This window comes from Bubalus kerabau, chromosome 5, assembly GCF_029407905.1.
Source record: "Bubalus kerabau isolate K-KA32 ecotype Philippines breed swamp buffalo chromosome 5, PCC_UOA_SB_1v2, whole genome shotgun sequence".
NCBI lineage: Eukaryota > Metazoa > Chordata > Mammalia > Artiodactyla > Bovidae > Bubalus > Bubalus kerabau.
Window position 1 is genome coordinate 58740509 of NC_073628.1, and position 143348 is coordinate 58883856.

The 143348-nt window shown below is 42.0% G+C and overlaps 5 protein-coding genes and 1 non-coding gene across 12 annotated transcripts in view; 4 read left to right on the plus strand and 2 right to left on the minus strand.

Moving 5' to 3' along the window:
* Positions 1-318: 318 nt before the first annotated feature.
* Positions 319-13985, minus strand: C5H1orf116 (chromosome 5 C1orf116 homolog). Its single transcript, XM_055583557.1, has 4 exons — positions 13826-13985; positions 8659-8844; positions 6125-6302; positions 319-4924 (listed from the first exon to the last, which is right to left on the minus strand). Exons 2-4 carry the CDS (start codon positions 8761-8763, stop codon positions 3414-3416), a joined length of 1794 nt encoding a protein of 597 aa, XP_055439532.1. The 5' UTR covers positions 8764-8844; positions 13826-13985; the 3' UTR covers positions 319-3413.
* A 21913-nt stretch (positions 13986-35898) lies between these two features.
* Positions 35899-42469, minus strand: YOD1 (YOD1 deubiquitinase). The gene is made up of 2 exons (XM_055581796.1): positions 42019-42469; positions 35899-41008 (listed from the first exon to the last, which is right to left on the minus strand). Exons 1-2 carry the CDS (start codon positions 42359-42361, stop codon positions 40305-40307), a joined length of 1047 nt encoding a protein of 348 aa, XP_055437771.1. The 5' UTR covers positions 42362-42469; the 3' UTR covers positions 35899-40304.
* A 287-nt stretch (positions 42470-42756) lies between these two features.
* Positions 42757-71174, plus strand: PFKFB2 (6-phosphofructo-2-kinase/fructose-2,6-biphosphatase 2). Of its 6 annotated transcripts, none has more exons than XM_055581790.1 (17): positions 42757-42878; positions 43554-43649; positions 43951-44312; positions 45406-45513; positions 51652-51777; positions 52293-52389; positions 52816-52882; positions 53017-53091; positions 53626-53682; positions 54539-54663; positions 57360-57567; positions 58116-58262; positions 58961-59065; positions 60053-60182; positions 60919-60981; positions 61239-61303; positions 69161-71174. In XM_055581790.1, the coding sequence occupies exons 4-17, from the start codon at positions 45426-45428 to the stop codon at positions 69446-69448; spliced, it is 1641 nt and encodes a 546-aa protein (XP_055437765.1). In that variant the 5' UTR covers positions 42757-42878; positions 43554-43649; positions 43951-44312; positions 45406-45425; the 3' UTR covers positions 69449-71174. The 6 variants fall into 6 exon arrangements, with proteins under 6 accessions (XP_055437765.1, XP_055437766.1, XP_055437767.1 ...); XM_055581791.1 differs by adding an exon at positions 61960-62151 and having other exon boundaries at positions 43554-44312; positions 69157-69367; XM_055581792.1 differs by adding an exon at positions 61960-62139 and having other exon boundaries at positions 43554-44312; positions 69157-69367.
* A 13618-nt stretch (positions 71175-84792) lies between these two features.
* On the plus strand, positions 84793-95683 carry C4BPB (complement component 4 binding protein beta). The gene is made up of 5 exons (XM_055583558.1): positions 84793-84850; positions 87942-88118; positions 93198-93291; positions 94446-94569; positions 95540-95683. The coding sequence occupies exons 1-5, from the start codon at positions 84793-84795 to the stop codon at positions 95681-95683; spliced, it is 597 nt and encodes a 198-aa protein (XP_055439533.1).
* TRNAE-CUC (transfer RNA glutamic acid (anticodon CUC)) lies at positions 87709-87781 on the plus strand. Its single transcript has one exon. It is a non-coding gene; the product is annotated as a tRNA-Glu (tRNA).
* An 8313-nt stretch (positions 95684-103996) lies between the features above and the next one.
* C4BPA (complement component 4 binding protein alpha) overlaps positions 103997-143348 on the plus strand; it is a 45778-nt gene continuing 6426 nt past the window's right edge. The window contains exons 1-10 of one of the 2 annotated variants that reach the window (XM_055581797.1): positions 103997-104102; positions 108080-108198; positions 112203-112357; positions 113471-113653; positions 114343-114442; positions 133018-133103; positions 133280-133474; positions 133717-133899; positions 135373-135573; positions 136950-137141. In XM_055581797.1, coding sequence (XP_055437772.1) covers positions 108194-108198; positions 112203-112357; positions 113471-113653; positions 114343-114442; positions 133018-133103; positions 133280-133474; positions 133717-133899; positions 135373-135573; positions 136950-137141 — 1300 coding nt within the window. In that variant the 5' untranslated portion in view covers positions 103997-104102; positions 108080-108193. The remainder of the gene's footprint in view (positions 104103-108079; positions 108199-112202; positions 112358-113470; positions 113654-114342; positions 114443-133017; positions 133104-133279; positions 133475-133716; positions 133900-135372; positions 135574-136949; positions 137142-143348) is intronic. The other variant, XM_055581799.1, reaches the window with a different exon arrangement.

The window sequence follows — 143348 nt, forward strand, 5'->3', positions numbered from 1 at the left end:
GTCTTTCCCTTGCCCATCTTCCATGGGATGAACACCGACTTTTGCATATCTTTTCACCCAGGGTGGCATCTGCCAGACCACACATTCCACTCTGGAGGGGGCCACCTGAGAGCTGTCTGGGCCCATCCCTTGGCCTGTGTGTCGGACAGTGTGTGTGCCTGAAGAATGCCCAGGGTGGGCATTAATGCCCAGAAATTAATGATTCAGAGGGGTAGCTGCCAACACACCTGAGGGCACAGAACCCACTCTGCTAGGCTGAGGAGGGGCCAGCCCACTGTGCTGGGCTGAGGGGCCAGCTCCTCTATCTGGCAGACGGTCTGTTTTTGGTAAGACTGCACCAGGCACGGTATAGCGGAGAAATAAGGCCATGTGGAGACAGAGTTGTCACTGTAGCTTTTAAAATCAAATGAATAGCCTTTACAAACTTCTGCCCAAAATCCTTCAAAAATGGATGAGAATAACCCTGACCCCACTTCCAGCTCTTCCTCAATCAGTTCAAGCTGAATGAAGAGCAATCCTATTTGGAATAAGAAGATGGATACAATTCAGGATGGTGGATGTCCTCTCTGAGTCCCCTTGACCTTCTTCAAAATGAGAACAACTGGCTTTGGATTTATTATCCAATTATTTGTTGGATAATATTTATTTATCATCCAATTATTATGCAATCCTTGAATCCCAAAGACCATCCTTAGAGCAAAACATGCTCTTTGAAGGCCGAGGACATGGGAAAGCATGGTTCTCCACAGGGAGGGGAGTGGGAGTATCTCAAACTGGGAGATTTGGGGAACTGGGCAGGATGAGAATACAGAACAGAAGGGTAGGCTGTGTGTAACTCTGCTGTGTCTGGGAGAGAAGCTGCCCTCCCCAGGAAGTGGAATTTAACAGGAGGTGCCCCTGACTGAGTTGGCAACTGGATGGAGAAGGCAATGGCAACCCACTCCAGTCCTCTTGCCAGGAAGGTCCCATGGATGGAGGAGCCTGGTAGGCTACAGTCCATGGGATCGCTAGGAGTCAGACACAACTGAAAGACTTCACTTTCACTTTTCACTTTCGTGCATTGGAGAAGGAAATGGCAACCCACTCCAGTATTCTTGCCTGGAGAATCCCAGGGACAGGAGAGCTGGGTGGGCTGCCATCTATGGGGTCGCACAGAGTTGGACACGACTGAAGTGACTTAGCAGCAGCAGCCCCTGACCAACCCATATTAGTCAGCCTTGTGTTGGTGCCAGGGCCCCAGGTTCCTACCAAGTCATACTTTAGAGCTAGCCCCAAGCTTCCCTGTTTATCACGGAAATTAATAAAAAATAAAGTGAGCTTTCATCAAGTTGCATCTTAAGAAGCAGTTCAACCCAATGCATTGTGGTGGACCATGCAGGAAAGGCCTTCTCTCTTGGAGGCTGGGGTGGGGGGGTTCTGAGATAATACGTGACTCAGCCCATCATGGGAGACCCTGTTGGCTGTGACAGGCCTGGTTCTCACCCAGGGCCAGGAGCAAGGTGGTAGGCTTTTGGGTGTGTGTGTGTGGAGTGTATACAGAAACTGTCACACCCACACCTCACATGCACCCACACCCCACATGCCAGAGCAGGGTGTAGTCATTTGTTGTCCTTACCTTAACCCTCTCATCATTTTCAGAAACACCGAGCCTTGATGTGCTGGTCCTAAGGACATTGTCCAGAAATGCTCAGCAGACCTACAGGGCACACTTTCAACCTGCTTCCCTTTATCCGCCCCCCATATTTGGGCATCGTGGACTCCAACCAGGTCACGTCTCTGAACAGTATTTATTTCCTAAGGGGAAGCAGGGGCTATGTCCAGCTATGTCCAATCTCCAGGCTTGTATTCGTAAGCCCATACCACCTCCCCACAGTACCCTCTGGTGTGTTTGCAAGTTGCATGACTTGGTCAGGGAATTTGGGATTAATATGAGTCATTAGATGGCTACTTCCCCAAATTAAACAAGAAGCCACAACACTAAATATGATCCTGAACATTTAATCTCTGCTGTTTCAGAAGACACTTTAGAGCTTGAAGAGCTTTCAGGTTAGACTTCTGTTGGTGACTGCCGGTCCTGAGGGTGCTGTGTGGATAGACAAGGGCCCTGCTGGAGGGGAGGGGCCTGCAGTGTGGGCAGGAATGGGAGCCCCAGCTCTGATGTCAGCTCTGTCACTAATGGCACAGTGACCATGATGAGTCACTTCCCTTCCCTAACAGGATTGGATTAGAGTGTCTCTACAGTCCCTCCCAGCTCTGACAGTCTATAAATAAATAATTAGCAGAGAATGTAATGTGCTGATTTTCCATAGGAATTGAGGAAATCAAAAAATAACTTGCAATCACATAGACAAAGGCTTTCAAGAGTTTCTTGGTATTTACAATGTCTCTAGGCTTGAGTTCCTAACTCACTGTTGACCCAGCCCTGGCTTCAGTCCTGTGCAGATGGGAGATTCAGAGCAGGAAAAACAGGGATCTCGGAGTCAGGGCCCGTCATAGTTTATTACTGAATTTAACAAGCCCAAGGACAAGACCTTCCCCAGGGGAAGTGTGGTGTGTAGACATTCATCCCGCCTCCACAGACCAACAAGTGTCAGGATGTGTCTGATCCTCAGGACTAAGGACAGTGAGAGAGGGCCGCAGACAGACTCCTTGGCTGTGGGCCCCTGTCCAGAAGGCCAGAAGTGAGAGGGGACTCCAGCAAGGGCTGAGCCAGTCTCCATCCACTGCCGGGATTCTGAGGGAGCCACGTTTCACGTGACCCTGCATTTGCCTAATGTCACGGGTACATCTATTGTCTCATTTAACTATTTTTCTCAGGCTCAGCCATGCCTCTCCACTCAGTTCTAGGCTGAACTCTACCCGACATAAGAAAATTTTCAACCAGAGCAGAATTCTGAGCAATGACTCCTTGTGTCATATAAATAGCATCAGTGATATATACAGCCTATAATACACACACACACACACACACACACACACACACACACACAGAGCCTCCTGTGGAAATCCTCTTCAGGATCATTTGCGCAGGCACTGAGGGCTTCCCATGTGGCTCAGACGGTAAAGCGTCTTCTGCAATGCAGGAGTCCCGGGTTCAATCCCTGGGTCAGGAAGATCCCCTGGAGAAGGGAATGGCAACCCACTCCAGTACTCTTGCCTGGAGAATCCCATGGACAGAGGAGCCTGGTGGGCTGCAGTCCATGGGGTTGCAAAGAGTCGGGCAAAACTGAGCGACTTCACTTTCATTGGCACAGCTTCTCTGAATATAAATGTGTGCTCCAGTCTCTTCCCCAGAGACAGGAGACCACTGGAGAGGAGCTGACCCCGTACAGCTCCTGAGTCGAGCTCTGGGCCCCAGCCCGGGCAGTGGGGTGCGGGGCGGGGCTGTGTGGCTGGGGCTGGTGGCCAGCGGCCTACTCCTTCAGCAGGCCCAGCTTCTTCAGCGCCTCCCTTCTGTGTTCATCTGACACCCCCTTGGGGGAGATCCTGACACTGACACAGGGGGGCCGGGGCAGCTTGTCTCGGCTCTGCCCCTGGAAAGACAGGCGCTTGGGGCCCCCCTCCTGCTCCAGGTCAGCCAGCTTGCCCACCTGGATACCCTCGAAGTCCTTCCCGGTGCCCAAGGAGGCCGGGCGCGGCCGGGAATTACGCAAAACGCTGGGCGAGATCCTGTCCAGGAAGGAGCCTTTTTCCAGAGAGGTGCTGGTTTGGGGGCTGGGAGCCTTCTCGGCTGAGAGGTAGCTGCTCAGCCCGATGCCTGACCGCTCCAGGGTGTTGGACTTGAAGCTCATCTGTCTGAGGCCAGGGACACCGCTCTCCTGGAGGGTTAGCCCGGAGTCTGGCTTCCGCTGAGTCAGGGGACTGTGTGCCCGCGGGCCCTTCGGGATAGGAATTGGCGTGGATTTGGCAGCTGGAGCTGTCCCCGGAGTGGGTTCCTGGGCGGGAACCAGAACCTTGCTTGGAGAAGGCGGCCGGGCCAGAGCTGGTGCTTTCCCTGGAGAAGGGCCCTGCGTTGGTGCAGCGGCCGGGGCCCTTCCGGGGACCTGAGCTGGGGTCGGGGACACGGCCTGAGCGCCAGTCTCCTTGAGCCTGACGGAGGGCCTACTTAAGCGGGGGCTGGGCTCCTCCTGGTCCTGCGGCAGCCCCAGCTTCTCCAGTGCTTCCCTGCGTGCTTTCCTCTGCTCCTGCAGCGAGGACGAGGCGGGGCTGGGGTCCCCGGGCGCAGCCTCCGAGTGGCGGGACAGCCGGTTCTGGGGGTCGCTGTGGAAACTGCTGCGGCTGCTCTTCAGGACAATGTTTGGCGGCAGTTTCCGGGGCTTAGGGGCCGTGAGGGGGGCCGGTCGGGCACTTGGATGGCCCCCTGACAGGACGGCCGCATCTCCAGAGCCTGCATCCCGAGAGGACACCAGGGGAGGAGGCCGAGGTGGCGCAGGTTCCCCGGTTGAGCCTTTCTCACTGGCTTTTTGGGACATGGCCTCTGGAGCAGGCTCCCTGTTTCTCTGGGAGCTAAGTGATGGGTGGACCTGGGGCCTGGGGCTCAGCTCCCCTGGTCCTCTGGGCAGGCTGCCTTGCCCACGCTGCTGGGGCTGAGTGTCTTGGAAAGCCTCCGGTTGAGGGATGAGTGCCCCGTCCAGCTCAAGGGCAGTGTCTGGGGGTGCGGCCAGTGTCTGCCTGGGCTCACGGCTCTGGCTGACCTGCTCTGTCTCAGGTCCCGAGACAAGTCCCTCGGATCCCCCTGGATTATGGCTGTTAGTCAGGGTGGTGCTTTTTCTGAGGTTCTGGTTTCTGCCGATGTGGATATTTCTGGGGAGGCTGTAGGAGCCAGACCTGAGGCTCAGGCTTTGGGGCCCAGGTGGATGAGCTGAGCTGAATGGAGTCACTCTTTTTGGCTCTGGTCTTCGGCCAGTTATTTCCTCTGGATGTCCTGTAAGAGTCAGGGGAACAGGTGAAGAAGAGTAGGCAGTGAGAACCCTGGTGTCAAGGGGAAAGAAAACACTTCCCACACTCTGATCTCCAAGTTGCAATGGATGGGTTTTTGTCTGCTTGTTGTTGTTGTCTCTTTGTTCTTGAAGGACGCTTTCTTAGACAACAGATCAATCTTAGCAGATTTATTTCAACCAAGGGTTAGGATTTCCTGGTGGCTGGGCAAAGGGCAGCCCAGACAGCTCTGTGTCCCTGACTCAGGCTCTTCCTAATCTCTACAGATACAGGATGGTTGGGATTCAGGACAGTCCATTTCTTGCTGTCCTGGGGCTCCCAGGTAACTGAGTCCAGTGGAAAGCACTGAGCTTGAACAGCATCAACAGGTGATTTGCTCTTGCCTCACCAGGCATCTGCCTTCTTCCACCTCCACTTCCTGTAAACACCTGGATGACTCTGTAATGGCCACAGCTGTGTCTGCGCCACAGGGTGATATGGGCTCTTCCTTTCCAGTGAGTAAGCATAAGCATCAGGCCCACTGGGCCAGGAAATCAGCACCAGGCAGCAGGGGCAGGCCCACGTCCCCACTTCCTGCTGTATCACCACAGACAGAGGGTCTAACATATTGTCAATAAATACTTGCCAAGTGTATGAAGAAGTGATTGCAGTCCTAATACCAATGGGACTGTCTTCCTGGGATGTATGGCCACACTTACATGCCATCTTTGTCTCCATCTACTGAGCCGCAACATCATTCCACACTCTCTCACAAGGCCCTCAAGGTGCCACCCACTGAAATTAAGGGAGCCCCTCCCTTTTCTTATCTTCTGCAGCCTCATCCTCTGGGTCACCCAGATTAGCTCCCCAGACTGACTCAGGTTTTCCAGGGCCAACCACCCACCCCTCGCTGCTTCTCTCCCCTACCTTGGTGGTCATATGGCTTTAGAATGTCTCCATAAGAGCGTGGGAGGTGGTCAAATCCCCTTCCCTCCCAGACTTTTGATACTTCATACAAAGGCACAAGAAGCTATCTTGGACAATCCCGCCTTCCCTCCAGGGACAAGGCTTTATTCTAGCCACAAGTAGAGAGGAGAGTGCTTGTTCCTTCTTCTGCCCATGACTCTTAGAGCAAAGGGCAGACAAGAGGGAAAGTGGCCAGGAGGATGTAGTCTTTTTTTGTTTTTTTTTAGACAGTCTGTCTTACCCTGGGGGGCAGGCTGGGTCGTGGGCAGTGCTCGGGGACCCCGGGGAGTTGTGGCTTGCTCAGACTTTTCGGTGGACAGCCCGCTGTCAGCCTCGGTGTCCAGGGAGCCAATGGTTTCCTCCAGGAAGAGCAGACACTCCTTCTCTTCAGCGGACAGGAAGTCATAGCTGCTGTCACTCTGGAGTGAGGAGAGGGCGGGGGAGCTGTGACAGGCAGCTCTCCAGAAACTGGTGGGGCCCAAGAGCCACCCTGCCTTGGGGAAGGAATGCCGAAGAACCAGACACCTGCCCACCATGCCACTCTGCAGACCTGCTGGAGCTGCTTCCTGAAGCCGCAAGCACCGGGAGGGCAGAGCCTGTCGGGCTGCGGTCCCCCTGGCACCCAGCTCTGACAGCTGGGCAGGCAGACTGCAAAGGGCTTTTCATTTGCTAAGTCCTGGGTGGAACGCTTACGGGCACAGATTAGAAGGTCCTGGGTTCTACTTCCTCTGTGTGACCTATGTCAAGTACTTCAACTTTGTGTATAACTTAATGATTTGATCTTAAACCTGAAGCAATACCTAAAATGGTATTGCTTTGAACTTTTCAAAGTACTTCTGCATCCTTGATCTGGCATGTCAAGGACAGTATGAGAACAAACAGGAAAGAGAGTCAACTACTCGCTGCCAGGCCAATAGGAACAGTGGCATGACTGGTCACAGATAAATTCACTAAATAATTTATACTTGACTTTGAAATGCATTCCATGCAGAATTTTTCTTCCCCTTGTGTATTTACTTTCCTGATGGCATTTGGCTCTGGCTAACGTTAAAAAAAGTGTGCATTTCTTAAGCAAATAATTAACTTAAGGCAGGAAGGTGGACAGACTGGTATGGGGAGAGGGGAGAGCAACTTAGTGTTAACTATTATGCAGAAATTGAGATACATGTTTTTATAATGAAAAAGCACACAGGCATGTTTGGAAGAACAGGTTATGGCCATTTCAGATTCTTACTGCCGTGTTCTGCAAGGCCAGGAAGATCCATTGAATAGTTGTTCTCCAAAGTTGAAGGTTGAAGGGAGGACAAAAAGGGCAGATGGGAATACAGGAGATTTGGCCTGAGTCCCTTCCTAGCGTCTCTACCCCTCTTCCTAATGTTTGAGTCACTGCAGAGTTATATATTCTTCAGACTCATTCAGATGGCCAGGAAAGATTTTGAGAAAACCCTAAAAGTATCTCAGGCAGAGGGGAAATGGTTGTTGGAATGACTTTTCCAGTCCCTCAGGCTCCATAAGGAGTCATCTGTCAGTTGATTGAGGGAGACCTACATGTCAAGGGAAGTCCCAAATATAGCCCTTAGAAGCCTTGATGCTGGCTCCAGAGGTTCTGTGAACAAAATCTTCTTTATTGCCCTCTTCTTCCTAAAATAGTCTTGCCGAGACTCCAGCTCTGAATTTCTCCTTTGTGGGTGATTCATTTTGACAACCTTTAACTCCTGCCACATTCTGTGTCCAGTGCTATGTAACTATTCATGTTGGTCTCTGCCTAACAGACAGGAAGCTATCTCTGTCGCCCCATCATCTAGGGTCAAAAAGAAATTATATACAGATTGTCTGCACTTTCAGCTTTTGTGCATTATGTGCTGCTTTTTCTACTCCATTTTTACATATCAAAACTCACCAACTAAACATCTTCAACATTCAGTAGAGATCATTATGATCTTTAAACTTTGAAATATCTCTACATATAGGATATAGAGCAATAAAGTATACATTATCAAGGGTTATCATGTATATGATAAGCACCCATAACAAAAGAATGCTTATATTTGGACATAGGGCAGACTTATTTTTTGACACCAATCTTATAGTAATTGAGATTTAAATCCATGCCTAGAAAAACTACAACTTATTACATGTCACAAATAAACACAATGATTTTGGAAGATTCTCAATCTGTACTTACAGATAGGCTATTTCTTTTCTAGATAGAGGCAGGTACTAAATGCTTTACATGTGTTTCATTTATTCCTCTCAAGAACCCTATGAATTCAGGATTAACATTATCCTCATCTTAAAACTGAAACTTGGAGAAATAAAGTAATTTGCCCAAGATCATGGAGCTTCTACGTAGAGAACCCAGATCTGCTTGGCTCCAGAACCCAGGCTCTTAACTGCTCTGTGCTCTTTGATCTTTGTGAAAGACTGAAGTGAGGCTGCTCATTGCAGAGGACTTGAGGAATCCACAGGGATCTACACTCTGTTTTCACTGTGGCCTGAGATCACTGACCCATTCTCTCATCTGAATTAAACCTCCCAACCTAATAAGAACTGGGAAAAAGTCTCATTTGTCTTAATACTGTCTGGGGTTGTCCCACCCTATTCTCTATAGAAGCAGGGGTGACTCAGAGGCAAAATACTGCCTGGCGTGCTTCACTCCCTGACGAGGAAGATGAAAGACAAGGAGCAGTGAGCAAGGACGGTGGTGGGTAGGGCAGGACAGGGCAGGGCAGGGTGCAGAGAGCGGGCCAGGCTGCAGACAGAGAGAGTACGTACAGATCCAGAGCGGGTGGAGGTGGTGCTCATCATACTGTCGCAGCTGCCGACGCGGGTTGCGGGTTCCAAGCCAGGCCCTGCTGGCCACAGCTCTCTCTCGGGCATCGCCTGAAGCAAGGTGCAGGGGTGGTGAAAGGGGCTCCCAGAGGGGAAGTGAAGGGAAGTGAAGAATGTCCCAGGCTGGGCCTGAAAAGAGAAGAATCAAAGCCATGTGTGAGCTGAGCCAGGCTCCAGCGAGGCTCTGCCCAGGCCCTGGAGCAGCATGGCGCCCGGGACACCAAGCAAGCAGAGAGCTGGAAGGGGCCATGCTCAGCCATGCCCAGACCCTGACCCCCAGCCTGCACCAGGGACACACAAGCTGGACACACACATGCAGGAGGACGGACTCAGGTGGTGGAGAAGCAGTTCAGCAGAAGGGAGACTCCATCATTTCTCTCAGTCACTTTTTTCCTCTGAACCAGGGAACTTAACCTAGATTTTCATTACTAGCATTGGTATTACAGGGGTTAAACCTTCGGTTCTGGAGAGTAGCTGGATCTGGGTTCCAATTCCAGTTCCAACATTTACAGTGATGTGATTTGAGGCAAATTACTCTGAGTCTGTTTTTCCTCATTAAATAGGGTTAATAATAATTAGATTAAATGAGAACAGTTAGCACAGTGTAGTTGGTAGTAAATTAGCAAATGCTTAGGAATAATTGAGTCACTACCATTGTTTTTGTAATAAGAAAAAGACAAGATCCAACTTGGATCAAAGTAGACTGAAGCAAGGGAAACAAAATTGTTGTTGTTGTTGTTTTTAAAGGAACAGGGGCAAAACAGTACCTACCTCAAAGGGTTGTCATGAATTTATAATGAGATACTCCTTTTAAAACACTTTGTGCAGTGTGCAGCCCTGTAATTGTCAGCTGCTACCATAGCCACATCATCAACATCATCGCGATGGGTCCCACCACAGCCACCATCATCACCCAAGTCTGGGAGGTGTGTGCACGGCACCCCAGTGGTTGACACAGACCTAGTTCCTCTCTCATGCATCACCCCCTCTGAGGCTGCACTTATTCCCAATGAGGTTCCCTAGCCTGTCTTGAATGAACAAGAGCAAAGTCCTAGGTAGCTTCCTTCCAACTCCAACTCACAGGGAAAGAACGGCTTCAATTTCATTGTGCCAACAGAAATAGCAAAGGAAGGTTAGTGCCATCTGTCTTCAGGAAGTCCTGGGGGTTTTCATATGCCTGTTCGTGGGGAAAACTCCACCACAGTTGGAAAGGCCAAAGGTGACTCTCCCATGTTAAAATGAAATTCTAGAAGAAGTAAGATTAAAAGACAGTTCCAAGATCAAGAAAGGACATGGGGGAAGAGTTTAGAATTAGAATATAGTTTGTTGGATTCTGAATCCATGTTTTCCTCACAATGCCATGTCTTATTTTCTACCATCTTTTCCTATGCTCCCAGTATGAGGAAAAATGTCCTGGAAAACTGAATTTGATTTGACATCTTGAGATTTGGGGTTCAGATTCTAGGGCAGGTTGTCTTTTCAGCCTGTACCAACAGTTGCTTCCAATGCCAAAGTCAGGTTTGGGCTGTGCTGGGGGAGTCAGCCTGCCAACCACCTCAAGCTGACAAGCACAAGGCCTCCTAGAGCTCCTCTCCTGCTGGGGTGGAGGCCCTCAAGTGCCACAGGCAGGGAGGGGCAGAACAATGGAGAAGGAAGAGGGTCAATCCCTTGTGAGCAAGATATGTGTAGTTCACGAGGGCCCAGAGCCTCTTAGGAGAGAGAGAGGGGACCAGAGGGGACAGAGATGAAGTGCAGTGATGAATCAACATGGGTGAAGATAACTCCTGGGTTTCCTTCACGAGTTCCTTCACTAGTTCCCCATTATCCAAAACCCCAATGAAACAAATGAAACGTGAGAAGTCATGCGAGGTGAAGTTCAGTCACCTCAGCTAGCCTCTCCATTAATGACTGACTAGGTCACTGACTTCCAAAGGTACTAACTCATTTCTAACATTCTGTAGGGTTGAGACCAACAAAGAGGATCCATCCCTCATCTCTCATCCATTAGCCTAGGCACACAGAAGGCACTCAAAAAATGCTAGATGAAGACACTTGTCGTTCATTCTAGAGTCTACTGAGTTGCACTGTTAGAAGGTCTCTCTTTTGGCTTATACAGTATTACTGCAAGCTCTTTTTCAAATATTTTATTTCCCAGAAAATATGTGCCTTAATGGAGTTTTGGGAAACACCTTCAGTTACAGTAACATTTATTAGCCCCAGTAGGCCCAGGGCATGCAAAACTTTATTAAGACAAAGGTATTGTTTCCAAGAAGTCAGTGTAGATCCAAGGGTCTGTTTTATTGGCTCTAGCTTTCCTATCTGTAACATGGGGGCAGTAACTGTTAAAAGTGACTCACTGTAATTAATGGAATGTTCTCTGTGAACAGATGAGCAGATGCTGCCTTTTCCTTTCAGAGAAAAATGACTGCCTTGTTCTTCTAAGCATGCATCGGACTTTACAGGGGTTTGCTAGCCTCTCCTTCCTCCCAGGGCAGCCTATTACACTCTCACTTTGGAACCAGGGATGGCTTGAAGCAGCTGGAAGAGATAGAAACAATATGAACAGCACTGCTTCAAAAAACACAGCAGGGTATAGTCTATAAAGTGCGTTCAGATATGCTAATTGAGTTTTTTTTTTTTTTTTAAACTGCTAGCTTAGGCAGGATGTGACATTTTCTCCATTTGACAGCTAAGAAATCTGGGGTTCTTTCTAACCCCTTCCTATGGGAAGTATGAAACAATCTATGTAACTGCATGTATGGGACAGCCTGTGGCTCCCAGCCCTTCTAGAGGGTATCACAAAGGCTTTCCACATGCAAGAGGGCCATGTACCTAAAGAAGGACCATTGGCCACCCTTGATTAAACACTGAAAACCCCAGGAACATCCTCTTTTGAAAATTCAGCTTTTTGTCCCAACAACAGATATTTCCAGAGTAAAGAAATGACATTAAATGCCACTGATGCTCAAGTAAGCACAACAGAATCACCACAGAGATTAACCTGAAGCTGAAACCAAAGCCGAATGAGCCTCAATGTGCTTCCACCTCCTCTCCACACCCAGTGTTCTGATCCCTAAAGTCTGAACTGTGAAGACGCCTTCTCTTCTTCCTACTCCCTCTCCTTCCTTCACCAGGCTGACCTGACCTGGATGCTGCATTTCCTTCCACCAACTTTACAGCCTTGAAACTTGGGGGCTGTTTCAGGGCGGCCATTGAAATCTGTGGTATTTCTACTTGATAAGCGGAGCAACAGGCAAAACACTCAAGGTGAGAGTTTGGTATCTTTGAATACTTGACCTCTTTGGGCAGCTTGAGGGGAGAAAGGAATGAATTAAGACATGTGCACAGCCTGTATCAGGGTCACCCGTGCAAAGGCATATTAAATATTAACTACTCCCTGAAGCCAGCCAAGCTTTGGAGGAGAGTAAAAAAATGGCATGTGGCATTCTGGCGTCTGGACAGGGTGGGGTGGGAAGAGGGCTTCAGCCTCTCTCCTATTTGGCTTCTCTGTACCTCCTGAATAATCTGAAGGCCCTCTTGCCACTCTCCTCCCATGAAACCACCCAAAATCCTCTAAGAACTCATCTCTCTCCCCAGTGGTCAAAGAGATTTCCTATCTCCAGGTCTCCAGTTCTCCTGCTGACCAGTCAAATGTGCCTTGGGCTGGAGAACATCCTAAAAAGCCAAGAAGACTAAAAGTTGCTCTGTATGTGTATCCCTCTCCACAAGCACATGGGCAGGTTTCCATGTAAGTTTAGGCAATTATATAGTTGCCTCTTTCACCAGTGGAGTTGAGAGAGAGTGGGGTGGAAATATCCCCTGTGCAGAAGAGCTTTGCTTGATATCGCAGCTCATCTTTATTGTTGACAAGGTCACCATCTGTGGCAGCCTTCAGTCAGTGAGCTTGGCGGGCTGGTTCTGGGGTGTGGGCTGAACTAGAGCCTAAAGGTTCAGGTGCCAGGAAGAAACCCAATATATTCATTCAGGGCTTGCGTGCCACGCTCTGGGATCCTGACACTAGATCTTCCCACTTCCTTTTTTCTGGAAGCAGGAGGAAAAGGCGTGAAGTTAAGGAAGAGAGTGTTAACCCCCACAAGCTAGATGACGGAGAGCTGACTTATTACTCTGACTTGACTTCTACACCCAGTGTCCATGTGCAGGGAGACCTGCCACACATACTGCCAATTGGGACACCTGAAGGAACGCAAAGCAAACCACAGCACTGGTCTGGTTCTCCTCTCTGGACCTTGCCACAGTACATTCTAATAGGAATTCCTACTAGATTTGACATGCTCTGGTGAAATATTAATGTGGGTGGGGCCCTGGCACAGTTGAGTAGCTTCCAGTTTGCCAGTCCTTGTGTCTATTAACAGGCAAAGTAAGAAATTTAATGAGGTTGAACTCAAATAGGCTTGACTTTGCAACCAGATTATCCGCGGGTTTCCAAAGATGAGCTGGTAACCTGACTTGGAGTTTTTCCAATGTAACCAAACCTCACATCGCCTTACAAACAACCTAGCATGGCTCACACCTTCCACACCCTTCCACAAGGAGCTCCATTATTGCACGCGCGCGCGCGCGCACACACACACACACACACACAGAACACACACACACTGCACCTTTTATTTAAATAAAGATAGACATTGAGTTGATAAAGCTATGGGAAGATTTCCTGTTAGAAATGCAATGGAAAAACAAAGCACTTTTCCTCCCCTGGGCGATTTTCCATTTCTACTCCGTCTACTCCAAATATTCTCTTCCAAAATCACAACTCAATTTCAATTGCGCAGAGATGGAAATTTCTAAAGCAAACCTGTATTCTTTTCTTGTTGCCTGCACAATATGCTTTATCCAACCTAAACAGGCAAATGAAAAAAAGAAAAAAAAAAAAAATAAACAAATGCGTCTCAGCCCTGGTCTCCAGAAAAGCACTCCTGTCTCCAGCTATCAACCTACTCTGGTGCACTACTGGACTCAGAGAGTTGAGGAAGAGAGAGGAAAGTCCCCGAGCTGCGTTATAAAGGGCTCAACTCTGTAGTTCTGACTTCCCACGAAGACCCCGACTCTTGCTGCAGAGTAAGCAATATTTGGTTAGTAATTAACTCACCTTCAATGGGCGGGTGACTGAAGAGGGGAAAAGAAGAGAATACCCTCGTATTACAAAGGGCGGAGACGGAGACAGAGACAGCGTGCCCAGTCTCCTACTGCTTTCTTCTTTTGACCTCTTCCTGACTCACCTGGACAGGTAAGGGCTTCATCCGCGCGGCCTCACCCCACCCAGCCCGACTCCCAGCCAATCCCAGGCCTCCCTCCCCTCGTCTGCTTCCAGCTGTTTCCCCGGGGAGGGCGCGGGCGGGGTCGGCGCACTTGGCCAATCGCCTCTGGCCCTCCTTCCCTCGCTGAGAGCCAATAGAGAGCCTTTAACCACAGCCAAGGGCCGGGAGGAGGAGCCGCTGGTTTGGGCTGAGGCTTGGACAAGAGTTGGCCTGTTATCCCTTTAAAAATTTTTGATACAGAGACACGCAGTCCACTGGGCAGTGTGCTTTTCCGTGCGCCTGTATGAAGCTTGAGTTTCTATCTGTAACTACCTTCTTCCTCTCGAAGTATCCCCCTGAATTATTCAAGGTCAAAATCCTTTGTGACCAGTTTTGCTAGTCGCTTTTCCAGTCTTTCAGAGACACTGTCGTCCTTAAGTGTTTTCCCAGCAGCTCATAATCCTAGCAGCTCCACTCAGGACCACGGATGAAGGCGTCTAAGGACAGGGACGCTGGCCCTGAGACACCGTGACAAAGCTCTTCGGGGGGGAAATAAAACTGTTTTCTCTCTCAAGAGATCCCTATTCTGATGAAAAAAACGGACCGGACAGCCTTGAAGGAGAGAACATGTACGCCGTCGTTTGGGTCTCTGGTCTTTTAGCTGTGTGTGGAAGGTAGCAATGAATATGAAGAAATAAAAACGAAAGAAGCTACCAATCAGTTCTGCAACTCTTATCTCCTTCCAATGGCAGATTTCTGGTACCTGTAGTTAAAAGAGCTGGAAGAAAGTAGGGCGAAGATAGTAGGTGAGAGAATCCAAAGCTTTCAGGAAGGAGTCTTCCTCTAGGAATGGCAATCACTTTCACCAGATATACCTTTTGCTTGGAAACTGGATTTTCCTGGATATATGGTATCCTCGATACCAAAGGGCAGGAAGAAAAATTAAAATCAATGCACATAGTAATTGCCAACATTTTGTTAAAGCTCTTGCTATGCCCTGGGAATTGTGCTGTGCTAAGCATTTTCATACATCATTTCATTTATTCTTTATTTGAAAAGTAGGCACTATAATTATACAAATTTTTACAAAGAGGAGAAATGACTTGCTCAAGATCATGTAGCTAGGATGTGTCAGAGCACGGATTTCAACTCAGGCAGTATGATGCCAAGTTTGCCTTGTATTAATATGATGCCAATCATTCTCTATTTTGGAGAAAAATCCTAAGTAGGAAACGTGAAGTACACAGATAATGTACAGGTCTAATTCTAATAACTAGACTCACCCTTCTTGCCTCATTTCTGTCTTGTAGCTGTTTCTGTCCTTTAGAACAAGAATGACGCACAACTTTCATCTTTTCCCTGTGTAATCTCTGCAGTTGTGATCATTGCAGAAGGGCACTGATCATGGGGCTAAAGTACAGAAAAGGCAGGGCAGGACTAGTGAGGAGAAAGGAGGTTTGAGGAAGCCTGGAATAACTCAGCACCTATCAGTGCATGTGGATAACAGAGCTGCCTGAGCATTTAGTCAGCTGACTGGTGATCTCTCTTCCTGATGTTTCATTCAAATATGTATGATGTCATGATACTAACAAAACAGGAAGGGCATCTCCAAATCAGTTCAATGCAACTAGAATTACACCCAAGGATTCAGTCACTGAAGCTGATCCAGCTTCATAGGTGTGCAATTTGAATATTTGCTTAAAAAAAATGAATTGACCTATGAGCATTAACCTCAAAGATGAGAGGAGGCATAGTCTTGTTTGTGAACAGTTTTTCAGTTTATAGTAAAATTACAATAATTAGGAAGGGCCCCTATCTTTTCCCAGGTAGAAGTAGGGACATAGACAAAATGATCTTACTATTGCTCTCTTTCCTTTTTTCAAAAAAATTCTTTTTTTGAAAATGATGATATATTTCAGATACTTTGGCATAGCAAACAGCACTATACCTAATAGAACATTAACATTACAGTAGAAGTTGTTTACAAACTTTGCACCTCCATTCCTTCCTGCGTCCTCAAAACAGACATACAGTCCAGCTGAAACAAATCGCTATTCTGAATGTGGTGTTTTTCACTCTCCATATCTTTAAATATTTTCCTTGGGATCTTGCTTGGTTTTTCTTTGCTTTCTTTACTTTGGTGCAGGAGAAATATCAGGTCTCTGAGTTTCCAAGAGAATTGGGAAGGAGGCCTGGACTATGGGAAAGAGGATTTCCAAAGTTAGAAGCACCTGAGAGACTAAAGCTCCGTGGTTGATGTATGTCATCACTTGATAGGAGTGTATGTTGTTTCTTTGTATGTGAATTCCTATTTGATGACCTGACTGTGGAGTCTAATTACAGTCCAGCTCCCCTGACTCATCCGTCTCCTCACTTCTCCGTCCTTGCGTTCTGCTGCGGTACAGTCATCTTCTCCACTGTCAGAAACTAGTTTATTTCCTTTTTCAGTACAGCCTTCTCATTGAGGAAACTCACTCTTTCCTCTTTGGGCTCATTATAAAGTTGGACTCTGTAAAACACAGTGGACCTCCATCTAACCATTCATGATACTTACTCATTCACATTACAGTCACATCCTAGCAGTGCCTTTTTTCTCCTTTTCCTCTCCAAAGGGGGAAAAAAAAATGAAGTCACTCTGAACATGTATTATCATCAGCCCTAGGGAACACTGGGTGCCCACTATGTTCATAGTATAGGGCAGGGTACTCCATGTTAGGTCTCTGAAAGTACTTCTATCAGGGAGAGGGAAGGTTTTATTCCTGAAGTAGTAGCTAGAACTTGCTTTCAAGAGAAAATAGTTGGGAAAGGATTCAGATGAGGATGATTATAATTTGGCTATAAGCCAAGGAATTGATAGGGAATTCCATGTGGAATTCAGGGATCAAGTAGATCACCAAGTTCTCACCAAACTGATATTAGTGTTAAGCCTGAAATAATTAGATAGGAGCTAAAAGGCATAATTAAGTGGATTTGGATGAAGTTTTGAAATGACTTTGTTGTTAAGTAATTGCTCATAGTAACTTTTTCCCCGCTTGGCCCACCTACCATGAGAACTTAGAGGATTCAGTAGTCCTTTTCTTCCCAGGATTAATAAAAGTTTGGGGGCTGAGATCATCTAGTAGCATCAGTGAGTTTTGTAAGGAATGCCAAATCTTAACATGTTTGAAATGGAACCTGTCTTAGCCCTGGCCTCTCTGCTCTATCCCCACGCCAGCTAATTACCTCACCCGGACTCAGTACTTCAAACCATCCCCCCCGCTATCTCCTGTGAGATCACTCTCATAACTGTTCTCCACTCTGATCAGGACTTCGCTATTTGTAGGATCACAGACCACTAAAGATGGAAGTAACTACAGAAGTTCCTTGTTTCCTGTCTCTCATTTTATAAAGCCACATTTGAATTGTCATTCCTCTGATTAAAATACTTTGGGGCTATTTTCATAGGGTTCAGAATGAAATTCAAGGTCCCTGTGTGGCATAAAAAGACCTTCATAAGCTGGGCCTACATGCTTTTCCCAACACATATTCGTCCATTTTCTTCATTACAGTCACATCTAATTTTTCTGAAACTGTCATCTTTTCATGCTACTGGCCTGCACCCTTTGCTTGGACCCATTCCCACCCTGTTCTCCTGGTTTACTCTCAGCCTTCCTTCAAGGTTCAGCCCAAGCACCACCTTTTGGAATAGAATGTTGGAATGTTGGGTGCTGCTTCATTGTAATCTGTTAGCAAAATGAACATTATCTCTTGATTTAACCCACTAGCATGTAATTGTCCTCTTTCTCTCCATGAAAAATTTGAATTGATGATATTTTACACTGCAGTAATTTAAAACATCTGGCAATGGGCTGATTGATTTCCATTATCTTTCTTAAAATGCTTCTATATTCTTTATGTTCTTTATTTATTATTATAGATATCTATACTTAAAAATTGTTTAATAAATAAGAAATATCAGGTTTAGCAGTATTTACAAAGAACTGTGGTTATAGCCATATTTAACCCCGGAAAATGCTGGGGAGCATAAATGGATAATATTTGGATCTCCCAGCAAGCTCTTAATAGCTCTACACAAAATCATTTGTTGAAACTGTCAATTTCAGAATTTATTTTCTTTCTCAAACTTATTATTTCTTGGAATACTTTTCACAGAATTTGCATTAAGTATATTATAACTATAATATAGTGATTTTTTTTCAGTGTTAGCAGTACACAGGGCCATGGAATACATACTTATATTATGGTGACAGTTATAAGCCAGACATATGGATTAGACTGTAACCATTTCCCTCTGATGTGCTAGTGTCTAGGTACTCAGAAACGTAAACTTTAACTTTCTACTCCACGTGTTAGAATTTTCTGCTCTTGCTTTTTTTTTTTTTTTTAAATCATTGGATTCTTTCAAGTCACTAATATCTCTTCATAAGAAGATTGGCATCACGGATCAATCAACATGGCAGAGTAGGAGGACGGGGAACTCCCCACCCCTTGTGAACACAACAAAAATAAATGTACACGTGGAGCACTTCTTTCTGAAAACTAACTGGAAGTTGGCAGAAAGATTTCTGTAAACCAACGCTGTAAGAAAGACACACACATAATCAGATAGGAAGGAAAGAAAAGTGATCATGTCGGAACCCGTGCCCCTGGAAGGGGACTCAGGGGGAAAGGGAGATTATGCAGGCAGAGACCCACCCTGGGGAGTAAGCAGTTTGGGCCACAGATTGGGCACCCCAGTCCTGGGGTCCTACCCAGGGGAGATGAGACCCCTTAGCTGGTCATAGGAATAATGGGACTAACAGGAGGGCTGAGGAAAGCCTGAACTCTGCTCTTGAGGAGCGCATGCATGCTGGCTTGTCCTCAAGGCAGAGTTAATAGGATGGAATGAAGACTGCCCTAGTGACTGCTGGGTTTCCCCTGACCACTTTAGCATGTGCCCCAGCTTGCGCCAAGTGAATGGTTCAGTCCTGTTTACTCCAAGTTGCAGCTTGGCACAATCACAGAAAGAAAGTAAGAAAGCACAAACACATGGATACTAAATAACTTGCTACTTAAAAACTAGTGGATCAATGAATATATCAAAGAGGAATCAGAATCATTTAAGATAAATGAAAATGGAAGCAAAGCTTTCCAAAATCCATGAAATGCAGCAAAAGCATTCTAAAAGGGAGGTTTATGGTCATACAGGACTTTCTCAAGAAACAAGAGAAAATCTCAAAGAAACCTACCATCTAAAGGAATTAGAGAAAGAAGAAAAAGCCCAGAGTCAACAGAAGAAAAGAAATAATACAGATTAGAGAAGAAATAAAATAGACATCCCCAAACAATAGAAAAGATCAGTGAAATTGAGCTATATTTTTTTTAAAGATACAATTGATAAACCTCTAGCCAGACTCATCAAGAAAAAAGAGAGAAGACTCAAAATCAGAAATGTTGGAAGAGAATGATATGAATTGTTATATACCAATGAACTGGACAACCTAGAAGAAATGGACAAATGTTTAGAAACATATAACCTACCAAGACTGAGTCAAGAAGAAAGACAACTTGAACAGACCGATTACTAGTAGTAAAATTGATTTTGTAACCAAAAAACTCCCAGCAAACAAAAGTCCAGGACTGAATGGCTTCACAGGGGGAATTCTACCAAACATATAAAGAAGAGTTAATACCTATCCTTCTCAAACTATTCCAAAAAAAATTGAGGAGAATGGATCACTCCCAAATTCATTCCATGAGACCACCAGAATCTGGTTTCTGATACCAAAACCAGGCAAAGACAGTACAAAAAAGAAAATTACAGGCCAATATGTCTGATGAATATAGATGCTGAAATCATCATCAAAATATTAGAAAACCAAATCCAACGATATATGAAAAGGTCATACATCCTGATCAACTGGGATTTATTCCAGGGTCACAAGAATGGACAATATTCACAAATCAATGAATGTAATTCATGCTACTAACAAAAGGAAGAATAAAAATCACATGATCATCTCAATAAATGCAGATAAAGCATTTGACAAAAGTCAACACCCATTCATGATAAAAATGCTTATCAAAGTTGGTATAGAGGGAATATAGCTCAACATTTAACACCATATTCAATGGTGAAAATTTGATAGATTTTCTTCTACATTCAGGAACGAAAAAAAGATCCCCATTCTCACCACTTTTATTAGAAGTCCTAGCCACAGAAATTAGATAAGAAAAAGAAATAAAAGGAATCCAAACTGGGAGGGAAGAAACAACACTGTCACTATTTGCTGGTGGCATGATACTATATGTTTGAACAGTTCTGTGAAGACCTACAAGACCTCCTAGAACTAACACCCCAAAAAGATGTCTTTTCATCATAGGGGATTGGAATGTAAAAGTAGGATGTCGAGAGATACCCGGAGTAACAGGCAAGTTTGGCCTTGGAATACAAAATGAAGCAGGGCAAAGGCTAACAGAGTTTTGCCAAGAGAATGCACTGGTCACAGCAAACATCCTTGTTCAACGACACAAGAGATGACTCTACACATGGACATCACCAGATGATCAATACCGAAATCAGATTGAATGTATTCTTTGCAGCCAAAGATTGAGAAGCACTATACAGTCAATGAAAACAAGACTGGGAGCTGACTGTGGCTCAGATCATGAACTCCTTATTGCCAAATTCAGACTTAAGTTGAAGAAAGTAGGGAAAATCACTAGATCACAGGTATGACCTAAATCAAATCCCTTATGATTATACAGTGGAAGTGAGAAATAGATTCAAGAAATTAGATCTGACAGACAGAATGCCTGAAGAACTATGGATGGAGGTTCATAACATTGTACAGGTCATAGTGATCAAAACCATCCCCAAGAAGAAGAAATGCAAAAAGGCAAAATGGCTGTCTGAGGAGGTCTTACAAATAGCTGAGAAAATAAGAGAAGCAAAAGGCAAAGGAGAAAAGGAAAGATATGCCCATCTGAATGCAGAGTTCCAAAGAATAGCAAGGAGAGATAAGAAAGCCTTTCTCAGTGGTTAGTGCAAAGAAATAGAGGAAAACAATAGAATGGGAAAGACTGGAGCTCTCTTCAAGAAAATTCGAGATACTAAGGGAACAATTTCATGCAAAGATGGGCACAATAAAGGACAGAAATGGTATGGACCTAACAGAGGCAGAAGATACTAAGAAGAGGTGGCAAGAATACACAGCAGAACTGTACAAAAAAGATCTTCATGACCCAGATAACCATGATGGTGTGATCACTCACCTAGAGCCAGACATTCTGGAGTGCAAAGTCAAGTGGGCCTTAGAAAGAATCACAATGAACAAAGCTAGTGGAGGTGATGGAATTCCAGTTGAGCTATTTCAAATCCTAGAAGATAATGCTGTGAAAGTGCTGCACTCATTACACCAGCAAATTTGGAAAACTCAGCAGTGGCCACAGGTATGGAAAAGGTCAGCTTTCATTCAAATTCCAGAGAAAAGCAATGCCAAAGAATGCTCAAACTACTGCGCAATTGTACTCATCTCACACACTAGCAAAGTAATGCTCAAAATTCTCCCAGTGAGGCTTCAACAGTATGTGAACCAAGAACTTCCAGATATTCAAACTGGATTTAGAAAAGGCAGAGGGACCAGAGATCAAATTGCCAACATCCATTGGATCATAGAAGAAGAAAGAGAATTCCAAAAGACCACAGACTTTTGCTTCATTGATTATGCTAAAGCCTTTGAATGTGTGGATCACAACATACTGTGGAAAATTCTTAAACAGATGGAAATACCAGACCACCTTACCTGCCTCCTGAGAAATCTGTAGGCAGGTTAAGAAGCAACAGTTAGAACCAGACGTGGAACAACAGACTGGTTCCAAATTGGGAAAGGAGTATGTAAAGGCTGTATATTGCCACCTTGCTTGTTTAACTTATGTGCACAGTACATCATGCAAAATGCTGAACTGGATGAAGCACAAGCTGGAATCAAGATTGCAGGGAGAAATATCAATAACCTCAGATCTGTAGATGATGCCACCCTACAGCAGAAAGCAAAAAGGAACTAAAGAGCCTCTTGATGAAAGTGAAAGAGGAGAGTGAAAAAGCTGGCTTAAAACTCAACATTCAGAAAACTAAGATCATGGCATCTGGTCCCATCACTTCATGGCAAATAGATGGGGCAACAATAGAAACAGTGACAGACTTTATTTTCTTGGACTCCAAAATCACTGCAGATGGTGACTGCAGCCATGAAATTAAAAGACGCTTGTTCCTTGGAAGAAAAGCTATGACAAACCTAGACAGCATATTAAAAAGCAGAGACATTACTTAGCCAACAAAATTCCATCTAGTTAAAGCTATGGTTTTTCCAATAGTCATGTATGGATGTGAGAGTTGGACCGTAATGACTGAGAGCTGAAGAACTGATGCTTTTGAACTGTGGTGTTGGAGAAGACTCTTGAGAGTCCCTTGGACAGCAAGAAGATCAAATCAGTCCATCCTAAAGGAAATCAGTCCTGGAAATTCATTGGAAGGAGTGATGCTAGAGTTGAAGCTCCAATACTTTGGCCATCTGATACGAAGAAGTGACTCCTTGGAAAAGACCCTGCTGCTGGCAAAGATTGAAAGTGGAAGGAGAAGGGGATGGCAGAGGATAAAATGGTTGGATGGCCTCACTGAGTCAGTGAACATGAGTTTGAGCAATCTCCAGGAGTTGGTGATGGACAATCGGGATGTCTAGTGTGCTGCAGTCTATGGGGTCACAAAGAGTTGGACATGACTGAATGATTGAACTGAACTGATACTATACGTAGAAAACTTTAAAGAATTCACACACACACAAACTATTAGAATTAACAAATGAATTCAGGATAATTTGTTTCAGGATACAAAATTAATATACAGAAATCTGTTGCACTTCTATACCCTAACAGCGGACTATCAGAAAGAGATAGGAAGCTATCTAGGAAGCTTGATTTCCCATTTTTCCAAGGCCACTCTTTCTTCTTTCCTCACACTTTCTATTCTTTGTTTCTTTTATTTTCAGATAACTTTGCCAGAAAATTAGAAAAATTTGGTAAGAAAACAGCAGCCAATGGGCAGGAACTCCATATTTCTATCACCAAATTTGTGAACTTACCTTCCTTTGCAACTGTTTTCTTCTTTTTTGTTACAACCAAAGAAGTATTATTCCTATAGCATCCCATCATGTAGTCTGGATCTCATCTTATAAACTCCCTCCCTATGATTCTATCTTATACATCATCATTTTGACCTTCCTACTAATATAATTCCTGTGAGCATTCAAGTATACAATACTGTAGTATAGTATCTCTGAAGCTCAACTGCCTAATTTTCTTCCCTTCATTTGCATTAAATAAATGCCATGGAGAGTTAATGCCTTGAAATATACTATGTTTACTCTTCCTTTTCTATACATCTTTTTTGTCTGTCCACCCCACCCATTATGTAAATCTCCTCTCAAAACATTCAGATATAGTAGTATTCTATGCATTTCATCTTTAAGAAATGTTTCCCAGGGCATTCTGATCTACTTGCATTTGGATAGCCTGCTGCATACCTGTCACTTTAATATCTGCCTTTATCATCCTGCTGGGAAAAATCTGTTTACTTCTTTCTTTTGTTATATTACCTAGATCTCACATATTCCTCTTTTTTGAGTTAACTCTCTACTTTTGGCAAAATACATTCTCCAGTAGCTTCCTGAGAAAGAGTGCATTGGCTCTTTTATGTCTGAAAAAAATCTCTGTTCTATCTACACATTTGGTTGCTAATTTGGCTGGGTATAAATTTTAGGTTAATGTCTGCCAGCTTTCAGTGTTGCTGTTGAAAAGCCTGAAGGATTTATGTTTCTAAATTTAGGGCTTTCTCTTTGTTTCCAGAATTCTCAAGTTTTTATGATGATGTGGTTTGGAATGGATCTACATTGTATGTTGGGTACTCAGTCAATCCTTCCAATCTCAAATCTCTTGACCTGTAGTCCTGGGATATTTTGTTGAATTATTTTTCTGATGAATTCCTTCCATCCATTTTCTCTGTTCTTTCTTTTATGAACTTTTACTGTTTGGATGTCGAATCTCCTAGACTTCTATGTTTCTCTTTGCTACTGTGAGCTTTCTTAAAATTTACCTATGGCTTTCTGTTGCATTTTCTTTCCACTATTGTATTTTCTAAGAACTACTGTTTTATTTTTTTTTGGGGGGGTCATATTTTTCTGTATTTTCATTGATGCAAAATCTTCTCTTACTACTTTAATAATTGATATGTAAATATAATGCTAGTATTTTTCTGTCTCCACAGAGTCTGCTTTCTCCAAGGTACTTTTTTTCTCACTTGTTTTCACTTTTGTGTTTCTTTTTAAAGAATATCTTCAGATGTCTGATGATTCTTGACTATCCAAGAAATAGATTCTTATCAAATTTAAGAATCTGGCAAAAACGGACTAAATTTTATGGTGCAGATGGGGCTGGTGTACTGTGAAGGTTACTATAGACTGACCATGTAGGGCAATTGGAAAATCTTTGATGTCAATATCACTAGTCTTTTTTGTTAATGTGGCTCCTCAGAGAAGAGTTTTCCAAAATCATGCCTAAAGGGCATAATTCTAGCAGCTAGCATTCTTAGAGCCTAGTGACAGAAGAAGGTTGTTGGTCTCAACATTTAGATATAATAACACTGCATCATCTTCTTCATTTTAGTACAGAGACCCTGAGGGCTTCCCTGGTGGCTCAGACTGTAAAGAGTCTGCCTGCAGTGCAGGAGACCCAGCTTCCATCCCTAGGTTGGGAAGATCCCCTGGAGGAGGGCATGGCAACCCACTCCAGTATTCTTGCCTGGAGAATCCCATGGAAAGAGGAGCCTGGCAGGCTACAGTCCATGGGGTTGCAAGGAGTCAGACACGACTGAGCAACTTCACATCACCCCAGCATCGGAGGGGATATAGCAAGCTCTTAGTTGCTCAGAGTGCAGGAGACCTGAAAGGTCTATTTTTAAACCAGATTCTCCATTTTCACGATTTTCCCCCTCACTCCTATGTCTAGCAGTATTAGTACCACCAGTTCTTGAACTGGTGGTGGTGGTGGTGGGGCTGTATGGGAAAAATAGAATTGCTGGCTTAACATGCAAGTTTTTTCAAATCTGCTATGTCAGTTTTGTTCAAAGAATGTTCAAACTATTGGACAATTTGCACTCATTTCCCATGCTAGCAAGGGTATGTCAAAATCCTTCAAGCTAGGCTTCAGCAGTACTTGAGCAGAGAACTTCCACATGTACAAGCTGAGTTTAGGAAAGGCAGAGGAACCAGAGATCAAATTGCCAACATTAGTTGGATCATAGAGAAAGCAAAGGAATTCCAGAAAAACATCTGCTTCATTGACTATGCAAAAGCCTTTGACTATGTGGATCACAATAAACTGTGAAAAATTCTTAAAGAGATGGGAATGCCAGACCATCTTACCTGTCTCCCGAGAAACCTGTACATGGACGGGTCAAGAAGCTACAGTTAGAACCAGACATGGAACAACTGACTAGTTCAAAGTTGGGAAAAGAGTACAACAAGGCTGTATATTGTCACCCTGTTTATTTAACTTATGTGCAAAGTACATCATGAGAAACACCAGGCTGTATCAGTCACATACTGGAATCAAGATTTCTGGGAGAAACATCAACAACCTCAGGTGTGCAGATGATACCACTCTAATGGCAGACAGCAAAGAGGAACTAAAGAGCCTCTTGATGACAGTGAAAGAGGAGAGTGTAAAAGCTGGTTTAAAACTCAACATTCAAAAGCTAAGATCATGGCATCTGGTCCTATCACTTTATGACAAATAGAAGGGGAAAAAGTAGAAGCAGTGACAGGTTTTTCCTCTTTTTAGGCACCAAAATCACTGCAGACGGTGATTGCAGCAGTGAAATTAGAAGACATTTGCTTCTTGGATGGAAAGCTATGACAAACCTTGACAGCATATGAAAAAGCAAGGACATAACCTTGCTGACAAAGGTCCATCTAGCCAAAGCTATGGTCTTTCCAGTAGTCAGATACAGAGGTAAAGTTGGACCATAAAGAAGGCTGAGTGCTGAAGAAATTGATGCTTTTGAACTGTGGTGCTGGAGAAGATTCTTGAGAGTCCCTTGGTGAGCAAGGAGATCAAGCCAGTTCATCCTAAAGGAAATCAACCCTGAACACTCATTGGAAGGACTGATGATGAAGCTGAAGCTCCAATACTTTGGCCACTTGATGCAAACAGCTGACTCACTGGGTAAGACCCAGATGCTGGGAAAGACTGAAGGCAAAAGGAGAAGGGGGCAGCAGCGGATGAGATGGTTAGATAGCATCACTGACTCAATGGATGTGAACTTGGGCAAACTTCGGGAGAGTGAGGGACAGGGAGGCCTGGTGTGCTGCAGTCCATGGGGTCATGGACATTTGGACACAACTTCATGACTGAACAGCAACAGGTCAGTTATCACTTATCCAACCCCTGGCTAGCTTCCATAATTTTGTTGCTATATATTTACCATCTCTTTGTCCTTGAGAGTTTATGTCTTTTGAAACCCCATAATTATCATTTAATGCTGTTTTGAGAGAATAGACAATCAATAAATACGTTCAACCTGCTCTCTTTAAGCAGACATCCTGTTTACTCTAAGCCACATCCATCTGCCTTCTTTCTCTATTTCTCTGAAATAGCTCTTGTGAAGTTCATCAATGAGTCATAGATTGCCAAATTTTACAGACGCTTTATTTGATCTCTTCCATTCTTATATCTTCTAACTATAGGTCAAGAAATCCAAAATTTATATTTTGATTTTTGGACAAATTTTTTGAACTTCAGTCCTATAGTTGCCTATATGACATCTCCTTTCAGGGGATGCACAAACATCTTAAACCTAACATGTCCAAAGTCTTATTTTTTCTATTCCTCCAAATATTCTTCCCTTCCATCTTCCATGGGTCAATAAATGTCACTTTCATCTACCAGATGCTTGAGTAAAGCCTTGAGAAACATTCTAGATGCTTCCCTACCATTCCACATGTCGCCAAGTCCTGTAGAGATCCTATCTCTAAAATAAATCTTAAAACAATCCTCTTCTATTGACATTTACCTGATCCAAGCTATCATCCATTTATTAGCTTTTGATTCTTGAAGAAGTTTTCAAGCCTCTCTGATCCTCAGGAATCATACCTACAAAACACAGAATAATAATATCTATCTCATAGAGTTATTGTACATGAGATAATACATGAAAATGCTCTGTACATTGTAAGCACTCAACATACGCTATTATAATTATTACCACTATCATCATCACTTATATAGGTTATGGCAGTAGCTTCCTCCTAACTGGTCTTCCACTTCCAATCTTGCCCCCTTAATTCATTCCCTACAGAACAATTAAAATAACTTGGATAAACATAAATCTGATCCCTTTCCTAAAGTGCTATAATGTGCTCCCAATGCTCTTAGCATATTCCTAAATAACACATTAACATAATTCATTGATATGTTCATTCATTCAAATAAATATTGAATGTCTAATATAAATCCAGAACCTTATTAGGTGGTGAGAATACAATGGTAATATGAAAGAACTGATCTCTGCCCTCGTGGACAAGCTATTTGGGGACACAAATATAAAATAAGCAAATAAAATGTAAATATGAATTAGAGTAATGCTTAATGTAGCTTATAGATACTGCAAATCACAATGCTTGCTTCTAAAACTTGATTTCATGTTCCTCTTTCCCTGTTTACAACACTATGGCCAGACTGGTCTGGAAAATTTTTCATTTTCTCCAGTGTTTGCAAATGTTATAACCCCTACTTGGAACAATGTTCTTACCCATCAACTGTCTTAAGCTCCTGTTCATGCTTTTGGTTTTAGCTTAAATGTCACTTCCTCAGAAAGACTTTCCCAGATTAATCACTTCTGAATTAGATTCTCCTACTTCATTACTCTTATTTCATTTTTTTTTAACAGCAAAAACACTTTGTGTTGGAGTATAGCCAATTAACAATGTTGTGATAGTTTCAGTGAACAGTGAAGGGACATAGCCATACATATACATGTTTACATTCTCCCCCAAACCCCACCGCCGTCCAGGATGGCACATAACACTGAGCAGAGTTCCATGTGCTATACAATAGGTTTTTGTTGGTTATCCATTTTAAATATAGCAGTGTGTACATGACCTTCCCAAAGTCTTCAACTATCCCTTCCCCCTGGCAACCATGAGTTTGTTTTCTAAGTCTGTGAGTCTCCTTCTGTTTTGTAAGTAAGTTCATTTGTATAATTTCTTTTTAGATTCAACATATAAGGAATGTCATATGATATTTCTCTTTCTCTGTCTGGCTTACTTCACTCAGTATGATGCTCTCTAAGACTGCAAGGAGATCCAACCAGTCCATTCTGAAGGAGATCAGCCCTGGGATTTCTTTGGAAGGAATGATGCTAAAGCTGAAACTCCAGTACTTTGGCCACCTCATGCGAAGAGTTGACTCATTGGAAAAGACTCTGATGTTGGGAGGGATTGGGGGCAGGAGGAGAAGGGGACGACAGAGAATGAGATGTCTGGACGGCATCACTGACTCGATGGACGTGAGTCTGAGTGAACTCTGGGAGTTGGTGATGGACAGGGAGGCCTGGCGTGCTGCGATTCATGGGGTCACAAAGAGTCGGACACCACTGAGTGACTGAACTGAACTGAGGTCCATTCATGTTGTTGGAAAATGGCCTCATTTCATTCTTTTTAATGGCTGAGTAATGTTCCAGTGTGTGTGTGTGTGTGTGTGTGTGTGTGTGTGTGTGTGTGTGTGTGTGTGTGTAAATATATATACTACATCTTCTCTATTCATTCCTCTGTCAATGGAGATTTAGGTTGTTTCCATGTCTTGGCCATTGTAAACAGTGCTGCAATGAACATTGGGAAGCATGTATCTTTTGGGGCCATATTTTTCTCTGAATATACACTCAGCAGTGGGATTGCAGGGTCATGTGGTAGCTCTATTTTTAGTTTTTTAGGGAACATCAATACTGTTCTCCATAGTGGCTGTACCAATTTACATTCACACCAACAGTGCAGAAAGGTTCCCGTTTCTCCACACCCTCTTGAGCATTTGTTGTTAGTGGATTTTTTGATAGCCATTCTGATTGGTGTGAGGTGATATCTCATTATGGTTTTGATTTGCGTTTCTCTAATAACTAGTGATTTTGAACATCTTTCCACGTGCCTATTGGCCATCTGTATGTCCTTTTGATGAAATGTCTTTTCTGGTCTTCTGCCCATTTCTTGAGTAGATTGTTTGTTTTGATGCTGCTGCTGCTGCTGCTAAGTCGCTTCAGTCATGTCGACTCTGTGTGACCCCAGAGACGGCAGCCCACCAGGCTCCCCCGTCCCTGGGATTCTCCAGGCAAGAACACTGGAGTGGGTTGCCATTTCCTTCTTCAATGCATGAAAGTGAAAAGTGAAAGTCAAGTCGCTCAGTTGTGTTCGACTCTTCACGACCTCATGGACTGCAGCCTACCAGGCTCTTCCGTCTGTGGAATTTTCCAGGCAAGAGTAATGGAGTGGGGTGCCATTGCTATTAAGTGTCATAAAATGTAAATTTTGGAGAGTAATCCGTTATCAGTCACATCATTTGCAAACATTTTCTCCCATTCTATGGAGTTTTTGTTGTTGTTGTTTTGTTTACTGTTTCCTTTGCTGTGCAAAAACTTTTGGGTTTAAGTAGGTCCCATTTGTTTATTTTTGCTTTTATTTTCATTATTCTGGCAGATGGATTAAAAAGATTTTGCTGTGATTTATGTTAGAGATTGTTCTGCCTATTTTCCTCTCAGAGAAAATTTTATAATGTCTGGTCTAATATTTAGGTCTTTAAACCATTTTGAGCTTATTTTGTGTATGGAGTTAAGGAATGATCTAATTTCATTCTTTTACATGTGGCTGTCCAGTTTTCCCAGCACAATTTTTTGAAGAGACTGCCTTTCCAACAAGGTGTAGTCTTGCCTCCCTTGTCATAGATTAAGTGACTAAAGGTGCATGGACTTATTTCTGGGTTTTCTATCCTGTTCCGTTGATCTATATTTCTATTTTTGTGCCAGTACCATACTGTTTTGATGATTGTAGCTTTGTAGTATAGTCTGAAGACAGGGTGCCTGATTTCTCCACTATCGGTTTTCTTTCCCAAGATTGCTTTGGATATTCAGGGTCTTTTGTGTTTCCATACAAATTTTGAGATTTTTTTGTTCTGGTTCTATGAAAAATGCCATTGGTAATTTGACAGGGATTGTGTTAAATATGTAGGTTGCCTTGGGTACTATAGTCATTTTGACAATATTGATTCTTCCAATCCATGAACATGGTATATCTTTCCATCTGTTTATGTCTTGTTTGATTTCTTTCAAAAGCATCTTATAGTTTTCAGAGTACAGGTCTATTGTCTCCTTCAGTCCAGTCACTCAGTCATTTCCGACTCTTTGCGACCCCATGAACCGCAGCACGCCAGGCCTCCCTGTCCATCACCAACTTCCAGAGTTCACTCACGTCCATCAAGTCAGTGATGGCATCCGCCATCTCATCCTCTGTCGTCCTCTTCTCCTCCTGCCCCCAATCCCTCCCAGCATCAGGGTCTTTTCCAATGAGTTGACTCGTTGCATGAGGTGGCCAAAGTATTGGAATTTCAGCTTTAGCATCAGTCCTTCCAAAGAACACCCAGGACTGATCTCCTTTAGAATGGACTGGTTGGATCTCTTTGCAGTCCAAGGGACTCTCAAGAGTCTTCTCCAACACCACAGTTCAAAAGCATCAATTCTTCTGTGCTCAGCTTTCTTCACAGTTCAAGTCTCACATCCATACATGACCACTGGAAAAACCATAGCCTTAACTAGCAGACCTTTGTTGGTAAAGAAATCTCTGCTTTTCAATATGCTATCTAGGTTGGTCATAACTTTGCTTCCAAGGAGTAAGCGCTTTTTAATTTCATGGCTGCAGTCACCATCTGAAGTGATTTTGGAGCCCCAAAAATAAAGTCTGACACTGTTTCCACTGTTTTCCCACCTATTTCCCATGAAGTGATGGGACTGGATGCCATGATCTTAGTTTCCTGAATGTTGAGCTTTAAGCCAACTTTTTCACTCTCCTCTTTCACTTTCATCAAGAGGCTCTTTAGTTCCTCTTCACTTTCTGCCATAAGGGTGGTGTCATCTGCATATCTGAGGTTATTGATATTTCTCCTGGCAATCTTGATTTCAGCTTGTGCTTCCTCCAGCCCAGCGTTTCCCATGATGTACTCTGCATATAAGTTAAATAAGCAGGGTGACAATATACAGCCTTGACGTACTCCTTTTCCTATTTGGAACCAGTCTATTGTTTCATGTCCAGTTCTAACTGTTGCTTCCTGACCTGCATACAGATTTCTCAAGAGGCTGGTCAGGTGGTCTGGTATTCCCATCTCTTTCAGAATTTTCCACAGTTTATTGTGATCCACACAGTCAAAGGTTTTGGCATAGTCAATAAAGCAGAAATAGATGTTTTTCTGGAACTCTCCTGCTTTTTCCATTATCCAGCGGATGTTGGCAATTTGATCTCTGGTTCCTCTGCCTTTTCTAAAACCAGCTTGAACATCTGCAAGTTCATGATTCATGTATTGCTGAAGCCTGGCTTGGAGAATTTTGAGCATTACTTTACTAGCATACGAGATGAGTGCAACTGTGTGGTAGTTTGAGCATTCTTTGGCATTGCCTTTCTTTGGGATTGGAATGAAAACTGACCTTTTCCAGTCCTGTGGCCACTGCTGAGTTTTCCAAATTTGCTGGCATATTGAGTGCAGCACTTTCACAGCATCATCTTTCAGAATTTGAAATCGTTCAACTGGAATTCCATCACCTCCACTAGCTTTGTTCGTAGTGATGCTTTCTAAGGCCCACTTGACTTCACATTCTAGGATGTCTGGCTCTAGGTGAGTGATCACACCATCGTGATTATCTTGGTCATGAAGATCTTTTTTTGTACAGTTCTTCTGTGTATTCTTGCCATCTCTTCTTAATATCTTCTGCTTCTGTTAGGTCCATACCATTTCTGTCCTTTATTGAGCCAATCTTTGCATGAACTGTTCCCTTGGTATCTCTAATTTTCTTGAAGAGATCTCTAGTCTTTCCCATTCTGTTGTTTTCCTCTATTTCTTTGCATTGCTCGCTGAGGAAGGCTTTCTTATCTCTCCTTGCTATTCTTTGGAACTCTGCATTCAGATGCTTATATCTTTCCTTTCCCCTTTGCTTTTCACTTCTCTTCTTTTCACAGCTATTTTTAAGGCCTCCCCAGGCAGCCATTTTGCTTTTTTGCATTTCTTTTCCATGGGGATGGTCTTGATCCCTGTCTCCTGTACAATGTCATGAACCTCCATCCATAGTTCATCAGGTACTCTATCTATCAAATCTAGTCCCTTAAATCTATTTCTCACTTCCACTGTATAATCATAAGGGATTTGATGTAGGTCATATCTGAATGCTCTAGTGGTTTCCCCTGCTTTCTTCAATTTAAGTCTGAATTTGGCAATAAGGTGTTCGTGATCTCAGCCACAGTCAGCTCCCAGTCTTGTTTTTGCTGACTGTATAAAGCTTCTCTATCTTTGGCTGCAAAGAACTTAATCAATCTGATTTCAGTGTTGACCATCTCTTCATGTCCATGTGTAGAGTCTTCTCTTGTGTTGTTGGAAGACGGTGTTTGCTATGACCAGTGCATTCTCTTGGCTAAACTCTATTAGCCTTTGCCCTGGTTCATTCCATATTCCAAGGCCAAATTTGCCTGTTACCCCAGGTGTTTCTTGACTTCCTACTTTTGCATTCCAGTCCCCTATAATGAAAAGGACATCTTTTTTGGGTGTTAGTTCTATAAGGTGTTGTAGGTCTTCTTAGAACCGTTCAACTTCAGCTTCTTCAGCATTACTGGTTGGGGCATAGGCTTGGATTACTGTGATATTGAATGGTTTGCCTTGGAAATGAACAGAGATCATTCTGTCGTTTTTGATTGCATCCAAGTACTGCATTTTGGACTCTTTTGTTGACCATGATGGCTACTCCATTTCTTCTACGTGATTCCTGCCCGCAGTAGTAGATATAATGGTCATCTGAGTTAAATTCACCCATTCCAGTCCATTTTAGTTTGCTGATTCCTAGAATGTCAACGTTCACTCTTGCCATCTCCCTGTTTGACCACTTCCAAATTGCCGATTCATGGACTTAACATTCCAGGTTCCTATGCAATATTGCTCTTTACAGTATTGGACCTTGCTTCTATCACCAGTCACGTCCACAACTGGGTATTAATTTTGCTTTGGCTCCATCCCTTCATTCTTTCTGGAGTTATTTCTCTACTGATCTCCAGTAGCATATTGGGCACCTACCAACATGGGGAGTTCCTCTTTAAGTATCCTATCATTTTGCCTTTTCAGAATGCTGACATTGATCGCCGAGGAAGGCTTTCTTATCTCTCCTTGCTATTCTTTGGAACTCTGCATTCAGATGCTTATATCTTTCCTCTTCTCCTTTGCTTTTTGCTTCTCTTCTTTTCACAGCTATTTGTAAGGCCTCCCCAGACAGCCATTTTGCTTTTTTGCATTTCTTTTCCATGGGGATGGTCTTGATCCCTGTCTCCTGTACACAATGTCACGAATCTCCGTCCATAGTTCATCAGGCACTCTATCTATCAGATCTAGTCCCTTAAATCTATTTCTCACTTCCACTGTATAATCATAAGGGATTTAATTTAGGTCATACCTGAATGGTCCAGTGGTTTCCCTACTTTCTTCAATTTAAGTCTGAATTTGGCAATAAGGTGCTCTTGATCTGAGCCACAGTCAGCTCCCGGTCTTGTTTTTGCTCACTGTATAGAGCTTCTCCATCTTTTTCTGCAACGAATTTAATCAATCTGATTTGGTGTTGACCATCTGGTGATGTCCATGTGTAGAGTCTTCTCTTGTGTTGTTGAGAAATGCTGGGCTGGAAGAAGCACAAGTTGGAATCAATATTGCCGGGAGAAATATCAATAACCTCAGATATGCATATGACACCCTTATGGCAGAAAGTGAAGAGGAACTCAAAAGCCTCTTGATGAGAGTGAAAGAGAATGAAAAAGTTGGCTTAAAGCTCAACATTCAGGAAACTAAGATCATGGCGTCCGGTCCCATCATTCATGGGAAATAGATGGGGAAACAGTGGAAACAGTGTCATTTTTTGGGGGGCTCCAAAATCACTTCAGATGGTGACTGCAGCCATGAAATTAAAAGACGCTTACTCCTTGGAAGGAAAGTTATGACCAACCTAGATAGCATATTCAAAAGCAGAGACATTACTTTGCCAACAAAGGTCCGTCTAGTTAAGGCTATGGTTTTTCCAGTGGTCATGTATGGATGTGAGAGTTGGACTGTGAAGAAAGCTGAGCACAGAAGAATTGATGCTTTTGAACTGTGGTGTTGGAGAAGACTCTTGAGAGAGTCCCTTGGACTGCAAGGAGATCCAACTGGTCCATTCTAAAGATCAGTCCTGGGTGTTCATTGGAAGGACTGATGCTAAAGCTGAAACTCCAGTACTTGGCCACGTCATGTGAAGAGTTGACTCATTGGAAGACTCTGATGCTGGGAGGGATTGGGGGCAGGAGAAGGGGATGACAGAGGATGAGATGGCTGGATGGCATCACCAACTCGATGGACATGAGTTTGAGTGAACTCCGGAGTTTGTGATGGACAGGGAGGTGTGGCATGCTGCGATTCATGGGGTTGCAGAGTCGGACACGACTGAGTGACTGAACTGAATGCTGACATTATCAAAGATTAAATAAGTTCTCCCCAAGAGATGCTGCAGTTTCCATATGGATCTAAGTTCACATAGAGCTCAGTCTGTTATAAATGAAAAGGATCATTCAGCCTTTTCCCAGATATTAAAGTTGGAGCTGATTTATTAAGACTCCACCTACAGACTGAGATTTGGCAGATATTGGTACAGAAGTCAAAGCAGTGATGATAAATATGTAACTTGAGTGCAGCAGCTGTTCACTAGCCCTCTTTCCTCCCAAAACATGCTCAGACAACAATATTTTCACTTCATTTATTTCTTCAAAATAAGTCATTTCATACAGCATTTAGGTATTTAAAATCATACACCTCACAAATAAAATTAATGCATCTTAATGACAATGGTAAAATCACATAAGTTATATAAAACAAAATTAGGCATCTTTCAGGTAGTAGCACTAGTGCATTAACTTGAAAAAATGCTGGCAAATCAACAAAATGTTTTTAAACCAAGGAAGCACTGTCCATCTTTATTAACAAAAAATATTTTATGTCAAGAGAAACAGAACTTTGTTCTATTTGTCCTTCTCTATTACTTTTCAAGTCATATTTTAAAGGTCTAAATTTGAGTTTTGTAGGTTTCTCATTGCTTCAGGAATTTCAACCTCTATTGCATTAATACAGGAAATATAGGACTACTGCTATTCTCTATTCCTTTTGACAAATTATATTTATTCTTTAAACTTAATACTTTTAAAGGAAAAACGTTACATTTTGCTAAGGAAATTCTATTTCCTGTAAACAGTTTATGTGATAAATGGCACCAATGTGAACTGGAAAACAAACAAGAGTCAGGTGCCCTGGTCCTTTAAGTAACTTATGGGAGACAACTAACTACATATCCTATACCAGTCAGGCTCATGTAATCTGAGAGGAAATTGTAAACCTTTCCTAGGTTAACCTGTTTGCCTACAGTGTAACTAAATCATATTTTCACTATCCCCAAACTCTTTAGATGTAGGTATGCATTTAAAAAAAACAAGTATAAAAAGGCATCATAGCAAAATGTTTATAGTCATGGTTTAATACTTTACTGACAAGCCTTTCTGTTATGGCCTTGCTAGAGTCAATGCCAAGAAATGTGAACGGGTTAAGATGACACAAAGGCATTGCCTGAAACATTTTCTGAAAAGCATAATTCAAGAATAGGAATGCATTCATTTGAGCTCTTCTGTTTATGTGGCACTTTATCTTCCTGCCCCTTTCTTCCTTTATTCTAAAGCAGCATGTGAGGGTTATTAATCTCCTCTAAATTCTACCAACCAAGACTTAAATCATCACTCCACAATTCAGTATCAATGTGATTTTTTCAAAGTCAAATATTCAAACCACTGTAAACAAAACGCAAGCTAAGTTTTGGAGATGGAAAATTAAAGAAACTTTTTTCCACAATCAGCGAAGTTTTATAATCTTTTTAAGTTGGATGAAATGTGCTAAATGCTAAATATCATAACTCCTAGTAAGAAAACATCCTTAGTTAATAAACTAGCTTATTCAAATCAAGTGTTTCACTTTAGACTTAGTGATTTTGCTTATGTATGACTTTTAAGGCCTCTGACTCAAAAATCAGCTCAAAATCATAAGCCTGCTTAGAAACAAATGAAAGGTTTTAAGAATCTAACATTTTCAAAGTTGCAGTAGTCATCTTTGAGCTACAAGGACAAATTTGAATACTGCATTGTACAATGAATAAAGAACAATCACATTATAGAAATAAGTAACATTTTGAATGCTAGGGCACACAGCATGCTCCTAATAGTTACTGAAATGGAGTTTTACTGTTAGAGAATTACCAGAATGTTGTACCACTGGATACACTATTCACTGATGGTAACTTTTAATTAAGAAGAGCTGATTGTTGGCAGCTCAAGAGCTATATTTTAATGTCTGACAAGATCGCCAGAGAGGGCTAACATGTAAACTTTTATTTCATGTTTTTAAAGTGCTGCAAATAATAGATTTGTGTTCTCAATACATGAAAAAACATGAAAATCCTAATATTTGAAAGTTTAGGAAGGCCGCCTGACACATAAAGAGCAAAAAAAAAATCACTCTGCTGCTAATCTTATATATTCCCCATTCAATTTTTTTCACAAAAGACGTAGAAAACTATGTTCAGCTAGAGGGGAACTTACAACATTCCTGTTTTAATGCCTATACAAGATAGAAAGAGTAAGCTGAACATGCAAATTAGGCATGGGCATTTACAGGAATGTATAAATATGTTCATTCATTCCTGATAAAGATTTCACTGGGACTTGAACTTCATGGAATAATCAAGTAGTATGTCACTATTAGTTTTTGCCAACAGGGTCAAGATGACCAGCCCCCAAACTTGCAAGGGTCTCACTTGACTGTGTCCATGATCCATTCATGAGAAACAAGAAATCAACCACGAACTACTACTAACAGTAGTACACTGTTATCTTCAGTACCACACTGATATCTTCATATGGCTACCACATCACAAAATTCCCAAGACATTAATTTTAATTTCTGAAATCAATCTATCCAGAGGTGCATTCATAGCCCTACATCTAATCTTTAAATCCAAAGAAGAGTAAGGGAAAGAAGAGTTAAGGAAAGGAGGAGTAGGGGATAGGAAAGTACAATCTTGATTCATTTTGCTACTAATATAAATTAACCTCATTTTAACAAAAAAAAAAATTCTTGCAAGGCAGTCAAAACCTGAATGAATAGGAAGAAAGGTTTCGCTCTGCTCAAGTGCAAATGTAAGAAAAAGTTTCTTTTCATCTTGGTGCAATGTTTTAAATTTCTGCGTAACATAAGAATTTACTTATGTTAACTAACTTCAAGTATATAGTGTTAGGCGCTCAGTCGTGTCTGACTGTGACCCCATGGGAGCCTGCCAGGCTCCTCTGTCCATGGGATTCTTCAGGCAAGAATACTGAAATGGGTTGCCATTCCCTTCTCCATTCAAGAGTATAAGTGCAATTTAAAAAAATCTTTTAACTTCTGTGAGGCTTACAAGCTTGAGTTCTGAGTAAGCACAAGTTTTAGTTTTTAATCCTCCACAATTAAAATGGTCTGCAAACAGTGCTTCATCTTGAATATCCCATGATCAGAACATTACTTAAAAAAGTCCTAATGCTGAATTTCAGCAGCTGATTAATTTTAAAAAGTCGTTACTGAGAGTGACCTATCAGTGTCCAACTGAGGAATGCACAACCTAGTTAACAGGTATAACAGAATAAGATCCCCTAAATAAATAGTTGACACTTGTTATAAAAGCTTAAATATGCAAACAAAAACACTTAAAATAAACTTAATTTTATAAAATATCCAGTTCTATATCCCTCCACTTGTTAAAACTAAAATCAAATGTAGATAAAGTATACTTAATTTTAAAACAACAAAATTTATGTTCAGAAACATCAATATATGCCTGGTATATAATAAATTACTCAATAAATATTTGTTGGATGAATAAACTTCTCTAAAATTCCAGTAAGCAAGTATCAAGTTTGGCCCTTAAAATACTTAGGAAAGGAAGACAAGGTTTATGAATAATAATGCATAAAGCTCAACTGGATTGGTGTTACCCAGTGGTATACTCTTAATTCACAGCTTTAAATTTTTCTGGGGGAATGAAGAGATACAAAATCCTTTTAGACCAGATGACATACAGGTACAAAGAGATTTTCAGTCATATTCATTTGTACACATGACTGCCAAACATCGAATTTCACAAGCTCCAAGTGCTATTTTAAGGCTCGGTAAAATAGAAAATGAAACACTTTTCAGTTAAACTGACGATAATAACTTATAACGCCTAAAAGTCCTATTCACACAAAAGGTACTCAAGAAAAGTCATCTAACGATTTAAAGCATATTTTTTGAATTGCTCCTTAAAGATACTTTTCTCCTAAATTGTTTACATACTCCTTAATTTTATACGATCACTTCTACCAAGTGAAAGTGCTGAGTAAATCTCAATTCTGAAACATTTGCCAAGAAGACATGCTAAAAGAAATATAAGTGCTTTAAGGTATACCATTGGTTTTTTTTTTTTTTTTTTGGTCACTCCATGACGCTTGTGGGACTTAGTTCCCCAACAAGGGATTGAACCTGCACCCTTGGCAATGAAAGGGTAGAGTTCTAACCACTGGACTGCCAGGGAATTCCCATACCATTGGTTTTCTAAGTAAGATAATAAAAAACAAGACCAAGATAACAAAACTTCACAGCATTAAGCCTCTTTACATTATGTAAAATAATGCATAACAAATTAAAATTTAGCATCCCTGATCTTCAGAAGAATTAAGAGGTAGAACACTTTTATCTGGAAGATCTCATAGTGAAGCTAAGTTTTAGAGGGTATGCCTCGTGGATTAGCCCACCAAGCAAATGGCTACACATCTAATTCTAGTAAGAAGCAGAATTCTGAGAAGGTTGAATAAGGCAAAGATTTAAAAACTATCATATTTTGTAAGTCAAACAAATTCATTCAATGTTATTATCCCAATTACTTTAAAACTCTTCAAAAGTCAAGGTAATAGATGGTGGATAAACAAAGTATTAATTTTCAGAAACATGAAATCATTTAAGAGTGGTTTGACAAGGCTAGCATGAAAACAAATACTGTTTAGGTAAGCAAAAGATCTCTCAAAACCAAATGAAAGCATGGTGTTATAATTTTAGATGAAAAGTTATTTTAGGAGTTGGAGGAAATGCTTTTAACAAAAAGCTGAGGAAATCAAATCCCTCCAAACAATATCCAACGCGACAGATGAATAAATGAGTTGCATTAAAACATGAGGCCCATGGTCTTTTAAAGCTTCAGTAAGCTGCTCAGGCACCTTTTCCCTCGTACATTCTCTTTTATAGACTAGAAATTCTTCACTGGGCACTATAAGTTCTTGTTTTTAGGTAATATTCTCAAGGAGTAGACTCATCTCTGTAAAAATTGCATGTTATCTACTTATAACAACTGGTGAAGTACACATTTATAAAGTCTACCAAATTGCAATATGAAATCAGTTTCGACAATTCTGAGTATCTTCATTTGAGGAATCAATTCATAACATAGAAACTATTAACCCACTCAGAGTTTTTAAAAAGACCCAATTACTGGAGACACTGTGGATTACGTCCAGTGGCCTCAGCTGAAGCCTTTCGCATTACCCCAAATAGGAAGTTGTTTTCTTCTACAAGTTAATGCTGCTGGGTGCTAGTTTATAATACTAACACTATATCTTCAGGTCAGTGTCAGTAGGTGGCAAGGACCACCTATTCTGTCACCCAAGCAGAAAGAGGGCTGTATCACCGCTGTAGACACACATCTGTAAACTTGCACACTAATTTTAATCTTAACAATGAATTCAGTGTCTTAGTGGTTTAAGGTTAAAAGGATGGTTCAAGCATTGTGTTCTTTTGTTGTTAAGGGTAACAAATAGCTTATTGGAAAACCCAGAGCCTTCTGGATCTGTGAGGTAGTAGGCTTCAATCCTCATCATGCATGGATCACACTTCTCCAAAGTTGGTATGGCCTGTCTCCTTGGCATGGTCCCTTGCTTCTGCTTGTCCAGTTAATCCCTTCTGACATACCATGCATCTCAGGGTGAAGCGGTTTACATCTGTAAACTGTCTCTTCTTTCTAGCTTCATCTGCTAATTCCAGTGCTTGCACAAGAATAATATCATCATAAGAGGAGAAAATAGTCAGAGGAGGGGTGTCTGGGTCAGGGAAGACAAGCTGAAGTGGATCATAGTGGATGCCATCATAAATGAGAAGGACCCTTTTGGTATATCCTGCATCTTCCCCAAAACGATCAATTCGTACGGTCTGTGTATCCACTACACATATTTCACATTGGTAAAATTTAGACAAAATGGATATCTCAATAGCTCCGCCCCAAGTATCATCCCTTTTGATCCAGTCACAGTACTCTTCATTTGTTTTTCCCAGTATTGCCTCACTATAGAAGTCTGGATCACTTGCTACAATTTGTGCTATGAAGCGTCTCATCTCAGGGGCACAAGCTGGATTCAAGACTCCTCCTTCAACAACATAGTACACACTGGTAAAGAGACAGGAGTTGTCTGCTGGGACTGCCATCCTGGTAAGCACAGGCAAAGTTTCCCTGACGTAACTAGGAGCACCATATTTTGTAAATGCAGGTGACGTTTTGGGCCTATTTTGGTCTTCTTCAACGATCAGCATGTCACCTGTCAAAAACAAAACAAATTCAGAACTGCAGAGAAAGTATAGATGAAATTGGGTGTTCACTAAGCAAGTCTGTAAATTACAAACAGGAGGAGTTAAAGTATAAACTGGGGTTACTAGGGAGAATACAGCTTTGCAAACATGTGACTAGTAAGAATTCTTGCTCCCTGAATCTTCATAGAGATGAAAACGGAACAAAGAGAAAGGCATTGTATTTCATTTAGTAAAGGACCCGAGTTACACACTTTTATACCTACCTAAAAAGATACATTTCAAGAACAAAATTTTCTTATCCTTGCTCTCTGCAGTTTAAAAGCACTTCCAAAAGGTGTTTACGAAGGACTCGGCCACTAGGGGGTGCTCTCGATCTGAAATACCATATCTACCCTGTTCAAGTGTTTACAGGATCCTAGAGACTACAGAGGAAAGCTTTTAAATACCAATATTGCTGTTCAAGTTTTAATACTGGACAGAAATAACTGCTTTTGTCTAGAACTTGAAAGCGCCTTCAGTGGATGTGTCAAAGCAAACTCTAAAATGAATACAACTGTCAGAGAAAGTATAAATGAAGGCGATTGTAAAAATGAACCAGGACAGCAAAAAAAAGTATCCTACATCCTTCAGACATACTGTCTTCTTTCAGTGATACAGGGAAAAAGAGCAATCAGGACAGAGAAAACATCGCATTTTAAAAATACTTCTGTGGACACAGAGGGAAACAAAATGAATGAGATGTTTTCCAGACAAACCAGAAAGCAGCCAGGAAAGAGGACTCCACGGCTTTTGAGCTTCTCACAGAGATCAGGCCCTCCCTGTCTCTTTCAAACTACATGTGAAGTCAAGGAGTTGTTGGACACTCGCCCTGGCCTCCGTCAGAATTCTCTGTTCTTTAATTTCTCCTATTCTCGTCCTCCAAACCGACACATAGACCTGGCCCTGACACCGTCTGTTCTCTTTTCTGCCCCTCTTCGTCCTCCCAAGACCTTGCCTGGCCCAGCCTCGATTCCCGTACCTGACTGGATGGGCAAATCCTCCAGAATGGTATCCCCGTTGCTGAGATCCAGGCACTCGGGCGGGTATCCGACGAGGATTCGCTGACAGCCGGGGGAGATCCCAGTGATGGCGGCAATCTGGCCCTGGAGTTCCCGCACCCGGGTCCGGCTGGACAACCCCTGCAAAACATGGGTGCCCTCCTTGGCCTTGCAGCGGAGCCGCCACATAGCGTTGGTGCGGCCGCCCACAGGGCAGACACCGGTGGGGCCAGCTTTGGTCCCGGCAGCAGGCTGGCTGACGCCGCCGGGGCAACCAGCCGCCGGGTGGACTCCAAAATGGCCACCCTTTGCCGGTCCAAACATCGCGAGAAGTGGCTGCTTTTACGGTTCTCGCGATACTCTTCGGCTTCTGTTGTAGCACGCTCTTAAAGAGACAACTAACTCCTGCCACTTCCGCGTCAGGAGGCAAAGGATGAAGGTTTATCCGTATTCCCAAAGTACGACTGCTCTTGCTATCTGTAGAGCTAGTGAGGTACCCTCCGCGTCGGAAGCATATATGCTCAAGGGAAGAGGGTGGGGGAAGGAGTTCCTGAATCAAAGCCATTGGAATGTAGCCTTGTACTTAGTTCGGAAATTATTAAATTGGGGCTTCCAAACTACGCCGGGAGAAACAAGAATCATAGTTCGGAATGCAGACGAATGCCAAGAATGGTCTGTGAGTCAAATAACCAGTTAAAGACAAATAAGTACTCGTGACTATAGACTCGGCTGCTGCAAACATTGACTCATTGAGGTTAAGGGGCCGAACGACTGGCCTTTCCATCTCCAAGAGACTGTAACTTGAAAAGTCCATTGGCCACATCAGAAAGCGCAGTATGAGGTCAGCATCTGGGCAGAGGGCAATTGCTACCTTCAGGAGGTGGTGGCGGTATAAGGAGGAGGAATGAAGACCAACGTGTGTCATTCAGATTCCAGTTCAGGCCCTAGACATGCACATACCAAAAGGACTCCATTCCTGCCTTCAAAATAGCAAAGTACTCACGTAATCAGGAGAGAAGGTGGGGTGTAAAGGACACATAACCACGGAATTTCATAGCAACGTGATAATGCTAGATTATGTGACTTTTTCCAAACCTATATCCCGAGAACAAAGCACGGTGCCTCGCAAATAAGTGCTCAGTAAATACTTGCTGAATGTATAAAACGGAGCTGTATAGGCACAGAGAGGGCAGCTGGGAGCTGTAAAAAGTTTCAAAGAGGAGATACTATTTGAGCTGTTTTGAAGGATGAATTTAATCCCCAAGGTGAAAGAGGAATAAAAAACATCTCTGAATTTACCTCTCTTCCAAGAAATACGTACGCATTGTTCATTGTCCATCCTGGACGCAGAGCAGCAAAGCCTACACTGCATAGAGGGGATTTATTACCACAGTCAAGCATCGAATGGGCCCCGGGGGCAACTGTGCACTTGAAATGTGCAAACTCACTAACACTGTGAAAGTTTCTGCCTCTGATTAAGTTATATGGAAACAACACATCTTTTCAAACCTTTCAGGACCCAATTTTCTCCTGGAGCAGTTTTCCTCTTTGGTTCTTCAAGATGGTCATAACAACCGGTACAGCGTGGGTGGTAAACGAGAGAATAAATAAGGTGGGTAAGTCCGCTGGAGTACGAGCACGGGTTCCGGGAAGTCCCTGGTTCGGCGAGGAGAGTAGTTGATTTTCTTAGTTTACAGTGTTTGACCGAAAGTACTATGCCAACATCCTAAGATGGGATCCTCTTAAGTCCTTTGGTGGTTTACTTTAGCACGTGTTAGTCACTCAGTTGTGTCCGACTCTCTGTGACCTGAAGCAAAGTACCTTCTAAAGTGTGTGCTCCAGTGCTTGGATTTAACGAGATCCCGCCGGGATTCAGGGAGGAGAGCGTTAATCTTCACATTTTTTTTTTCCAGTCACCAAAAAGCCACACCCCCTCAAGACGTCCACTAGTTCACTCTCGCGATAAAAAAGGTCCGGCTTTTTATTAACCCCGCCCCCAGCCGTACTAGTTGCCAGGCAACGGTGTAGCCAACCGCCAAGGCGCCGGGAGACTCGCGAGCTCGCGCTAGTTCACCTTCACAGGTCCCTCCTCCTGCCCGAGCGAGCGTCCTCGAGCCCCGCCCCCCGGAGCCCGCGGGCGCTCGATTGGCCGAGGAACCTCTCCAGGTGAGGGCTGAGGCCGGGGTGGGCGGGGCCTTGCGGGCACGTGACCCGCCGGGAGCTGGTGCTCCAGACCCCGGCCCCAGAGTCAGCTCCCGCCTGTTAGCCTCAACGGGTAAGTACCGGGGCCGCAGGCGGGAGGGGTCTTAGGGTGGACGGCGGCTGTGCGGCACCTTGAAGGGGTTTGACAGGCGATAGGAGGGGGGCTGCCTGGACCTTGATGAGGTGAGGGAAGATGAAGCCTCGCTGTTCGGGGCAAGTCCGGGTTCCCCCCGCCCCCACCCCAGGCATTACCTGGAGTGCGTAAGTTTAGGGACCCAGAGCCGCAGCTGATGGGTGAGTTCAGAGGATGTGCGTGGTCAGTGGAAGAACTGCAGGGTCCCTGAAGCTCTGGAGGTCTTTCTCACGAGTCCCTTGTCTGGGATTGCGGAGTGAACTCGGGGCTCTCCCACTCCAGTTAAGACTCAGGACTTACCCCTTATGCTGCAAGTGACCTTGGGAAAGTTATTTACCGCATCTAGTTGCAGGGTGATAACACCATCGACTGCTTCCCAGGAGATGTATGGGGAGGGAGTGCGGACCAGGGGTTGAGGGTAACACCACAAGGGAAAGTGGTGACGTCCGGGGGCTGTACCCGGGTCCAGCTGTGGTTTTTCTTTTAGGGGACATGTTTGTGATGTTCCCGCTTCTCATTTTTTTTTTTTTTTTTTTTACCCCCCAGAAGTGAATCCTACCATTGGACTGCAGTTGCTTTATGAAAATAAACTTGATCTAGGCACAACCCACCCCATCCCCACCTGATGCCACTACTCTCCTCAGAGTCTTAACCTGGAATCTGAGGTTAGGAAGGAACTTGGATAAAGCATTTAATTTATTAACCTCAGTTTTTCGATCTAAAATGGGGAGAAGCAGCAATGGTAGCAAAATCTGTTTTATTACAGGATTATTGGAAGGATTGAAGGAGATAATTTATGTGAATGTAAACTGCTAAGTCAGCATTATAAATGCAACTGTTCATAGATAAGGAAACAGAGGGCTGGAGATATTCATGACTTGTCCTAGGGCATGCAACTATTAACTGGGAGAAGGAGGGCTGGATTTGACACTTGGCCCAGGGTTCTTTCACTTGTACCTCAGTGGTCCTCTTTTGGGTGTTCTAAGGGTTCTTTCCTTCTTTCCCTTCTTTACATTCCTTTTGTCCCTTCCAGACATCTCCTGAAGAGTTGCCATGTCCGGGAATCCTGCCTCTTCCTCAGAACAGAACAACAATAGCTATGAAACCAAAGCAAGTCTCCGAATGTCAGAGAAGAAATGTTGTGAGTGTTGGGAAAGAGGAGGGGCTGCTCTGTTCCAGGATTTTATTTTGGGAATATTGTTGTAATTCTAGACTTTGCTGCTGAGTGGGAGTGAGAAATAATTCTTTGACACGGGAATTTAAAACAAAGTCTACCAGGGGAATTTCCTTTCTGAAACAAGTAGACTCTGAAATGTCTGTCCTTGGGGCTAGACTGCTGGTGTAGCCCAGCATTTTCTTCCTGTTTTCTTTAACTGAATCTTTATCTTCTCCATCCTGGGAGTATTTGCCCAGTCAATTGATGCAGAAAGTTAGAGTAAGTATTATACTCGCAATAAGTAAGGCAGAGTGGCAGGGTGCAGGAATTCCTCGGGGCTGATACTGTTAAGAGTTTCTCTTAATCTCTTGGGCTAAGTTTTGTGAGAGTGCGCTCGCAGCAGAAATTGCAGGTAGGAACCAGTTGCTCATTTCTACAGGCCTAAGGGAAATTGACCATGACATTTCACTTCTTGCCATGTCTGGGGCACTTTACTGTCTTACAAGTTTAGTCTTTATATTTTGCAAACTATTTTCCTCTGGGGATGGGTTTCACAGGAGCATTTCCATGCCCATCTTTTAGACAGAGACAACAGATGGGTTTGCAGAGAGATGAAGTGGTATTTCCTGTCCCCGTGATCTACGTGCCTAAGCACCCTTAAGACTGCAAGACTGTATCGCCCAGGTCAAAAGGTCCTGGGCATTTGGTCCCTAGATGTTTTGGGGAAACTCAAGGAAAGCTCACTCTGTCCCTGCTTCCAAGTTCCCTTGGAAACCTACCAGGCAGTCCTTCTCATTTCAGTGGTTATATTTATCAGCAGGTGGAAATAGTCGACCAGCATAAGACTTGGGATCATCTCATGTTCCAAACTTTCACCAGAGTCTCAACCTTGATGTCACGCCCTTGTCAGTCTCATGATTAATGATGATCATCTTTTTTTCACCTATCACTGATGAAGCTTGTTGGGGTTTGGCTGCAGCAGAGGCGGCTTGTTTGGGTGTGATCCTGGGGTTGGTGCACCTGTGTGATCAGTGTCTTCTTTCTCTGCCAGGGCAGGAAGCCAGGTACCGAGGGCAAGCACCCTGTGGAAGATAGCTACTATAGAATGATATTTGGGTGTAGCCTCTGGAGTCAGCCTGCCTGGGTCCAAATCTTCTTGTTACTACTTCCTAGCTAGGTGCTTGGTTAAAAACCAAGTTGCTTGTCTGCCCCATGCCTCGGTTTACTTTTTGGTATAATGGGGATACTAATAGTATCTCTCTGAATGATACGAGAATTGAATGCGTATACATAGGAGAGCTCTTAGAAGAATGTTGGGCCTGTGGCTAAACTGTGTTATTTTTCACTTGTGACAATTTGCATGTTGTGTGTGTTCCTGAAGCATTATATATAGAGTTATGTGGTAAATGCTGTGCTGGAATCTTACTATTTAAAAGAGCCTTGTCTTAAAGAATCATATTTTCAGTAAAAAGTGTTTTCTCCTCTTGTTTGACAATATGGTAGCCCAGATTTGGGGGTATGGAATGCATATCTTAAAGAGAGGTGCCTTCATGTTACTAGGACACTTGAGTCCAAAAAGAGCAGAGAACAGGTGGTGGTAGTTGGGGGTGGGGAATTGATAACTGTGGAAGTCATGGACCCTGCCCAGTGCCCAGCGTCAGCCCTTCTGGCTCTGCTTTTTTCTCCAAAGGACTCTCCTACCTGCTTTCTAACTTTTTTGCAGCCTTTTTGTCTTGAGGTCTTTTGATTAGTCAAGGAAGCAATAATCCCAGGTCTCTTTCCGTCCTCTAGACTCTAATTCTTGATCTCCCCTTTCCAAATTCTACCCTCGTCTTCCCCATTGGAGGCATCTGGGTTCTCCTGAAGCTCTGTCATTCATTTACCCCACTTTGTTCTCCTTTCACATTTGGACTGTGAGATTTTGAAAGCCACAGTCCAAGGAGAAATACAGTTATGAGAGTATGTGTTTATTTCCCTTTTCTCTGTTACTTGCCTGTTTCTTGCAACAGGTTTCCCAGTCTGCTTAGTGTTCATACCCAGCAGCTGCTTTATTAATAGCTCGCCCATTACTGCTAATTACACCTGTTTGTTGGCTGACTTTGCCTCTGGGAAGTACCTGAACTGCATGCAGGACTGTAGAATGTCTTTAGAGAGCCAAAGCCTCCAAAAGAGCATTACTGAAATTTCAGCTGCTCCCGGGATGGGGGAGAAGGGGGTGGTGCTGGCTGAGGTGCCCTTAAGGTGCTGAGACAGCTGGTTTCAGGGCTCAGTGAAAGCAGGAATTAGGGGTAGCCGGGGAGATCCACTTGGTTTTCTTTCTTTGTTGCTTTTATTCTTTGATATTTTGAATAGGTCTGGAACAGACAGGTTCTCATGAATCTTCATGAGACAGATTCATATGAATCTTCCCCTAATTACAACACAGAAAGAAAGTGAAAAGCAAGAAATTTCTCATGATTTTGCCTGTGCCTGTTAAGTTTGATCCTTTCTAAAATCTTATTCTGGTGTATCCTGTTACTGAAAATGGATTCACACGGTACATTTTTTGTTCTGCTGCCATCTCTCCCCTGCTCCTTTTTAAAACTATATTCTGGACATTTTTTGTGGGTTGATAAGTTCAAATTTACTTCATTCTTCAATCAGCCTTGTATGGATATTGCCTTTCCCTGATGGACATTTACATTGTTTCCAGTTTTTCACCGACACCAACAACAACGTAATAAGCATCCTTGCATGTATACCTTTCCGTGTTTGTGCCAGCAGCTTTCCTGTAGAAATACTTGGAGGAAAGATAGACACTTTGAAACACTCATCAGCATTCCTCAAAAGATCTGTCTTGTTAGCAGTTTTTAATATTCCAAGGTACTTGATAGAAATTGGGCATTAAACTATAGCTACAATGGTTAACTAAAACATTAACTTTCTTAGTGTTTGGCTGCAGAACTTGGATATGTTAGGCTTATATCAGTAAAACGGCAGGACATAATTGGCAGTTTATGACTTCTGATGAATACAGAGAAGGTATTACTAATGAATCACATAGGGCAGTATATTTCAAAATATTGGGGCTGTTGAGAACAAAAAGTGGAAGATGACCTTGGTCATGAGAAAGCCAGGAACTGTGGGCCTTCTAGACTACCCTTCAGGTTTAGGTTAGAGATCAGAGTTGTGCTGGCCACTTGGTTCCCTTTGTCAGGTGCTGACAAGAGCTAGTGACTGGGACTAATTGGACAGTCATGAAACTGGGAGTCTGGTCAGGGCCCTGACCTTGACTTTCTATTGCAGGACTGTGGGCCAAGCTCTTCCCTTTTTTGGGCCTCAGGTTTTCTGTCTACAGGAGGGAAGTTTTCACATGCTCATTTCCTCTAAGTGTGTTTGTGAAGGAAAATAAGATTGAGAAAGTGAGTTCAACCTTGCATAAAGAAGGCAGAAGAGAATTTCAGCTTTGAAACAGCTTTCCAAACTTTGTCAACGGATATGTTATAATATGGGCTTCCCTGGTAGCTCAGCTGGTAAAGAATCTACCTGTAATGCAGGCGACCCCAGTTTGATTCCTGGGTCGGAAGTTCCCCTGGAGAAGTGATAGGCTACCCACTCCAGTATTTGTGGGCTTTCCTGGTGGCTCAGTTGGTAAGGAATCCGCCTGCAATGCAGGAGACCTGGGTTTGATCCCTGGGTTGGGAAGATCCCCTGGGGGAGGGTATGGCAACCGACTGCAGTATTCTTGCCTGGAGAGTTCCCATGGACAGAGGGGCCTGGTGAGCTACAGTCCATGGGGTCGGAAAGAGTCAGACATGACTCAGTGACTAAGTACAGCACAACACATGTTATAATTATATTGTGTCTGAAATTAATCAGTGTGAAGTGTCTACTATTCAAATTAAGGTGGTGATAGTTTTGTGTTTTAACAGGCAAGACAGAGTGTCCTAGTATTGCTGATGCAGTACTTTGAGATAGAAAGTATGGTTTCGTTTTGTCCTCCAGTAAATGAGCAGCCCTGTTGCAGCAGGTATGTGTGGGTGTGTCGTTGGCAGAGGGGGAGCTGCACTGGGGACCGCCAAGCGGAGTCCTTAATGCCCCGTGCTTCCTTTTGTTCTTAGCACTCTGTGTCCTGTTTGGTAAACATGGAGCAGCTGGTTCCCTGGCTGGCTTCAGAGCATCTCCCAGGGATCATCAGTTCATTTTCAGCTTCAGGGAGGGTAAGAGGACGTTTAGGGGAAGTGCGTAATGGGCTGGAAGGTGTGGGCCGAGCAGCACTGGAGGTGCAGGTAATGAGCCAAGCCATGGGGATTGGAAAGGGAGTGGCGCTGAGCTGGAGAAAGTGAAGACTCGGGAGGATTTCACTCCTGAAACCTGAGGCAGCCATCTGCCTGTTGGGGGTCAAGAGATCAGGGATTAACATCAGTGAGGCTGCAGCAGGGCATTTGCTTGCCCTTGTGCTCCCTGTTGGGATAAGAGACGAAAATCACTTCTGTTGCTCATCCCGTACCCTGGAGGGGCTCCTGCTCAGGCACAGGAGTTTTCCATGTCCCCAGTGGGTGAAGGGCTAAAAGCCAACCCCTCTGATGCCAAGTTTGGGCACCCAACCCACGCTCACTGCCAGGGCCCTGTTTGGGTACTGGGTACTTCTTGCCAAACACTCCTAGGAAACTCTCTTCCTTCCAAGGTCTGCTCTGTACCCACGCCCCTCTGCCCACTTCTCCACTGAGACCTTTTTACCTTCCCTTTTCTAAAAATGAAAGATGACATTCCCATCCAGGTACCACCAGTTTGCTGAATTGTTTCTTAGCCTTCCAGGGTCGCCTTGTCCCAGGGAAGAGAAGCAGTAGCCACCTGCTGGACGCCTTCTGGAAGATGAAGGTGCACGTGACTCTATCCCGTGCGGTCTGTGCACGGGGCCTCCCGTGTGGGAGACGCAGAGCCCGAGTCCCTCCCGATGACCTGCGTTTGGGTCTTGGCCCGGGGCTGTGACTGGCAGCATGCAGGGCCCTCTTCCACCACTCCTTCCTGGCAGGGTGGGTAGGGAGGAGCTGTGAGTAAGTCGATCCTCATTAGAGGCTCTTTTTATGGAGAAAAGCGGATCCCGGTGACTCAGTGTATGTTCTCAGGCGCGTCACCTGGCCTCTGAGCATCTGGTTTGCCCCCGCTTGCCCAGGGAGAGCTGTCTGTGTAAGTGAGCATTCTTGAAATCTGTTTTCTAAGGAAGGGCAGACCAGTGGCTGTTCTGCTTCTAAACTGTCTTGCTTCTATCTGGGCCTTTGAGGCAGGCTGGCCGTAATGCCCTTGTGGGCTAGCTTTACCACGATGTTCCTGAGGTCTAGTCAGATCCCATGTCATGTAGGCTGTGTGCTGTGTGTGCTGAGTTGCTTCAGTCATGTCTCCTTGTGACCCTGTGGACCATAGCCTGCCAGGATCCTCTGTCCATGGGATTCTCCAGGCAAGAATACTGGAGTGGGTTGCCACTGCCTTCTCCAAAGGATCTTCCTGACCCAGGGGTCGAATCTGGGTCTCCTGTGTCTCAGGCAGGTTCTTTACCATCTGAGCCACCCAGGTAGGCTTTGACACCATCTAAATCATTTAGAAGTTCTGGCTTAAACTCGTGTGGCCTGAGCACAAAGGCCCAAACAGGTTGAGGGCAGGATTTTTTTTTTTGATCCTCAAGATAACTCTTGCCCGTGGCTCTGAAGGGGTGGATGGGATCCTTAGGAGAGACAGTTTGTTGGATGTGTTACTGGAACCAGCTCAGTGCTGCACTGGTAGAGTCTCCAGGCCCAAGGCCTTCCTTCATGGCGCCGTCACTGCGTGTTACTAAATATTCTCAACGCCGAGGAAGATGCTGTGGCTACTGTCTTTCTATTCCTGGCCATTTTTTTTTTTTTTTTTTTCTCTTTCACCTTGTGTACCTCTGTGAAGACCTTGGGCAAGTGGGAAAGACACATTTTAGTTTGGGTACTTTGTCTTTTAGGAGGTTTACCTCGGTTTGCCTTTCCAGTCCTCTTGGACCCTGGCCTCACTGAAGTGTATGAGAATCAAACCAGGTTCTGATCATGAAGGCTTAGGCCCCTGCACACTCTTTACTTGGCCTCTCATTATTTATTTCTGTTCCATTCCATTTCCCTTTAGCATGGGCATCTTACATGACAAACTCTCCAACCCTCATCGTTATGATTGGCTTGCCAGCCCGTGGCAAAACCTACGTGTCCAAGAAACTTACACGCTACCTCAACTGGATTGGGGTGCCCACCAAAGGTAGGTGCAGCTGTACATTCTTTGGAAGAGGAAATGATCAGTTCTGGGCCTCCCAGGTCTCTGGGAGACTTTCTGTCCCTGGCATCAAGGTTACAGGCTGCTCCTGGCAGCAGTTGTGGTTTTTCCTGGTTTACCGGCTTTATTCTCTGGCTATCCACTTGTTCCTCCTGTCCTTGGCTGGATTGGCTTAATTTTGGGGAAATGCCTTTGTAGGAGCATTAAGAATTAAATGAGTATAGGGCTTTACATTTCTAGAGCCCTTACATCTGTGTTATTTAGCAGTATCCCTGTGGAATACCCAAAGTGGTTGAGAAAATTGAAAGTCAGATAATTTAAGACTTGTCCAGAGTCTGTAAAGTCAAAGCTTGAACTTAACCTGATTCTTAATCTTGTATTGTTGCCAGCATACCATGGTGCTTTTTTCAATCCCCTTGGCCACTCTGACATTAGACCGAGAAGGCCGCTTTGGGACATTGTATTGTTTCGCTGCTAAAGGGTGTGGGTGTCTTCTGCAGTGTTTAATCTTGGGGTGTATCGGCGGCAAGCAGTCAAGTCCTATAAGTCCTATGACTTCTTCCGGCATGACAACGAGGAGGCCATGAAGATTCGCAAGTGAGTCTTCTAGGCCTGACCGCCAGGCCATCCCTTACTTGGCCATCGTGAGACTGGATGTCACGGGGCTTGGTTTCCTTTTTAGTAAACACTTGGTGGGAATTTTAAGTGTAAGTTACCCACTGGGCGGATCACTGTGGACTTGGGTGGGTAGAAGAACAGGACTCAGAAAGTTGTGAGTGTTGCTGTAGGCTAAGTCTCCAGAGGGGGAGATATGTACGTGAGGCAGGGGAACATGAAAGATCCAGGAAGGAAGAAGAATAACGGGGAAGTTGAAAGGTCCAGTTGGGGAAATTTTTTGATCCGTGGGGAAGCTGAACAGAAGGGACTTGACCCCTGTGGCACCCCAGCGGTTCGCATCTCTGACTGTGCCTGAGCTTGGCCTTGGCTTGGTCCCCTGGCTGATTTCCTCTGCTTTCTTGGCAGACAGTGTGCCCTGGTGGCGCTGAAAGACGTGAAGGCGTATCTCACAGAGGAGAGCGGGCAGATTGCGGTAAGCCTTACTTACTGCCTCTTCCCCGTCTCCACCCCTGCAGCAGCCTAGCTGCACCGCTCTGCCTGGGGTCCACCTCTGTGGGATTGTGTTTCTTAGTCCCCATTCCTTTGCCTCGTGGGCTCTCTTCCCAGGTGTTTGATGCTACCAATACCACTCGAGAAAGGAGGGACTTGATTTTGAACTTTGCCGAGGAGAATTCCTTCAAGGTAGATTTCATTTTCACTTTTTGCTTTCATGCGTTGGAGAAGGAAATGGTAACCCAGTCCAGTGTTCTTGTCTGGAGACTCCCAGGGGAGAGGGAGCCTGGTGGGCTGCCATCTGTGGGGTCGCACAGAGTCGGACACGACTGAAGCGACTTAGCAGCAGCAGCAGCAGAGTCTGCCTCTAAGCTGGAGGAAGAGGAGGGTCGGTGGAGGTGGGGAGTTAGGAGGCATGTGTGGACCTGCTTGACTCTGGTGGGTAAGGACAGGACCGGACGCCCGATTATCTCGTCTTGGTGTCTTACCCCAAAACTTGAGTGTTTTCTTTCAGGTCCTTTCTCAGATCCTTAGCATGTATGTATGAGGCCCTGGGGATATGGTAAGAGCTATTTTTAAATGAAGAGCCCTTGAAGGCCACTTTCATGAAAGAAAATCTCCGGGGGATGTGGTGGCTGGGGTGGGGCAAGTGTGAACGTGTGCTCTTAATTGGTAGCCTGGCCATTTTTGACTCACCGATCGCTGCCTTCTCCCCCTGGGCAGGTGTTCTTTGTGGAGTCCGTGTGCGATGATCCTGATGTCATTGCTGCCAACATCCTGGTAGGTGAGCCCCCTGCACACACGTCTCTATGCCTTGCGTGTGTGTGTGTTGGTGGGGGTGGGTGGAGAGTCAGCTTGGTAATGAAAGCGAGAGGTAGACGTGTTTAGCAGCACAGGGTGAGCTCTTAGATCTGCCAGGACCTTGGGAGAAGAAGCAGGCTTTGAGGAATAAAGTAAGAATTAGCTGTTGAATATAGAGGCTCAGCTTAAACTGTAGGAGTCCTGGTTCTATATTCTGGGTATTAGCTAAGTGCTGAAACCTAGGTACGTTCTTAGAATGGATCAGACTCTTCATTATCTGTCTGGGCCACCTTTCAGGAAGGCCGTCTGCTCACCAGTGGTCTAACGTTCGGGTCAGCATTCTGGGCACCTTGCTGTGTGTGGTCACAGCTCATACCTGTGCCCATCTGATGGCTGTACCGTGCTGTGCTAATGGACGTCCATGCGTTGTGTCACGGTGGTATTCTCCCAGCAGTGTGGGACCTCGCTGTGGAGGTGTCTGGTCCGAGTCAGCCAGGTGTCAGTGCACTTTATTCTAAGTGCCCCTGGGGAGAAATTGAATCCCATTCTGTTTTCCCAGGAAGGTCCATGAAAGGATCGGGGCCTGCGAGCTGCTTCAGCTGTGTGACTGCCTCTGTCCTGCAGCCAAGGGCAGGCGCGTGACTCCCCAGTTGTCTCTCCTTGGTTGCCAGGGTCACAGGACGGGGGGCGGGTGCTGCTCAGTGAATGGGGTCGCCAGCGTTCCCGTGAAAGGCCTCTTCTCTGGCCTTGCTGTGCTTTATTCAGCAGTGGCTGTTTGCGGGAGTGCTGTTGAGAGCAGACCTGTGACCGGGCCCTGCTCTCCCTGTGATTCCAGGAGGTAAAGGTGTCGAGCCCCGACTACCCTGAAAGGAACAGGGAGAATGTGATGGATGACTTCCTAAAGAGGATTGAGTGCTACAAAGTCACCTATCAACCCCTTGACCCAGACAGCCATGACAAGTAAGGTTTGAGGCCGAGGTCTCAGGGCCGAGGCAGGGGTTGCATGTGAGAAAGGAGCCTTTCTCACCCCGTTTGTAGTCTTCCTCTGACCATCCAGACCTGTGTTTACATCATTCCAGGGAGAAAAGATACGGCTCTGTGGCCTCTGAATGGATGGAATCTTACCCTTGAACACCGGAGTGTTTTTTTTATCATAAGTTCTTCAGTCGTGTGTTCTAGACTATGATTTCTCAATCTCAGCATGATGGACATTTTGAACTGGATAATCTGTACCGTGGGGAGCTGTTTCGGGCACTGTAGGAGCTTTCGCAGCACCCCTGCCCTCTGCCACTAGATACCCATAGCTGTCCCAAGCTGTGGCAATCAAAAAGGTTTCCAGACTTAACCAAATGTCCCCTGGGGAGCTAACTCACCCCTGGTTGACAGCCACTGCTCTAGATCAGTAGTTTTGAGTTGGGGTGTTGTAGGGCACCCCTTTAAGGTGTGTAATCAGTTTTTGATCAGTTTTTAACGTTTATTGTGTATGTGTGTGTGTGTATATATATATATATGTATATGTGCACATATATTACGTATGTAAATAACATAATATGTCAATTTATTTTGCATAAAGCATAATCTATTATACATGTGTAGGAGGCTTCCCTGGTGTCTCAGTGGTAAAGAAGCTTCCTGCCAATGCAGGAGACCTGGGTTCGTTCCCTGGGTTGGGAAGATCCCCTGGAGGAGGGCATGGCAACCCACTTCAATTTTCTTGCCTGGAGAATCCCATGGACAGAGGAGCCTGGCAGGCTACAATCCATGGGGTCACAGGTCACAAAGAGTCGGACACGGCTGAGCGACTAAGCACCGCCCCCCCTCCACCGACACACACACACACACACACACGCATATTGTTGTTTAGCTGCTCAGTTGTTTCCGACCTTTTGTGACCCCATGGACTGTAGCCCATCAGGCTCCTCTGTCCATGGGGATTCTCCAGGCAAGAATACTGAAGTGGGTTTCCATGCCCTCCTCCAGGGGATTGTCCCAGCACAGGGATGAATGCCTGCATTGCAGGCAGATACTTTACCATCTGAGCCACCAGGGAAATCCAAGAATACTGGAGTGGGTAGCCTATCCCTTCTCCAGGGGATCTTCCCAACCCAGAAATCAAACCGGGGTCGCCTGCATCATAGGTAGATTCTTTACCAGCTGAGCCACCAGGGAAGGCCATACATATATATACATATACACACACACATATGTATATACATATATATATGTATATGGCTTTTATACATTACTTAGTATGGCAGTACCTATCGGCAGTGTGGCCTGGAATGCAGGTTAAGTTGATGTGTGAGAGCAACAAGAGTTGTAGCAAAGTGCCAAGTCCATGTTGAGGAATGATATGTGCACAGGGAGACCCATGAAAAGGTGGTCTTCATAAAAGCATGTAGTCAGAGCAGCTCTGTTGAGATAAGAATACAGCTCTGCAGCCAAGCAAATGGTGAGAGTGCATAGCCCATTGTTAAATTGCTTCAGCGGTCTGCTTCATGCTTTTAGTCTTTCAGTTCCTTCGAGTGTGTTGTCCACAATGTTAGTGTTTGGAGATGTTACTTAATACAGAAATTGAAAACTGCTGTTCTAGATATGGCGTAATACTATATTCTTTAGTTAGCCCAAAGCCCTACATTGAAAAATATTCAAGAAGAATATGTGTGTGTGTGTGTGTGTGTGTTTATAGATGTTACTTCTGGTGGTAGGGTTATGGGTGATTTTTATTTGCATCTTTAAAAAAATTTCTTGTGGAATAAGCAGTTACTATTTCTTAAGTAGTTTTACTTATTTTCTGCTGTGCTGGGTCTTCGTTGCTGTGCAGGCTCTTTTCTGGTTGTGGCAAGTGGGAGCTACTCTCTAGTTTCGGTGTGTGGGCTTCTCACTGTGGTAGCTTCTCTTGTTGCTGAGCAGGGGCTCTGGGGTACGCAGGCTTCAGTGGTTGTGGTGTGAGGGCTCAGCAGTTGTGGGCTTTAAACCATAGGCTCAGTGGTTGTGGCACATGGGTTTCATTGCTCTGTAGCTTGTGAGATCTTCCCAGACCAGGGATCAAACCCATGTCTCCTGTACTGGCAGGTGGGTTCTTTACCACTGAGCCACAAGGGAAGCCCAACACTTGTTATTTTTATAGTGAGAAGAATTCCATGATGGCCCCAGAGCAGGCTTTGTGAGTGCCTTTGAGAAAAGCTTGACTGATACATAGACAGGGAATGCGCAGAGACGTCTGTCTATGGTTCTGCTCCCTCCTCCCTGCCCCTCCCCTCAGGGGGTTCTATACTCTGACTCGACCACCTGAGTTGGACGCTGTGCTTCTCAGCAAACTTCAGGGTTACCAAAATCACCGGGTCATCTAGTCTAGCCCCTGAGGGGAAGCCTGAGTTCTGCTCACCGCACTTAGCCACAGTACCTGGCACAGGGCGGGCACTGAGGATGTGGTGCTGCCTGACGAGACGTTCAGGGCATTTTGCTGCACCTTGGTTCTGAGGAGTGAGTGACCCATCTCTTTCCACTTGGCTCCTTCCACGTGGGTGGGGGTATCACAGGAGAGACGGAAGAGCCTCTAGGAGCCTCAAGTCACTCTGCAGATCCTTTCCCCTCCTGTTTTATGCTCAGATTTTCATACCCAAGGGATTTTTTTTTTCCCTGCTTTGTCCCAGGGATCTTTCTTTCATCAAGGTGATAAACGTGGGCCAGCGATTTCTCGTGAACAAAGTCCAGGACTACATCCAGAGCAAGATCGTCTACTACCTCATGAATATCCACGTCCACCCTCGCACCATCTACCTTTGCCGGCATGGAGAGAGCGAGTTCAACCTCTTGGGGAAGATTGGGGGTGACTCAGGCCTCTCAGTGCGAGGAAAACAGGTGAGTAGTTAGCCAGCAGGCTGGATTTCCCCGGCTTAGGGTGAGAAGGATGTGGTGGAGAAGGTCATCTCTTCGATCCCCTTAACTTCTTACTGAATCCTATTAGGCTTAAGTTGTGATTTCAGTGAAGAGACGTTTTCTTGTTCATGGATTCTAGCTCTGCAGTGGACGGTGCATAACTTGGAACCATTTCTACTGTGATCATTCGGCTGTCAGACATTTATTGGGCTCAACTTGTGTGCCCAGCACAGTACAGGCTGCTCTGGTTGAAGTTCATTTCCTCCTGGGTTTTTTATAACTATGTAGCACCTTTCAGAGTTTGATTGGGGTCACGCACATTGTCCCTTTTAGGCTGAATTGGCAGTCCTGTGTGTGTGTGTGTGTGTGTGCTTTTCGACTTCACCATGCCTGGCGGCATGCAGGATCTTAGTTCCTCAGCCAGGGATCAAACCGGTGTCCCCTGCAGTGGAAGCATGCAGTCCTTACCACTGACCACCAGGGAAGTCTGCTTTTGTGTTTTCTCTTACATGTTTTGTTTCATGGCCCAGTTTGCCCAGGCTCTAAGGAAGTTTCTGGAGGAACAGGAGATAGCAGACCTCAAAGTGTGGACGAGCCAGTTGAAAAGGACTATCCAGACCGCAGAATCTCTGGGGGTGACCTACGAGCAATGGAAGATTCTGAACGAGATTGATGCTGTGAGTAGGAAGGATCTGATAGCTAAAGTGCCAGTTAAGGTCTCCTGTTCAGGCTGGAATGCTCAGAAGTCACCACGTGGGCTGTGCTATCTAGAAAACTAGGATTGCCAAGTAGAGACATTGAGGAAGCTGAATCTTTGGCCGGTCCGAGGAGGAAGTGAGAACAGCTGTGTCCCCAGTTGGGGCTTCCTGCCTGCCTGATGTGCCTGTGCCAACACCCGGCCCCTGGCACCTGGGGAGAGTGAAGCTCCAGTTGGTTCCTTCATATATTTTCCTCTGAGGAAAAGGAAATACCTGACAACTCACGTCTTGTCTAATTTCTGCTTAGGTCACTTGGTCAGCTCTTCTAGAAACGTCCTTTCTAAATTTGTTTTTGTGTTTCTCTGTCCTTGAGGTCAGAAGTAGACACTTCCTTTTCTTTCCTTCCTCTGTATACATTTATGCCTCCTATAAGAATTCCCCAGAGCCTCCTTCCCTGTTTCCCCTCCTTTTTCCTGCTGACTTTTCTTGACCTCTTAGCTCCCTAGCCACAGGAGAAAGCGGCAGCTTGAGCTTGAGCCCTCGTTCTGTGAATTGGTCAGTTACAGTGTGCGAAGGGAGCCGGCCCAGTGCCTGGCACTGATATTCCTCAGGGTCACCTCTTCATGTGGGGGGCTGTGTGTGTCCGTTCGCCTCCCCGAGTTGTGTGGTTCCTGCAGGGCGTGTGCGAGGAGATGACTTACGCGGAGATTCAGGAGCAGTACCCGGACGAGTTTGCGCTTCGAGATGAAGAGAAATATCTGTACCGATATCCTGGAGGGGAGGTGAGATTCCTTTCCTGTGGGGCGACTGTCCCATCCTTTGCTTGGGGTTTAGCTTTAATTTGGGGGAAGGACTGAATGTGAGTTTGGGGACCTTCCGGGGGTACTTAAGGTATCTCTTGGTTTTTCTTCCTACCTTTGGGTTCTGCTGTGTTTAATTCAGCTCAGGCAGTCAATTTGTTAAGATCCCCAGGTAAGGGATGACAAGATAGCCTCTGTTGTTGAGTATATTTTAGAATCAGCAGAGTCTTTTTTAACTTTTTTTTTTAATACTTCTTTATTATTTATTTGACTGCGTTTGATCTCAGTTGCAGCACGTGGGATCTCACATTGCGGCAAGCGTTGGCGGCAGAGGCTTCTCTATAATTGTGGCCATGAGCTTAAGCTTCCCGTGGCATATGTGATCTTATTTCATTTCAATGACCAGTGATCAAACCTGCATTCTCTACATTGGAAGGCTAATTCTTAACCACTGGACCACCAGCGAAATCCCCATAACTTGTTCTTTTTTTAATTCCATCCCCACCCAAGCAGGTATAGGCACCAAATAAATATATGGGGTATGAGGATTTTCCTGTCATCTGCAGTGTTTACGATGGCTTGCTGGTCTAAGTGGCTTTATAGTCTAGGGATTTGTGAGGCAAAGGGAAACAAAATAAACCTACAGGGTCTAGGAGATCCCTAGGAGCCTCTGTTGCCTTACACTCTGCCTACTCTGTAGGGAGAAAAAAAATACAAAACACAGGCTGCGTTCAGATTTTCTTTTCTTGACGTGAAGTTTTCTTGGTCTGCTTATAGCTCTTGAAGGGTCTGAAGATTCTCAGGAGATACCGGGGATGGGGGTGGTTAGCGGGTGACACGAAGCTGCTGAACCTCCAGGAGGAAAGCCATCTGGGGAAAAGAAATGGCCTCTGAACTCTGGACACGGCCACTGACTTGGCTGCCAGCTCTCGCCTGGCCTCCGACCAGCCCGCCCCATTTTCCCTGCAGTCATACCAGGACCTGGTGCAGCGGTTGGAGCCAGTCATCATGGAGCTGGAGCGCCAGGGCAATGTCCTCGTCATCTCCCACCAGGCTGTCATGCGCTGCCTCCTGGCCTACTTCTTGGACAAGGGTGCAGGTGCCATGGGGGGGTGGGGAGGGGGCTGGGCTTGGGGTGGTACCGAGTTGCCTGGCAACCAGACCTCCCCTTCTTCCACTCAGACTGGAGTGCATTCTTCAGTCAGCAGTGCGGGGCTCCCAGCAGCCTCGGGGCCACCTCCTCTGCTGGTGCAAAAGCCCCCAGTGGAGAGCGGCTGCTGCTGGGGCTCTTGGTCCTGCTTAGCTGGAGGGGCAGCGTTGAGCTCACATGCCTGGCAGCAGTAGAAAAGTGGTTGAACATTCCCGGCATGTTACTTGAGCTCCAGGGAGGGTGGTGTCTTGGAAGCATCTTCATCCTTGGGATTCGGGGTAGACAGGTTTCTGGGGTAGCAGTAAGGAAGTGCTCCTGTATCTTTGATACGTCCCTTCCTTCCCTTCCTTATTTTCCTGCACTGCTGAGAAGCCTGCACACTGACCTCTGGTGTCCCCACCTGAAGCCCAGTCTTCCCTTTGTGGGTCCCCTGGCCACAGCACTTAAGTCCTGTTTTGCCTGCAAGGAAGGATCTGAAGTGGGCTTATTTCCTTTCTGAGCCACTCAGTAGTCTGGGTGGCTTTCTTGGAGGCCGTGTTGATAATTGTCTGGGGTTTAGAGGAGGAGTTGTCTAACTCCAGATCAGGATAAAGAAAACTCATGAGCCCCTTGGGTGCTCTCTTCCACTAACTTGACCTTGTTTCATAATACTGAGATTTCCTCCACCTGGACTTTCTGCTTTCAGATGAGCTACCATACCTGAGGTGCCCTCTCCATACCATCTTCAAACTTACTCCTGTTGCCTACGGTAACGATGAGCCTGGGAACTGGGCAGGAGGTGGGGATTGGGGAAGGTCAGGATTTTTAAATTTTCTCTGAAGTTTGCCTAGCAGTTCAATGTCATCACTCCTGTATGCCGGAGGCTCCCTCAGTGCCTCCCATGTTTGAAAGGATGTCTGTATGTATTTGGGAATATCTATGTTCTTTTATTACCAAACTGAAATTAAGGGCTTTTTCTTGAAGCTTTTTTTTTTTTTTTTCCTGAAGTCTTCTCTGTTTTCTCAGGGTGCAAAGTGGAAACAATTAAACTCAATGTGGAGGCTGTGAACACTCACCGTGACAAGCCAACTGTAAGTATTTTTCCATGGATGACATGCAGGTTCCCCGCCACCTTGAGTCTTGAACCTTTGACATCGAGAGACTGGGGTTTCTTTTATGTCCAGAAGGAAAAACAGATCCAGAACTCATGTCCTACATAGTCTGCTTACTTCCAAGAGGAAGAGATGTTGGAATTACTATTTTTGAAAATCAGTATCTCTTTCATGAGTCTTAACCTTGACAATTGGCTCTTGGAAATCCAATGAAAAACGGAAAGTGTTTGGCAGAAGTGGAATGCAAATCCGTCCCCCCTCCCCCCACACACCACTCCCCCCGAAAGCGCTCCTTTTGGAAAGTAGGTTCCTGGAAGGCGGGGTCAGGAAGTTTAGGTTAGTTCCTAGGTCTGCCCTGGTAATCTGAGTGATCTTAAGTAAGCCCCTTCCTTTCTTTGAGCCTCTCTCTAGCTTCGAAGTATGACGCTCAAGGAACTTCTCTCCCCTACAACCCTTTAGCTGGGGTTTACAACCCGGGGCTGGGGGACTAGGCCATGGCCCAGGTCTTACGAGAGAGCCTGTCTGCAGAGGAGCAGGAGAGGAGGAGGCTGTTGTGGTTACAAGCGTTGTTTAACCTTGATGAGTGAGCTTTTGGCTTGGCTTTCATTTGTGTGGTGTCCCTCGTTTCCAATCAGAACAACTTTCCCAAGAGCCAAACCCCTGTAAGGATGAGAAGGAACAGCTTTACGCCTCTGTCCAGTTCGAATACAATCAGGCGTCCAAGAAATTACAGTGTTGGGAGCCGGCCCCTCCAGCCCCTCAGCCCGCTCCGTGCCCTGGACACGCAAGAAGGGGCCGACCAGCCGAAGACCCAAGTCAGCATTCCGGTGGCGTAACCGTGTGTCTCCCTCCCATCCTGGCCCCCTGCCCTTGTCACTAATCACCGAGGAGTCGTGTCATCTCCAGCCCCCACACCCCCTCCCGGCCCCACACCGTGAATCTCAGCAAAGAATGTGAGGTCACGTGTTTACAGACCAACCTTAGCTAGTCTGCGGTGTGAGCCGTCTCCCTGCCTGGGGGCAAGCTGGCGAGCTGGGTGTTTCTGGACAGGTTGGGGCAGTTTGGAGGAGGAGGAGAAGGGCTCCCCTCTCCTGGGGTGACTGGCGCAGCGGGGGCTGAGGCTGAGCATGCCATGTTCCTGTCCATCCACCGTGTCTATAAACTCAGTCTTGTCCTTGTGTTGGTAATGTGGGGGCAGAGTGGAGGGGGACCCGGAAGCCCCTTTCCCCTCCACCTTTGTCTCCCCGAGGTGTGCTCCCCTCACCGTCCATGCCTGCCTGCCCTCTTCCCTCCTCTCACGTCCCCTTTGGGTTGTCCGGTGTGACGCGTGGCCTCGTTGTGTGTCTGTTGAGCACGGGAGGGGCGGTGGGTGGGAGGGGAGTCTGGCCTCTGTTGCTGTTCTCTGCAGTGGGCCTTGGTGGATCTGGCCTGGGGGAGCCTTTCTTTCCCTTCTCCCTTCCTTTGAAGTCAGGTCCTGCAGGGGTCAGCCCAGGCTACAGAACATCCACAGATGCTCTGAAGCCTGAAGGGAGTCATAGGATGAGAATTCTTGTCCCCTTTCATGAGAAACAATCCCGAAGACTCCAGTGCCCTGAGGGAAGCTGGCTCTCGGTCTGTGGGAAATACCTTGGTTTGTCCTTTTCAGACGTAGGTCTCTAGGCTGCAGCGGGGTGAGGTTTAGGAGAGTAGACTGGTTTCTAGCTCTTGTAGGGCCCTTGGACTGCAGGTATCCCTTTTCTCCAGTGGCTCCCAGCTTCTTTGCCAACCACAGGAACTTTCCTGCCAAAGCCAGTGACCTCTGTCTGGGACTGTTCAGAAGGACAGAGTTAGATTCAGGAGTTGTTGCTGAGGTTTGAATTGCTCAAGGGAAAGGCAGAGAAGGATTCACTAGAGCTGCTTGCTGTTTTTTAGTAATATTCAACACTATTCCTTTATTTAACTTAAAAAGGAATATTCAATATTGAATATCGGTTTTTAAGTTAAAAAAATTTTTTATATGAACAAATTTTCCCCTAAATGTTGGGAAAACCTAGTGTTAAATTTAATCTCCTTCACTAAAGGTACTGTTTTATTTCATCTTGATGTCCAGAGGAATCTTGGAATCCAGTGGGATCTAGCTGTTACTATTGACCTGTATCATTTTATTTTCTCTGCAGGGTTAAACTGGAAATGCTTAGAGTAGTGATTCTTAGCTCCTTGGTGGCCTGCAATGGCATACCCCCCACCAATTTTGAATACAAAATATGTGAATACATGTATGTGTATTTATCTGAAAGGCAAGTCTAGGTTTCTCATGAGATTTTTAAAAGAGAGAGAAGACTCCCCACCTCAAAGTTATCAGTCTGTCTCTTAGAGGTGACCAATGACAGATAGTTAGTTATTTTCCAGGGATGTTCTTATTTGGTAATAGGAGACCTTTGATAGCATCACCGACTCAATGGACGTGAATTTGAGCAAACTCCAAGACACGGGAGGACAGGGAAGCCTGGTGAGCTGCAGTCCCTGGGGTTGTAGTCGGACATGACTGAGTGTCTGACCAGCAGGAGACCTTTTGTTGTGCTTCTTATCTAGGAGTATTCATGAGAACCCCCTATAGAACCTGTGAAACATACTCATGCCTGGATCCACTCTAGGCTTAATTCTGACTCTGTCTCAAGGACTAGGGTCCTTAAATAGCTTCTCTGATGATTCTGAATCACACTCCATTTTATGATGTCGGTTGGAGAAACACTAGGGCAATGGTTCCTTGGACAAAGCGTCAGCCGAGGAATTCTGAATTTCTCATAGTTTTGAAAGCACAGTTCCCTGGAGTTAGCTATGTGAGCTGACCACAGTATTAAATGAAGTCATCCCTTTGCTGTTACTTCAGGCAGTAGCCTGTTCAGCTTTTACCCTTTACATCGCAGGGCAATGTGGAACAGATCCCTACATCATATAGATGACCTGTGATAGCAGCTGAGAGTTCTAAGCACACTGGAGAGAAGTACTCAGGTGAAACCTGTGGGATGATAAGGGTTATCATCACAGGCAGCTGGCTTGTGACCTCAAGTCCTTTATTCCTACATCCTAAGTTGGTCGGACATCACAGCCAGTTTTCAAAGGCCACTTGCCTAGATTCTGCTTGAAATTGCCTTCTGGACATAAGGTAACCTGCTCTTCCTGTTGAGGCATTATATAATGTGTACTTGGTGTCCATTTTTGTGGAGTTTGGGGGCTGGGTGGCTGGTGGTAGAGGAAGGAGACACAGAAACAGGAGAAAAAGTCCTTGCCCTGAAGAAGGTTATTTTAGAGAACGGGCATGTAACTTATAATAAATGAACAGTTGTGGAAGAGCAACACACTGAGTCTATGAATGTGGGTGTCGCAGTGGAGTAGAGAGTTCCTTCTGCCTTTTCTCTTGTCCTCTGCTTATGAGACAAAGGGTCGGGAGGTGGGACTGTCCCCCAGGATGATGTGGTCTGGGAGATGCGTGTGGCACTTTTGCAAGGCTGCCTTGTCTAGCTTTGCTTGGCTGGTGGCATCTTTAGCCCAAATGGGCATTCGGTCTTTTCTGATGCTGTGAGGTGAGAGTGATTCAGAGCTACTGCATGAGAAAGAGCATTTTGATCCCCAGCTGGCTTTGGGCTGTTTGTACTCTTAGTGAGAAGAGAATTCTCTAACAAACCAGCATCATTATTTCCCTGTTATAAACCCCTGCATTGGACGCAGGGCACTGGGGTGTTCACTGGGGCCCTCGGCCTGCTGATATTTCGCCACTCCCCCCATGTCAGTTTGCTTCCCCAAGAAGAGAAGCCAGAGGTGGGCTCAATCTCATAATGGACACCAGAAATTAGAACTTGACAATGGCAAGGATGTCAGCATCCTTTGGTTTTTAGAGCAAGATCCCTCCAGAGAAGCTTCAGCAGGAAGAAGTCAGGAGAGCGTAGAATGGAATAGAGCTTTTACTCCACATATTAAGGGAAATTCTCTTCCCTATCTTTTCTTTCCTGTCCTTCCCTCTCCTTCTTACCTGAGTGTGTGCTGTGCTATTCTGTGCTTAGTCGCTCAGTCATGTCCAACTCTTTGCGACCCCATGGACTGTAGCTCGCCAGGCTCCTCTGTCCATGGGGATTCTCCAGGCAAGAATACTGGAGTGGGTTGCCATGCCTTCCTCCAGGGGATTGTTCCATCCCAGGGATCGAACCCAGATTGCCCACATTGCCAGTGGATTCTTTACCACCTGAGCCACCAGGGAAGCCCACGTGCCCATGTATTGGTAATATATACACTTTACTATGATTATGTCTCTATCACAAATCCTAATAAGAAAGGACAAACTCCAGAGCACCTTTTGTTGAGGCTTTCAGTTATGCTGGGCTTCCCTGGTGGCTCAGATGATAAAGAATCCGCCTGCAATGTGGGAGACCTGGGTTCAGTCCCTGGGTTGGGAAGATCCCCTGGAGAAGGGAAAGGCTCCCCATTCCAGTATTCTGGCCTGGAGAATTCCGTGGACTGTGTAGTCAGTCCATGGGGTCGCAAAGAGTTGGACACGACTGAGTGACTTTCACTTCAGTTATGTTATGGGAGAAATAGGTGAAGGCTTTAACATTCAATCTATTGTTAGAAAATGGAGAAAGGAAAAATCACTGTCTATTCAATTATCTTTTTTCTGCTTTAAAACTGAATGAGGAGTTCTGTGACAGATTTGAAGAAGAATCTAAAGCAGATTAGAGAGCTAGCTTTTTTCCCCTGTATCTTAATCCTTAAATGGAATTTAGCTCTTATTTATTATTTGTATTGTCTTTGCTTTAGTAAGGACGTTGTTTCGCATTCAGTCACAAAGTACAATAAGAAAACCCTTTAAAAGATGCACTGTGCTAGGTGTCTGCTCTGTGTCTCTGGTGTTTGGTATTGTGTGTTTTTTTGTCTTCCCTCCCTGGTTGGGAAGACCCCCCCCCCCCACCACCCCCGGAGAAGGCAATGGCAACCCACTCCGGCACTTTTGCCTGGGAAATCCCAAAAACGGAGGAGCCTGGTGGGCTGTAGTCAGTCCATGGGGTCGCAAAGAGTCGGACACGAGTGAGTGACTTCACTTTCCGCCAACGCTCAAGAAGTTAGGGTTAGGAGAACAAGATATTTGTATCCTATCTAAACGGTTGAGTGTTTCCTGTGAGGTTCTGCGTGTTCCTCTTTACAACCCACATTTGCTCTTCAAAGGCACTGGCAGTTTGAAGAAACAGGATATAGCTGTTTGGAAATAAATCCACCTTACGGTGTCTCTCTGAGTAGGAGTTCTGCATAGCAGAGAAACTCACTGATGCTTGGTGTAGCCCAGGGACAGGGGAACACGTGTCTAATAACTGAGGGAACTCTGTCTGGGTTGTGTAGTCTTGTGCACATTCATTCCATTGTCTTTGCTAAGCCCAGAGGCCATGTCATGTTCGTTTTCCAGTAATTTCATAACTTTACACAGGTTTTCAGTATGCATTTTAAAATATTTTAATTTGAATTAGATATCTTAATTTTCTTGGAATTAAGTATTTTAATTTTAATTTGATTTACAATTGAATCAGATTACAGCATTGGCAGGGTTGAGCTCTGACTTGCGATCGAGGTGACACAAATATCAGAAGTATGTCCAGGGGTTTAATTTAGACTCATGTTCAGAACACTGTATCTGGAAGTATTTATATGCTGACTGCCTGGCAGACTGTGGTCGGGTCCCTGTGCTGACTAACCGACAGGCTCTGCTAAGATCTGTGAACTGAGTCTGACTATTTTCTAATTGTACAGGTTCACACTGTATGCATGTTACCGTAATTCTCTGTCTATTGCACATGTCCTACAAAGAAAGGAAGTTTCTTCAGGGGGAAGTTCTGTACACTATGATTTTCAGTAGGCATTTTTTTTTAGAGTGGCAGCCAAACTCTAGTCATTTTGTAGAAAGTGAATGTTGAACATCACTTGTAAGGTATTTTATAAACTCAGCTAAGGAGATGCAAGCCCAGAGCCTGATATCACTGCCTTTGCTTGAAGTCATCCTATCCATTCCCCCATTTCTAAGCAGGATCTCACTTTCTGAACTTTCTGTGTCCTCAGCCTCCTTGCCATGGGCTGTAGCATTCCATTGGATAATGCTTCTGTTTTTAGTCTGCTATCCACTTGGCTCTAAATCATAGTCTAATTAATAACAATTTAAAGGAAGTTTTGGCAAAAGTATTTTTTTCAGTAAGCCTTTCACTGGGGATCCATGACTCATTGATCTTTGTACCTGAATTGTTTGTGTATATATATATTTTTCTTGTGTAACAAGAAGTAACAAGATCAATTCATTCTGATATGGTGGTAGTTTTCCTGTGGCAAAATCAAAGGATAGGTCACCAGCTGCGCCCTTGGAGGGGCTGGGAATGGGCTGAGCACCCCTGGGTTACGGTGCTTACTGGGTTATGGGCCGGGAAGGGACTGAATTGGGAACCGCACTCAGTAGAGCTGCCCTCCAGGTTTCCCAGGCACAACTCTGTTGAAAGAAGGAATGTAAATCCTTAGCAGCATTCTAATTTAATCTGGTGACATTGATGTCAAAATATGGCACTCAGATCCTTATAAGGTGTATAAATGTATTTGAAATGTGTTTTTTTGTGTGTGTGTGTGTAGAATGGGTAAATAAAATTGTTGAGTAACTTGAATATCTCAGAAGCCTTCTGGGTTTTTTGTTTTGTAGTTTGGGTTGTGTTCGCCACCCACTCCCCCACCCCCAAAACTGCCTCAAACTGCTTGATGATTGAGCCTCAGCCAAGCAAAAGCCAGTCCACAGAGTGACTGGAGTGGTGGACTGGAATGGTGGAGGCATGGCTCTCTTGCACCACCTTCTGGGGAATATAAGAAGGATGTTATAGAAGGCCCCACAACTTTGTGTTTTGGCACCTCTACAAGAATTAAGGAAAAATTACCTTTGATTTTTTTTAAATCATAAAAGGACTCTGTGCTGTGAGTCACACTAGCAACATGGAACTCATTGTTGGGGGAAAAACAAACAAACTTTGGAGATCACTTAGAATTTAGTGGACTGTTCCTTCTAAAATACGAGCTTCCTGTTTAAAAGAGATTAAAAGTTCTTTAAAAGAGATTACAGCCAGTGGAATAAAATGACATTTAACTGCTTCTGGGATAGGAAAAACAGATGGGAGTGTGCCACTGTTCTCATGCTTTATTCCTTGTTATGTTAACAAGGAAAGAGCTCGTTAGACATGTAGGCTCTTGGATCCCATCCCAGGCCTGTTGAATCAGAATCTTCCTGGATGGCCAGGCAATTCAGATGCACCGTGTAACACTTGGCAAACACTGTTCTAGGAGGAGGAGTTTCTCACAAGGTCGAATATTGGATCTCAGTTTATGGGAGAAACTTGGTTTCTGCTCTGCTGACCGATTTCAGGATGGAGTGGGAGACCTACAGCAGTAGGGACCCTCCTCAGAAGCCAAGCTGCCGCTTCCGGTCGCAGAATCGCTTCTTAGGCCTGGGCTTTTGGCCGATGTAGCTCTGTGTACTTTAACCACGGGGCCCTGACCGCCTTCACCTCCTGCCCTGGGTCTGGAAGGAGTGCTGGTCTGACGTGGTCCCAAAGGTCAGCTTCCTCAGGGAAAGCAGCCCTGGACGAGTCCGTTGCGAGTCTGATTCCCAAGAGGAGAGAGATGTGTGCAGGCGCGTCAGCGTGTCCAGCGTGTATGTGGGCGTGGGGGTGTGTGTGAGTGCTGGGAGGCACTGGCAGGGCAAGGGAGGGGTTCTGCTCGACTTCCTACCTTAGTGCCTGGGCGGTGGTGTAACAGCGGTGTCTCTCTTCCTCTCTGGCTCCTAGGCAGAGACCTCGCGGGCTGCACACAGGCTCCCGTCTCCGGCGCCCCCCACGTCGCCCTCCTGATGGCGTGGAGGCTGAGGCCAGAACGCTCCCCCGGAGACTGGGGTCTGCTGAAGACCTGGGCGTGTCAGCTCCACTGGGGCTGGAGCAGGAAGTCCCGTGGGGCTCGGACATTCGGGGCCACCCGAGTGAGCCTGGAAAAGCTGCCCTCCATTTCTTCCCCTCATGCCTAATGAAAACCGTGGAAAGCTCGGCTTCCCTGTGCCTGCAAACGTTTCACAGCCTGAGCTGATGCGTTTTGATCACCTCTCTGCTGGGTTTGGCCCACATCGGCCAATCCTGTTCTGTTTCAGCAGTTTAACATCTGACCAGTGACTGTCCTCCGGGCTGGATATTCTTTTCCTAATACACAGATGCAGCCCTTCAGATTTAGTTGTTGCCGCATGAGAGGGCAGAACTCTCCCGCAAACCTTTTCTGTGCTATAAGCGCTGGGCTCTGCATCCACTCCAGGTGCACAGGCTAGAGTGTAATAGGTCGCTTATTCCGTCACATCAGAAGCAAGAGGCAAATTCACCAGGTGGATGAAGGGTGTCTGAGATTAGTCCCCGGAAGGTCTCTTCTGCTGCGATGGAAGAGCAGCATCAGTAGCCACCTTTTCATTTAGAGAAGTTGTTCTCGTTCCAGGCCCCTTGAGGGCAGGATCTGACTGCAAGACTCCCCGAAATGGGTGCCCTTCTGAGTTCTGTTCCGAGCAGCTGTGCTCTCTGCTGAGAGATATCTCACACAGATACTGACTCTGGGTGCGTCTCAGAGTGTAAGAGGGCTGAAGTCATCTCTGGTGGTTGGGAATGAGGGATGGAGAGAAAAGTAGGGTGCCATTTGGATCACCTGAAGAAGTAAATGAAGTTTCTTGGGAATCAGCTCTCCCAGGGAGTTCTTTTGGTGTCAAGACGGGCTGGGAGACCTGCCCTTTTGTGAGGTCTGCTGCCGTGATACAGTACCTAAGAAAGCTGTGGCTGTGACTTCAAGAGCACCTGGTCTTCTGATCCCTTCCTCTTGGCTAGTTGTCACCATTGTAGTCTACTGGTCTCATGTAGAACCTTGGTTGCCTGCTCCCCCACCTCAGTGCATTAATCATGTGGTTTCCCTTGAAGATAAACCAAGTAATTATTGCCTAGATCAGTGATTATCAGATGTACAAATATGTCTCTGTAGATGAGATTTTAATATGCCACTGCTCCTGAAAGAGGATATGGAAGCTCCCAAGGATGCTATATTATACAAACAAACAAAATTTTTTTTTTTTTTTGGTAAGAATAGTAGGTTTCTAGCTTTTAAAACTTATTCCCCCTTTTCATTCAGATGGCCCACTTGCTGGGCAAGAGGGTGAGTAGCAAGAAAAGTAATGCAATGCAGCTTTTCCCAAATGGTTCTTTAATATTGTGGACGATACAGGGCTCTGTTATTTAATCTGTGATGCGCTGGGCTGCTGGCAGTTCAGCAACCAGCAACTAGGACCTTATTTTAATGCACAAGGCTGCCTTCAGAAAGGTCTCCTGACTCTGCTCTGTAGCAGGTAATTTTTATCTGTCTGCTCATAGCATGTTGTACTGTAATGATTTTGTTCTATGATGCAGGTTTCTTTCTGCATCTAAATATATTGTCTTTTGATGATCTGATAATGTTGTTTAGTTATTTATTCATCCACATAAGGTATTTTAAATCCCTATATTAATGTCTGCTTGTATATACAGTTATTTGTGTTTTTTTTTTTTTTTGGTAGAAATTTACGTAGTTTGAGTATTTAAGTTTAATGTCCATAGTATTACTTTAATTAAAATTTCAGAATGTAGTATCTGTCTTCTGGAAAAGGATAATAAATATGTTAAGGCACAGTGGGTTTCTTTTGAATACTTTTTTTTCATTGATTTTTATTATAAGTATATCAAGAGATGCATTTCTCTGGAGAAAAGTTTATCTCCTGGATAAATAAAATTATGCTAAAATTTTTGAGTAATATGTATTGCTTTTATAATAAGAAATACAATAAAAGTTATTTTTTATTAAAAAATACAGCTAAGTTTTAAAATCACACATAAAGCAGGATAATATATGGCACATAATACATACTCAAAATAGTAACATCATGCAAAATGTATTCGAAGCTAGCTTCTTTAAAACTATTCTCAAATTATTAGACTGTGTATATATTTCCAATTGGTTTTAACTGGCAACTTATTTTATCAAGTTCAATTAGCATTTCAAAATGATAGATCATTACTGCCATGCATTATCAACATTCTAGAGCTTTATTTATTAACTTTATTTAATGACCACCTTTGAATTGCCATGCTATGTCTAAAAGAAAGTCTCTGTTCTCTTTCTAGAGTTTATTATTGGAAAGGAAACAGTAAATAGCAGGTCTGTAACCCATACCTTCTTGCTGGGAATGCCTTCCCCCTTGTGAATGACCTTGACCAAGGCCACTTTTACATAATAGTTGTATTTATAATAGCAAATATTAATGATAAAGGAACTTGGAACACTCTCTAGGGCCGTTAGCAATGATATAAATGGAAACGTTCATAATAACAGTAAAGCAATTATAAACCCTATAAACCCAAGAGCTCTGATAGCATTAAAATTACTTACGAATTCTCCTAGTTTGATATTGAGAGGAAGTGCTAACTATATAGAGTTTAGCAGTATATCTGGAGGAGAAACAGTGACAAGAGTGTCAAGGGTGTAATTTCCTTGGAAAACTCTCCAAGCCCTTCTGTGCTAGTGTTAGTCACTCAGTCGTGTCCGCTGTGCGACCCCGTGGACTGTAGCCCGCCAGGCTCCTCTGTTCATGGGATTGCCCAAGCAAGGATACTGGAGTGGATTGCCATTTCCTCCTCAAGCAGATCTTCCAGACCCAGGGGTTGAACCCGCATCTCCTGCATTGCAGGTGGATTTTTTGTCTGAGCCAGGGAAGCTCTGTTGTAAGTCTCTTATTCAGCAGTCAAGCCATTGTAGAGGGCTGGCAGTGTCCGTGATCCTTCTTGTTTTACAAACAGGTGAATGAACACCTTTACTGAGTGCCTCACCTCAATACTGGTGGAGTTTTTGTCAAATTACAAGATTTGTGATGGTGAGGGCCCAATAAAAACAGAACATACTACTTTTAAAAATAGGTAGAAGCTTCAGAGATTATCAGGATAAGAAAATGACTGATTGTAGAGTACTCCAAGTGTTGGGTAATGGTCATCGTTCGCTTTATTTCTGTAGCTGTAACTACTACATGTTTTGAATCTCTCCAGGTCTTCACTGGGGACTTGCCATGAGGAGGGGCAGCGTTTGGTTCACTAGCTTGTCCTTGTTGGTGATGACCCTACTGGCACTTCTGGCAGTCTGGCAATAGACTGTTACCATGCCATATGGTCTCAAAGTATTCTGCACCAACAACCTACAGTCATTGTCTAGGTCATTTGACAACTTGATATAAGCTAAGGAGTCTCTCCACAGAAAAATGTTCACACACATAAGTTGTGCATACAGTTTAGGGGTGGTCGTGACCTCCCGAAACCTATTCTTGGACCTCAGAGTAGGAAACTAGGAGGTAGATGATAATCTCCACACTTACTTGTAACCCCATTTTCCTTTCTTTGACATAAAAAAAGAGACATCTATTTGGTATTAACTCATTTAAGCAGAGAATGGGAATATATGAAATTCTGACATGCTTACTTTTTTTTTTCTTTAACTGGCCTTTGTGGAATTTGCTGCTGCTGCTAAGTCACTTCAGTTGTGTCCGACTCTGTGTGACCCCATAGACGGCAGCCCACCAGGCTCCCCCGTCCCTGGGATTTTCCAGGCAAGAACACTGGAGTGGGCTGCCATTTCCTTCTCCAATGCGTGAAAGTGAAAAGTGAAAGTGAAGTCGCTCAGTCGTGTCCGACTCCTAGCGACCCCATGGACTTCAGCCCACCAGCCTCCTCCATCCATGGGATTCTCCAGGCAAGAGTACTGGAGTGGGGTGCCAGTGCCTTCTCCTGTGGAATTTGAGTAGACTGTAATAAGATAACCGGAGAAGGCAATGGCAACCCACTCCAGTACTCTTGCCTGGAAAATCCCATGGATGGAGGAGCCTGGTGGGTTGCAGTCCATGGGGTCGCTAGGAGTCGGACACGACTGAGCGACTTCACTTTCACTTTTCACTTTCACGCATTGGAGAAGGAAATGGCAACCAACTCCAGTGTTCTTGCCTGGAGAATCCCAGGGATGGGGGAGCCTGGTGGGCTGCCGTCTATGGGGTCACACGGAGTTGGACACGACTGAAGTGACTTAGCAGTAGCAGTAATAAGATAACATTGCTCTTCATGGAAAATAGTATTTTCTTTTTCCTAAAAACTTCAAGAAACAAAGTCTTCTTTTATTTTCATCAAGCCAATTGCATTTTGGGCAGAATAACTCCCTTCAGAATTCCCTTCTGAATTACTAAAGACACTTAAGTACCATTTTTGGTTATATATGTGATACCTCACATTTGAAAACTAGGTTATATTCTATAGGTGAGTTTCTTCTTGCAATTAAGTAAAATAATTTCAGAGGCATAGGTACTCTTGGGAAGAGCATTCCAGATCTAATGGGGCCTTGCCTCAAAAAGTGTAATGCCCTTCACCAAGTACCTAACCCGCTTTCAGGGAATAGCTTGTTTATCCATTTGGGTTTTCTTCATTAGTAATCCACTTACCTTATTGTTTTTCTTTTCTTTTTCCTTAATATATATATATTTATCGAAGTATAGTTGACTTACAATTTTCAGGTGCACAGCAAGGTGATTTAGTTGTACATGTATGTACACATATATTATTTTTCAGATTTTTTTTATGATAGGTTATTACAAAATATTGACTGTAGTTCCCTGTGCTATATATAGAGTAAATCTTTGTTGCTTTTTGTGTATCTATTTTTTTAAAATGAGAAATTTGGCATTCTATTCATCCTAAATGAAACAAGTAGAATCAAAATGTTATAAATTTTTTAGCTAGGCAACAATTTAGAAGTTTTCTAAAGTATATATATATATATATATATATATATATATATATATAACACATATTATTTATATATCAGTTCAGTTCAGTTGCTCAGTCATTTCCAACTCTTTGTGACCCCATGAATTGCAGCACGCCAGGCCTCCCTGTCCATCACCAACTCCTGGGGTTCACTCAAACTCATGTCCATCGAGTTGGTGATGCCATCCAGCCATCTCATCCTCTGTTGTCCCCTTTTTCTCTTGCCCACAATCCCTCCCAGCATCAGAGTCTTTTCCAATGAGTCAACTCTTCACATGAGGTGGCCAAAGTACTGGAGTTTCAGCTTTAGCATCATTCCTTCCAAAGAACACCGAGGGCTGATCTCCCTCAGAATGGACTGGTTGGATCTCCTTGCAGTCAAAGGGACTCTCAGGAGTCTTCTCCAACACCACAGTTCAAAAGCATCAATTCTTTGGCACTCAGCTTTCTTCACAGTCAAACTCTCACATCCATACGTGACCACTGGAAAAACCATAACCTTGACTAGACGGACCTTTGTTGGCAAAGTAATGTCTCTGCTTTTCAATATGCTATCTAGGTTGGTCATAACTTTCCTTCCAAGGAGTAAGCGTCTTTTAATTTCATGGTTGCAGTCAGCATCTGCAGTGATTTTGGAGCCCCCCCAAAATAAAGTCTGACACTGTTTCCACTGTTTCCCCATCTATTTCCCATGAAGTGATGGGACCAGACGCCATGATCTTCGTTTTCTGAATGTTGAGCTTTAAGCCAACTTTTTCACTCTCCACTTTCACTTTCATCAAGAGGCTTTTTAGTTCCTGTTCACTTTCTGCCATAAGGGTGGTGTCATCTGCATATCTGAGGTTATTGATATTTCTCCCGGTAATCTTGATTCCAGCTTGTTCTTCTTCCAGCCCAGCATTTCTCATGATGTACTCTGCATATAAGTTAAATAAGCAGGGTGACAATATACAGCTTGACGTACTCCTTTTCCTATTTGGAACCAGTCTGTTGTTCCATGTCCAGTTCTAACTGTTGCTTCCTGATCTGCATATAGGTTTCTCAAGAGGCAGATCAGGTGGTCTGGTATTCCCATCTCTTTCAGAATTTTCCACAGTTGATTGTGATCCACACAGTCAAAGGCTTTGGCATAGTCAATAAAGCAGAAATAGATGTTTTTCTGGAACTCTCTTGCTTTTTCCATGATCCAGCAGATGCTGGCAATTTGATCTCTGGTTCCTCTGCCTTTTCTAAAACCAGTTTGAACATCTGGAAGTTCATAGTTCACGTATTGCTGAAGCCTGGCTTGGAGAATTTTGAGCATTACTTTACTAGCATGTGAGATGAGTGCAATTGTGTGGTAGTTTGAGCATTCTTTGGCATTGCCTTTCTTTGGGATAGGAATGAAAACTGACTTTTCCAGTCCTGTGGCCACTGCTGAGTTTTCCAAATTTTCTGGCATATTGAGTGCAGCACTTTCACAGCATCATCTTTCAGGATTTGAAATAGCTCCACTGGAATTCCAACACCTCCACTAGCTTTGTTCATAGTGATGCTTTCTAAGGCCCACTTGACTTCACATTCTAGGATGTCTGGCTCTAGGTCAGTTATCACACCATCGTGATTATCTGGGTTGTGAAGATCTTTTTTGTACAGTTCTTCTGTGTATTCTTGCCATCTCTTCTTAATATCTTCTGCTTCTGTTAGGTCCATACCATTTCTGTCCTTTATCGAGCCCATCTTTGCATGAAATGTTCCTTTGGTATCTCTAATTTTCTTGAAGAGATCTCTAGTTTTTCCCATTCTGTTGTTTTCCTCTATTTCTTTGCATTGATCGCTGAGGAAGGCTTTCTTATCTCTCCTTGCTATTCTTTGGAACTCTGCATTCAGATGCTTATATCTTTCCTTTTCTCCTTTGCTTTTCGCTTCTCCTCTTTTCACAGCTATTTGTAAGGTGTCCCCAGACAGCCATTCTGCTTTTTTGCATTTCTTTTCCATGGAGATGGTCTTGATATCTGTCTCCTGTACAATGTCACGAACCTCATTCCATAGTTCATCAGGCACTCTGTCTATCAGATCTAGTCCCTTAAATCTATTTCTCACTTCCACTGTATAATCATAAGGGATTTGATTTAGGTCATACCTGAATGGGCTAGTGGTTTTCCGTACTTTCTTCAATTTAAGTCTGAATTTGGCAATAAGGAATTCATGATCTGAGCTACAGTCAGCTCCCGGTCTTGTTTTTGCTGACTTTATAGAGCTTCTCCATCTTTGGCTGCAAAGAATATAATCAATCTGATTTCGGTGTTGACCATCTGGTGATGTTCATGTGCAGAGTCTTCTCTTGTGTTGTTGGAAGAGGGTGTTTGCTATGACCAGTGCGTTCTCTTGCCCTTTGCCCTGCTTCATTCCGTATTCCAAGGCCAAATTTGCCTGTTACTCCAGGTGTTTCTTGACTTCCTACTTTTGCATTCCAGTCCCCTATAATGAAAAGGACATCTTTTTTGGATGTTAGTTCTAAAAGGTCTTGTAGGTCTTCATAGAACCGTTCAACTTCAGCTTCTTCAGCGTTACTAGTTGGGGCATAGACTTGGATTACAGTGATATTGAATGGTTTGCCTTGGAAAGGAACAGAGATCATTCTGTCGTTTTTGAGATTGCATCCAAGTACTGCATTTCAGACTCTTTTGTTGACCATGATGGCCACTCCATTTCTTCTGAGGGATTCCTGCCCTCAGTAGTAGATATAATGGTCATCTGAGTTAAAATCACCCATTCCAGTCCATTTCAGTTCACTGATTCCTAGAATGTCAGCATTCACTCTTGCCATCTCCTGTTTGACCACTTCCAATTTGCCTTGATTCATGGACCTGACATAACAGGTTCCTATGCAATATTGCTCTTTACAGCATCGGACTTTGCTTCTATCACCAGTCACACACACAACTGGGTATTCTTTTTGCTTTGGCTCCATCCCTTCATTCTTTCTGGAGTTATTTCTCCACTGATCTCCAGTAGCATATTGGGGACCTACTGACCTGGGGAGTTCCTCTTCCAGTATCCTATCATTTTGCCTTTTCATACTGTTCATGGTGTTCTCAAGGCAAGAATACTGAAGTGGTTTGCCATTCCCTTCTCCAGTGGACCACATTCTGTCAGACCTCTCCACCATGACCCGCCCATCTTTCACTTCCTAGATTTTTTCTTTCACACATTGCCTTTTTAGAATTTAGGCATGGGATGGAAAACAGTCTCTGGGCACAATTTGGTGGTGGTGACTTAGTCACTAAGTTGTGTCCAACTCTGGCAAGCCCTTGGAGCCTGCCAGGCTTCTCTGTCCATGAGGTTTCAGAGGTAAGAATACTAGGGTGGGTTGCCATTCCCTTCTGCAGAGGATCTTCCCAACCCAGTGATAGAACCCACATCTCCTGCATTGCAGGCAGATTATTTACCAACTCAGCTACCAGGGAAGCCCTGGGCACAATTTAGTAAAGTTTATTATAATGATTCCCCCCCCCCCCAAATTTAAATTCTAGGTCATTTCATTCAAACACCAGTTGATCCTTATTTTCTTGTATTCATCAGTATTTCATATTAGAGTTGTTTGTAACTGAAGTCGTCACCAAATCCAAAATAATAGCACCTTACATATGTAGAAGGTTACTCTCACCTCCAGTGTCCTGAATTCTATCTCATAGTACAGTATAGCTACTCAAACTGCCAGAATCATGTCTACATTCAGATCAGCAAAAAGGGAGCATAACTCCCTCTCATAGCTCATGGCTATATGTGATTGCAAGTAGAGTGAATTGTATTTTTTTTTTTTTTTAATTTCATGTGACCTTATGCCAGCTATAACTGGGGTCTAATTACTAAAGAAGAAAGATGGAATAGATTTTAGGAATGAATAACAATCTGCTTTGGGCTTCCCTGGTGGCTCAGTCAGTAAAGAATCTGCCTGCAATGAGGGAGACCTGGGTTCGATCTCTGGGTTGTGAAGATCCCCTGGAGGAGGGCATGACAACACACTCCAGTATTCTTGCCTGGAGACTCCCCAGGGACAGAGGAGCCTGCGGCCCATGGCAGTGCAAAGAGTTGGACACAGCTGAGTGACTAAGCACAGCAATCTGCTTCAGTAGGTAACAGGGACTTTGTGGCACGTCTGAAGGGACAAAACAAGGTGAACAGTAGTCTTTGAAGAGTTATACTGCCATCACTAAAAACACATTATTTGTCATTCATGAAGTTTGATCTTGCCATAGTGCATATTTGTCATGACTCACAAGCAAAGCTTATTCAACAGTGTTTCATGAACTGTTTGACTTTTTAAAATTTATGTATTTTATTCTCATGTGCATAAAGGATGCTTTACTGACCCAGGTTTTTCTTGGAGAGGCATTCAAGAAGTATCAGCTCAATAAACAAAAAATAATTTGAAGCAATTCAGATATTTTCTGAATTGTCTCGACAAAGACCAAAAGGAATCCATTCATAACACAGTGTAGAAAAAAATCTTTTCCCAGTTCTCTTAAAATCTGTCTCTCACTCACACCCACCCATAGGGTGTGTTCCTCTTGTTTAGCTTCCCATAACTCTTCCCACAGCCTAGGCATTGAGGGCTTTTGTTTTTCTACACCTCGACCCATACCTCCTAATCTCTTCCATTAATTATTGGCCACCATCCCTTTGTAAATTAATCAAACCAGTGGGAGTACAATTTATGCACCTGGTTTATTACTCCAGTTTCCAGAAAACAATCTGGATTAAATCAAATTGTTCAACAGTCTAGAAGAGTCTGTTAATGCTCATTTATTAGTTTATTCAAACTTGGACTTTCATCATAAAACATGTAATCCTTTATATGGAATTACAATATTTAATATGCTTTGATGACAGTTTTTTTTTTTAACTTATTGACCATAAAACCTGACCTGAACTTTGTGAGGATATTTATAGTCTCTACATATCCTACTCAGTGTAAATATTTTTACATTTCATGGGGAAATATTAGGAAGACAATATTATAAGTAATATAGTACCTTTCTAAAGTCTTAATCATTCTGAATCTGAAATAAGCCATTGAGATGAAGATTTATTTGCAATTATTTCCTTAATAATACTCTATTTTATACCCATGTTTTGTAGCAAAACTTCTACACTTCTAAAACTCTTTCAAAAAATTGCAGAGGAAGGAACACTTCCAAATTCATTCTACAAGGCCATCATCACCCTGATACCAAAACCAGACAAAGACAACACATGAAAAGAAAACTACAGGTCAATATCACTAATGAACATAGATGCAAAAATCCTCAACAAAATTTTAGCAAATGGAATTCAGCAACACATCAAAAAGCTCATACACCATGATCAAGTTGGGTTTATTCCAGGGATGCAAGGATTCTTCAATATATGAAAATCAATCAATGTGATACACCATATTAACAAATTGAAAGATAAAAACCATATGATCATCTCAATAGATGCAGAAAAAGCTTTTGACAAAATTCAGCACCCATTTATGATTAAAACTCCTCAAAAAATGGGCATAGAGGGAATCTACCTCAACATAGTAAAGGCAATATACGATAAGCCTACAGCAAACATTATTCTCAATGGTGAAAAACTGAAAGCATTCCCACTAAGATCAGGAACAAGACAAGGGTGTCCACTTTCACCAGTATTTTTCAAAATAATTCTGGAAGTCCTAGCTGCAGCAATCAGAGAAGAAAAAGAAAAGGAATCCAGATAAAAAAATAAGTAAAGCTCTCACTGTAGATGACATGATACTGTACATAGAAAACCCTAAAGATAGTATCAGAAAATTACTAGAGATAATCAGTGAATTTAGCAAAGTTACAGGATACAAAATCAATACACAGAAATTACTTACATTTCTATATACTAACTGAAAAATCAGAAAGAGCAATTAAGGAATCAATCCTATTCACCATTGCAACAAAAAGAATTAAATATCTAGGGATAAACTTACCTAAGGAGATGAAAGAACTGTACACAGAAAATTATAAGACACTATTAAAGGAGATCAAATATGACATAAACAGATGGAGGGATAATCCATGTTCCTGGGTAGAAAGAATCAATATGGTGAAAACGACTATACTACCAAATGCAATTTAGAGATTCAGTGTAATCCCTATCAAATTACCAATGGCATTTTTCACAGAACTAGAACAAAAAATTTCACGATTCATATGGAAACACAAAAGACCCCGAATAGCTAAAGCGGTTTTGAGAAAGAAGAATGGAGCTGGAGGAATCAAGCTTCCTGACTTCAGGTTATACTACAAAGCTACAGTCATCAAGACAGTTTGGTACTGGCACAAAAACAGAAGCAAAAGACCAATGGAACAAGACAGAAAGCCCAGAAATAAACCCATGCACCTATGGGTACCTTATTTTTGACAAAGGAGGCAAGAATATACAATGGGGCCAAGAAAGCCTCTTCAATAAATGGTGCTGGGAAAACTGGGCAGCTACATGTGAAAGAATGAAATTAGAACACTTCCTAACACCATACAAAAGATAAACTCAAAATGGATTCAAGACCTAAATGTAAGATCAGAAACCATAAAACTCTTAGAGGAAAACATAGGCAGAACACTTGATGACATAAATCAAAGCAAGATCCTCTATGATGCACCTCCTAGAGTAATGGAAATAAAAACAAAAATAAACAAGTGGGACCTGATTAAACTTAAAAGCTTTTGCACAACAAAGAAAACTATAAGCAAGGTGAAATGCTTATGAATGTCAGAATGGGAGAAAATAATAGCAAATAAAACAACTGATAAAGGATTAATTTCCAAAATATACAAGCAGCTCATACAACTCAATACCAGAAAAATGAACAACCCAATCAAAAAGTGGGAAAAAGACCTAAACAGACATTTCTCCAAAGAAGACATACAGGTGGCTAACAAACACATGAAAAGATGCTCAACATTGCTCATTATTAGAGAAATGCAAATCAAAACTACAATGAGATATCACCTCACACAGGTCAGAATGGCTGTTATCAAAAAGTCTACAAACCATAAATGCTGGAGAGGGTGTGGAGAAAAGGGAACACTCTTGCACTGTTGGTGGGAATGTAAATTGATACAGTCACTATGGAAGATGGTATGGAGATTCCTTCAGATCAGATCAGTCACTCAGTCGTGTCCGACTGTTTGCAACCCCATGAACCGCAGCATGCCAGGCCTCCCTGTCCATCACCAACTCCCGGAGTTCGCTCGAACTCACGTCCATCGAGTCAGTGATGTCATCCAGCCATCTCATCCTCTGTCGTCCCCTTCTCCTCTTGCCCCCAATCCCTCCCAGCATCAGAGTCTTTTCCAATGAGTCAACTCTTCGCATGAGGTGGAGATTCCTTAAGAAACTAGAAATAAAAGCACAATATGACCCAGCAATGCTACTCCTAGGCATATACCCCGAGGAAACCAAAATTGAAAGAGACACATGCATCCCATTGTTCATTTCAGCACTATTTGCAATATCCAGAACATGGAAGCAACCTAGATGAATCGACAGATGCATGTATAAAGAAGTTATAGTACATATACACAATGAGGTGGATGAACCTAGAACCTATTATACAGAGTGAAGTTTGTAAGAAAGAGAAAGATAAATTCCATATTCCAACACATACATACGGAATCTAGAAAAATGGCACTGAAGAATTTATTTACAGGGTAGCAATGGAGAAACAGACATAGAAAGTAGACTTATGGACATGGGGAGAGGGGAGGAGAGGGTGAGATTTATGGAAAGAGTAACATGGAAACTTACATTACCATATGTAAATAGATAGCCAATGGGAATTTGCTGTATGGCTCAGGAAACACAAACAGGGGCTCTGTATCAATCTAGAGGGGTGGGATGGGAAGGGAGATGGGAGGGAGTTTCAAAAGGGAGGAGATGTATGTGTATCTATGGGTGATTCATGTTGAGGCTTGACAGAAAACAACAAAATTCTATAAAGCAATTATCCTTCAATAAAAAATAAATTAATTTTAAAAATTACTGAAAACTTGGAGACATTTTCTAATGGCTTACTGAGTATTCTGTAGCAGACACTCTCTAGGAATTATTGATTCCATAGAGTGTGTAATTTTGATTGTCTTTTTTTTTTTTTTTTAGATTAGGCTTTTTTACAACTCTATAAGAGTAGAGTTAATTTGTAGAAAATGGATGGGTGTGAAAATGATTCCTTTCAGAGAACTATACAAGTGATTCCTGATCACAGAAAGCAAATGAATTTTGTCCAGTAGAGATTCAGCTAATTTCCATCAGTTAGAAAAGCTGATTTCAAATATGACAAATTGCTGCTCAGCATATTAACCAGTTTTGCCTCTAGTAGAAAAGTCATTTTAGAATGCCTTTGACTGACTGACTATATATTTCATATCTCTGTTCCTCAAATTCTTTAAATTAGTTGTAGCATCTTAATAATGCCCTCGTTAAATAATGAATAAAGTAATATCTTTGACACATGTTCATTTTTATAATTACATGCTGCTGCTGCTAAGTTGCTTCAGTCATGTCTGACTCTGTGCGACCCCATAGACAGCAGCCCACCAGGCTTCCCCGTCCCTGGGATTGTCCAGGCAAGAACACTGGAGTGGGTTGCCATTTCCTTCTCCAATGCATGAAAGTGAAAAGTGAAAGTGAAGTCTCTCAGTCGTGTAGTCATGTCCGACTCTAGCAACCCCATGGACTGCAGCCTACCAGGCTCCTCCATCCATGGAATTTTCCACACAAAAGTGCTAGAGTGGGGTGCCATTGCCTTCTCCTATAATTACATGAATGCCATGTATTAATTTTTTGAAAATTATACTTTAAAAGATGCTTGCACTATAAGATCTCACATATTAGTTGACCAAAGATATGGAAACACTACAAAAGCAATATATAATCAATGATGAACTATCAGTATGGATTTGAGGAGCTGTGGTAGAGTTTCTGGGTGACTGTTCTTTTTATTTACCCTGCGTTGCTTTTACTTCGTTTAGCAGCTGATTCTACTTTGTATTAAGCAATGCAGAGGAAGGGATTGCAAACACAGATGAGGCCACACTCCTGTTCTAGAGTTGTTGACAGTTGTTAAAGAGAGAAACACAGGTCCCAAAGGGCATCATCTCTGCTAATGTCCTGGTGCCAAACCTAGATTTAATACTTGACCTAATTGCAATTTTGACCTTCCCCAGGAATATAATTGTAATCGGACCACTTTGGAATTTTCTGGTCAGCCTAACTGATATAAACTGCATGATTAGATTCTCATCATTTCCCCCAAAGAAGGTGACCAACCCTGAAACAATTATTCCTTTTCTTTCGTTAATAACTTCCTTGCCCCACTCTTCTTTAATAAAACCCTGCATTTTGTACAACTCCTCAGAGGGCCCTTCTGTTTGCTAGATGGTGTGTTGCCTGATTCATGAATTGCTGGGTAAAACCAACTAGGTTTTGAAATTTACTCAGGTGAATTTTGTTTTTTAACAGTCTAGTGTGGGAGAAAAACATTAATAAATCATTAACAGAGTATGATAAAGGGTGGGGATGAGAATCACATTTGAGACTTTACTGTATCTTTATGCTTTATATTTATTATGATGTTTTATATTATTTTATTTAAACCTAAAGTTTTGAGTAATTTTATCCCAGTTTTATAATTGGTGCACAGACAATGAGTTAATGGCTGTAATCATCATGAACAAGAAACTATGGGAAACCAAAAGCAAATTTACATGCTTTCATTCCTAAGACCAAGCGTTCCCCTCCTTTCTCAGTTCATTTGGTTGACTCTGGACTCGGGTCAAATCCTGCTCTAAAGAGCATGGAACGGAAATCTGGTGCGGAGCTGGCCAACAAGGACTGTGTTGTCGCTGCAGGACTCTGGAGTCCTCCTCAAGTTTGGAATCCACCAGGACCCGCTCCTTTCTGGGAGGCAACACGGTCTGGAGGCTGTCAGAGACGGGCAAGGTTAGTTGACTTCCTCGATCTTTCAGGCTTCAGTGTTGCTTGCAGCCTTTGGATACCTGGTATTTGAAGAGGGAGGGTGGGCGGTAGCACCCAGAGTCAGGTTGTGCTCTGGAGATCACCAGGAACGCACTTCTCCCCTCACTTCCCACCTCCACCCACGGTGCTGGAGAGAGCTGCACAAGGTGGACTGCAAACACTGGCAAATATTGACAGAAGTGAAGGTCACAGTAGGACCATTTAGCTTGAATCTGTTGAGGAATGATTGGCTTGCAGGTCAAAGGGATAGTCAACCAGATTTGCATAAACAACACAGGCCATTTCTGAAACTGAGTTTTAAAACTAGCAATTCTTTTTATCACCCCCTTGTGTCTTTGCAAAATCTCTCCTTGTACCAACTTCCTTACAGCTATTCTTATTTCCTATCATAGAACTTTTTTCTTTTCCCCTTCAGGGAAGAAAAAATCAATACAACCCCGTCTCTAGAAAGGAGTGATTGGTCTGATCTTAAGTGGTGAGAGAAGACCTATTTTGATCCAAACCAGGGTCTTAGGCTGGGTTATTTCCAACCCGGTTCAAACAATTGATTGTAAGATGTTTTTTTGGCTTATGTGCTATCTTGTGGATGTGTGGCTGATTTCTGCCTCAGATGGTATGTATGCTTTTCTTAAGTTCAGACTGTAAGGCATTTTATATCAGCATGTGAATTATGAGGCATTCTGTCTAAGATTTTAATGAAATTTAAATTTATAAAAACATATTTCCTTTATTGAATAATCTCAGGTTACTTGGTGTTATGCTCTGTACTCAACAGTAAATATTTAATGACCTGGCTCTAAGAAGTGAGTCATTTTTTGCTACTTTCCCTTTTTGTTCTGGAAACAAAAAATGTATCAATTTCAAAATCTTGAGAGGTCTTATTTATGATAAACTCTGGTACCACTATTTGGAAAGGGGATTGTAATTTTAGGAGTGGATAACTAATGGCTGAATTTGAGTCAAACTCTTGTTTTTCTTTTGAAAACAAAACGTTGGGAATCCTTGGGGAGGAAAGGATGTGGATGTTCATGGACATGGGAGAATACCAGGAGTCAGAATACAAGGAGTCAAGCAAAAAGACACTATGATGGGGACTCCAGTAAGTGCTTCCTCAAGGCGTGTGACATGTCAAGAGAATCTGTTTTTTTTTTTTTTTTTTTTTCTTCCAACAAAGAGCTATCCAAAACTTCCCCCAGTGAAGGATAACATATTCATTGCAGATGAGGGAAAAGGACAAATTCTGGGGACTTAACTTATGTAACGATTTTTTGATGCCTCTAAGGGATGGAATGCCCTCACTCCTGAGTGCTGCTGTAAGTTTGATCTTTCTGCTTCTTTGTTCATCTTGTCGTCCCACTGTATTCTTTCACATCATACCTCCAGTAGGCCATGGTAAGACTTTATAAGAAAAAAATTCTCAACTTTTAGGAATCCATTTTTAAAGTACTCTAGTGGCAGTCTTTCCTTTGAAGGTATGTAGTCAGCTCTTGCGGAGAAGGCAATGGCACCCCACTCCAGTACTCTTGTCTGGAAAATCCCATGGACGGAGGAGCCTGGTAGGCTGCAGTCCATGGGATCGCAAAGAGTCGGACATGACTGAGCGACTTCACTTTCACGTCTCACTTTCATGCATTGGAGAAGGAAATGGCAGCCCACTCCAGTGTTCTTGCCTGGAGAATCCCAGGGACGGGGGAGCCTGTTGGGCTGCAGAGAGTCAGACACGACTGAAGCGACTCGGCGGCGGCAGCAGTCAGCTCTTGTGTGTGTGTGTGCTCAGTCATGTCCAACTCTTTGCAACCCCATGGACTGAACCCCGCCAGACTCCTCTGTTCATGGGATTTCCGAGGCAAGAATACTGGAGTGGGTTGCCATTTCCTTCTACAGGAGACCTTCCAGAACCAGGGATTGAACCCAAGTTTCCCTCATTGGCAGGTGGATTCTTTAATACTGTGACACCTGGGAAGCCCATTCAGCTCTTGAAAGTAAAGTAAGAGTGTTAGTCGCTCAGTCTTGCCCTACTCTTTGTGATCTCATGGACTGTAGCCTGCCAGACTCCTTTGTCCATGGAATTCCCCAGGCAAGAATACTGGAGTGGGTTGCCATTTCCTTCTCCAGAGGATCTTCCTGACCCAGGGATCAAACCTGGGTCTCCCGCATTGCAGGCAGATTCTTTACTGTATGAACCATCAGCTTGTAGTCAGAATTAACTTAGCTGAATTAGTAGACCCAGTCACCCCTACAAGAAGGAAAGGATTTCTATGTATTAAAACTACTTTTTTTTTTTGTGGGGGAACTTTAGTTTATTTAATATCACAGTGCTTTAAAACTTTTATGTTATGAAAAAATATAAACATATACAAAAGACAGAAGTATAAAATGAACTCATTTGTGGGACTTTTGAGGTCATCCAGTGTCTAAGACTGTATGGTGCCAATGCAAGTGAGGTAGCTAGACCCCCCAGGCTCCAACTAAGACCCAGTGCAGCCAAATAAATTAATTAATTAAATATTAGAAAAGTGAGCTCATATGTATTATCAACACATGACTTTTTTCATCTACAAGTCTGCTTTGCATTATTATTTTGTAGTAAATATATCATACCATTTTATCCATCATTTAATGTTTGAATTGGAAAAATTTATGTTCTCAATTTATAAATGTGATACCTGAAATCTAAGTGATTTGCTTAGGTTCATAAAACTCATTTGTGATGTCTGTAAAGATGGAGAATAACTAGTCCACATGCTCTTTATTAATACTGTTTTTAGGAATGGCTAGATTAGTTTTGCTTCATACCTAGAGTGAAAATTTCTCCTTTATACATAGAGTAAAGCAAACCTGTATATTTGTCCTTTATTCATATTACCAAATTCACATCCCTCTGTTTTTTGTTTTTCCACCTGGGGAGAACAACAACAACAACAAAAAGTAAAAAAAAAAAAAATGATGACTAATGTGTGTATCTGACAGGATGAAAGGGAAGGAGACACTTGCCTTAAACGTGGGCTCAAAAATTTTGAGCAATGCTTAACAGAAGAGTATGATGAACGTGCTATTGGTAATTTCCAGTTACATGCTTAATTTCAGTAAGTTCTAATGTCAGTTGTCACTCTTGTGGCACGATCAAGATGTTTCCTTACTTAGGGCAACCCAATCTTTTCTCATCCTGCACTGATATGGTTTGGTTCCTGGTACCAGTCCATAATGAGCTTCCCCAGTGGCACTAGTGATAAAGGACCCGCCTGCCAATGCAGGAGAAGTAAGAGACGTGGGTTTGATACTTGGGTAGGGAAGATCCCCTGGAGAAGGAAATGGCAACACACTCCAGTATTCTTGCCTGGAGAATCCCATGGACAGAGGAGCCTGGTAGGCTACAGTCCATGGGGTTGCAAAGAGTCAGATATGACTGAAGCGATTTAGCAGCAGCAGTAGCAGCAACCAGTCCATAATAAAAGGTGAAGTTTTGGGAATTCCCTGGTGGTCCAGTGGTTAGGATTCTGCACTCTCACTGCTGAGGGCCCAGGTTCAATCCCTGGCTGGGGAACTAAGATCCTACAAGCTGTGTGGTGTAGCAAATAAATAAATAAACAACAGATGCAGTTTTACTTCTTGTTTTCACTCTTCTTGAAGAAGCCTGAGGAAGTCTACCCTTTGCTGTGGTGGGTTTCAACTTCACCCTTTCAGCTCTCTGTTTTTTTGTTCAGTGGGCCACTGTCCTGACCCCTTGCTGGTGACTGATGAGTTCAGTTTCTTGGAGCCTGTGAATGTGAATGACACTTTCATGTTTAAATGCAATGAGCATTGCATCTTTAAGGGCAGCAATTGGAGCCAGTGTCGAGAAAACCACACCCGGGTGACTCACTCTCCTGTCTGCAAAAGCAGTAAGTATAAGAGAAAAGAGTGAAAATCCCAAAGACACTGATCAGGAGTGAAAATCTAGACATTTGCCACAAATCCACAACACTGTCCTCTTTCTTGTATCTGGGGGGAGGGTTTTAGCATCTAGCAGGCAGTCAAGAAAGAGCCAAGCCTCAACTCAAGCAATGGATTCTAATGAAATGATTAGTACCCAACAATAATCCTCCTGAAGTAGGATTCCTAGTAGGTCTAAAACAGGGTAGTTTGGGACATCTGACTATGTTTTTGTAAACTTTCAAGATTAAGCAATAACTTTTCTTGAAAGATACACAAAACAGGGGAAAAACCATAATTCATTGCAAAATTACATAAAATAAAAATTGAGCATATTTTCTTTCTCAGTACAATTCATACCTCTTAGAGGTAATTGGTTGGATGTGTTTAATGACTTTTTATTCTGTTCACACAGATATTTAAATAAACGCACACACACATGAACAGACATTTGTTGCTGTTCAATCGCTCAGTTGTGTCCGACTCTTTGTGACACCATGGACTGCAGCACACCAGCCTTCCCTGTCCTTCACCATCTCCTGGAGCTTGCTCAAACTCATGTCCATTGAGTCAGTGATTTCATCCAACCATCTTGTCCTCTGTCATTCCTTTCTTCTCCCACCTTCAATCTTTCCCAGCATCAGGGTCAATGAGTCAATTCTTCGCATCAGGTGGCTAAAGTACTGGAGTTTCAACTTCAGCAGCAGTCCTTCCAATGAATATTCAGGACCAATTTCCTTTAGGGTTGACTGGTTTGATCTCCTTGCAGTCCAAGGGACTCTCAAGAGTCTTCTCCAACACCAAATTTCAAAAGCATCAGTTCTTTGGTGCTCAGCCTTCTTTGTGGCCCAACTCTCACAACTATACACATCGACTGGAAAAACCATAGCTTTGACTAGATGGACCTTTGTTGGCAAAGTAATGTCCCTGCTTTTTAATATGCTGTTTATGTTGGTCATATCTTTTCTTCCAAGGGACAAGTGTCTTTTAATTTCATGGCTGCATTAAATGATTTTGGAGCCTAAGAAAATGAAGTCTGTCACTGTTTCCATTGTTTCCCCATCTATTTGCCATGAAGTGATGGGACTGGATGCCATGATCTTTGTTTCTTGAATGTTGAGTTTTAAGCCAGCTTTTTTACTCTCCTCTTTCACTTTCATCAAGAGGCTCTTCAGTTCTTCTTTGCTTTCTGCCATAAGGGTGGTGTCATCTGCATATCTGAGGTTAACTGATATTTCTCGTGGCAATCTTGTTTCCAGCTTATGCTTCATCCAGCCCGGCATTTCTCATGATGTACTCTGCATATAAGTTAAATAAACAGGGTGACAATATATAGCCTTGATGTACTCCTATCCCAATTTGGAACCTGTCAGTTGTTTCATGTCTTGTTCTAACTGTTGCTTCTTGACCTATGTCATATGGGTTTCTCAGGAGGTTGGTAAGGTGGCTTGGTATTCCCATCTTTTTAAGAATTTTCCGCAGTTTGTTGTGATACACATAGTCAAAGGCTTTAGCACAGTCAATGAAGAAGAAGTAGATGTTTTTCTGGATCTCTCCTGCTTTTTCTATGATTTCATGGATGTTGGCAATTTGATTTCTGGTTTCTCTGCCTGTTCTAAATCCAGCTTGAACATCCAGAAGTTCTCTATTCATGTATTGTTGAAGCCTAGCTTGGTTAATTTTGAGCATTGCTTTGCTAGCATCTGAAATGAGTGCAGTTGTGTGGTAGTTTGAACATTCTTTGGCATTGCCCTTCTTTGGGCTTGAAATGAAAACTGACCTTTGCTAGTTCTGTAGCCACTGCTGAGTTTTCCAGATTTGCTGGCATATTGAGTGCAGCACTTTCACAGCATCATCTTTTAGGGTTTGAAACAGCTCAACTGGAATTCCTTCAGCTCCACTAGCTTTGTTTGCAGTGATGCTTTCTAAGGCCCACTTGACTTCACATTCCAGGATGTCTGGCCCTAGGTGAGTGATCATACCATTGTGGTTATCTGAGTCATGAAGATCTGTTTTGTACAGTTCTTTGTTTTCTGGCCACCTTTTCTTAATATCTTTTGTGTCTGTTAGGTCCATACCATTTCTGTCCTTTATTTTGCCCATCTTTGAATGAAGTGAGCCCTTGGTATCTCTAAAGTTCTTGAAGAGATCTCTAGTCTTTCCCATTCTATTGTTTTCCTCTATTTGTTTGCATTGATCTCTGAGGAAGGCTTTCTTATCTCTCCTTGCTGTTCTTTGGAACTCTGCATTCAGATGCTTATATCTTTCCTTTCCCCTTTGCTTTTCACTTCTCTTCTTTTTAGCTGTTTATAAGGCCTCCTCAGACAACCATTTTGCCTACTTGAATTTCTTTTTCTTAGGGATGGTTTTTTATCACTGCCTCTTGTACAGTGTTATGAACCACATATTTACCTACAAAGATGGGATTTTACTATCTGTATTTTTGAAATAGCTTTATTTTTTCATGTAACAATATACATGAGAGCTTTTTCAGATCAGTATGTAAAGCTCTGTCTCCTACTTTTTAAGTATATGTGGCTATGCCATCTCTCATATTGATGAACATTTATTTCTATATTTTATTTCTATTTCCATAGTTTTGCTTTACAATGATGAAATGAATATATATATATATATATACACACACATGTGTATACACATACAACTTTATGCTATTATTTTTACAGGATAGATTCCTAGAGTGAGTCACATGATATCATCATTTGAAAAATATACATAAAAAATCCAAGTAATTCTATTAATTACTAATTCTTGGATACAAAATAAATATTGAAAAATCAACAGTTTCACTTCCTGGTAATAGTTATTAGATGAATATTGAAATGTAAAAATAATTCCATTCATGAGACCTATATCAAAATTCATTAAAGAGTGGAAAAGAAGGTATGAATGAAAGAAAAGATCAAGACACACAGACTCAGTATTACAATGCAATCCTAACCAGAGTTTTCAATTTAAAAATTAAAAAAAAATTAATTAAAAAATCTCATTTGGAATGGTACATATCTGACACTGCAAAATTTAATTCTTTATTTCAACACTTCATGTTTTAGAGCAGTTTTAGGTTTCTAATAAAATTGAGAGGAAGATACAGAGATTCCCCCTGCTGCCCCCACACTCACACATGCACAGCCTCCCTCCCATTATCAACATCACTCACAGAGTGGTACATTTGTTATAACTGACACATCATTATCATTCAAAATCCATAGTTTACCTGAGTTCACTGTTGGTGTTGTACATTCTATGTATTTGGACCAATGTTTAATGACATATGTACATCGTTATAACCTCATGTGGAGTAGTCTCACCACCCTAAAAACCCTCTGTGCTCTGCTTATTTATAACTTTCCCCACCCTTCTCAGCCACTGATCTTTTTGTTGTTTCTCTATTTTTTCCTATTTCAGAATGTCATATAGTTAGAATCATACATTTGTAGCCTTTTCAGATAGGCTTCTTTCACTTAGTAACATCCATATAAGTTTCCTCCATGTCTTGTCATGGCTGATAGCTCATTTCTTTTTAGTGCTGAATAATATTTCTGGATGTACCACCATTAACTTGTCCATTCACTTTCTGAAGGACGTCTTGGTTTCTTCCAAGTTTGGGCAATTAGAAATAAAGCTGCTAAAAATATCCCTGTGAAAGTTTTTGTATGGATGTAAGTTTTCACCTCCTTTGGGAGTTGGATTGTATGATCAGCATATATTTAGTTTTTTTAGAAACCACCAAAGTATCTTCCAAAGTGACCCCAAAGTGCAAAATACCATTTTGCATTCCCAGCAGCAGTGTATGAAAGATAATGTTGCTCCAAATCTTTCCTAGCATTTGGTTTTGTCAATGCTCCAGAATCTGACCATTCTAATAGATGTGCAATGGTGTCTTGTTGTTTTAATTTATATTTCTCTGACATATAATGTAAAGCATCTTTTGATATGCCATCTGTACATCTTTGGTGAGGTGTCCATTCAGAACACTGTAGTTCCTCAGTCAACTCATTGCAATTCTTCTTCCTTTCTTCCACATAACTTTGAACTCAGGTTTTGATCTTTTGAAAATTTATTTGCTAATTGCTCAAGCAATACACCTCTGTTGTAGAAAAATATATAAGATAAAAGAAGAAAATATTTAATCACCTACAGACCTATCACTCTAGAATAACAGAGTACTTTTGTATATAATTTTCAGGCTTTTTTTTCTATTCATAAATGTTGGTATATGACTGTTTTACAAAAATAGTATTATATTACACATGCTCTTTTATGCTTTGGTGTTTTAGTTATCTTTATGTTTTGAAGACCTTTATTTTCCAATAAACATACCTACATAATTACTATTAATTTAGCCATTAATCTTGATCAACATGTTTAGACTCATGTAACCTCAGAGCTGAAAATGACCTTAGGGATAATATTATTTAGCCTGCTCATCTTATAGATTAAGGAGGAAGCCAAGAAAGGTGAAAAGGCTTGTTTCATGCCATATGGTTAGTGGAAGGGCCAAAAACAAAACTCATAACATCTAGTACCTTGCCCGACGACTCTCTCTCCACAATTTTACAGACTCACTCTCTTTCCTCCCAGTTCTGTTCTCTTTTTTTCCTGAAGCTCTCATATAGTACAACTGTCCCACAGGGTCAGTCAATCTCCATCTGAGCTCACTCTATTTATCTACTGTTTCAAGAGTTCTTCCATCTCTACCTAAAATCTAATTTTTCTCTTCTTGTACACTGACAGTTAGCATCTCTACAACTTAACCTTCCTTTCCTCACACTCCTGCCAATCAGAAAGTACTTTCAGATCTCTAATGACCCAGAGAATGAGCCAGGGTGGGGAGTCTTTCCCATGGGCAAATATGATTTTGACCAGAAAGAAATAAATGGAGAACATGTCCGAGATCCCACGTGGGCTGCTCTGAAGATGGTGGGTGCTGGCCTAGACCATTGCACTGTGGTGGCTGATGTCATGCTCTGAGCATTATTCCAGGAATGCTTCACAACTGTCACTCTTATAATCCTGTCTACCAGGAGACTGTGGCCCTCCTGAGACTCCAACTCATGGCTATTTTGAAGGAAGAGATTTCAAGTCTGGATCTACCATCACTTATTACTGTAAAGCAAGGTAAGTGTACTGCAGACTTTTGAACATAAGACTTTGCCCATTGACTGGTAGCCTTGTTTTAGAAATGCCCCAGTCTGTCTCAACCTTGTCCGCTGGTTACCAGGCACATTCTGATTTTGAGAGCTGCTTTACCCACTGCCAGGTCCCCCCAAGTTCTAGAAGACAGTCTAACTCTCCTATTTATCCTAACTTATGTATCACTTTCTTTTCTCTTAGCTAAGACAAAATGGAATGTTTAAAGTTTTTCTAAAGAATAGCAGAACAAAAAACTAAACCAAAAAACCCCCACAGAATATATGAAAGTATAGGAATAGAATTATTTAGATCCTTGCTGTTAGTGTTTAGTTTCTAAGTCATGTCCAACACTTCATGACCCCATGGTCTGTAGACTGCCAGGCTCCTTTCTCCATGGGACTTCCCAGGCAGGAATATCAGAGTGGGTTACCATTTCCTTCTCCAGGGGATCTTCCTGGACCAAGGATTGAACTCGTGTCTCCTGCATTGGCAGGCAGATTCTTTACCACTGAGCCACCAGGGAAGCCCATAGATCCTTAGGACATCATAATTAAAGCCTAACCTTAACTTAGACTGCCTGGTCGCCCCTTTAATGATCTCCTAGCCTTTTCTTTTTCTGGCCTCAATCTTATTAACCCATAGTCATGAGGCCTCACAGGCATTTCTATCTCCAGTGGAGTTTTCCATCAACTCTCCTGTTTTTCTATTTGAAAGCTGAGTCTTCTTTTAAGCCAGTTCACCAAGATTTATTTGAAAGCTGTCTCTAGCTTTCTACTGCTTTTTGGAACATAGATGACAGTTGATTTTAAAAATTACTGAATGATGAAGAGTTTCCTCCCTTACCCTCCCCAGCCCAAACTCTGTGTTTAAAAACACATATTTAGAATTTTTCATTCCTCCATATCTTACATGCTGGTATATTTCTTGGGTCCTCTCCATCCCCAGGACAGTGTTTTACTTTATGATTGTTGTGTAATACTGAGATAACTTCTTAAGAATGCATTAGAGCTCTGGGGCAAGAAAGTCGATTCTAGTATTTCTATTTCACAGTGTGAAATACTATTACATAAAACCAACTTTAGTTGCCCAGTTCAAGAAATGGAAGGGTAAAAGTTGTTTCCATCTTACCTTGTGCCCAGGTACCGCCTGGTGGGCACGCAGCACCAACAGTGCATTGATGGGGAGTGGACCAGTGCCCCTCCCATCTGTGAGTTGATCCAAGAAGCTCCCAAACCAGCCGAATTAGAGTTGGAGAAGGCGTTTGTAAGTAGTGGGCTCTTTTCTGTCTTATTCACAGTGGTGACCCCAGGGCCTGATTTCGGTGCTGGCACACGCTCAGGAAACAGCTGTTCATTTGCAATGCCTTTGAATGGACTCATCTTGGCCTGTTTGTAGAGTGGGACCCATAAACTACTAACTCATGTTTTTGTATATGAGTTCCCATTCTCCACCATCACCATTAATGTCTCATGAAGCTCTGTTGGTAAGAACTGTTGTCTCATGTGCTTTAAAGAGCAAGATACATAATTTCATGTCATAGACTTGGAAGTATTGCTATGAAAAGTCTCTAAAATTTTTCCAGACTTAAAAAAAAATCACAAAAACACGGAAAGATCTGTTTTCATTGAGACTCCTCTCTTTTTGTTGTTGTTGTTTAGTTGCCAAGTCATATCCAACTCTTTGAGACCCCACAGACTACATAGCCCACTAAGGTCCTCTGTCCATGGATTTCCCAGACAGTAATACTGGAGTTGGTTGCCATTTCCTTCTCCAGGGGATCTTCTCAATCCAGGGATCAAACCCACACCTCTTCCCACATCTCCTATGGGCAGGTGGATTCTTTACTACTGAGCCACCATGGAAACCTGTCTCCTCTCTTAGTCTATATTTATTACTAGGATGATGAATAAACTTAAATCTCTAAATTTTATTTTTTGAAAATAAAAAATGACCCTAATGGCAGACAGTGGTGCCTTCCCCCAAGACACACCTAATTGCAAGGTTTTATATATATCTCTGTGCCCCTGTGGGAGGAGAGTGACACTTGGCAGCATCCTGGAAGCGACTCAGGCAGTCCACAGCCATCCTGCAAATTTAGATGATTCATCATATTGAAGACCCAGATTCCCACTGAAGCCTTCATCTGGGGACCTAAACACCACTCATTAGCTTCTGAGGGGTGGCACTGGGTCTCAGTTCTTAAACTGTAATTTAAAAAGGTGTTTTTCTTCAGCTTGCCTTTCAGGAGAGTAAGGAACTTTGCAAAGCCATAAAGAAATTTATGCAAAGGTTAAAGAAAAGTGACTTAACAATGGAGAAAGTAAAATATTCTCTGGAAAGAAAGAAGGCTAAATTGAAGGCAAAAATGTTGCTCTGACCTTGTAGCTGAGCAGACTGGGTAATAGAAATACTCCCATGAATAAAATTTCCTCTTGGTTCTGAAATTGGTTTCAGATTTTTCTCTTTTTGGACTGAAATGCATATTCATAGTAACTAGCTGCAGTTGTATAATACACTGTGTGTGTGTGTGTGTGTTTGTGTGAGTGTGTGTGTTGAAAGTAGAATGACCAAGTGTGGTGATTGTTTAAGACTAGAATTAACTGGACATGGAACAACAGACTGGTTCCAAATAGGAAAAGGAGTACGTCAAGGCTGTATATTGTCACCCTGTTTATTTAACTTATATACAGAGTATATCATGAGAAACGCTGGACTGGAAGAAACACAAGCTGGAATCAAGATTGCCGGGAGAAATATTAATAACCTCAGATATGCAGATGACACCACGTTTATGGCAGAAAGTGAAGAGGAACTCCAAAGCCTCTTGATGAAAGTGAAAGTGGAGAGTGAAAAAGTTGGCTTAAAGCTCAACATTCAGAAAACTAAGATCATGGCATCTGGTCCCATCACTTCATGGGAAATAGATGGGGAAGCAGTGGAGACAGCATCAGATTTTATTTTTTTGGGCTCCAAAATCACTGCAGATGGTGACTGTAGCCATGAAATTCAAAGATGCTTACTCCTTGGAAGGAAAGTTATGACCAACCTAGATAGCATATTGAAAAGCAGAGACAGTACTTTGCCAATAAAGGTTTGTCTAGTCAAGGCTATGGTTTTTCCAGTGGTCATGTATGGATGTGAGAGTTGGCCTGTGAAGAAGGCTGAGTGCCGAAGAATTGATGCTTTTGAACTGTGGTGTTGGAGAAGACTCTTGAGAGTCCCTTGGACTGCAAGGAGATCCAACCAGTCCATTCTGAAGGAGATCAGTCCTGGGATTTCTTTGGAAGGAATGATGCTAAAGCTGAAACTCCAGTATTTTGGCTACCTCATGTGAAGAGTTGACTCATCGGAAAAGACTCTGATGCTGGGAGGGATTGGGGGCAGGAGAAAAAGGGGACGACAGAGGATGAGATGGCTGGATGGCATCACTGACTCGATGGACGTGAGTCTGGGTGAACTCTGGGAGTTGGTGATGGACAGAGAGGCCTGGTGTGCTGTGATTCATGGGGTTGCAAAGAGTTGGACATGACTGAGTGACTGAACTGACCTGAACTGAATGGGATGTGAAGCCACAAGGCTTCCCTGGTGGCTCATATTGTAAAGAATCTGCCTGCGGACATGACTGAGTGACTGAACTGACCTGAACTGAATGGGATGTGAAGCCACAAGGCTTCCCTGGTGGCTCATATTGTAAAGAATCTGCCTGCAATGCAGGAGACCTGGGTGTGATCCCTGGGTCAGGAAGATCCCTTGGAGAAGGGAATGGCTACCCACTCCAGTATTCTTGCCTGCAGAATTCCATGGACAGAGAATTCCATGGGCAGAGGAGCCTGGCAGGGTACAGTTCTTGGGATTGCAGAGTTGGACATGACTGAGTGACTGACACTTTCACTTCAATGAAGAGGGAAGGGTTTAATTTTCTGTCTAAAAGAGGATGGGAAACTTAGATCACAGCTAAGGTATAAAGTATTTATTTTTTTTTGGCTGCACTGCATGGCTTGTGGGATCTTAGTTCCTTGAATAAGGGTTGAACCCTGGCTCTCCACAATGAAAGCGTGGAGTCCTAACTGCTAGACTGCTAGGGAATTCCCACCTCATTTTTCAATATGAAATGCAAATGATGAGGCAAAAATTAACCTGAAATTAACCAAAACTGATGAGGCAAATATTAATGTCTTATTTTAGGAAAATAGGTCAGCACATTTGTATCTTATCAAAACAAAAGTAGAATTAGAACACAAACTCTCACCTGGGTCTCCCCAACATCCTGTTTATAAAACAAGGCTTCCAAATCTTCTGCAGTAACATTGCTTACTGCCTTTTGGATGAAACTTAGATCTGTATGGTCAATTTGAGATGCTGCAACACATGTGAATATGTTATCCTTTTTTCAGAGGGCGGAAGAAATAGGAATCCTAAGGTTTTCTTGCCAAGATTTTATATTATCTGATATGACCAGCTTTTTCCATCTCTCACTCTGATCTCTGTAGGAAGCATGTAGGAACTCTGTGTAGGATACAAACAAAATACAGAAGAGAGCTGGTAACCACTAGCTTGTTCTCTATAACTGTGAATTTATTTCTGCTTTATTGTACTCATTCATTTGTTTTAGTTTTTAGATTCCATATACAATTGATGACATAGAAGATTTGTCTTTCTCTGCCTGACTTATTTCACTAAAGCATAATACTCTGTGGGTCCATCCACATTGTTGCAAATGAAAGTCATAAGCTTTTTAACCAAGTAAATCCACTCCTAGGATTAATCTAACTTGACCAAAATGATTTTAAATTTAAAGTTGTTCATTATATTATTGCCTATATTGTCTATATAGCAACTAGCAAGACCTTGTGAGCTTTAGAAATGTCCAATCTAAGGAAAATTTTAAATAAATTATGATACATCAAATGTAATGCAGTCTTTCACAGTGATAATTATGGACAGAAAATTTAAAAAATATAATCTTATAATCTTAAGTAAAAATAAAGTACAGAAGAGCAAGTACTTATAATAGCATTTATATAAAACCTTTATTCTTATAGAAAAGGGCCAGGCAATAATAGGTGCAGATGAAAACAGTTGTCTTAGAATGGTGAAATTCTCTTCAAGTTCTTTAATGTTTTATATTGTATTTTTAATATTAATTTTTAAAAAAGGTGGTGCAAAGAGGCAAGAGAAGGGTGGATCATATTTAGGGTAACCCGCATAGCCTGGATAAAGCATGAGAGGTGATGAGAGAGAAGGAAAGATATATTAAAGCCAGTTTATCGAGGATTTTAAAGGTCAAGTTAGAAAATTTGAACTTTATTTTGTAGACAGTGAGTAGAGATGGAAAACTTTCAAGCAAGGAAGTGATAAGGACAGAACATAGATTTCTCTCACAACAGTATGTTGTAGAGGTATAGGAAGAAAAGGGCTGAGACAGAGAAACCAAGGAAAAAGCCACAGCAACAGTCCACCTAAGAGACAATGAAAACCCGAACCAGTTTGATGGCATGAGAAATAGAAAAGAAACAGCAGACTTGAGAGACATTGTGAAATCAAAACAACTTGTCAACTTATGAACATTGGAAGATGAGGGGAGGAAAGGTTTAAAGGTGAGTCTGAAATTCCATTCCAGGAAGCCTGAATTAATCTTGTGGTCAGAAGGTGAAGTTTCTGGGCAGGAAATGAGAAGTTCTTCCTTATTGTGTATAAAGGTGCTTATAAGATTTCTAATGGGCAATAAAAAAAAAATCAGTTTGAGTTCCAAAGAGAAATGAAAGATAAAGGTGTATTATGGGGTAGTCCCTACAGGGAACAGTTAAAGCCATGAGAACAGGTGAGATAAAAAGATGTAAAGAGAAACAGTTTTAAAAAGAAGAACTTGGGATGTATCTGCATTTGGGGTTGAAAAGTAGGAAGAGAAGGTAATAACAAACAAGGAAGGACAGGAAAGTTTAGGGTAATGGCAGTCGAAGGAGAAGCTTCAGAAAGGAGGTGATCCACAATTGCTAGAGGCTGCCGAGAAGCCAAAATTGATGAGTTAAAGAAATTTTGGATTTGGAGACAAAGGCACATGTCACAGAGGTGTGTCAGTAGAGTGGGAGGAAGCCAGATTGAAGACCACAATGGGAGGGATGAAGAGTGACTGTAGAGAAAAAGTGGGCTTGAAACATAGGAGATTCTTTTGAGAAGCTCAACATCTCACAACAGAAGAAAACTTGAATTTGAGGTTTGGTAAGACTGAGGGAACATTTCAGGATGACATACATTGAAAATAAGTAAGGAAAGAAAATAAATCTCTTCTGACACAAGAGTAAATAGGGAAGACAATTTGAGGAAGAGAGAAGCTAACTTGGAATGATTTCTTAGTAAAGTAGGAGGCACGATTATCTGCTGAGAGTAAGATAGTTTGGTGAACTGGAGAGAAAAATTTGGAATAGTCACTATGGAAAGTAAAGAAAAGGACTCAGACTGAGAAATGGAATTTGATGACCCAGCTTTAAAGGTTATATTTCCTCTAACTTCATTGTCAAGACTGCATAATTTTGGATCCTTTTTTATTCTCAGTTCAGATCAGTCACTCAGTCATGGCTGACTCTTTGCGATCCCATGGACTACAGTATGCCAGGCTCATTTTTGTTAAATCCCCAAATCAGCTTCACTTTTGTGACTTGACCCATGTTCTCTCTCTCTCTTTCTTTTTTTGGCCCCACCACATGGCTTGCAGGATCTTAGTTCTCTGACTGAAGATTGAACCTGGGCCCTGGCAGTGAAAGTGCTGAGTCCTAACCTCTGGTTGTTGTTATTCAGTCACCCAGTTGTGTCTGACTCTTTGCAACCTCATGGACTTCAACCTCCCTATCCCTCAGGCCTCCCTGCCTTCTCTGGGAGTTTGCCCAAGTTCATGTTCATTGCATCGGTGATGCCGCCCAGCCATCTCATCCTCTGATGCCCTCTTTTCCTTCTGCCCTCAATCTTTCCCAGCATCAGGGACTTTTCCAATCAATCATCTATTCACATCCAATGACCAAAATACTGGAGCTTCAGCTTCAGCATTAGTCTTTCCAGTGAATATTCACAGTTGATCTTCCGTCAGATTGACTGTTTTGATCTCCTTGCTGTCCAGGAGACTTTAGAAATCTTCTCCAGCACCATAGTTCAAAGGCATCAATTCTTTGGTGCTCTTTCTTCTTTATGGTCCAACTCTCATAACTATACATGACCAATGGAAAGACCATAGCCTTGACTATATGGACCTTTGTCAGCAATGTCTCTGCTTTTCAACACACTGTCTAGGTTTATCATCATTTTCCTGCCAAGAAGTAATTGTCTTCTGATTTCATGGCTGCAGTCACCATCCACAGTGATTTTGGAGACCAGGAAGAGGAAATCTGTCACTACTTCCAACTTTCCCCTTCTATTTGCCATGCAGTAATGGGGCTGGATCATGGAAAAAGCAAGAGAGTTCCAGAAAAGCATCTATTTCTGCTTTATTGACTATGCCAAAGCCTTTGACTATGTGGATCACAATAAACTGTGGAAAATTCTGAAAGAGATGGGAATACCAGACCACCTGATCTGCCTCTTGAGACATTTGTATGCAGGTCAGGAAGCAACAGTTAGAACTGAACATGGAACAACAGACTGGTTCCAAATAGGAAAAGGAGTGTGTCAAGGCTGTATGTTGTCACCCTGTTTATTTAACTTATATGCAGAGTACATCATGAGAAACGCTGGACTGGAAGAAGCACAGGCTGGAGTCAGGATTGCCGGGAGAAATATCAATAACCTCAGATATGCAGATGACACCACCCTTATGGCAGAAAGTGAAGAGGAACTCCAAAGCCTCTTGATGAAAGTGAAAGTGGAGAGTGAAAAAGTTGGCTTAAAGCTCAACATTCAGAAAACGAAGATCATGGCATCTGGTCCCATCACTTCATGGGAAATAGATGGGGAAACAGTGGAAACAGTGTCAGACTTTATTTTCTGGGCTCCAAAATCACTACAGATGGTGACTGCAGCCATGAAATTCAAAGACGCTTACTCCTTGGAAGGAAAGTTATGACCAACCTAGATAGCATATTGAAAAGCAGAGACATTACTTTGCCAACAAAGTTTCATCTAGTCAAGGCTATGGTTTTTCCTGTGGTCATGTATGGATGTGAGAGTGGGACTGTGAAGAAGGCTGAGTGCCGAAGAATTGATGCTTTTGAACTGTGGTGCTGGAGAAGACTCTTGAGAGTCCCTTGGACTGCAAGGAGATCCAACCAGTCCATTCTGAAGGAGATCAGCCCTGGGATTTCTTTGGAAGGAATGATGCTAAAGCTGAAACTCCAGTACTTTGGCCACCTCATGTGAAGAGTTAACTCATTGGAAAAGACTCTGATGCTGGGAGGGATTGGGGGCAAGAGGAGAAGGGGATGACAGAGGATGAGATTCCTGGATGGCGTCACTGACTCAATGGACGTGAATCTGGGTGAACTCCGGGAGTTGGTGATGGACAGGGAGGCCTGGTGTGCTGCAATTCATGGGGTCGCAAAGAATCAGACATAACTGAGCCACTGATCTGATCTGATCTGATCTAATGGGGCTGGATGCTATGATCTTAGTTTTTTTTAAATATTTAGTCTTAAGTTGGCTCTTTCACTCTCCTTCACCCTCATCAGGAGCTTCTTTAGTTCCTCTTTGCTTTCTGCCATTACAGTGATAACATCTGCATATCTGAGGTTGTTTATGATTCTCCCACCTATCTTAATTCTGGCTTGTAACTCAGCCAGTGCGCATTTCTCCTGATGTGCTCAGTGTATAGATTAAACAAACAGGGTGATAGCAGACAGCCCTGTCCTACTCCTTTCTTGATCTTAAACCAATCAGTTGTTCCATACAGGGTTCTAACTGTTGCTTCTTGACCCACAAACAGGTTTCTGAGAGACAGGTAAGACGATCTGGTATTCCCACCTCTCTAAGAGCTTTCTGCAGTTTGTCATGATCTACACAGTTAAAGGATTTGGCATAGTCGATGAAACAGAGATGGATGTTCTTCTGAAATTCCCTTGCTTTCTCTGCTGCTGCGTCACTTTAGTCGTGTCCGACTCTGTGTGACCCCATAGACGGCAGCCCACCAGGCTTCCTGTCCCTGGGATTCTCCAGGCAAGAACACTGGAGTGGGTTGCCATTTCCTTCTCCACTGCATGAAAGTGAAAAGTGAAAGTGAAGTTGCTCAGTCGTGTCCGACTCTATTGACCCCATGGACTGCAGCCTACCAGGCTCCTCCGTCCATGGGATTTTCTAGGCAAAAGTACTGGAGTGGGGTGCCATTGCCTTCTCCATAATACATCAAATGTTGGCAATTTGGTGTCCGGTTCCTCTTCCTTTTCTAAACCCAGCTTGGATATCTGGAAGTTCTTGATTCACATAATGCTGAAGTCTAGCATGCAAGATTTTAAGCATGACCTTACTAGCATGGGAGATGAGAGCAACTGTCCAAGGGCTAGCATATTCTTTAGTACTTCCCTTCTTGGGAATTGGGATGAGGATTGACCTTTTCTAGCCCTGCTGTCACTGCTGCTAAGCTCTGGACCACCGGGAAATTCCCCATTTATGCTCTCTTTACTTCTAGTATCTAATAATTTCCACTTTTCATTCAATGCCCTGCTCAGATTTCCTATATTTTGTCAAAACCTTTTCTGTGGTTCAACTCCTTTTCTGAAAATTTTATGAGATTTTGGGCACTAGTGGTAAAGAACCTGCCTGCCAAAGCAGGAGGCCTAAGAGACCCAGGTTCAGATCCCTGTGTCAGGAAGCTCCCCTGAAGGAGAAAATGGCAACTCACTCCACTATTATTGCCTGGTGAATCCCACGGACAGAAAGGCATGGGGGCTATAGTCCATAGGGTTGCAAAGAGTCAGACATGACTGAAGTGACTTAGCATGCACACATGTAGAGAAAAAGTGAAATGGTCATGAGAAATTTCTCTTAATAGCAGTCCCCTGAGCACAAAACCTTAATCCTGAGGATTAAGAGCTTAAATGGATAAGGTTGGAGTGCGTTCTTAGGACCACATGTGATAACAAACATGGCTGACCCTTCATTGCATCCTTCTGAGCAGTGCTCAATGGTAGACCAACTTCTGGAGGTCATGCAATTTTGAAGTACTAATTATGTTCCAAGCAACTCTGCACATTGCTGGGAACTCAGTAAGTGTGTTAAGCTCCTCACCTTCTGTACTTTCTTGGAGTGGGTTGGAGACTAGTACAGGGGAAGGCCAGCCATCCCATGAGCCCCAGGAAAGCCTGTTGGACCTAGAATCTTGGAAAGTGTATCACTTTTGTGGACCTAGTCTGAACCCTGCACTATTCAAAGTTTCCAGGATAGCTAGTTTGCATGTTGTATAACCCTCTTTTGTTTACGGGAAAAAAAAAAAAAAAGAATTCTGGCATCAAATTTATATTACCCTTCTACTTAGGGGAAATGGTTGGCAGAGAAGAAAATAAACAATTGCAACATATTATCAAGAAAGGGCTAGTGAAGAAGAAGGAGATTAGATAAACACTACTGCTTTATTTATGCTGTTAATCATTCACTGGGTCACTAGAGAGTGTCTGCCCATCCATTTCTACCTGGCTGTCCCTGGACAGCCAACCACATGGCTGGAAGTGAGGGACTTTTTGGTGGGGCCAACTTCAGGGTGTTCTTGTAAACTCTTATCTGAGGAGGAACTAAACTAATGCTATTTCAGATCAAAGCAGTCTTCCTCCTTAAGAAACTACCCAAGGAACAATGATAGAGTCTTCTTCCTCGGCTGTCTGCAGGTCAGTGGATTATTTGGGGTATTTTGGGGGAAAGGCTGGTGGTTTGGCCCTTTAAAGAGAACATGATTATTAGGATAATACAGAGAAGTGTTTTCAACAGAAATCTTTTTAGGGATACTGCATTAGGAGACAGTGTGACTTGAAAAGTACTTGTAATCCCTACTGAGCCTCGATTTTCTATTATAAGTGGGGGAATAATAATGCATACTAATAAACTGAAGAGAGAAAGAAGTAAGAAATTATTCTTATTATTGCAACTAAAAGTTGAGAGTGTTGGTTTATAAATCCTTTACCATCACTCTGCATGGGGGCGTTGAGACAGGAGGTAAGCCAGATGTCCCAAAGAGAGACACAGGAGACTGGTTTCCAAAGTCTACATTCTGAAAATTGGTGCAATTTCCTATAAAGATTTTATGAACCCCTTATCTCCTCCACCACTGACAGCAAAGACCTTTAGATTTACTCAGAAGGAGGATATTGGTCAGCGTCCAGTTGGTATCTGAAGCTAGAGGTCTGAATTGTCCCGATTTCTTTTCTCTCCCTCAGTTTTTGAATCTGGTTGTTGATTAGCTTTCCTTCTTGAAATTCCCTTTTCTTTTCACTGGGCAAGACATACTACTCCTCTGGTTTGAGTTTTAATTCTTCAACTACCCTTCTGTTTGCTGACTCTTGTTCTGTCCCTAAAGGTAGTAGTAAAGGAGAATACAAAGTAGAGTGCCCAGAGGGGAAGAAACATCAAAGAAGGTTTATATTAAGTTTAGAGATACATTATAATATGGCTCAGAAAGAAGGAGCTGATGAGAGTTAAAGAAATTCTAGGAAAGAGAAAATTGTGGAAGCAAGTTCTTTCTGGAGTCTACAAGGAATGTGACTGAGAGTGCAGGTATGAGCCAGGAGACACTCACGTAGACTGGAGAAAAAAAGTCATTTTTTCCAGAGGTATCTGAATTTTTTAAAAGGGAATTTTAAAGAAATAAATTTTAATATTTAATAATTAAATAAATTAATAATAAAAAATTAGTTAACTTAAAAAAATAATCTCTAATGAGAGGGTTTGAAATTTGGAGGCTGAGGATTTTCCCAGAGCTTCTCAAACTGTACTGCCTTGCAAATGCCAATGGTATTTTTCACAAGAGACCCTCCATGGTGACTATAGTTCTTGAGTTGGTTTCATTTCTATAGAAATTTAAAAGGTGATAGTGAAATATCAGGGCATTTGCTAAGGAAGTCGTAGCTTTTCAGTGGGTAATTCCATAATTCTAGGGTTTGTAGGGAATATAAGGATAATCTAAGTTTAATGTCATCATTTTAAGGATGAGAAATTGAGACTGGGGAGCTGATATAGCTGCTTCAAGATCACAGAAATTGACTGGCATTGCTAGGACTCAAATCAGGTCTCCTCAGCTCATAAGTCCGAGCCTCCATCTCCATACTCTGTGGTTTGCTGAGTCCTGTGCAGGCTCTGCTGAGGGACCACAGTGAGTCATGGTGATGAACTGGAAGTGCTCCACCTGGCCCAATGAGCCACCACACACCCTGGGAACCAGCAACGGGGGAAGAATCACTGAATCATCTCTTTAAAATTTACAAAGCACTTCCCACAGATTATTTCATTTGGTCCTCAGTAGGTGTTTAGTCATTCTCACTCTAAGGACAAAACTAATTCGCATTTCATTTGTTTCACATTTATTGGATAACTATTATTATGCCAGTTAATATTAGGTTAGAAACTGGAAGATTGGGCAACCGGCAATTGGGTAAACACCTTTGCTTTCAAGGGTCCTACAGTCAAGGGGCAAAAGAGAATAGACAGTTACAGTACAATGTAGTGTTACAATTAATATGTCAGCAAGGTAATTAGGGAAGCATAGCAAAGATTGATATTTCTTGGGTGTAGAGGTTGGGCAATTCGTCACCAATGAGGTGGCATTTGATCTGGATAAGTGCATCATGGGGAGGCTGGGAGTTAAGAACTTTCATACACTAAGAGACATCATATTAAAATGCTTGCAGGTGTTTAGAAAGTTCTAGGATACATTTTGGGAAAGATAAGCATATGTGTGTGGTTGAAGCACAGTGTTTTAAGTGAGCAGAAGTAGAGGGAGAGTTGGGAGACTTATGGGAACCTAAAGAACTGGGGACCGTGGGTGTTTTAAAATTGCTAACAGTTTAGCAATTTCTAAATTGCTTCTTAGGAATATAACAGCATCAATGTGAAAGCTGGCTTACAGTTGTTTGGAGGCTTTTGCTGTAGTGTAGGGTGAGTGGTGTAGGGCTTCCCAGGTGGTGCTAGTGGTAAAGAATCTGCCTGCCAGTGCAGGAGACCTGAGAGACTTGGGTTTGATCCCTGGGTCAGGAAGATCCCCTGGAGGATGGCCTGGCAACCCACTCCAGTATTCTTGCCTGGAGAATTCCATGGACAGAGGAGCATGGAGGGCTACAGTCCATAGGATCACAAAGAGTCAGACACGACTGAAGCAACTTAATGACACAGGGTGGAGTGAAGGAAACTCTGAGAACATAAACCCTGACCACGGAAGTAGGTAGAAGAGAGAATGACAGATTCTTAGTGTTTCTGCAGCCAATGTGACAAGACTTGGTGACTTTGCATATGGAAAGGTGACAAGAGAGAGGAAGCTGGGTTTCCCAGGTTTCTAGTTTGGAAGACTGGTGATTATTATCTTAGTTGAGACAGAAAGCAAAGGTCAAGCAATGTTGGAAGGAAGATGGTATGTTTAGTTTTGGATATGTTAGATTCAAGATATCTGGGAGATACAAATAAAGCAGTTGGAAATACTGAGCTGAACCTTGAGATTTATTACAACAAATTTTAAAAACAGTTTTTTTCTTAAGAAATCTAAGAAGTGGTTGCCAGGGGCTGGGGGATGGGAAAAACAAGGAGAGTTTGGTAAAAGGGTATACATTTTCAGCTATAAGATGAAGGTTTAAGGATTTAATGTAAAACATGGTGGTAATACTATAACATACAATTGAAATTTGCCAAGACAATAGAACTTAAATGTCATTCCTAGAAAGAAAAGGCATACTTCTTTGTGGAATCTAAAACAAAACAAAAAACCAAAACCATCCAAAACAAATTTATAGAAAAAGAGATTAGATTTGTGGTTACCAGAGGCGGAGGGCATGAGTTGGGTTGGGGGGAGGAGTTGGAAGAATGTGATTAAAAGGTGCGAACTTCTATTTATAAGATAAATAAGTGCTAGGCATGTAATGTACAGCACGATGACCATGACTAACTGCTTCATGATATACTGGAAAGTTGTTGAAGATTCATCATGAGTTCTCACCATTAGGAAAAATTTTGTCTTTTTTTCTTTGTTTTCTATTTATTGTATCTATATGAGAAGATGAATGTTACCTGGACCTGGTATGGTAATTATTTCACAATTTGTGTAAATCAAATCGTCATGCCGTATACCTTAAACTTATGCAACGATGTATGTCAATTATTTTTTAATTACACTGTGGGGAAAAGTCAAATATGTGATATAATGGATGTGTTAATTAATTAGAAGGGGAGCAGGGAGAAATACTTTCATAATGTATACCTTTGTCACATCATCACGACGTACACTTTAAGTATCTTACAATTTAGTCACCTATGCCTCAATAAAGCTGAAATTTAAAGAAAAGAAGTCCAGCAGTCAAAAGTGTTAATTTATGTTCAGGATTGCAAGTGAAGAAAGTGTAACAGTTTATTTTTGGACTTGCTAAGAAGTTCACAAGTATTTATAACTTTCAAAACCAGAATAATTAATTTAAATATTATCTAAGACAAAATATAATTTTCTAAGATAACCAGTTACAATTATAGACTTTCAAAGGTTAAAAGTTATGTTCAAGTGTTAGAAACCATCCCTTTGTTAGATATAACATTTGCAGCTCAATTTATGATGTAGATATCTGCTATTCTGTAATTTCAAGGGAAGAGAAAATAATTCCTCCTTATTTTGCAGAGATTTTTTTCACAGTCTTTTGTAAAACTCCGGTCATAAGGCTCAGCACAGGAATTTTATAGTTAGCAACAAGAATAAAGGAGGCAGGCCTGAAAGGCTCAAAATTGACATGACATGTGGTAAGTAACAGTGCAGAGTAAGATTTTTTTTTTTATTAATAATTGAGTTTATGGTACATATAAGTTTTTGTACCCATAGGAGACAGTTGGGCCCAGAGGTCTGTGAGTGATTCATAGGTGATGGTCATAGAGTGAATGAGTTCCTTCCAAGAAGACAGTTAAGATGAGGGAAGCAAAAGTCTAGGAGGGACTCCTGGGGGTGCCATTGTTATTGCTTTGGGTGTGGTCCTGGGTCTCACTTCCCAGGTGGCTCTAGTGGTAAAGAACCCGACAGCCAATGCAGGAAATAGACAAAAGTTCGAACCCTGAGTGGGGAAGATCCCCTGGAGAAGAAAATACCAACCCACTCTAGTATTCTTGCCTGGAGAATCCCATGGACAGAGAAGCCTAGTGGGGTATGGTCCACAGCGTTGCAGAGTCGGGCAGGACTGAAGCGACCTAGCATGTAGCACGCACTGGGCCTTACTATTACCATGGGCCACAGTGGAAACCTGACCAAGACTTCTGACCCAAGTCCAGAGTGTTTTCCTCTTTATCAGGGCTTAGCTAAAGTCTCCAGGAATTGTAGCCATTATGATTTTATGTCATTTTTGTGATGATGTTTTGACTCTAGGAGTTCTGGTTCTGTTAGAATCACATTCCAACACCAACGCTGTTATCCTCTTCCTTAACATTTCTCATGGATATTTATTATGTGCTGTCCACGCACCAAACCAAACCCTCTCAGCAATTTTGGGAGATATGTATAATTATTTTCCATTTATAAATATGGAAATTGAGAGCTTAGGGGGAACCAGGACTGAATCCACGTGGCCTAGGTCTGACTTCAGTGTTCACACCCCAGGCTCTGGCCACACGCTGCCTTGCTGCATCACAGCTGTGACCGTGTCACAGTCCCCAGCCCTGTGTCTGTGGCCGTGCCATTAATCTCACCACAGTATGGGGTCTGTACGTGTATGTGGCTGCCTTTTAGCTCCTGTCATAAACTGTGGAGTTTGTTTATTCTTGCCTTCACTACTAACCTATGTTTTATAGTTGACGGTATGGTAACTTTGGGTTAAGGATGGGGAACAGCCTAGAGTAAAATTACTAGGATCTGTTCTCATTAAGATAGCAGATGTGCCTTGTTTTAAAATCAGCTAAAATCTGACCTTGACAAAGCAAGCACTGTAAGAGTAGACATGGAATGGTATTATTTTTCTTGAAAACATACTTTAGGCATTTTAGCACTAGGTACTTTTGAAAGTAAATGCAACAAACATTTCTTGAGCACTTTGAGTGAGGCACAGGGCTAGGTATCTTGGAGGGCCAAGTTGACTAACAGCCCACCTTCTGACTTCAAGGAACTTGTGGTCCAATGGGGAAGACAAACCTCAGCTGTCAGTTAAGCCGAGTCAGAATCAGAATTATAAACACTCAGTTGTAACTGGAAGCTGGAGACTGGTCTGGAGGACAGGAGGGGACCCTGGAGAAGGGACGGCTAGAATGAGTAGGAACTAAAGAGGAAATGGCGAGAGGGAAGATGATATGGGCAGGCGTAGAAGGTAAAAACATGTTTAGAAATGTCAGGGATCTGGGTTGTCCAGATCAGCTGGTTTATGACTAAAAAGTTAGTCATCAGAAACCAGTTTGATGAATGCCCATTCCTGACGGATCAGTTCACTGAAATCAATTTGCTGAACTTATCACATTATCAGTTTAGTTAATATCATTCTAAGAAGTATTTATTTTGAATGTATTTAATGGTTATAAATATATTTTTTGAACATAACTAATGAATATTATCTTTGAAATAACATTTTAAGTATTGTTCAATTTCCCGAAACTAAGGATTCAATCTATGGCTGTATCTTTATAAATATACTCACAAATATTTTTCTGATTATGTTCTATGTGTACATTTTTCTTGTGAATATTGTAACAACTACAGCAAATCATGTGGGAAAAATTTTACTCTATACTGTTATCCTCTTGATTATAGTCAAATTCTATTTTGCCAACACATTGATATTTTTAAATCTCTTTAATTTCACTGAAATTCAATAAACATGACACATTTACTGACATCAACAATGAAAGAAACTGATTCTTATGGTTTTTATAGTTTATAACAGCTTTAATTGGGTGGGAGAAATTTGTGATATTTTGTAAATTTTGCAGATGATTTAGTGGACTGGTTTTCATCATGTGGACCTTGCTGTACCCGCAACTGTCTCCAGTCTCATCAGCTTGCTAGGAGTAGAGACTAGAGATCAGGAGGGAGGTATTAAGAAAACAGAGAAGGGAAAACAAGAAACACAGGGGCTCAGAACTCCGGTCCTGACTCTTTTCAATTTTTCCAGTACAAATTCTGCAAGCACATTTTAAATAACTAAAGATATTTGATAAATTCTTCAACAGGTATTTTTTTTGCAGAATTTTCCTAGTGGCCAAGTCCAGAGCTCATGGGTTAGGGGTGGAGTTACCTGCAGTTGATAGCAGGTGGAGGCCTGAGTGTCAGAACTGAGTTTGCAAAGGTAAGATTAGACGAGTCTTTGCTCAGTTAAGAAGTTGGAGCCCTCCGTGTCATGTGAAGGGCCACTATGAACTTTTTTCCCTTAAATGTGGGACAGAAACATCTTTGAGGTAAATATTGAGGGGACCCCTTTTATCTAAATGGATATGCAATTAATATGAATTATGGACACATGGGGAGAGTAGAATCATGTGGATCTAACAGAAGAATCAGAATAAAAGATGAAATTCAGTATTTCATTGGGGTTTAACTTCGTGTGTTCCTTTGAAGACAAAGACCAATTCTAATGTAAATTTAAGATACACTTTTTTTTTTTCCAATGGGAACAGGAGTGTGGTGAAGACAAAATGTTCTTCATGATTTACCTTTAAATAAGTCTTTATATAGTCTAATTAAATAATGAAAGTACATTTGTCACATATATTTTTATTTATATACATATATATATATATATATATATATACATACACATATATCTATGTTGTTGTTGTTTAGTTCCTAAATCATGACCATCTCTTTGTGACGCCATGGACTGTAGCCTTCTCTACCCATGGGATTTTCCAGGCAAGACTATTGGAATGGGTTACCATTTCCTTCTCCAGGGGATCTTCCCGACCCAGAGATGGAACCTGTATCTCCTGTTTGGCATGTGGATTCTTTACCGCTGAGCCACCTGGAAAGCCCCTACATATATCTATAGATAAAACCGTTTACCCCCAAAACTGCAAATTGCTTGGTTTATTGTTTCAGTTGATAGTTGTCATGAGGAACTACCAATGTTATACATGATAATCCAACTCTTTTTTCTCTTATAATCTTCCTGCTTTTTGTTTTGTTTTAAATTTATTTCATTTTCTCTATCTCCTATGCCATTTCCTTGGTCTGATCATCTCTGTGGCTCACCTGGCTAACTACAATAGTCTTCTTAATCAATCTCCCTGTTTCTCCTCTGTTCATTTCAATCTATCATGTATATTTAATACATCCACTCTAGTGATATTAAAGTACAATGATGTATCACTCTAAGGACATATTAAAAACAAACACACCAAAAACAAAACCAAATCAAAACAAAACCGAGAAACAATGGCTCTTTACTCTCTAAAGAGTAGTGTCCATAAATTCCTAACCTTGGCTCTTATGTCCCATTCAGACACAACTGTGAGCTGCCTCCTGCTTAACAACCATCTGCAATACCTTACTTTCCAGCCAAATTGTAGTGCTATGTACTGTTCCCCAATATGCCCTGCCTACATTTTCTAGCTTTTGCAGAATACCTAACTCAGATTACGCTACCTCCCATCTCTCCACTTGGAATGAATCTCTTTCATGAGCAGAGTGCTTCTTCAGAGGCTAACACCTACTGTTTCCTGTCTTTTCTTCCAACTCTAGGCTGTAATTTCTTCAAGACATGGATCCCATAGCATGATTCTAGTGCTTTATGACAAGTAGGAATTCAATGATGGTTTTTCAAATTGAGTTCTTTCAGCAGAAAAGTGTCAATGAAGCATCAGCAAGTTCCAGTTACGATCCTTCATAGCAAGGGGACAATGGCATCCTGGCCCTTCTCCAGGCTGTGGAGTATCTCTGATCCAATTCTGTTCCAAGTGACCTTGGTTGCTACTCTGTTGGCCACTGTTCTTGGTGAGTAATAGGGAGAGAAGTTCAAATTGTCAGCAAAGTTTCAAGATCATTTGCTCCTTCACTTTTAAGACTAACAAAGAGCTGATTAAGCTTTTAGCAGAAATTCAGCTTTAGCAACAAAGGGTTTATTTGACGAAGTTTGGAATTTATGTGGAATTTGGAACTTAAGGGGATTTGGAATAATTTGGAATGTAGGGGTCATTTGCTTTACACATAGTCAGTTTTGTAGACATTTCCTCCTAGAATTTCTTCTTCAGGGATTTCCAAAACAATCTGTCCCCAACCATGACTTGAAACAAATCTGTATTATCTATTAGCCTGACTAAACAATCTTCACTGCCTGTGGGTTTATCCAGAATGGACAGGAAAAGTATAAACTTCTAAAGTGGCTCCTAAAAGGTAAATCAGCCCTATATTTTGTTCTTGCAAGTAAAGCAGGATTAAGATTGTTATGCTTCAAGGGCTCCATGTTTCTTCCTTCAGACAACACAAAATCCAAAGGATGCAAAAAGGACAAATTAAGAATGTTATAGTCATCCTTCTCCTAGCCACCGAGTTTCTGTTCTCTGAAACAATCAATGTTATGTAATGTTCAGTTCAGTTCAGTTCAGTCGCTTAGTTGGGTCTGACTCTTTGCGACCCCATGAATTGCAGCATGCCAGGCCTCCCTGTCCATCACCAACTCCTGGAGTTCACCCAAACTCATGTAATGTTACTATTAATTAAATGGTAAGTTTCTGTTGTTATTAATGAGATGATGTACTTCTGTTGAAGAAAACTGTTGGACTTCTGGATTTGCATGGATGCATATGAGTCAGCAGATATGGGCAATCTGATAGGCTGATGAAATCCTGTCTGCCATCCTTTTAAGATAAATCATTTATAGGAGAAAAGAAATGAAAAATTTATGCCTTTTATCTTTATCATTGTCATTAATCAACAAACATGTATTACTAATTACTCTCTGGATTCATTGAACAGTGGGGATAATAGGAGTTATTACTTTTCTTGATTAGAGGAGAAAAGAATGGTTCCTGCCCTAAAATGCTACTGAAACTTTAGGATGCTGTGTCTCAAGCTCTAACTTGAGTATTTTGTCATTTTGGTATTCAGGCAGTTGTGATACTCCACCCTATTTAGACTTTGCTTATCCAATAAATGAGTTGAATGAGACAACGTTTGAAACTGGAACTACTCTGAAATACATCTGTCGTCCTGGCTACAGGATAAGTTCAAGAAAGAACTTTCTTACCTGTGATGGAACAGACAATTGGAAATACAAAGAGTTTTGTGTCAGTAAGTATGAACATTCATTTCTCTTATTTGTGCTTTGTCCTTCTTTGCAAAGTTGCCTCAGGAACTAAGCTTTATAAATGCAAATGAGTATCTCTGATCACTGAGGAACAATCCAGTTGGTCAGTTACTGATTTCAATGTACACATGTGTGCCACTTTTTGAAAAAACAAACAAAGGAATAAAACAAACAAATTAGGAGCCACCTAGTTGCACTGAAAAATAAATCTATCATTTACAATCTATTCATTAAGTACTTTTTTTCAGAAGTGAACTGCAAATTCATTTTAATACACTGAAAACTAGATTCACTGTATAAAATTATGAAAATTACGTGTCTAGAAAATGATGATACAGTTTTCAAAGAAACCTCATCCCAAATACTGTGTTTGGAAGAAGATGCTGTTATTCACTCTTAATTGAGAATAAATTCTGTGATGTTTTTCTAGTAGTATGGGTATACACATGCAATCTATACTTTTTTTGTACCTTTTGTGACCAAGGACGTGTATTTTGAGTGGCTTAAGTTCCAAGTACACACTGGAGATGTAGAATGGAGCTGAGTTCCCTGGTCAGTATGTTAAATTCTGGACCATAGACTTCATTACCACAATGATCCATCAGCTCTCTTTTCTAATGCTATATCCTTGAGTGCATGGAATCGCTAATCATCATTTTAACTTTTCTCGCAGAAAAACGATGTGAAAACCCAGGAGAATTACTTAATGGGCAAGTGATAGTTAAGACAGATTACTCTTTTGGATCAGAAATAGAATTCAGCTGTTCAGAAGGGTGAGTGTGAGGCAATCTAGAGATACTTTTCTTTTAAATTAAAATTTTAAAATAGCTAATGTATAATATAATCTTTATTTCAAAACCAAACATGATATAAAACATATCTACTGAGAATTCTCACTTTCATTCTATTTCCATCACCACATTCCTTTCCATCTTTAAACAGGGATACACTTATATTGGCTTATCATGTATTTTTCTAGTGTTTACTTTTATAAATACAAGTTAAGAAATTATTATGTATTCCTATTTGACAACTTTCCAATAGGAAAATTAGTCTTAAATCTCTTAAATCTTGCTTTATATTTTATTTATAAATATAAATAGAAGGTGTCTCTATGTTTGTGCATAGAGAGGTTTCTCATTAATTCCCTTTTGCGCCTGCACAGGATTTTATTGTGTGATATATTGTGGATTGATAATCTCTTTGATGGATCCATGAATTTTCCAATCTTAATCTGTTCTGAACTATGCTCTAATACATTACCTTGTATATATAAATTATATCTGTAGGATAAATTTCCATGGTAGGAATCCTGAGTCAAAGAGTACATATATTTGAAAATTTGAAAACTATTTCCAAATTGCTCTCTGTAGGAGTTACATGGTTTTGCAGAATATACAAATGTCTATTTCACCATAAACTTTCCAACTAAGTTTGCTGTCAAACCTTCAATGCTTGTAACAATGTTGAAAATTTTCCAATTTAAGAGGTAAAAATGAAATCTTACTATAGTTTAAATGTATATTTCTCTTATTCTGAGTAGAATTAAGCATGTTTTAATAAAAGATGTTTGTATTTATTCAATATTTGTGAATTATTTGGCATATCCTTTGCCTATTTTTACTATTAACTAGTTGGGCATTTTATTCTTAGTTTTTAAGGTATATGGATACATATATTCACATGGATTTGTGTCTGTTAGGGTTCACACCTTGCTTCTGATGTGAGCTGCAACTTTGCCTTCAAAGTTTTTCTTTTGCCTTGGCTTTGGTGCATGCATGCATGTGTGCTAAGTTGCTTCAGTCATGTCGGACTCTTTTTGACACTATGGACTGTAGCCCGCCAGGTTCCTCTGTCCATGGGATTCTCCAGGCAAGAATACTGACTGGATCTCCTCTTCCAGGGCATCTTCCCCACCCAGGGATTGAACATGCGTCTCTTGTGTCTCGTGCATTGCAGGCAAATTCTTTACCCACTGAGCTACCTGGGAAGCCCTTGGCTTTGGTATATGTTGTCAAATTTATCAGTCTTCCTTTTAAAATGGCTTCTGAATTTTAAATCTTAATTTAAAAGGCCTTCTCAAATACAAGGTTTTGAACTATTTGCCTAGCTTTCTTCTATACTTTTATGTTTTCATATTTTTTAATGTTGAAAGCTTTGATCCATTTGGAGTAAATATATAGTATACAACAGAATGGGAAAGATTAGAGATCTCTTCAAGAAAATTAGAGATACCAAGGGAACATTTCATGCAAAGATGGGCTCGATAAAGGACAGAAATGGTATGGACCTAACAGAAGCAGAAGATATTAAGAAGAGGTGGCAAGAATACACAGAAGAACTGTACAAAAAAGATCTTCACGACCCAGATAATCACGATGGTGTGATCACTCACCTAGAGCCAGACATCCTGGAATGTGAAGTCAAGTGGGCCTTAGAAAGCATCACTATGAACAAAGCTAGTGGAGGTGATGGAATTCCAGTTGAGCTATTCCAAATCCTGAAAGATGATGCTGTGAAAGTGCTGCACTCAATATGCCAGCAAATTTGGAAAACTCAGCAGTGGCCACAGCACTGGAAAAGGTCAGTTTTCATTCCAATCCCAAAGAAAGGCAATGCCAAAGAATGCTCAAACTACCACACAATTGCACTCATCTCACATGCTAGTAAAGTAATGCTCAAATTTCTCCAAGCCAGGCTTCAGTAATACATGAACCGTGAACTTCCTGATGTTCAAGCTGGCTTTAGAAAAGGCAGAGGAACCAGAGATCAAATTGCCAAACATCTGCTGGATCATGGAAAAAGCAAGAGAGTTCCAGAAAAACATCTATTTCTGCTTTATTGACTATGCCAAAGCCTTTGACTGGGTGGATCACAATCAACTGTGGAAAATTCTGAAAGAGATGGGAATACCAGACCACCTGACCTGACTCTTGAGAAATCTGTATGCAGTTCAGGAAGCAACAGTTAGAACTGGACATGGAACAACAGACAGGTTCCAAATAGGAAAAGGAGTACGTCAAGGCTGTATGTTGTCACTCTGTTTATTTAACTGATATGCACAGTACATCATGAGAAACGCTGGACTGGAAGAAGCACAAGCTGGAATCAAGATTGCTGGGAGAAATATCAATAACCTCAGATATGCAGATGACACCACCCTTATGGCAGAAAGTGATGAGGAACTAAAAAGCCTCTTGATGAAAGTGAAAGTGGTGAGTGAAAAAGTTGGCTTAAAGCTCAACATTCAGAAAATGAAGATCATGGCGTCTGGTCCCATCACTTCATGGGAAATAGATGGGGAAACAGTGGAAACAGTGTCAGACTTTATTTTCTTGGGCTCCAAAATCACTGCAGATGGTGACTGCAGCCATGAAATTAAAAGACGCTTACTCCTTGGAAGGAAAGTTATGACCAAGCTAGATAGCATATTCAAAAGCAGAGACATTACTTTGGCAACAAAGGTTTGTCTAGTCAAGGCTATGGTTTTTCCTGTGGTCATGTATGGATGTGAGAGTTGGACTGTGAAGAAGGCTGAGCACCGAAGAATTGATGCTTTTGAACTGTGGTGTTGGTGAAGACTCTTGAGAGTCCCTTGGACTGCAAGGAGATCCAACCAGTCCATTCTGAAGGAGATCAGCCCTGGGATTTCTTTGGAAGGAATGATGCTAAAGCTGAAACTCCAGTACTTTGGCCACCTCATGCGAAGTGTTGACTCATTGGAAAGGACTCTGATGCTGGGAGGGATTGGGGGCAGGAGGAGAAGGGGACAAGAGAGGATGAGATGGCTGGATGGCATCACTGACTCGATGGATGTGAGTCTGGGTGAACTCCGGGAGTTGGTGATGGACATGGAGGCCTGGTGTGCTGCGATTCATGGGGTCACAAAGAGTTGGACATGACTGAGTGACTGAACTGAACTGAACTGAACTGATACAGCATGAGGTACCTATCCAAGTCTATATTTTTCCATATGATTTTCCTGTTATCTCAACACCGTTTATTAAAAAGTCCATCCTCAACTTACTGATTTGAGATTGTTTTTGGCTACTATATGGAATTCTCATATATATCTGGGTCTATTTCTAGACTTTCTATTCAATCATTGTTTTGTCTATATATTTATATACACATTGCACAGTCTTCTACTTATTGATGTTTTATAATATGTTTTAATAGTAATATGGATAGTCCTATCTAATTTCTTTTCTAGGATTTTCCTAACAATTTTCCTTGTTTATCTTTCTACATGAACTTTAAAGTTAGGCATGTTTTAAAATCATGTTGGATTAGCTTTTAACTTTGTTTTAGGCGAATAGATTTTTTTTTTTTTTAAATGCTGAGTCTTTCTAGACATGAATATGTTATTGTAGGGAAGACAAAACTTTACCTTTACCCTCTTAGGGTCTCTGACTGGGTCTGAGAATTAAGTTGACATAACACAGATTAATAGGAGAAAAGTATACCAATCTTATTTTTGCATGTACATGGGAGCCTTCACAGGAAAGTGAAGGGAGCCTTCACAGGAAAATGATTAGGCCTATGTGCTTATATGTTAATTTTTTTTTTTTTTACTGGAATATAATTGCTTTCCTATGGCTTCCCTGGTGGCTTAGATGGTAAAGAATCTACTTGCAATGCAATGCGGGAGACCCAGGTTTGATCCCTGGGTCAGGAAGATCCCCTGGAGAAGGAAATGGCAACCCACTCCAGTATTCTTGCCTGGAGAATTCCATGGACAAAGGAGCCTGGTAGGCTAATATCCATGGGGTTGCAAAGAGTTGGACATGACTGAGCAGCTAATGCATGTGTTAGTTTCTGCTGTACAAAAAGTGAATCAGTTATATGTATACATCTATCGCCTCCTTTTGAGATCTCTCCCTACCATCCCACCCATCTAGGTTATCCCAGAGCACTGAGCTGAGTCCCCTGTGCTTTACTATAGGTTCCCACTGGCTAGCTATTTTACACATGGTAGTGTATACATGTCAAACCTAATCTCCTAATCATTCCACTCTCCTTTTCCTGCTGTGTTATATGCCAATTCTCTATGTCTGTGTCTCTATTCCTGCCCTGAAACTAGGTCCATATGTACCATTTTTCTAGATTCCACATACATGCATTAATATACCAAAATCATTTTTTTCTTTCTGACTTACTTCACTCTGTATGACAGATTATAGGTCCATCCACATGGGCCAATTTTGTTCCCTTTTATGGTGAATAATATTCCATTGTATGTATGTACCACATTTTCTTTATCTATTCATCTGTTGATGGACACTTAGGTTGTTTCCATATCCTGGCTACTGTAGACAGTGCTACAATGAACATTGGGGTACCTGTGTCTTTTTGAATTATGGTTTTCTCAGGACATATGCCCAGCAGTGGGATTGCTGGGTCATAAGGTAGTTCTATGTTTACTTTTTCAAGGAACCTCCACACAGTTCGCCATAGTGGCTGTATCAATTTACATTCCCAGCAACAGTGCAAGAGGGTTCCCATTTCCCCACACCCTCTCCAGCATTTATTGCTTGTAGATTTTTGATGATGGCCACTATCATCAGAGTGAGGTGATACCTCATTGTAATTTTGATTAACATTTCTCTAATAATTAATGATGTTGAGTATATTTTCGTATGCCTTTTGGCCCTCTATGTCTTCCTTGAAGAAATGTTTATTTAGGTCTTCTGCCCATTTTCTTTTGGGTTTTTTCTTTGATATTGAGCTCTGTGGGCTGTTTATATAATTTGGAGATTAATCTTTTGTCTGTTGCTTTGTTTGCAAATATTTTTTCTCATTCTGAGGGTTGTCTTTTTGTCTTGTTTATGGTTTCCTTTGCTATGAAAAAGTAAATTCCATTTGTTTATTTTTGTTTTTATTTTCATTACTTTAAGAGGTGTGTCCAAAAAGATCTTGCTTTGATTTCTCTCGGAAAAAAGTGTTTTTCCTGTGTTTTCCTCTAAGAATAACTGTACAGTCTTGTAGTAGGTCTTTAATCCATTTTGAGTTTATTTTTGTGTATGGAGTTAGGTAGTGTTCTAATTTCATTCTTTAGCACATATCAATAGCTGTCCAGTTCTCCCAGCACCACTTATTGAAGTGACTGTCTTTTCTTTTATGTATGTTCTTGCCTCCTTTACCATAGATTTGGTGACTATATGGGTTTATCTCTGGTATTTCTATCCTGTTCTATTGATCTATATTTCTGTTTTTGTGCCAGTACTATACTATCTTGATTACTGTAGCTTTGTAATATAGTCAGGGAGCCTGAATCTTCCAGCTCTCTTTCTTTTTCAAGATTGCTTTGACTATTCAGGATATTTTGTATTTCCATACAAATTATAAATTTTTTTTGTTCTAATTATGTGAGAAATGCCATTGTTAATTTGATAGGGATTGCACTGAATCTGTAGATTGCTTTGGGTAGCATATTCATTTTCATGATATTGATTCTTCTCATCCAAGAACATGGTCTATCTCTCCAACTGTTTGTGTTATCTTTGACTTCTTTCATCAGTGTTTTATAGTTTTCTGAGTACAAGCCTTTTGTCTCCTTAGGTAGGTTTATTCCTAGGTATTTTATTCTTTTTGTTGTAAATGGGATTGTTTCCTTAATTTCTTTTTCTAATCTTTTGCTGTTAGTGTATAGGAATGCAAGAGAGTTCTTTGCATTAATATTATATCCTGAAACTTTATCAAGTTCATTGATTAACTCTAGTATTTTTCTGGTGACATCTTTAGGATTTTCTATGTATAGTATCATGTCATCTGCAAACAATGATAACCTGGATTCCTTTTTTTTTTTTTTTTTTTCATTTTTCTTCTCTGGGTTCTTTTTCCAACCTGGACTCCACTTTTTTTTTTTTTTCTTTTTCTTCTCTGATTGCCATGACTAGGACTTCCAAACTATGTTGAACAGTAGTGGTGAGAGTAGACTTCTTAGTCTTGGTCCTGATTAGAGGAAGTGTTTCCAGTTTTTTGCCACTGAGAATGATGTTTGCCGTGGGTTTGTCATATATGGCCTTTATTATGTTGCGGTAGATTCCCTCTGTGTCAACTTTCGGGAGAGTTATTTTTTCCCAAAAATGGGTGTTGAATTTTGTCAAAAACTTTTTCTGCATCTACTGAGATGATCATACTGTTTACATTCTTCATTTTGTTAATGTAGTGTATCACATAAGTTGATTTGCATGTATAGAAGAATCTTTGTATCCTTGGGATAAATCTCACTTGTTTATGAGCCTTTTTGCATATTATTGGATTCTATTTGCTAATATTTTGTTGAGGATTTTTGAGTCTATTTTTATCAGTGATATTGGTGCACAATCTTTTTTTGTGATATCTTTGTCTGGTTTTGATATCAGGGTGATGGTAGCCTCATAGAACAAGTTTGGGAGTGTTCCTCCTTCTGCATTTTTTTGGGGGAGGTTTGAGGATAGGCATTAGATGCTTTCTAAATATTTGATAAAATTTGCCTGTGAAGCCATCTGGTCTTGGGAGATTTTTAATTACAGTTTCCATCTGGTTACTTGTGATTGGTCTGTTTATATTTTCTAATTCCTCCTGGTTCATTCTTGGAAAATTGTCCTTTTCTTCCAGGTTGTCTATTTTGTTGGCATATAGTTGCTTCTAGCAGTCTCTTATGTCCCTTGTATTTCTATGGCATCAATTATAATTTATCCTTTTTCATTTCTAATTTTATTGATTTGAGTCTTCTCCCTTTTTTTCTTGATGATTCTGGATAAGGGTTTATATATTTTATTTATCTTCTCTATGAACCAACTTTTAGTTATATTGATTTTTGTTACTGTTTTATTCATTTCTATTTCATTTATTTCTGCTCTGACCTCTTCTTTCCTTTTACCAACTTTGGTTTTTTATTTTTTTTTCCTGTTGTTGTTCTTTCTTTAGTTTCTTTAGATGTAAGGTTAGATTGCTTGTTTGAGACTATTCTTGTTTCTTGAGTTGAGGTTGAATTGCTATAACTTCCCTTTTAGAATTACTTTTGCTGTACTCCATAGGTTTTGAATTGTCCTGTTTTTGTTGTCATTTGTTTCTGCGTATAAATTTTTTCCCCCTTTGATTTCTTCAATGATCTCTTGGTTATTAAGCAGGGCACTGTTTAGCCTCCATGTGTTTATGTTTCAGTTTTTTTCCTTGTAATTAATTTCTAATCTTGTACTGTTGTGGTCAGAAAAGATGCTTGATACAATTTTGATTTTCCTAAATGTTCCAAGGCTTGGTTTGTGACCAAAGATGTGATCTATCCTGGAGAATGTTCCATGTGCACATAAGAAGAAATTGTATTTTGCAACTTTCAAGTGAATGTCTTATCAATATCCATCAAATCTATCTAGTCTATCATGTCATTTAAAGCTGTATTTCTTTATTTACTTTGTGTCTGGATGATCTGCCCGTTGGTGTAAGTGGGGTGTTAATGTCCCCCACTATTATTGTGCTACTAGCAATTTGCCCTTTTATGGCAGTTAGCATTTGCCTTATATATTGAGGTGCTCCTATGCTGGGTGCATAAATACTTATAATTGTTATGTTTTCTTCTCTGATTGATCCCATGATCAATATGTAGTGTCCTCCCTTATCTCTTGTAACTCTATTTATTTTAAAGTCTATCTTGTCTGATATGAGAATTGCCACTCCCACTTTCTTTTTATTTCCATTTGCATGGAATATCTTTTTCCATCCCCTCACTTTATGTCTGTATATGTCCCTAAGTCTGAAGTGGGTTTCTTGTGAAGTGAAGAAGTGAAGTGAAGTTGCTCAGTCGTGTCCGACTTTTTGCGACCCCGTGGACTGTAGCCCACCAGGCTCCCCCATCTATGGAATTCTCCAGGGAAGAACACTGGAGTGGGTTGCCATTTCCTTCTCCAGGGGATCTTCCCGACCCAGGGATCGAACCCAGGTCTCCCACATTGCAGGCAGATGCTTTAATCTCTGAGCCACCAGGGAAGCCCTTGGGTTTCATGTAGACAGCATATATATGGGTCTTGTTTTTGTATTCATTCAGCCAGTCTGTGCCTTTTGGTTGGAGCACTTAATCCATTTACTTTCAAGGTAATTATTGACATGTATGTTCCTATTACCATTTTCTTAATTGTTTTTGCTTGTTTTTGTTCTTTATTTTCTCTTGTGTTTCATACCTAGAGAATTTGTTGTAAAGCTAGTTTGGTGATACTGAATTCTTTTAGTTTTGCTTTTCTCCACCAAATCTGAATGAGATCCTTGCTGTGTAATCTTGGTTGTAGGTTTTTCCCTTTCATCACTTTATATCCTGCCATTCCCTTCTGGCTTGAAGAGTTTCTGCTAAAAAATCAGCTGACAACTTTATGGGAATTCCCTTGTATGTTATTTCTTACTTTTCCCTTTCTGCTTTTAACATCTTTTCTTTGAATTTACTTTTTGTTCACTTGATTGATACGTGTTTTTTCTTGGGTTTATCTTATATGAGATTCTCTGTGCTTCATGGACATCAGTGGATATTTACTTTCCCATGATAGGGAAATTTTCAACTATAATGTCTTCAAATATTTTCTCAAACCCTTTGTCTTTCTCTTCTGGGACTCCTACAATTTGAATTGTTGGTGCATTTAATGTTGTCCCAGAGGTCTCTGAGACTGACCTCAATTCCTTTCATTCTTTTTTCTTTATTCTGTTCCTTGGCAGTTATTTTCACTCTTCTATTTTCCAGCTCACAAATTGATTCTTCTGGTTCTGTTATTGTTATTAATTCCTTCTAATGTATTTTTCATTTCATTTATTGTATTGTTCACCACTGTTTGTTCAGTCCTTTAGTTCTTCTAGGTCCTTGTTATATATTTGTTGTATTTTCTGGATCTATGCCTCCATTCTTTTTCCAAGATTTTGGATCATTTCTACTGTCATTACTCTGAACTCATTTTCAGGTAGGTTGCCTATTTCCTCTTCATTTATTTGGTCTTGTAGGTTTTTAACCTTGTAATATATGTTTTTGTGGTCTCATTTTTTTTTTTTTTTGATAGGTGAGGCTGTGTCCCTGTCTTACTTGTTTAGCCTGAGGTTTCCAGCACTGGAGTTGCTGGCAGTTGGGCAGAGCCAGGTTTTGGTGCTGAGATGAGGCCCTCCAGGATAACTCACTCTGATTAATATTCCCTTTGGTCTGAGGTTCTGTGTTAGTCCAATGGTTTGGATGCAACTCTCTCACTACAGGAGCTCACTCCTGACCCCCAGGGCAAAAATATATATATATATATATATATATATATATATAACAATAACAAAGAACAAAAGGTTAAATTAGAAAATTAAAAATATATTAGAAAAAATAAGAACATAAATGAAACAAAAATACAGCAAAAAAGAAGCACAACAGCAAAAAAGAAAAGAGAAGAAAAAGGATGCTGGAAAAGGCTTTGGCTGTAGGGGGGCAGGTCTTAGGAGAGAGTGGGGCTTAGGCAGGTGTGGGGAGGGGGCTCAGGACCAGTCCTGGGAGGTGATGGAGGCAGGACTTAGGGCTCAGCAGAGCTAGAGAGTACCTCAATGGTCCAAGGTTCAGGCAACAGGACCCCAACAGGCATTCCAGGGTCTAAACTGGAGGGGGAAACAATGGTTCCATTCCCTTCCAATCCAATCCCTGGAATGTTTCTCCTTATCTCTTCTGGGCCCCTCACTGGATGGTCCTCACTTGAGTGTGGAAACCCTTCCCCTCCCCCAGATGCATCTCAGGAGCACTGGGTCTACTGGTGTCTACTTTTCCTTCCTCCTTCCCTCCTTCACTCTCTTGCCCCCAGGAACCCTTCAGCTAGAGGGGGCCTCAGAGGGTGAAAGTTCAGGTCTGAGATCCCAGTAGGCTTCCTAGGGTTTGAGTGGGCAGGGGAAATGCTGGCTGTGTTGACTTTTGATCCTATGATTCCCCCAAGGTCTCTCCACATCCCCACTGTGGGTGGCCCTCTCCCAGCTTGGGAATCCCTTTTATCCCCCAAGCTGAGCCTCAGGGGTGCCAATTCCTCCCGCTTCCACTTCTCCTCCCCCTTTCCTTCCCCCCATGTCCTACCTGGTAACACAGGAGTTCCTCCCATCCTTAGGTGTCTGGGGTCCACCACCAGTGCCTGGTAGATGCCCTAGCCATGAGGAGATGTGAACTCCATGTCCTCCTACTCTGCCACATTTACCCCACCCTTTATATATTAGATTGCGCAAAGAATAGTATTTGTGGATCACCTGGAGAAGGAAATGGTAACCCACTCCAGTATTCCTGCCTGGAAAAATCCCATGGGCAGAGGATCCTGGTGGGCTACAGTCCATGGGGTCACAAAGAGTTGGACACAACTTAGTGACTAAACAGCAATGACAGCAATGAAAATATATATGGTGGCTAAAGAGAGATAAGCATTATTTTTAACATGATCTTTTAGTACAGATTTCTCTTGGCCTCAATACTCTTATTTTAGGTGATAAAAATGTTCTTTCCTCCTGATATAGAAAAGTCATCTTTCACATGGGAATTTGGTCTGCTTTCTTGAAGAAAAGGGGAGGTCAGAAGTTTCTTGCATCTGCTAATTTTCGGGTACCTTTAGCTGAAAATAATACTGATGCCAAAGTGGCCTGTTTTGGGGTGCTATACCCTATTTATTTTAGTGTTTTTCTCTTGTTTCTTTAGAAGTGTTTCAATATTTTCTTTCTGCATTTCTTGAAGTGATTAAACCTAGGTATTTTAGTTTTTCTATTTTATTTATTTATTTTTAATTTTTTACTTATTTTATTTAATTTTTGGCTGTGGTGGATCTTTGTTACTGCAAGGGCTTTAGTCGAGTTGTGGCAAGTGGAGCTACTCTCTAATTGTGGTGCACTGGCTTCTCATTGTGGTGGCTTCTCTTGTTGCAGAGCACAGGGTGTGTGGGCTTTGGTAGTTTGATGCATGGGCTCAGTAGTTGTGGCCCCTGGGCTCTAGAGTACAGGCTCAATTGTTGCGGCATACAGGCTTAGTTACTCAGCAGTATGTGGAATCTTCCTGGATCAGGGATGAAACTCATATCTCCTGCATTAGCAGGTGGATTCTTTACCACTGAGCCACCAAGGAAGCCCCTAGTTTTGCTACTTTAAATGGATCATTTTTTCCATTAAATACTGTAACATTATATGTGTATTTATACACAAATATACTTGATTTCTGCATGTGAACTTGATGTCTAAGCTAATTTTATAAATTATTTTATTATTTATATTAGTTTTTCAGTTTAATTCTCTTGGGATTACCCAGTTTGCAATCATATCCTCTGCAAAGAGTGATTATTTTACTTCTTAATTTCCATTTTCACACTTTTTTTAATTGTAGTTTTTTTTTTTTTTTTTTTTGTCTATATCAGTTATATTAGTTAGGACTAACTCAGGTGTATATATATGGATTTGCTATAGGAATCTGACTTGATAACAGTCTGGCAGCTGGTGAAAGTGTACAGGAGGCTGTTTCTTCTATGTTTGCTACTGTGACCTGAGGTCAGCAGGGCAGGCAGTCAAAAAGGGAAGGTGGATTTGAAGTGGGAGATGTAAAACCAAAAGAAGAACCACATGGCTGAGTGGAGTATAGACTGGAAGTCATGGTATGCACTAGAGTATACCCATGAGTATAGACTGGGGTTCATATTGTTCTTTCATTACCTCTTAACCTTCAACTTCAAAGATGAGAATGTCTTGTAGAAGTTGTTGCCCTTCTCTGCAGTGCTAATGTACTTGGATCAGAAGTTGGACTATATGAAGGAGGACATCCTCCAGGAGCTGGGTTTGCTGTAATTCTGGCTGTGTGTTATGGCACCAAGGTGATGGAGCAGAGAAGCAACAATATGTGTGAACTGTAGGCACATCTTATGCTGTGATCTGATCTTTTAAGCATGTACAGAACTTGGCTACTAATTCACTTACAGACCATAATAACTTGGCATTATGCATGAAAGAACATTCTGAAAAAATTTCTCCTTAGGTTCAGTTCAGTTCAGTTCAGTCGCTCAGTTGTGTCCGAATCTTTGTGACCCATGAATCGCAGCACGCCAGGCCTCCCTGTCCATCACCAACTCCCGGAGTTCACTCACACTCACGTCCATCGAGTCAGTGATGCCATTCAGCCATCTCATTCACTGTCGTCCCCTTTTCCTCCTGCTCCCAATCCCTCCCAGCATCACAGTCTTTTCCAATGAGTCAACTCTTTGCATGAGGTGGCCAAACTACTGGAGTTTCAGCTTTAGTATCATTCCTTCCAAAAAATTCCCAGGGCTGATCTCCTTCAGAATGGACTGGTTGGATCTCCTTGCAGTCCAAGGGACTCCCAAGAGTCTTCTCCAACACCACAGTTCAAAAGCATCAATTCTTTGGTGCTCAGCCTTCTTCACAGCCCAACTCTCACATCCATACATGACCACAGGAAAAACCATAGCCTTGACTAGACGGACCTTTGTTGCCAAAGTAATGTCTCTGCTTTTGAATATGCTATCTAGCTTGGTCATAACTTTCCTTCCAAGGAGTAAGCATCTTTTAATTTCATGGCTGCAGTCACCATCTGCAGTGATTTTGGAGCCCAAAAAATAAAGTCTGACACTGTTTATACTGTTTCCCCATCTATTTCCCATGAAGTGATGGGACCGGATGCCGTGATCTTCATTTTCTGAATGTTGAGCTTTAAGCCAACTTTTTCACTCTCCACTTTCACTTTCATCAAGAGGCCTTTTAGTTCCTCTTTACTTTCTGCCATAAGGGTGGTGTCATCTGCATATCTGAGGTTACTGATATTTCTCCCAGCAATCTTGATTCCAGCTTGTGCTTCTTCCAGTCCAGCGTTTCTCATGATGTACTCTGCATATAAGTTAAATAAACAGGGTGACAACATACAGCCTTGACGTACTCCTTTTCCTATTTGGAACCAGTCTGTTGTTCCATGTCCAGTTCTAACTGTTGTTTCCTGACCTGCATACAAATTTCTCAAGAGGCAGATCAGGTGGTCTGGTATTCCCATCTCTTTCAGAATTTGCCATAGTTTATTGTGATCCACACAGTCAAAGGCTTTGGCATAGTCAATAAAGCAGAAATAGATGTTTCTCTGGAACTCTCTTGCTTTTTCCATGATCCAGCGGATGTTGACAATTTGATCTCTGGTGCCTCTGCCTTTTCTAAAGCCAGCTTGAACATCATGAAGTTCATGGTTCACATATTGCTGAGGCCTGGCTTGGAGAATTTTGAGCATTACTTTACTAGTGTATGAGATAACTGCAATTGTGCGGTAGTTTGAGCATTCTTTGGTATTGCCTTTCTGTGGGATTGGAATGAAAACTGACCTTTTCCAGTCCTGTGGCCACTGTTGAGTTTTCCAAATTTGCTGGCATATTGAGTGCAGCACTTTCACAGCATCATCTTTCAGGATTTGGAATAGCTCAACTGGAATTCCATCACCTCCACTAGCTTTGTTCGTTGTGATGCTTTCTAAGGCCCACTTGACTTCACATTCCAGAATGTCTGGCTCTAGGTCAGTAATCACACCATTGTGATTATCTGGGTCGTGAAGATCTTTTTTGTACAGTTCTTCTGTGTATTCTTGCCATTTCTTCTTAATATCTTCTGCTTCTATTAGGTCCATACCATTTCTGTCCTTAATCGAGTCCATCTCTGCGTGAAATATTCCCTTGGTATCTCTAATTTTCTTGAAGAGATCTCTAGTCTTTCCCATTCTGTTGTTTTCCTCTAGTTCTTTGCATTGATCACTGAGGAAGGCTTTCTTATCTCTACTTGCTATTCTTTGGAACTCTGCATTCAGATGCTTATGTCTTTCCTTTTCTCCTTTGCTTTTCACTTCTCTTCTTTTCACAGCTATTTGTAAGGCGTCCCCAGACAGCCATTTTGCTTTTTTGCATTTCTCTTCCATGGGGATGGTTTTGATCCCTGTCTCCTGTACAATGTCACAAACCTCAGTCCATAGTTCATCAGGCACTCTATCTATCAGATCTAGGCCCTTAAATCTATTTCTCACTTCCACTGTATAATCATAAGGGATTTGATTTAGGTCATACCTGAATGGGCTAGTGGTTTTCCGTACTTTCTTCAATTTAAGTCTGAATTTGGCAATAAGGAGTTCATGATCTGAGCCACAGTCAACTCCTGGTCTTGTTTTTGCTGACTATAGAGCTTCTCCATCTTTGGCTGCAAAGAATATAATCAGTCTGAATTCAGTGTTGACCATCTGGTGATGTCCATGTATAGAGTCTTCTCTTGTGTTGTTGAAGAGGGTGTTTGTTATAACCAGTGCATTTTCTTGGCAAAACTCTATTAGTCTTTGCCCTGCTTCATTCCGTATTCCCAGGCCAAATTTGCTTGTTACTCCAGGTGTTTTTTGACTTCCTACTTTTACATTCCAGTCCCCTGTGATGAAAAGGACATCTTTTTTGGGTGTTGGTCCTAAAAGGTTTTGTAGGTCTTCATAGAACAGTTCAACTTCAGCTTCTTCAGCATTACTGGTTGGGGCATAGACTTGGATTACTGTGACATTGAATGGTTTGCCTTGGAAACAAACAGATCATTCTGTCGTTTTTGAGATTGCATCCAAGTACTGCATTTCGGACTCTTTTGTTGACCATGATGGCTACTCCATTTCTTGTTAGGGATTCCTGCCCACAGTAGTAGATATAATGGTCATCTGAGTTAAATTCACCCATTCCAGTCCATTTCAGTTCGCTGATTCCTAGAATGTTGACATTCACTCTTGCCATCTCTTGTTTGACCACTTTCAATTTGCCTTGATTCATGGACCTGACATTCCAGGTTCCTATGCAATATTGCTCTTTACAGCAACAGACCTTGCTTCTATCACCAGTCACATCCACAGCTGGGTATTGTTTTTGCTTTGGCTCCATCCCTTCATTCTTTTTGGAGTTGTTTCTCCACTGATCTCCAGTAGCATATTGGGGACCTACTGACCTGGGGAGTTCCTCTTTCAGTATCCTATCATTTTGCCTTTTCATACTGTTCATACTCTCATGCTGGGAGGGATTGGGGGCAGGAGGCAAGAAGGGGACGACAGAGAATGAGATGGCTGGATGGCATCACTGACTCGATGGATGTGAGTCTGCGTGAACTCTGGGAGTTGGTGATGGACAGGGAGGCCTGGCGTGCTGCAATTCATGGGGTCTCAAAGAGTCGGACACAACTGAGAGACTGAACTGAACTGAAGTGAACTGTTCATGAGGTTCTCAAGGCAAGAATACTGAAGTGGTTTGCCATTCCCTTCTCCTGTGGACCACATTCTGTCAGATCTCTCCACCATGACCCGCCCATCTTGGGTTGCCCCATGGGCATGGCTTAGTTTCATTGAGTTAGACAAGGCTGTGGTCCTAGAGTGATTAGATTGACTAGTTTTCTGTGAGTATGGTTTCAGTGTGTCTGCCCTCTGATGCCCTCTTGCAACACCTACTGTCTTACTTGGGTTTCTCTTACCTTGGGCGTGGGTTATCTCTTCACGGCTGCTCCAGCAAAGTGCAGCCATTTCTCCTTACCTTGGATGAGGGGTATCTGTTCACCGCCACCCTTCCTGACCTTCAGCATGGGAAAGCTCCTCTAGGCCCTCCTTCACCTGCGCAGCCACGGCTCCTTGGACGTGAGGTTGGTCCTCCTGGCTGCCACCCCGGGCCTCAGGCGTGGGGGCATAGGGTAGCTCCTCCCGGCCGCTGCCCCTGACTTCGGACGTGGGGTAACTGCTCTCGTTGCCTCCCCTGACCTCGGATGTGGGGTGGCTCCTCTCGGCCGCCCCCCCGACCTCAGACGTGGGGTAGCTCCTCTCGGCTGTTCCTGCGCCATCGCAGCCTGGCACTCTTGGCCACTGCCCCTGACCTCGGAAGTGGGGTAACTCCTCTTGGCTGCAGCCCTTCAGGCATCGGGTCCTCCAGGCTTCTGCCCCTGACGTCGGACGTGGGTAGCTCCTCATGGCCGTGCTTAGTGCACTGGTCGCAGCCACCTGCGCTTAGTGAGCCGGTCGCAGCCGCCTGCCTCCTTGTCTTTTAGCCACCGCCATTTTGGACTCTGCTGCACTCAATATGCCAGCAAATTTGGAAAACTCAACAGTGGCCACAGGACTGGAAAAGGTCAGTTTTCATTCCAATCTCAAAGAAAGGCAATGCCCAAGAATGCTCAAACTACTACACAATTGCACTCATCTCACATGCTAGTAAAGTAATGCTCAAAATTCTCCAAGCCAGGCTTCAGCAATATGTGAACTGTGAACTTCATGATGTTCAAGCTGGTTTTAGAAAAGGCAGAGGACCCAGAGATCAAATTGCCAACATCCACTGGATCATGGAAAAGGCAAGAGAGTTCCAGAGAAACATCTGATTCTGCTTTATTGACTATGCCAAAGCCTTTGACTGTGTGGATCACAATAAACTATGGAAAATTCTGAAAGAGATGGGAATACCAGACCACCTGATCTGCCTCTTGAGAAATTTGATGCAGGTCAGGAAACAACAGTTAGAACTGGACATGGAACAACAGACTGGTTCCAAATAGGAAAAGGAGTACGTCAAGGCTGTATATTGTCACCCTGTTTATTTAACTTATATGCAGAGTACATCATGAGAAACGCTGGACTGGAAGAAGCACAAGCTGGAATCAAGATTGCCAGGAGAAATATCAATAACCTCAGATATGCAGATGACACCACCCTTATGGCAGAAAGTGAAGAGGAACTAAAAAGCCTCTTGATGAAAGTGAAAGTGGAGAGTGAAAAAGTTGGCTTAAAGCTCAACATTCAGAAAATGAAGATCACGGCATCCGGTCCCATCACTTCATGGGAAATAGATGGGGAAACAGTATAAACAGTGTCAGACTTTATTTTTTGGGCTCCAAAATCACTGCAGATGGTGACTGCAGCCATGAAATTAAAAGACACTTACTCCTTGGAAGGAAAGTTATGACCAAGCTAGATAGCATATTCAAAAGCAGAGACATTACTTTGGCAACAAAGGTCCGTCTAGTCAAGGCTATGGTTTTTCCTGTGGTCATGTATGGATGTGAGAGTTGGACTGTGAAGAAGGCTGAGTGCCGAAGAATTGATGCTTTTGAACTGTGGTGTTGGTGAAGACTCTTGAGAGTCCCTTGGACTGCAAGGAGATCCAACCAGTCCATTCTGAAGGAGATCAGCCCTGGGATTTCTTTGGAAGGACTGATGCTAAAGCTGAAACTCCAGTAGTTTGGCCACCTCATGCGAAGAGTTGACTCATTGGAAAAGACTCTGATGCTGGGAGGGATTGGGGGCAAGAGGAGATGGGGACGACAGAGGATGAGATGGCTGGAGGGCATCACTGACTCGATGAACGTGAGTGTGAGTGAACTCCAGGAGTTGGTGATGGACAGGGAGGCCTGGCGTGCTGCGATTCATGGGGTTGCAAAGAGTCGGACAGGACTGAGCGACTGATCTTATCTGATCTGATTTTGGACTCCTGTTTTCTATTCTAACTACCTAACATAGGTTTTCTATTTGATTTTTTCTTGTTTCTTGTGCTAAGATTGTATTGCTATAAACTTCCCTTTTAGAACTGCTTTTGATGCATCTCATAGGTTTTGGGTTGTTGTGTTTTCATTGCCATTTGTTTCTAAAGATTTTTTTCATTTCCCTTTTTATTTCTTCAGTAACTTGTTCATTAGTTAGAATGTATTATTTAATCTCCATGTGTTTATTTATTTATTTATTTTACAGTTTTTTCCCCCATAATTGATATCTAGTCTCATAGTATTATGGCTGGAAAAGATACTTGATATGATTTCAATTTTCTTAAATTTACTGAGACTTGATTTCTGACCCAAGATGTGTGAACCTTTATTCTTTAAGGACAATTTGCAGTCCTGCATGTATTGGGTTGTTATAGTTTTCACTGGCTTTAATTAGAGGGCATGGAGGTAGTACAAGGTGGTGCCCAGGAAATCTCCCTACTTTTCAGATATAAACACCATCGCCACTGTTGCTTTTAAGCAATCCAATGTCCCATGGCTAATCAGGATTAATCATTTCACTTAGGAAAGTAACATGCTTCTTAGTCTGTTTATTCATTTACTTGAGTACCCAGATTTGATGAAATCAAGTTTCAAGTTTAATTTGCCAGGACAGTAATAAATTATAGAATAAAAGAACAAATGAACAGATACACATCTCATTGCAGTGATAAAATTTTACAGAATGGCATTCCTAATGGAAAGTATTATCTGATAAAATATTATTTCTTAATTTTTAATATAGAATAATAAATCTGTTTGTTCAGACTTCTTTATTCAACTTAATTTATACTAGGAATAATTTCATTAAAATCTTCAATCTTGTCTTATTCAGGTATATCTTAATTGGCTCAGCCAACAGTTATTGTGAGCTACAAGATACAGCAGTTGTCTGGAGTGATCCTCTCCCACAATGTATAAGTAAGCAAAGACTCTTTTTGACTTGACTATGAACTTAAACTTTATTACATGTTAGGTAATAATAAAACTCATGTCCCTCATTGTTGCTTCTTATACACTTCATTAGAATTTGCATCATGAATATTAGATTTTAAGGATGACTTCCCTCATTTTTTCTTCCTCTTCACTCATCTCAGTTGCCAAGTGTGAACCTCCTCCAACCATTAGTAATGGGAGACACAATGGTGGAGATGAAGACTTCTACACATATGGCTCTTCTGTCACCTACAGCTGTGATCATGACTTCTCAATGTTAGGCAAAGCCTCCATTTCTTGCAGAGTGGAAAATAAGACAATAGGTGTCTGGAGTCCAAGCCCTCCTTCTTGTAAAAGTAAGTCATAATGATGAATTTTGGTTTGAATTCTTAGTTTAAAAGAAAAAGGAAGGGAAAGGTATTGGGGGAGGTGAAATTATTCAAAGAAAAACTAATTATTTTAATGACACAGTCATTAATTTGGTAAACTGATACTTATGCTGTACCAGTTTGTGGTAACAAATAGCACTGATATGATGGAATCTCATTTTACTGAAGCGTTTAAAAGTTGAAATTTGTCTTTTCTTGTGGATTTTTAGAAGTCATTTGTGTTCAACCAGTGGTTAAAGATGGAAAAATAACCTCTGGGTTTGGACCCATCTATACTTATCAACAGTCTATTGTATATGCCTGTAATAAAGGTTTTCGGCTTGAAGGCAATAGTTTAATCCATTGTGAAGCTGATAATAGCTGGAATCCTCCTCCTCCCACTTGTGAACTCAGTAAGTATGGACCATGAAAGAGTTTCAGTGTTTGGCATCTAAATATATCCAGAAATATTATTGGGAGCATACTTACATGCCTAAGCACATTTGAATCACACTAGAAGTTTAAATTTAGATCAATCCCTCTTTTTTTTCTTGTTGAAAAAAAGGATTACAGTATACTGTGCAAGACCATATAACATCACACAAAGCTGTCACACACAGTTGTAAAGCTTGTGCATACTCCACCCCTAAAGATAGAGTTTAGCATTGTAGAGGTTGCTCTACAATAAGCTGTTTATTGTATGTTTATTTCAACAATTTTCTTGCACTTGATAGAAAATTGCTTTGTTCTAACAAAGATCATATGATAATTGTTTTAAAGATAAACAGTAAAGAGCCCTGAGGGAAAAAGATCTTTTTCTAACTTACACAAAATTTTGTATGGATTAACTATCAATGTAATTCTCATACTCTGAAATTACAAACTCATGTGGATCCCTGAAAATTATCTTAATAGTAATAATAATGACTTGATGCTAGTATAGGTTTATAGCAAGAATTAATTCAATGGATTCTGTCCAGAATTGTGGGCACTAGTATTATCCTCATTTTAAGAATCAGACATCCATTATTTGAAATGTCCAGGTTAGGAAAATCCATAGAGAGAGAAAGTCTTTTAGTGGTCTCTAGGACCTGGGAGAAGACAAGACTAGGGGGTAACTGCTAACAAGTACTGAGTTTATTTTGGGGTTGGTAAAAATATCCAAAAATTGGATAGTGGTGATGGTTGGAAAACTCTGTGAATATACTGAAAACCACTGGATTGTGTACTTTAAATGGATGAATTTTATGTTATGTGACTTGTCTCTCAATAAAACTGTTTAAAAAGACCTTTATCCTTGAAGATGAAAATATAATAAATGTCCAAATCGACGTGTCTGTATTATATTTCCATATTGTGAACCTGTATTATCAGGAAAGAGTGAAGATGACAAGACACAGATTTAGGCTCAAAAGTCCCTTGGTATTTGATTTGTTCTTGACAAACCCTTCAATGATAAAGCTCCTGATGTCATCTGAATAAGAGGAATGGCTCTTGTTTATTTTCTTCTATCAGTCAGGAAACAAGAAAGTTCGATGTGTTTGCCTGGAACATTTCTCCAGCCATACCTACCTAGCAAGCCCAATGTTTCAATTCAGAGACTAAAGTTTGTGATATAAAATGAAGATGAAAAAGAATTCACATTTTAAAAAGTTGGCACAACACACAGAATTCACTTGTCAGTGCCCCTAGTAAGAACTTCTCTGATGCCTTGCACATTTGGATGCCTGTCCTTGTGTGTTTTCTGGTATGGCTGATTCATCAGCCATGGTAGGCTGGCTCCTGGCTGAACGAGGACTTGCCACCCTTTTATATGACAGGCTTGTTGATCATTGTTGCATCCCTATTGAGAGTGTACTTTTCCCTTTTTGTTTCTTTATGAGCAGATGGTTGTCTTGGCTTACCACACATCCCTCATGCCTCGTGGGGAAGATATGACTACCAGACACAAACAGAACAGGAAGTGTATGACATTGGAACTGTATTGAGCTACAAGTGCCAGTTTGGCTATAAGCCAGAGACAGATGGACCTACAACTGTGACTTGTCAGAGCAATTTGAAGTGGAGCCCATACATAGAATGTAAGGGTGAGTTTCTTTTTTTGTAAATCTTTTTGTATATTAAATATTCAGTATGAGCTTGATTTTTCATCTTAAATGGATGTAATTTTTCCCTCAAGATAAATTTAACATTATATTAATTGAACTGTATATGAACTATTATCGCCAGAAGGGACCATAAATTTCTTGGAGTTTGAGCTGAGAAATTATAATCTTATCCTGATTCAGAATCAAATGAGATACAAGCGCAGAAGTCAAATATTACACAGATTAAGTATTAGCTCCAATATTGGTAAAGGTAGAATGTAGAATACAACTCAACCATTGCTTGAGTCAGACCTCCATCACAGCCCTTTCCTCCCCAGTGTAGACTCTGGGTGCTTTGCAGAGGAAAGTCTGTGAAGCAGTCATGAACTCAACCAACTTCAGCGTGACTTGTGTCTCATGTCTCTTGAGTGATGGGACTGTGGGCTGAATGACCTGCCTCTAAAAGACAGACTCTGATCCCTGACTCAGTGTTTTTGCCTCAATGGGACAGGAAGGAGACTGTCTCTAGTCTCACTTGAGAGTAAGTGAGGGACTGAGAGACGTATGGATGCAATTTTATGGGACTCTGCAATTCACAACATGCATTTTTATACCTATCTATGGGAGTCTTGCCATTTTAGAGGTGAAGACACTGAGGCACAGAATACAGGGAACTTTATTCTGTAGATTGGAATTGAAACAATATGTGAAATGCACAAATAATGATAGCTCAGTTGGTAAAGAATTCACCTGCAATTCAGGAGACCCCCAGTTCAATTCCTGGGCTGGGAAGATCTGCTGGAGAAGGGATGACTACCCACTCCAATATTCTTGGGCTTCCCTTGTGGCTCAGCTGGTAAAGAATCCGCCTGCAATGCAGGAGACCTGGGTTTGATCCCTGGGTTGGGAGTGATTACCTGGAGAAAGAAAAGGCTACTCACTCCAGTATTCTGGCTTAGAGAATTCCATGGGCTATATAGTCCATGGGATCGCAAAGAGCTGGACATGACTAAGTGACTTTCACTTTCACAAATAATGAAAAATGGTAGTTCACTTATTGAAAGATTATTTGTTTCACATTAGGAGTTAAAGTTTAATTGCAGTCATTCAAACTCATCTTGTGGAAATAAAAAGAAAGACCTTAATATCACGGAATTAAAATATCATTAATAAAATCTTTTACCACCACTTAAATAAGGTATTGGAAACAAATGAGCTGGAGTGCTTTAGCAAATCAGGGACTGGGAGAACAGACTTGGTGTCCCTTTACCCCAATCTCTCTTCAGTGATGAGATCTTCTAAAGGTAGAAATGGGATTTAGCCATAGGAGCCTCCTCATAGTGATTTTACTATTAGTCTTCTTTTATATTTTTTAGAGGTATGTTGCCCAGAACCAAACCTGAATAATTACGGAAGCATCACTCTACAGAGAAGACTTAGCACTAGTACTCACTGTACCTATATCAGTGGAGATAAGGTTTCATATGAATGTCATAATAAATATATGATTGATGCTACATGCACAAAACATGGCACTTGGAGTCCTAGAACACCAGAATGCAGACCAGGTAAGACCTTATGGAAACACATTTTTTAAAAGAAGTTTTGCATATCAAAATGATGGAGATTATAATTTTTTGCATTTTATTTACCAAGTTTTTAGTGAATATATTTATTTTTCTAACTATATTAAAAATCAATTTTTTTGTTTTTTGTTTTTTTTTGGAAACTTTTATTTTGTTAACTGTGTAACCAATTAACAATGTGGTGATAGTTTCAGGTGAACAGCAAAGGGACTCATGTCTGTATATCCATTCTCCCCAAACACACTTCCCATCCAGGTTGCCACGTAACATTAAGCAGAATTCCATGTGCTATACAGTAGGTCCTTGTTGGTTATCCATTATGAATATAGTAGTGTGTATGTGTCCATCCCAAACTACTTAACTATCTCTTCCCCCATGATTCCCCCTGGCAACCGCAAGATCATTCTCTAAGTCTGTTGGCCTGTTTCTGTTTTGTAAGTTCATTTGTATCATTTCCTTTTAGATTTCACATGTAGGTGATATTATGTGATATTTCTCTTTCTCTGTGTGACTTACTTCACTCAGCATGACAATCTCTAGGTCCATCCATGTTGCTGCAAATGACATTATTTCATTCTTTGTAATGGCTGAGTATCATTTCATTGTATTTATGTACCACATCTTCTTTATCCATTCATAGACATTTAGGTTGCTTCCATTTCTTGGCCATTGTAAACAGTGCTGCAATGAACACTGAGGTGCATGCATCCTTTCAGTCCATGTTTTTCTCCAGATATATGCACAGGAATGGGATAGTAGGGTCATATAGTAGTTCTATTCTTAGATTTTAAGGAACCTCCATACTGTTCTTCATAGTGGCTGTACTAATTTACATTCCCACAACAGTGTGGGAAGGTTGCCTTCTCTCCACATCCTCTACAGCGTTCACTGTTTGTGGAGTTTTTGATAATGGCCATTGTGATTGCTGTAAGTTGATATCTTATTGTAGTTTTGATGTGCATTTCTTTAATAATTGGTGATTCTGAGCATCTATCCATGTGCCTCTTGTCCATCTGTATGTCTTCTTTGGAGAAATGTCAATATTTAGGACTTCTGCCCATTTTTGGTTAGGCTGTTTGTTTTGATACTGCTAAACATCATGGCAGCAACAGCAGCAGCAGCGACTGTTCTTGCTTGGAGAATCCCAGGGACGGTGGAGCCTGGTGGGCTGCCATCTATGGGGTCACACAGAGTTGGACACGACTGAAGCGACTTTGCAGCAGCAGCAGTAGCATCAGCAAACATGAGCTTTTCATAAATTTTGGAGACTAATCCCTTTTCATTTACATCATTAACAAATATTCCAAGCTGTGGGTTGTCTTTTGTTGTTGTTGTCTTTTCATTTGTTTATTGTTTCTTTTGCTGTGCAAAAGCTTTTGAGTTTAAGTAGATATCATTTATTTATTTATTTTTGTTTTTATTTCCAGTATTCTGGGAGATGAATTGAAAAAGATGCTGGTGGAATTTATGTCAGAGAGTGTTCTGCGTATGTTTTCCTCTAGGAGCTTTATAGAGTCTGGTCTCACATTTAGGTTTTTAATCCATTTCAAGTTTATTTTTTGTCTATAGTGTTAAAGAACGATCTAATTTTATTTTTTTAAATATGTAGCTGTATATGATTTTCCCAGCATCATTTGAAGAGACTGCCTTTCCAACATTGTGTAGTCTTGCCTCCTTTGTGTATGTGTTTTATCTGGCTTTTTTATCCTGTTCCATTGATCTATATTTCTACTTTTGTATGAATATCATACTTTCTTGATGACTGTAGCTTTGCAGTATAGTCTGAGGTCAGGGAGGCTAATTCCTCCAGCTTTGTTTTTTTCTTAAGATTGCTTTGGCAGATCAGGATCTTGTGTCTCCATTACAAATTTTAAGACTTTTTGCTCAAGTTCTGTGAAAAATTCCATTGGTAGTTTGATAGGGATTGCATTGACTCTGCTTTGGGTAGTATAGTCATTTTAGCCATATTGATTCTTTTCATCTACAAACATGGTATTTTTTCATCTGTTTGTGTCTTCTTTGATTTCTGTCATCAGAATCGCATGGTTTTGGGGGTGGAGGTCTTTTGTCTCATTGTTGTTTAGTTGTTCAGTCATGTCTGGCTCTTTGTGACCCCAGGGACTGCAGCATGCAAGATTTCCCCGTCCTTCACTATCTGTCAGAGTTTGATCAAACTCATGTCAGTGATGCCATCCAACCATCTCATCTTCTGTTTCCCCCTTCTCTCCCTGACCTCAATCTTTCCCAGCATCAGGGTCTTTTCCAATGAGTGAGCTCTTTGAATCAGGTGTCCAGAGTATTGGAGTTTTACCTTCAGCATCAGTTCTTCCAATGAATATTCAGGATTGATTTCCTTTAGGAATGACCAGTTTGATCTCCTTGTTGTCCATAGGGCTCTCAAAAATCTTCTCTAGCACCACAGTTCGAACGCATCAGTTCTTCAGAACTCAGCCTTCTTCATGGTCCAAATTTCATATCTGTACATGACTACTGGAAAAACAATAGCTTTGACTAGACAGATCTTTGTTGGCAAAGTAATGTCTCTGCTTTTTATTTTTTTCCTATTCTGAATTATTATTTATTTTAAAATATGAATTTATTTATTTTAATTGGGGGCTAATTACTTTACAATATTGTATTGGTTTTGCCATACATCAACATGAATCCACCACGGGTGTACACGTGTTCCCCATCCTGAACCCCTCCCACCTCCTTCCCCGTACCATCACTCTGGGTCATCCCAGTGCACCAGCCCCAAGGATCCTGTATCCTGCATCAAACCTGGACTGGTGATTCGTTTCTTATATGATATTACACGTTTCAATGCCATTCTCCCAAATCACCCCACCCTCTCCCTCTCCCACAGAGTCCAAAATACTGTTGTATACATCTGTCTCTTTTGTTGTCTTGCATACAGGGTTATCGTTACCATCTTTCTAAATTCCATATATATGTTTTAGTATACTGTATTGGTATTTTTCTTTCTGGCTTACTTCACTCTGTATAATAGGCTCCAGTTTCATCCACCTCATTAGAACTTATGCAAATGTATTCTTTTTAATAGCTGAGTAATACTCCATTGTGTATATGTACCACAGCTTTCTTATCCATTCATCTGCTGATGGACATCTAGGTTGCTTCCATGTCCTGGCTATTATAAACAGTGCCACGATGAACATTGGGGTACACGTGTCTCTTTCAATTCTGGTTTCCTCAGTGTGTATGCCCAGCAGTGGGATTGCTGGATCATATGGCAGTTCTATTTCCAGTTTTTTAAGGAATCTCCACACTGTTCTCCATAGTGGCTGTACTAGTTTGCATTCCCACCAACAGTGTAAGAGGGTTCCCTTTTCTCCACACCCTCTCCAGCCTTTATTGCTTGTAGACTTTTGGATCGCGGCCATTCTGACTGGCGTGAAATGGTACCTCACTGTGGTTTTGATTTGCATTTCTCTGATAATGAGTGGTGTTGAGCAACTTTTCATGTGTTTGTTAGCCATCTGTATGTCTTCTTTGGGGAAATGTCTGTTCAGTTCTTCGGCCCATTTTTTGATTGGGTCATTTATTTTTCTGGAATTGAGCTATAGGAGTTGCTTGTATATTTTTGAGATTACTTGTTTGTCAGTTGCTTCATTTGCTATTATTTTCTCCCATTCTGAAGGCTGTCTTTTCACCTTGCTTAGAGTTTCCTTTGTTGTGCAGAAGCTTTTAAGTTTAATTAGGTCCCATTTGTTTATTTTTGCTTTTATTTCCAATATTCTGGGAGGTGGGTTATAGAGGATCCTGCTGTGATGTGTGTCAGAGAGTGTTTTGCCTATGTTCTCCTCTAGGAGTTTTATAGTTTCTGGTCTTATGTTTAGATGTTTAATCCATTTTGAGTTTATTTTTGTGTATGGTGTTAGAAAGTGCTCTAGTTTCATTCTTTTACAAGTGGTTGACCAGTTTTCCCAGCATCACTTGTTAAAGAGATTGTCTTTAATCCACTGTATATTTTTGCCTCCTTTGTCAAAGATAAGGTGTCCATAGGTGCGTGGATTTATCTCTGGGCTTTCTATTTTGTTCCATTGATCTATATTTCTGTCTTTATGCCAGAACCATACTGTCTTGATGACTGTGGCTTTGTGGTAGAGCCTGAAGTCAGGCAGGTTGATTCCTCCAGTTCCATTCTTTCTCAAGACTGCTTTGGCTATTCGAGGTTTTTTGTATTTGCATACAAACTGTGAAATTATTTGTTCTAGCTCTGTGAAGAATACCGTTGGTAGCTTGATAGAGATTGCATTGAATCTGTAGATTGCTTTGGGTAGTATACTCATTTTCACTATATCGATTCTTTCGATCCATGAACATGGTATATTTCTCCATCTATTAGTATCCTCTTTGATTTCTTTCACCAGTATTTTATAGTTTTCTATATATTTAGGTAGATATATGCCTAAGTATCTTATTCTTTTCGTTGCAATGGTGAATGGAATTGTTTCCTTAATTTCTCTTTCTATTTTCTCATTATTAGTGTTTAGGAATGCAAGGGATTTCTGGGTGTTGATTTTATATCCTGCAACTTTACTATATTCATTGATTAGCTCTAGTAATTTTCTGATGGAGTCTTTAGGGTTTTCTATGTAGAGGATCATGTCATCTGCAAACAGTAAAAGTTTTACTTCTTCTTTTGCAATTTGGATTCCTTATATTTCTTTTTCTGCTCTGATTGCTGTGGCCAAAACTTCCAAAACTATGTTGAATAGTAGTGGTGAAAGTGGGCACCCTTGTCTTGTTCCTGACTTTAGGGGAAATGCTTTCAACTTTTCACCATTGAGGATAATGTTTGCTGTGGGTTTGTCATATATAGCTTTTATTATGTTGAGGTATGTTCCTTCTATTCCTGCTTTCTGGAGAGTTTTTATCATAAATGGATATTGAATTTTGTCAAAGGCTTTCTCTGCATCTGTTGAGATGATCATATGGCTTTTATTTTTCAATTTGTTAATGTGGTGTATTACATTGATTGATTTGCGGATATTGAAGAATCCTTGCATCCCTGGGATAAAGCCCACTTGGTCATGGTGTATGATCTTTTTAATGTGTTGTTGGATTCTGATTGCTAGAATTTTGTTAAGAATTTTGCATCTATATTCATCAGTGATATTGGCCTGTAGTTTTCTTTTTTTGTGGTATCTTTGTCAGGTTTTGGTGTTAGGGTGATGGTGGCCTCATAGAATGAGTTTGGAAGTTTACCTTCCTCTGCAATTTTCTGAAGAGTTTGAGTAGGATAGGTGTTAGCTCTTCTCTAAATTTTTGGTAGAATTCATCTGTGAAGCTGTCTGGACCTGGGCTTTTGTTTGCTGGAAGATTTCTGATTACAGTTTCAATTTCCGTGCTTGTGATGGGTCTGTTAAGGTTTTCTATTTCTTCCTGGTTCAGTTTTGGAAAGTTGTACTTTTCTAAGAATTTGTCCATTTCTTCCACGTTGTCCATTTTATTGGCATATAATTGCTGATAATAGTCTCTTATGATCCTTTGTATTTCTGTGTTGTCTGTTGCGATCTCTCCATTTTCATGTCTAATTTTATTGATTTGTTTTTGCTCCCTTTGTTTCTTGATGAGTCTGGCTAATGGTTTGTCAATTTTATTTATGCTTTCAAAGAACCAGCTTTTGGCTTTGTTTCCTCTGCCTTTTCTAAACCCAACTTGCAATCTTGAAGTTCTCAGTTCACAAATGCTGAAGCCTAGCTTGGAGGATTTTGAGCAAAATCTTACTAGCATGGGAGATGAGTTCAATTGTCTGGTGGTTTGAACAGAAGATCCAGTACTGCCCTTCTTAGGAAGTCAGATGATATTGACCTTTTCTAGTCCTGTGGCCACTGCTAGGTTTTCCAATTTTGCTGACATATGGAGTACAGCACTTTAATAGCATCGTCTTTTAGGATTTTAAATATCTGCTGGAATTCCATCACCTCTGCTAGCTTTATTGGCAGCAATGCTTCCTAAGACCCACTAGACTTCACATTCCAGGATATCTGGTTCTAGGTGAGTGATCACACTATTTTGGTTATCTGGGTCTTGAAGATCTTTTTGTATAGTTCTGTGTATTCTTGCTACCTCTTCTTAATATCTTCTGCTTCTATTAGACGTCAGTGGGAAGCTGACATCTTAAATAGTTTAAAGACATTGTTATGTATCCTTGAGGCAGAC

Coding starts and splice junctions, on each gene's coding strand:
- C5H1orf116 (XM_055583557.1), bottom strand. CDS start 8,763: ATGCCCGAGAGAGAGCTGTGGCCAGCAGGGCCTGGCTTGGAACCCGCA. Junction 6,303..8,658: donor CCTCCACCCGCTCTGGATCT/GTACGTACTCTC, acceptor TCCTCACTCCAG/AGTGACAGCAGCTATGACTT. Junction 4,925..6,124: donor GACCCAGCCTGCCCCCCAGG/GTAAGACAGACT, acceptor TGACTCTTACAG/GACATCCAGAGGAAATAACT.
- YOD1 (XM_055581796.1), bottom strand. CDS start 42,361: ATGTTTGGACCGGCAAAGGGTGGCCATTTTGGAGTCCACCCGGCGGCT. Junction 41,009..42,018: donor GGATTTGCCCATCCAGTCAG/GTACGGGAATCG, acceptor TGTTTTTGACAG/GTGACATGCTGATCGTTGAA.
- PFKFB2 (XM_055581790.1), top strand. CDS start 45,426: ATGTCCGGGAATCCTGCCTCTTCCTCAGAACAGAACAACAATAGCTAT. Junction 51,778..52,292: donor GATTGGGGTGCCCACCAAAG/GTAGGTGCAGCT, acceptor TGTCTTCTGCAG/TGTTTAATCTTGGGGTGTAT. Junction 59,066..60,052: donor ACCGATATCCTGGAGGGGAG/GTGAGATTCCTT, acceptor TTTTCCCTGCAG/TCATACCAGGACCTGGTGCA.
- C4BPB (XM_055583558.1), top strand. CDS start 84,793: ATGTTTTTTTGGCTTATGTGCTATCTTGTGGATGTGTGGCTGATTTCT. Junction 93,292..94,445: donor ACTTATTACTGTAAAGCAAG/GTAAGTGTACTG, acceptor CCTTGTGCCCAG/GTACCGCCTGGTGGGCACGC. Junction 94,570..95,539: donor TAGAGTTGGAGAAGGCGTTT/GTAAGTAGTGGG, acceptor GTTTTTCTTCAG/CTTGCCTTTCAGGAGAGTAA.